At 37.3% G+C, this 144,179-nt stretch overlaps 1 long non-coding RNA gene across 1 annotated transcript; it reads right to left on the bottom strand.

Moving 5' to 3' along the window:
- Nucleotides 1-31,301: 31,301 nt before the first annotated feature.
- LOC128929429 (uncharacterized) lies at nt 31,302-133,035 on the bottom strand. Its single transcript, XR_008475936.2, has 3 exons — nt 132,910-133,035; nt 128,180-128,324; nt 31,302-31,738 (listed from the first exon to the last, which is right to left on the bottom strand). It is a non-coding gene; the product is annotated as an uncharacterized LOC128929429 (long non-coding RNA).
- Nucleotides 133,036-144,179: the final 11,144 nt, after the last annotated feature.

Raw genomic sequence — 144,179 nt, 5'->3', positions numbered from 1 at the left:
TATTACTGCCTTGCTTGTATCTCTTCCCAATTCATTTAGAATAAAATCCAATCTTGAACTTGACCTGTGAGACACGGAACAACCTTGTCCTACTCATGTCTCCAACGTTAGCTTCAGCTACTGCCCAGCTCAGGCTTCCAGCATATGGACTTTATGTTCCTTGTATGTCAACCTCTTTCCTGCTTCAGGGCCTCTGCATCTCTTTCCTCCACCTGGAAGAGTCTTCTCCTCTCACCCTTGATACATGACTGGCTTCATATTTAGGTCTCAGCTTGAATGTTTATTTCTCAGAAAGCCTTTTCTGACAACCCCATTTATTCAATAGGTATTCACTAAGCACCTACGATAGTCTCCCTTAACTGCTGTTTTGCTTTCCAGGATTTCAGTTACCTGCAGTCAACTGTGTTCTAAAAATATCAAATGTAAAATTCCAGAAATAATTTGTAAGTCCTAAAGTATACACCATTCTGAGTAGTGTGATGAAATCCTGCACTGTTCTGTTTCATTATGCCCATAATGTGAGTAATCCCTTTGTCTAGCTTATCCATGCTATGTATGCTACCAATCTGGTAGTCACTTAGAAGCTGTGTTGGTTATCAACAACAAAACAGCATACAGTTGTTCATCAACTTACGATGGAGCTATATTCTGATAAACCTTTCATAGGTTGAAAATATTGTAAGTCAAAAATCATACTTAATAGACCTATTCTACCAATATCATAGCTTAGTCTAGCCTACCTTAAACATGCTCAGAACACTTAAATTAGCCTACAGGTGAGCAAAATCATCTAACAGAAAGCCTATTTTATGCTAAAGTATAGAGTATCTCATGTAATTTATTGGATCCTGTAACTGAACATAAAAACTAATAATTATCTCAATAGATGTAGAAAAAGCTTTCAATAAAATCCAACATCCCTTCATAACAAAAAGCCCTCAACTGACTAGGCATCAAATGAACATACCTCAAAATAATGAGAGTCATATATGACAGACCCACAGCCAATATCACACTGAATGGGCAAAAGCTGAAAGTATTCCTTTTGAGAACTGGAAAAATAAAAGGATGCCCACTCTCACCACTCCCATTCAACATAGTACTGGAAGCCCTAGCCAGAGCAATCAGGCAAGAGAAAGAAATACAAGGCATTCAAATAGGAAGAGAAGTCTCCAAACTATTTCTCTTTGCTGACAATATGATTAAATATCTAGAAAACCCTAAAGACTTCTGGAACTATTATAGTAAATTAGATTTCAGGATACAAAATCAGTGTACAAAAATCAGTAGCATTTCTATATATTGATAACATCCAGGCAGAAGGTCAAATAAAAAACACAATTCCATTTACAATAGCCACAAAGGAAATGAAATACATAGTAATAGAGCTAACCAGAGTTAAAAGAGCTCTACAAGGAGAACTACAAAACACTGCCAAAAGGAATCATAGACACCACAAATAACTGGAAAAACATTCTATGCTCATAAGTAGGAAGAATCAATATCTTTAGAATAGCCATATTGCCCAAGGTAATCCACAGATTGAATGCTATTCCTATCAGACTACCAATTTCTTTTTTCAAAGAATTAGAAAAACTTTTCTAAAATTCATATGAAACCAAAAAAAAAAAAAAGCTTGAATAGTTAAGGCAAGCCTAAGAAAAATGAACAAAACCGGAGGCAACACACTATTCAACTTCAAACAATACTACGAGTCTACAGTAACCAAATCAGCATGGCACTGGCACAAAAACAGACACATAGACTAATGGAGCAGAATAGAAAATTCAGCAATAAAGCCACACACCTGCAACCATCTGATCTTCAACAAAGCTGACAATAACAATGGGGAAAGAACTCCCTATTCCATAAATGATGCTAGGATAACAGGCTAGCCACAGGCAGAATAATAAAATTGAATACTTCCCTTTCACCATGTGCAAAAATTAACTCAAGATTGACTGAAGATTAAAATTTAAGACCTTAGACTATAAAAAAGCTAGAAACATACTTAGGAAATACTCTTGTTGACATCAGCCTTGGCAAATAATTTTTGGCTAAGTCCCCAAAAGCACTTGCAACTAAAACAAAAATTGACAAGTGGGATCAAACTCAAGAGCTTCTGCACAGCAAAGAAACTATCAAGAGTAAACAGATACCTACAGAATAGAAGAAAATATTCACAAACAGTACATCTGACAAAGTATCTAGAATCTACAAGGAACTTAAATCAACAAGCAAAAACCAAATAACCCCAGTAAAATATGGGCAAAGAACAAAAAAAGACACTTATAAAAAGAAGACATATAAGCCTCCAAAAAGCATGAAAAAAAATGCTACATTATTATCAGAAATGCAAATCAAATCACAATGAGATTGGTAATCTCATACCACTTAGAAAAGCTATTATTTCTTTTTATTTCAATAGCTCTTGAAGTACAAATGGTTTTTGGTTACACGAATGAATCATGTAGTGGTGAATTCTGAGATTTTGGTGCATCTGTCAGCTGAGTACTATACATTGTACCCAATATATAGTTTTTTATCTTACACCCCCCTTCTCACCCTCCCACTTCTAGTCTCCAAACTCCATTACATCACTCTGTATGCCTTTTGGTACTCATAGCTTAGCTTATACATGAGAACATATGATGTTTGGTTTTCCACTCCTGAGTCACTTCACTTAGAATAATGGCCTGCAGCTCCATCCAAGTTGCTGCAAAAGACATTCTTTCTTTCATTTTTATGGCCGAGTAGTATTCCACAGTGCGTATATGCTACATTTTCTTTATCTACTCATTGGTTGATGACCACTTGGGTAAACTCCGTATCTTTCCACCTGAGAATCAAGCTACAGTAACACACATGTGCATGTGTCTTTTCCATGTAATGGCTTCTTTTCCTTTGGATAGGTACCCAGTTGTGGAATTGCTGGATCAAATGATAAATATACTTTGAGTTCTTTAATAAATTTCCATACTGTTTTCCATAGAGGGTGTACCAACTTACATTCCTACCAACAGTGTATAAGCATTCTCCTTTTAAAATATCCGTGCCGAAATCTATTTTTTTGGTTTACTTTTTAATAATGGCTATTCTTGCAGGAGTAAGGTGGTATCTCATTGTGGTTTTAATCTCCATTTGCTGGATATGTGATGTTGAGCATTTTTTTCATATTTTCTACTTGTATATCTTCTTTTAAGAAATGTCTATGTCCTCTGCCCAGTTTTTGATGGTATTAAGTTTTTTTCTTGCTGAATTGAGATCCTTGTAGATTATGGGTACTAGTCCTTTGATAGATGCATAATTTGGAAATATTTTCTCCATAGAGAGGCTATTGTTAAAAAGTCAGAGAATATCAGGTGTTTCTAAGGTTGTGGAGAAGAGGGAATACTGATACACTGCTGGTGGGACTGTAAATTAGTTCAGCCCCTATGGAAAGTACTTTGGAGATTTCTTAAAGAAATTAAAACTACCATTTGACCCAGAAATATCATTACTGAGTATATACCCAAAAGAAAATAAATCTCACCAAAATAAATTTTACCAAAAAGACATGAGCACTCCTGTTCATTACAGCAATCAACTTAGGTGCCTATCGATAGTGGATTGTATTTTAAAATGTGGTACGTATACAGCGTTATGGAGCCATTGCTACAAAAGCATGAAAGCATCTTTTTTTTTTTTTGAGATGGAGTCTCACTCTATCGCCAGGCTGGAGTGCAGTGGCACAATCTCGGCTCCCTGCAACTTCCGTTTTCTGGTTTCAAGCAATTCCCCTGCCACAGCCTCCCAAGTAGCTGGGACTACAGGCATGCACGACCACGCCTGACTAACTTTTTGTATTTTTGGTAGAGACAGGGTTTCATCGTGTTGGCCAGGATGGTCTCGATCTCTTGACTTCATGATCTGCCTGCCTTGGCCTCCCAAAGTGCTGGGATTACAAGTGAAAGCATGTTTTTTTACAGCACTATGAATGGAGTTGGAAGCCATAATCCTAAGTGAATGAAGACAGGGACAAAAAGCCAAATGCCATATGTTCTTACTTACAAGTGGGAGCGGAATATTGAGCACACATGGACATAAACATGTTAAAAAAAAAAAAAAAAGACACTGGGGCTTATTAGAGTGGGGAGGGAGGGAAGGAGGCAAAGGTTGAAAAACTACCTATTGGGTACTATGCTCATTACCTGGGTGACAGGATCTGTATCCCAGATCTCAGCATCATGCAATATACACATGTAACAAACCTGCACATGTACTCCCTGCAGCTAAAAGTTGAAATTCAAAATCGAATGGTTGTGTAGGGTACTCTAAGTACAGTTTCTATTGAATGCATACTGCTTTTACACCATCATAAAGTTGAAATATCTTAATTTGAACCATTACTGTTGGGGACTGTTTATAGGGTTTGGTACCATCTGCAATTTTAGGTACTCATTGGTGGTCTTGGCACATATCCTCTGGGGATAAGCACAACTACTGTACTGTGTGCCAGGCATTATTTCAGTCCTAGAAAAAATGAGTAAAAACCATTGCAATAAAAAGGCATCAGTCCCTTTCCTCATAGAGCTTACATATGAGTAGAGCAAAAATCAAAAGAAAACTGATCATATGTGTGTGTATGAGAAAAGTGAGGAGATAGTGAATGCTGAAATAATTGCTAATTTTATTTTATTATTATACTTTAAGTTCTGGGGCACATGTGCAGCTCATGAAGGATTGTTAACATAGGTTTACACATGACATGGTGGTTTGCTGCCTCCAACCCCCCATCATCTACATTAGGTATTTCTACTAATGTTACCTTCCCCAATCCCCCTACACTCTGCCATCCCTTCCCTAGCCCTCCTGCCCCTCAACAGGCCCCAGCGTGTGATGTTCCCTTCCCTGAGTCCATCTGTTCTCATTGTTCAATACCCACTTATGAGTGAGAACAGGCGATGTTTGGTTTTCTATTCTTATGTCAGTTTGCTGAGAATGATGGATTCCAGCTTCATCCATGTCCCTGCAAAGGACATGAACTCATGAACTCATCCCTTTTCATGGCTGCATAGTATTCCATGGTGTATATGTGCTACGTTTTCTTTATCCAATCTATCATTGATAGGCATTTGGGTTGGTTCCAGATCTTTGCTTTTGTAAACAGTGCCACAGTGAACATACATGTGCATGTGTCTTTATAAAGGAACGATTTATAATCCACTGTTTTTCACAATGGCTGAACTAATTTACACTCCCTCCGACAGTGTAAAAGTGTTGCTATTTCTTCACATCCTCTCCAGCATCCAAATGTTTTAACGATCACCATTCTAACTGGCGTGAGATAGTATCTCAGTGTGGTTTTGATTTGCATTTCTCTAATGACCAGTGATGATGAGCTTTTTTTTAATATGTTTGTTGGCTGCATAAATGTCATCTTTTGAGAAGTGTCTGTTCATGTCCTTCACCCATTTTATGATGGGGTTGCTTTTTCTTGTAAATTTGTTTAAATTCTTTGTAGATTCTGGATATTAGCTCTTTGTAAGATGGGTAGATTGCAAAAATTGTTTCCCATTCTGTTGGTTGCCAGTTCACTCTACTGAGAGGTTTGTTTTTTTTTTTTTTTTCCTGTGCAGAAGCTCTTAAGTTTAATTAGATCCCATTTGTCTATTTTGGCTTTTGTTGCCATTGCTTTTACTGTTTTAGTCATGAAGTCCTTGCCTAAGCCTATATCCTGAATGGTATGGCCTAGATTTCCTTCTAGAGTTTTTTTGGTGTTAGGTCTTATGTTTAAATCTTTAATCCATCCGGAGTTAGTCTTTGTATAAGTGTCATGTGGTGCTGCGAAGAATGTATATTCTATTGTTTTGTGTTGGAGAGTTCTGTAGGTATCTATTAGGTCCAGTTGATCCAGACCTGAGTCCAAGTCCTGAATATCCCTGTTAGTTTTCTGTTTTGATGATTGAATATGTTCTTTTGTATTTTTCCCCTTTAAAACTACTTATTAAAATAAATATTTGAATATTTTTCCTGTTTTTTTGGGGTGTCTTTTCCAAAAGACTATACATTTAATGAAGACAGAATTGTCTGTCTTGTTCAATACTATATTCCCAGCATGCATAAAAATTACTCAATGAATATGTAAGGTTGTTACTAATGAACCAAAAATTAGAAAGTAACTCATGAATGCAATCTATTATATTTGAGTAAAATGAAATATTACATGTGAAAGTACTTTTTGTCATAACAAAAGTTTAAGAGGGCAAAGTTAAGTTGTAATGCAATACTGCCTCAAATAATTTTGAGTTAGAAATATGGCATAAATGTGAACATCTGAGAGACCATCTTAGCAGTATGGTACACCTTGTTATACTGCAACAGAGAGCAAAAGTGGATCTGTAACCTCAAAAACTCTGATCTCTATACCCACTTTGTCCTTCAAAACACAGGAGTACCCACCAAATCTTTATATCTATCTCCCTTCTCCTATGAATGCCTAAGATGCTGAGAAGATCTCAAGATGATTCATTAATACCATTTGAGGTGGATGAATGGGACTAAAATGAATTAAATTCCTTGTTAATGGTTGAATCATAGATGAATGGGTAAATTAGAAAATGTTCCACTTTTGAGGAAAATTACCCCTACATCTGGCATTAAACTTCATTTTCCTGGGCCTTGTACTTCTGATAGCCTCACTTTATTGTCCAGCTGAGCTCTTCTCCACAGGGCAGAGTGGTGGGGACAAAGAGACTTTGTTCACTCAGAGAGCTTACTATGCCTTTCATGGTATGGTCCCTGGAACCTCAGAATTCTTTGCCCAGAACAGCTCTCGCTTCATTTCTGGGCCTGTGCAGGCTCTTCATCAGGCTCTACTTCCAAAGAGGAGATCACAAAGATGATGCCTATGCCAAAACCCAAGGAAAAATGGCTTAAGATTGGCTCCTTGTGAGATGAATACAGGGCTCAATGGCTGGGGGGTGTCTGTATACATGTTTGTGAGGTCCTTCGCAGTACAAGATAGAATCCAGGAAGGGAAGAGAAGGGAGAGCTGCCAGTTGAAGTCCAGGGCTTGGGCAAAAGGGAACCAGCTCTCTCAATGCTGCCATATTCTGGCTCAGGATTTGAGAGAATCTATATGAATTTCTACAGGAATTCTGTTTGAATCTGGCCTCTAACCTGGAACTGTTGATATTAACAGAGGTGTGAGGTCTGCCCAAGTTGCAAACAGGAATTGGTTGGCTCGGCTTGAGGGTCTCACTGCTCATAGTGAGTGAATCATTCTACACCCTTGACTAGATTGTGTAAATGTCAGGGCCAGGCCTATTTCCCAGTCTCAGACCAAATGTCTAATTCTTTTTCAAATCTTCCATTGAATGAAAAGAGAAACTGTGAAGACTGACAATAACTCAATCCAGTAGAAGCATATTTTAGAAAAAATAAAACTGAGGCACATTCAAGACTTGGAAACCCATGAGATTGCCTTATGTTTGTAATATCAGCCTATGGCTGGAGCATACCACTACTCCCAAGGGTCCTTGGAGTGTTAGACCTAGTGCTTGTGAGTGGGGTGTGCCTCATGAAGATACTATTTCTCACAAAGATATGTAACCTCTCTGAGGTTTATGTTGTAGGCCTTTTTCCTAGACTGTTATTTCTAGTGAGAGAGACTTGAGAATTACTCTAACAGTAGGATGCTAGTAGGTATTTTCTAAGTAAGGCTGAGAAGGCAGAAGTCAAGGGATGTACAGTGTCTTGTCAATTATTCTAGTAAATGTATTTAGAAAGAATAGTTATAAACTTACTTGGATTGAGGAAAAATGATTTAGCAAATGAAATTCCAGGTGAAGTGGGAAGTTACTGTTGGTTCAGTGCTCTGCTAGAGACTTAAAATATGTGCAATGTTACCGTTTTATTTCATGTTTCATTGATAGCTAATAATATTAGAAAAACGTGTAATGTTTATTCACCATATGTACTTCCCCTTTTGTAAACTACCTGTCCATGTGTTTGCCTTTTGATACATTGGGGCACTAGGGTATTTCTTATTTAAATCAATGTTTTATAATTTTTGTTCATCTTTTATTTTGTAATACACAGGTTTTACATCTTATCAATTTAAAATATAGATTTTAGGGGATTGTGATTTATGTTGTACAAAATCTGCATATTAGGACAAAAATAATCCTTAGCCAAATTTTGCCTTTTGCTCAGGTGTGTGCTATAATGTTTATTTAATCCTTTTTAAAAAAATTAAACCTTGTTATTTTGTGATTATTGCAAACACATAATCAGTAAGAAATAATAGAGAGATCCTGGGCACCATTTACCCAGTTTTCCCCAATAGCATCTTGCAAAATTGTAGAATCATAACACAACCAGAGATTCAACATTGATACAGCCAAGATACAGAACATTTCAATCACGATAAGGATCCCCAAGCTTACCTTTTTATATCCACAACTCCTATCTCTAACCCATACTCCCTCACCACCACTAATCTGTTCATTTCTATAATTTCATCACTTCAAGAATGTTATATAAATGGAATTACATAGTATGTAATCTTTCGGGATTGGCTTTTTCTCATGCAGCATAATTCTCTAAAGATTCATTCAGGTTGTCCTGTATATTAATAGTGTTTTCCTTGAGATTTTCTAGGTAGACGATGACACTTTTTCAAATACAATTTTATTTCTTCTTTTTACCTGTCATTGCTTTCCCTTTATTGCCTAATTTCACTTCATAGGACTTTGAGGGCTATGTTGAATAAGAGTCATTAGGGATGATACCCTCACCTTTTTCTCAAGCTCAGGAAGAAAACATTCAATCATTAACCATTAAGAATTACGTTAGCTGAAAGTTTTTTGTAGGTGTCCTTTAATTCCTATTTTTCTGGGCATTTTTTTCCATAAATGAGTGTTGAATTTTGTCAAATCCTTTTTCTATATTAATAATATGACATTTCTTCATTAGCTATTAAAGTTACACTACATTGATTGATTTTTAAATATTGAGCCAGTCTTCCATTCTTGGAATAAGTCTTACTGGGTCATGGTATATAAGTCTCATATATTACTGAATTCTATGTCATAATATATGGTGAAGCATCTTTTGTGTCTATGTTCATGAGATACTGATCTTTGGTTTTTTGTTATGCTCTCATTCATTATCCAAGTATTACAATTTTTATTTTGGAATTTTAATATGCAGGGGTCTATAATTTTATCAATTTGTAGTACACATTTTGGCATCAGGGTAATACTAGTTTCCTAAAATGAATTGGAAAATATTCCCTTCTATTTTCTGAAAGAGATTGAATAGAATTACAATTAAATCTTTACCTATTTGGTGGAATTTTGAAGGAAACCATTTGGCCCTGAAGACTTTCTTTAAAAAAATTTTTAAATAATGAGTTTAAATTTTTTAGTACTTATAAGCCTATTCAAATAATCTATTTTATATTGCATAAGTTGTAATAGTTTGTGTTTTCTAGGGAAATATTTTGTCTAAATTGTCAAATTTATGTCTGTACAATTCATAGTATTTGATTATCATCCTTTTGATGTTTGGAGTATTGGTAGTGATAATCATATTTCATGTCTGGTGTAGGTAAGTCTTCTCTTTTTGACAGGTTTGCTTGAGGTTTGTCAATTTAATTGATCTTTTCAAAGAACCAGTTCTTTGTTTTATTCTTCTCTGAAGTGTTTCTCTGTTTTCAATTTTATTGGCTTCTACCCTTTGTTATTGCATCTTTCTGCTGGCATTGGGTTTAGTTTCCTTCTTTTTTAAGTTTTTGAGGTGGAAGCTTAGGTTATTGATGGAAGACTTTTCCAGCACGTGCATTTAGTGCTATATATTTTCCCACCAGTTCTGCTTTATGTGTCCCACAAATTTTATGTTTTAATTTTCACTCAGTCCAGTGCATTTAAAAAATTTCTTTCGAGATTTCCTCTATGACCATGGGTTATAAAACTACTGTTTTTCAGTTTTCAAGAGTTTGGAGATGTTCCCATTATCATTGTTAAGATTTCTAGTTTGATTCTTTCATGGTGGGAGAAAACACTTGTAGTATTTCCATTCTTTTAAATTTGTTGAGGCTTGTTTTATGGCTCAGGGTCTATTTTATATGTTGTTCTGTGAGCACTTGAAGAACATGTATTCTGCTGTTGTTGGAATGGTCTGAAAACATCAATTAGATCCTATTGTCTTATGTTGTTGAGTTCTTCCATATTCTTATTGATTTTCTGTCCAGTACTATCAATTGTTGAGTGACGGGTGATAAAGCCCCCAGCTATAATGAATGAATTTATCTGTTTCTCCTTTCAGAGCTATCAATTTCGTTTCACATATTTTCCAGCCTTGTTGTTTGCTGCATGCACATTTATGATTGCTATGTTCTTTTGGTAAATCAACGATTTCATTATGTAATGTCCCTCTCTGATAATTTCCTTAGTTCTGAAGCTGACTTTAATGTTGTTAATACAGACATTCCTGCTTTCTTTGATGGTTTACATACTATTTCAACCTGACTATGGCATTATTTTTGAAGTGAGTTTATTGTAAACAGCATATAGTGTGTGATGTTTTTTAAATTCACTCTGCCAATCTTTATCTTTTAACTTTTTCTAGTAATCACATTATAGACATAATTTATCCTAGTCTATTGGTATGTCATATTTATGGTTATCTCATGTTCCTTTGCCCTTTCTCATTTATAACATAACTGTCTTCAATTTTTCCTCTACATATACAGCAGATAATGTTATAATTTTTGCTTCAACCATAAGTCATAATTTAGAAAATTCAAGAGGAGAAATTAGAGTACTGACCTACATTTTGCTTACTGTGTTCATTGTGTCTAACTGAAATTTCAAGATTCCTTATCAATTTCCTTTGTGTTTGGAGAATGTTAGTCATTCTTTCAGGGAGATATGCTGATAACAAATTCTTAATTAAAAAAAAAAAGTCTGTGCATGTCCTGATTTCCCCTTTTTCCCTCAGTTATTTTCACTGGGTAGAGCATTTTGTATTGACAGTTGATTTATTTCAGCACTTGAAAATTATCTGTTACTTCCTCATGGTCCTTACAGTTTCTGATGAAAAATCTTCTGTCATTCGAATTCTTTTTACCATATAGAAAGTGTGTCATTCTTTTTCTTGCTACTTTCCAGATTTTTCTTTTTCTTTCTTAATTAGAAGTTTAATTACTGTGTTTCTTCGTGTGAGTGCCTTTGGTTTATCCTGTTGGAGGTTTGCTCAGCTTCTCAAATTGTAGTTTTAAATTTTTGCATAGTGTGAAAAGTTTTGAAGCCATTATTGAAGTACTTTTTCATTTCCTTCTCTTTTCTGGAATCCAATGACATAAATATTTTCTATTTTATTATAGTGTCACAAGCACAGGGTCTTGTTTGTTTCTTCTAGTCTATTATTCTAACTTGCTGTATACTACTACTTTGCTGTGTCTTTTCCATTCTGTTGTTGAGTCCATCCCTGGGGCTCTGCATTTCAGTTATGGTATCTTTTAGTTTTATAATTTCTATTTGATTCTTCTTTATGCATTTCATTTCTGAGCTTTGTAGCATTTTTTCATTTGTCTCAAGTATGTTTATAATCACTTGTGGTAGCACTTTTATAATTGCTTTAAAATCTTTGTCAGGTGATTCAAACAACATTGTCATTCTCAGTGTCAGCATCTATTGTCTTTTTTCATTCAGTTTGAGATCTTGTCCATTGATAACACATAACTTTTGACTGAATCCCTTTGATATTTTGTAATATGAGATTCAGGTTATTAAAGCTTCAGCCTGGAGTGATGGCTCATACCTGTAATCTGAGGCCTCTGGGAGGATTACTTGAGCCCAGGGGTTCCAGACCAGCCTGGGAAACATAGGAAAACACAATCTCTAGAAAAAATGTTAATGTTAGCTATGTCTGGTGGTGCACACCTGTGGTCCCAGCTACTCAAGAAGCTGAGGTGGGAGAATTTCTTGAGCCCAGGAGGTTGAGGCTGCATTGAGCCCTGATTATGCCACTGCACTCCAGCCTGGGTGACAGAATAAGATCCTGTCTCCAAAAATACATATAAAGAAAGAAGCTTTTACTTCAGCTAGTTTTTAGTTTTTTCTGACATTGCTCAGCAAGGGAAAGTGAGGCCCTAGTTTATTACTGGAAGAGAGAGGTAGAAGTTCAGGTTCCTCACTGAGCCTTCTGTAGAGGGGTCTTCTCATTACTCCTGAGCAGGGTACAAGTCCTGATTTTCACATGGTCTCCACTAACACCATGGTGAGAATGGCCTCATTACCGAAGAGCAATGCTAAACATTCTGACTCTGCGCTGAGCTTCTTTGACACCAAACAGGAAAGAAGGGAAGGCATAGCTTGTTGCAACCTCTTGGGGTCAAAGTCTAGACTTTGTTTTTATTGATGGACTGGGTGGTGGCTCGCTTTTCTTTTCCTTTTTCTGGTAGTGTTTGGCTGGGGTAGGTCGTCTGAAGGTTTTCTGTCTTGTTGGGCTACCCTACTGTAGTCGTTTGACTAGAGATAGCGCACTTTTACTAGAACTGGTTTTTTGGTCTACATATATTGGCATTTGAGGATTGTCACCTTCTTCAGCTTCTAGAATGGGAAGCACAGAAAGCAGGAAAGCATTGCAGTGCAGTCTAAAAGCTGCCCCTGTCATTGAAAGCTGTATCTTCTAATCTTTTGACCATGAAGATTCTTGTTTATTGCCCTTTCTGCTTTGATATCTGTGTGTTTCTGCTGAATTTGTGGGCAGTTCCCTAACACTATTGGCAGTGGAATACTTTTCCAATGTGCTTTCTAACTGGTTATTATGAGATATGAGACAAAAAAGAAAAAACACAAATGTAACTCATCACATTATTCCTTAGGTTGTGAGATCCATAGCTTACTTGCCTTCTCTTCATTTTCCTAAGGCTCCTTCTGTTTGTTCTGTATATAATGTCCAAGCTTGTTGCAATTAGAGGGAGGAACGGGAAGGAGTGCATGTACTTCAGACTCCCTGAAGTAAACGTCCTTAAAGCTTATTTTATTGCTCTCAGTCGGTTTGTAGGTACTTTATTTTCATTTTATAGGTGCCACATGGTTCATGTTATGTTCATTCTTAAGTTTATAAATACTCATGTATATAGTTACTATATTTAAGTCTAGTGTATGTGGGATCTAAAATACTTGAATTTGCCATCATTTCTCAATTTCTCTTAACCTGCAGGGAGAGTCTCAAGATAGCATCACATTTTATTACTAATTGCAGCTTTGATTCCTCAACCCTGTAAAACTTGGCATTCTGGGCCCGAATATCTGTGAATCTTAAAAATAGTGATGGTCTCATTATGGCTTCCTTATGCATAGGATTAAGAACAAAGATCCTGGAATCAGACAGCTTGGCTTCCTACTCTAGCTGGGTAACCATGAGGAAGTTTCTGAATGTTCCAGTGTCAGTTGATTCACCTACAAAATGAAGATAATATGATTATTACCTGAAGAGGACTCTGCTGTCATACAAATAGTTTTTTTTCCCTGTAGGTAAGAAGAAGCTGAGATCATTTTACTCTGGTTGTTTTCTGTATTTTTTCTTTGTCTTTATTTTTCATAAGTTTAATAATGTTGTGTTTTGATTTGAATTTCTTTGGTTAATCCTGTAAAGGGTTCACTTAGCTTCATAAGCTGACAGGTTTAAGTCTTCAGTAAGGTTAATTGTATTAATATGTATGTAGCATTTACAACAGTGCCCACCTCATAAGAACCAGGTAAGTATTAACGATTAGTATTACCACTACCTTCCGTCAAGGCAGCACAGAAGCAGAAAAGCACTGCAGTGTGGTCTAAAACCTGCCCCTCCCATTGAAAGCCGTGTCATCTAATCTTCTGACCATGAGGACTCTTGTTTATTGTCCTTTCTGCTTTGGTATCTTTGCCTTTCTCTTGAATATGTGAGCAGTCCCTAACACTATTGACACTGGAATACTTTTCCATTGTGCTTTCTAACTGGTTATTATTATGCTAATAAAGATTGTATCTTCTTATCTTTGTAATTGTAGTAAAGGGCACTGCTTTCTTGGGCATTCTAGGAGCTATTCAGTGTGTGTGTGTGTGTGTGTGTGTGTGTGTGTGTGTGTGTGTTTTGCATTTCCAGGTAGTCAGTTATCTTATAGGTAAATAATAGTTCCAGTCATTGTATCTTTTACTTCAGTTACACTGCCCAAGACTTCAAAAAATATGATTTCTTTGCTCTCTTTGTTTTCATTTTTCTTTTTCTGAGACATGCTTAAGTGTCTTGCTCTGTCACCCAGACTGGAATGCAGTGGCGTGAACATAGCTCACTGCAGTCTTGACTTCCTGGGCTCAAACAATCAACCCACCTCAGCCTCTCGTGTAGCTGGTACTACAGCTGTACACCACCTTGCCCGGCTAATTTTTTTGATGTTGTAGAGACAGGGTCTCACTATTAGGCCTAGGCTGTTCTTGAACTCCTGGGCTCATGCGATCTTCCCACCTCGGCCTCCCAAAGCACTGGGATTATAGGCATGAGCCACCATGCCCAGTCTGTTTTGATTTCTTATACAGGTAAAATACCCATCCTCTAATTTCCATGCCAACAACTTCTCTGTCAGAATTAACATTTTTTCTCCTTATCCTCTGCATTTAGGCATCTCATTAATGATTTTTTTACTGCCTTTAATTTTTTTTATTGATAATTTTATTGCTGGGTAAACATCTCAAGAATATTTTCAGACATTCCTTAATTACAGAATTAGGATGATCAGAGAAGATAAACCAAATATTCTTATTTTCTGGAGGTCTATCTGCATAGGTAGAGAAAAGTCTCTATCTCCTTCAGTTTTGCTCTGATCTTAGTTATTTCTTGTCTTCACTAGCTTTTGAATTTGTTCGATCTTGTTCCTCTAATTTTTTAAATTGTGATGATAGGGTGTCAATTTTAGATCTTTCCTCACTTCTCATGTGGGCATTTAGTGCTATAAATTTCCCTCTAGACACTGATTAAAATGCGTTTCAGAGATTCTGGTACATTGTGCCTTCATGCTCATTGGTTTCGAAGAACATCTGTATTTCTGCCTTCATTTCATTATTTACCCAGTAGTCATTCAGGAGCAGGTTGTTCAGATTCCCTGTTTAATAAACGGTGTTGGGAAAACTGGCTAGCCATGTGCAGAAAGCTGAAACTGGACCCCTTCCTTATACCTTATACAAAAATTAACTCCAGATGGATTAAAGATTTAAACATAAGACCTAAATTCATAAAAACCCTAGAAGAAAACCTAGGCAATACCATTCAGGTCATAGGCATAGGCAAGGACTTCATGACTAAAACACTAAAAGTAATGACAACAAAAGCCAAAATAGATAAATGGGATCTAATTAAACTCCAGAGCTCCTGTACAGCAAAAGAAACAATCATTAGAGTGAACCAGCAATCAACAGAATGGGAAAAAAAATTTGCAATCTACCCATCTGACAAAGGGCTAATATCCAGACTCTACAAAGAATGAAAACAAATTTACAGGAAAAGAAGACCCATCAAAAAGTGGGTGAAGGATATGAACAGACCCTTTTCAAAAGAAGACATGTATGTGGCCAAGAAACCTATAAAAAAATGCTCATCATCACTGGTCATTAGAGAAATGCAAATCAAAGCCACATTGAGAAACTATCTCATTGCCAGTTAGAATCGCAATCACTAAAATATCTGGAGACAATAGATGCTGGAGAGGATGTGGAGAAATAGGAACACTTTTACACTGTTAGTGGGTGTATAAATTAGTTCAACCATTATAGAAGACAGTGTGACGAATCCTCAAGGATCTGGAAATAGAAATACCATTTGACCCAGTAATCCCATTACTGGCTGTATACCCAAAGGATTATAAATTGTTCTATTATAAAGACACGTGAACACGTATGTTCATTGCAACACTGTTTACAATAGCAAAGACCTGGAACAAACCCAAATGTCCATCAACGATAGATTGGATAAAGAAAATGTGGCACATATACACCATGGAATACTATGCAGCCAAAAAAAGGGATGAGTTCATGCCCTTTGCAGGGACATGGATGTACCTGGAAGGCATCATTCTCAGCAAACTGATACAAGAACAGAAAACCAAACACCACATGTTCTCAATAGGTGGGTGTTGAACAATGAGAACAGACGGACACAGGAAGGGGAGCTTTACACACTGGGGTCTGTTGGGGGTGGGGGCTCGGGAAAGGGTGGGGAGGTTGGGGAGGGATAACATTGGAAGAAATATGTAATGTAGGTGACAGGGTGATGGAGGCAGCAAATCACAATGGCATGCATATACCTATGTAACAATCCTGCAAGATCTGCCCATGTACCCCAGAACTTAAATAAATAAATAATAATAAAAAAAAATATATATATATATGGAAAGTCTAGGACACTTCTTTGTCCAATTTTTGGGGGGCTACAATCAATACAATTTCTATTCATATTTTTCTTTTATTATATTTTTATATGTACTTTTATGGGCTTTTAAAAAAATTTAAAAAGATGGTGTATCAGGTACAACTGGTGTGCTACCATTTTAACATAGATATTATCAAGTAACAACATGCTATAACTGTTACTCATTTGTGAACTTGAATATATACTTCTCCGAACTCAAGTTTCATTGTATTTAAAATGGGGAGGAAGAGAGTATTAAAATTATGTTTTTCAGCTGCAAACATAATCTTTACTTATCTGTTTGTACTCATAGGAATGTTTAACTTGTGAGGTAGAGATAATGACATTTAACATATGAAGATGATTAAAAATACATTTATTTAGCCCAGATTCAGGCAAGTGATTGACTTCCAAAACCTCCACTCAAAAATAAATGCCTATGTAAGGTATAACAATTCTGATACCACTACACATCTATATTGGAATTGAACAATTAAGTAAATAGACGGTGAATGGAAAGATCTAGGCTTCTCTCTACTGGGGTGAGAGTTTTATAGGTAAGCAAGGAGAAGAGGCCAGATTAGAACTAAAAACATTCTAATAGATTAGAATTGAAACTACCTTCATAAACTCGTATTCAGCATAACATATAGATAGTTACATATACAAATATTCATAAATATGTGTATATACCCGTAGATTTTCTTGCTCTTTCAACTGAAAGAGTCTGGAAGCAAAACACTCCAGGAGTGACAAGCACATCTAGCACCCAGATTTGGGTTTTAATACCTTTCTCGAATAAATAGAGTCAGGGCTCCTTGGAAAACGAGCCGATTCTAAGACTGAGGCAGAATATATCTATGATGATCCTGGAACATCCTTTAGTACCAAAAAAAGTAAGAAAGTGCCCAAAATAAAACTCCACAAGCATGAGGGCATACCAAAGGGACACCAAAACCAAAGAAACCCAGGTCGCCAACACCGCAGCAATTTGAGCAACAAAATAAGTAAAATGGTATTAGATTATGACCTAACGTATAAAATAAATATCCATGAGTCCATATGGATATAAATAGTTGAGTTAATCAGTAAATTGGTGAGTGGACAAATATCTCCCATGTTGAAGAATCCAAATAATTTATGTAGATGTTCTGTACTCAAATAGAGTGTAACTTCCTCACTCCTTAAGTGTGAACTGTGGATGGTGATTTCTTTTGAAGGAGTACAGTATAGAATGGAGGACAAAACAGTACCTTTACAGAGAAATATGTAAACACTACCTCAGTCAGGTAATCAAGTTCAATATTCAGCAATAAGTCATCTTGTTAGTGTGTACTCTCGATATGACAAGATGACAGTTGCCCTTCACCTCTGTGATATTCCTCCTTAAAACACATAACCACAGTCTAGTTACAAAATTTAAAAAAAAAAAAAAAAAAAAAAACAGATCCCAAGGGAGGAAAATTCTACAAAATACCTGTTCAGTACTTCTCAAAACTTTCAAGATCATCAAAAACAAAGGAAGTCTGAGAAACTGTCACAGCCAAGAGAAACCTAAGGAGATATTACAATTAAATGCAATGTTTTATTCTAGTTGGGATCCTGGAATAGAAAAAGGACATTTTGTTAAAAGAAAATATACACAAATAAGTTAATAATTTATCAGCATTAATTTATTAATTATAACTAATATACCATACCAATGTAAGATGCCAATAATACAGCAAACAGGCTGTAGCATATGTGGGAACTCTATCAACTGTAATTTTTTCCTGTAAATTTAAAACTGCTCTAAAATAAAAATGGCTGTGGAATAAATGAGTGAATGGAAGGAACAACACAGTGTAGGAAAGAAGGATAGAGATTTTTTTAAAACTGACGTGCTGAAGAGAGCTCTGCAGAAAATATATTGGGTTAGTTTTTAAACATAGGCTAGAATAATTTATTCTTTTCTCTTGCAAAAACAGATGCAAATACAAGACAAAAAATTTGAACACTTGTAACACAGCCAGCATGTAGCCAATAGCATTTGATTTCAGTAAATAGCTTATAATCACAATAATCAGGGCAAGGGCAATGAGCCAAGCTATTAGAACTATTTTTTTTTTCAATACAATAATTGTCTTAATTCAGACTGGAAAATATTTGGGAAAAGAGGGTTAGAGTAGTAAATATACCCACCAAAATTATTAATTACTTTTACAGAGCCATGATCAAAGCCAGGGAAATAACTGGCTATTAGGAAAATGAACCAAAAGAGGATATAAACAGTATCGTACAATTGTCTCGGTTTGCAACTGTGACAGTTTCTCGGACTTCCCTTGTTTGGGTGATCTTGAAAGTTTTAAGAAATACTGAAAGCCATATTTTGAATTCCCATTTTACACAGAATCATCTTAAAATAATGCGTTTGTCCTGTAATTGTTTTTCATAATATAGATAAATGATACATCAATGTCTTACATTTACAAATATTTCTGGGTAATCTAATAATCATATACTATTTTTATGCTTCTTTTAATTTTCAAGGAATTTTTAAGGCTTAATGATTTTCAGCCAAATCAGTTTACTTTTCCTCCATTACAATAAAATGTTACCAAATTAAATACACACATACACAGAAGAAAACTACTCATAATCCCATGTTAACTTTTTAAAATGTATTTACCATTAGGTTTAAGTGCTGGGATTCTAGACATGAGCCACTGTGTCTGGCTTATTTTTAAATTTTGAACTCTAATTGTGACTACATGTATACTTAATCAGCATTCTGCTTTTTATCAGTTTACTATAATATTTTTATATATTTTAAATTTTTAATCAGTTATATCATGATTTACTAATTTATTGGATATTTAGTGTTTTTCCTAAGGATATTTTAGTCATGTATGTCCCAATTCTAGAAGAAAAACTGAAACCCAATGACTTTGTGTCTGTGTGTATTGTGATTATAGCATTCTTACATTGGAAACTCAGGAAGGGAACAACTAGGGTCCAAACAGCCAAATATGGAGGTCTAAAATATGAAGTTTTTTTTTTTTAAAACTGCCACATTCATTAACTTTAGCATCGCAAAGTTTGAGCTCACATTCTGGTTGGCTATGATGAAGTGGCAAACTCTGCATCCCAGACATCAGAGAACAAGTGCCTATGAAACTCTGCATCCCAGACATCAGAGAACAAGTGCCTATGAAACAGCCTTCTGACTTCACTTTCTCTTGCAGGGTATCATTCCCTTCAGGAGAACAGTTGTCGAAGCCACATTAATTCATGCGCTTCATGAGTTTCCAGAGGTAGATCCGTGACAACCTCTGGTAGGACCAGAACAAACACAGCAATGCACTTCGAGTCAGCATCGCCAGTTAGTTTTCCAGGAAGTCAATGAAAAGACCTTTCAAAGTTGCCAATGCTTCTGGCAGAAATATCACAGTACTAGAGATATTTGTTTCATTGGAAGACAATGAATTTTGCCTGAATTTTCCTGTCTTTACTATCCATTACTGAATCAGCTATATTGTCTAGGGTAAATACCCAGGTTTCACTGTCCAGTGCCACGAAAATTTAGGAGCAGAGGTTTAATAGGCAAGAGAATGAGAAAGGAAAACAGCTCTCTCCAGTGACAGAGAGGTAGAGTTCTGAGAGTAAAAGACCTGCTGGTGGTGGATGTGCTGGATTTTATAGTCTGGCTTGGGTAGGTGGTGTTTACTTAGCGTTCAGAGATTGGTTTAATTGGGTATGACATTTACAAAGGGCACTGGGAAGGCTGGCTGCCCCACCCTCATCTTTTTATGAACTTTCCCCTTGGCCAGCACCATCTTGTCTGCTCCTTACTGTACATGTGGCAGGCAGAGAAGGGAAGATGGAGCTGCCATTTTGAACATGGTTGGCATCACAGCTGGCATCTATGTCTACAGCTCAATTTTACAGGCTGCTCTTTGTTAGAAAGAAAAATGATTTGGGGCTGCTTTTCATTAAAAGGAAAACTTTACCAAGCACTTCTGTACCCACACTATCTGCCTAACTCTGGTGTCATTACATTGTCACATGATGTGATGGCATGTTTCCATACAATGGACTCTGACCTCAGTGCCAGTTGGGTGCATACTTACACACTCTTATCAGACATGATAATGGTACACCGGACTTGGATTCAACAGCCTTTTTTCACACCACCAAGTGTATATTCAGTACATTGAATTTAAAAGGTCTAGTGTTGGTAGAAAACACAGGTGATGGACCTCAATAACTAAAGTGACTTATACTTCTCAAAATCACCAGTTAAATGTCATTGACATTTCTCAAATTCAGCTTTACCAGTACTACCATCACCTACCAAAACATGTTTAAGTAAAACTTAGGAATGTCCTTGGGCAGCCATCATAAAGATTCTTCCAGAAGTAACTGTTCCTCACCTGACTGAGCCGAAATATATTTGCTTTTACACCTTAGTTCATGATTAACATAAGAACACTTAAAATGTCAAATATTGCAGCATGAAAATGCCTTTAGATATTTTCATGATAAAACTTTAAAATGATGAATGATTTGAATTAAAAACTCTCCAACTCATTAGGATTGTATGCTTTATCTCATATATTTATTAAGAAGCTACTAGGTGCCAGGCACTGTTTTACATGCTGGAAAGAAAGCAGATAAAATTCCTGCATTTATGAAGCATATCTTTTTCACAGACCATTATTAAGGAGTCACTGCCTCCTGAGGTAAAGTTGGTAATGCCAGGAAAATGACCAGTACTGAAAAAAATCTTGAGCAGACACTGGAAATTCTACATTCTATTCTGGGTTCACCTCTTGACATAGAGTGAGCGGATACAAAGATGCCAGAAGAGGAAATCAAGAACTTTTAAAATGAGAGAGAGAGGGGAACCTATGAAGCAAACACTGATTCTCTGATCAGTGAGCAAGTTCCCAATTTTGCGTATCTGGGGACTGGGGAAATTTGTTGGATAAAGGAAAGAGGGTGGGAGGGAAACCAGCAAGATTGAGTTGGATACACTCTACAAAAAACTCTACCATGTAAAAAAGGAGACCACAATGCTTAATATGCAGTAAAATATGGATGTAAATCAGAGTTCAGATCACAACAAAAGCCACACATTGCCAAAGTAGAAGCAAAAGTTGCAATACTGGGTTTTATCACTGGTTTTGAACTAGAAAGTGGCTCAGGCTTTTAAAATTTTGTGGGGTAGTTTTTGGTGGTGGGAGGAAGCAGAAGCCAATACCTCAGAAACCACAGAGGGCCACAAGGAGTGAGGGAGTTTCATGGAAAGCTAAGGGCCAATACTGTTGAATTAGATTTCTTTTAATCCAACAAGAATAGTCACTAAATTTAGAGGGCCAGCCCTGTGTTTCACACTGCATTTCAAGGATGAGAAAGCAGGGCCACAGCTTTGGAATTATTCTCTATCTTGTCTGGATGGGAAAAGGAAAGTCATTTGGGAGCCTGCCAAACATTGTATAGAGAATACAAGAGTGAGCCCAGCAAGAAAATAGATTAATTTTCCCCAAGGAAGATAGACAAAAGGAAGAGGAAAAGAACTAGAGTATATGACAGACACAGAACATATTAACTTGCATCCCTTCAACAGTCTTTCATTACATCCTTGAAGACATTATTTGGATAATTTACCACTGTTGTGTCAAAAGAAGCCAAAGAAAAGGACAGGTTCTGAAAAGGGGCTCAGAAGAAGTTAGAGAAACACAGACCTTTGTATATTTTCCTGTCATAAAACACTAGTTTGTTTGGGATAAAACAAAATGGATTTGAACTTGGTTAACGGAAAGGAAGTGAAATGAAGGGTGGCTTGTCATTCAGTCACACAGTGCCTGTGGATTTCAGCCAAGCCACGAGTGTTGCACTACCAGCATAATGCTCCCCTACCAGAAACTCGATGAATCTTTGTGGAATTGTGCTCACTGCAAGTGGTTTGGCCCCTTTTAACACATGAAGAGCTATTTTTTGTCACATGATAATTTTTGTCCCCTTAGATGAGAGTGACTCCAATCAATTTCTCTTGAAACTTGAAGTAAAAAACTGTAAGTCATGAATAAATAATTTCTTCTGAATTGATATCAAGTATCATCTTGATCTTGAACATAAATCTTCAAAGTGGGAAAGAGAATTTTAGAAAGGTTTATGTGAAACATTGAGTGAAACAAAAATCTCTGATTTCCCTCCATTAATGGCTACCCTTTAATGGTAATTTCATACTGAGACAAGAATGGTTGCCTGGTCATCAGCTCATGAGGTTCCAAATATTAGCTGATACAGTCACTGGCTATGAACTGAAAGAAAGGATTTTTTTTCTGCATCCTCAAGGCCATACTGTGATTCAAACACACACATAGATACACAGGCACGCATACAATCTCCAATGACATCAGTGGAAACTTCCTGTAAGCAACTGGGAAAGGGACTTGGCTCAGAATTCCAAGAAACCCAACCTGAGATTTTAAACCACACTTCCTTCCAGCACTTTGCAATTGATTCAAGTTCAATGAAATTATCATTGTCCCTGGTTCCAATAGCAAAACTGAAGGGAGAACTGAATTAGGAAGGACAAACATTTTGTTGGATAAAAAGACATGACTCTGAAAACATTTTAGAGGGGCCCCAAAGAGATGAAATTCCAAGGTGCTATTCCCATGATCTGTCAGGTTACCTGGAAACAGATGTTCTGTGGAGCTATGGCAGTGGCTGAGGGTGAGCAGGGATCGGAAGATGAGGGCGAAGACACAGTGACACCTCTTCCTTCCCTCAGCCTTGTTTGTGTTCTTGAAACTAAAGCGTTTGTGTTCTTGAAACTAAAGCTAAACTATCTGGCAAAAGAAGAAGAAGAGGAGAGAGAAAGTTGCAGTGTATTTCCATTTCTTGTCCAGTTTCCAGACTCTTGTCAGTAGAGCTGAACCTTGGATGTCCTAGCAGCAACTCCTTATGGAGGATCTGCTTGGAGAGTGAAGGAGCTTGTGTTAAAGGACAGCCTTCTGTGGCTCTCAGTCCACAAGCTGTCCATCCCCTCTGACCTCCATCATCATTACAGTGTTGGCAGCAAGATAAAGAAAATTCTCCTTGTCATCAAAAATATAAGAATTTGACATAGGGCAGACACCAGGCAGTGCCTCCTTGGTCAAAGCCCAGTCTGGCGACGGGAATTTGTCTGCAAAAAGAAAATAAAAGCTACCCTGTGCTTCAAACAGTGGACAGTTAAAGTTCACACACACAGCAGCTTCTCCATGACTGACAAATAGCATAATTAGTGGATTGTTGGTGTAGTAATGTGAAAATGTCCATTAAAGATGATATGGCTTAGCCAGGCATGGTGAGAAATGTCTGTAGTCCCAGTAACCCAGGAGGCTAGGGTAGAAGGATCATTTGAGGCTACAGTGTGCTTTGATCATGCCTGCGAATGGCCACTGCACTCCAGCCTGAGCAACATATCACGATCTCATCTTTAAGAAAAATAGATAACATAGCTTATCAGTTACCAACACTGATGTAACCAGAATACCTGACTCTAGTAGACTTTGAATTGCATTACAATGTGATATCAGTTAATTGCCAAAATTAATGAGCTTTTTGACATGGGGTTCTGAATTGCAGGGTGCTGAAAAAAATTGCCTATGGTATAGTCAACTATTTTTGAGAGCAGCCAACTAAAGAATTCAGGTCTCCTGTTGCTATTTCAGGCTTAATGACGTACCTTTGGTAGACACAGTGCTTGTGTTGGCTTTCATACAAGTTGGCATGAAATCCAGGAATCTTTGAACAGATGGTCCCCAAGGCCATCTATGTCCTTAAGAATTCGATGAAATGTCTTTTGTTGATGAGATGTATGTGAGGGGGAGAAAGTCTCAAATTTTAGAGAAATGTCTGTGGATATACCCAGGCCTGCCACCACCTCACAAACAGACTCATTTGAAGGCTTCATTTCCGGGGTACCCCTGAAAGTCTTATCTGGGGCCATATCTAAGAAAATCTCTCAATTCCTCAAGAGTTCTAAGGCTTTCAAAGAATATCCACAGCAGTGTGGAAGCTCTGCTTTCTAATGGAACTTCCTGAAGTTCTGAGCCTTATTTTAATTATTTTTACTTGACACATAAAATACATATTTATGTGATACAGTGATATTTTCATACATGTCTACAATGTGTAATAATCAAATCAAGGTAATTACATATCCATTGCATGAAACATTTATCATTTCTTTGTGTTGGGAGCATTCAAAATCCTATCTTGTAACTATTTGAAAATACATAGCAAACTATTGTTAAGTATAGTCATCTCACAGTACCGTAGAGCACTAGAACTATTTCTCCTGTCTAGCTGTAATTTTATATCCATTAACCAACCTTTTTCATCTTCCCCCACTTCCAAACTTCTAACAACCATAATTCTGTTTTGATGAGTGAACATTTTTTAGCTTTCACATGAGTGAGACATGCAATATTTATCTTTCTGTGCCTAACATAATATCCTCCAGGCTCATCCATGTTGCCATGAATGATTGGATTTCATTTTTTTTTGATTGAACAGTATTCAACTGTGTACATGTACCACATTTTGTCTACCCATCTGTTGATGGACATTTAGCTTCATTTAATATATTTTCCATTGTGAATAGTGTTGCAATGAAACAAGGAGGTTGAGACGTACTTTTTATACATTGATACCCTTACCTTTGGATAAATAACTGGCAGTGGGATTGCTGGATCATGTGGCAGTCCTGTTTTTGGTTCTTTGAAGAAGTTCTACACTGTTTTTCATAATCACTGTACTGATACATTTCCAACAACATATAAGAGATTCCTTTCTCTGCATCCTCATGAGCATTTTTTTTTGTCTTTTTAACCACAGCCATTCTAACTAGAGTAAGATGATACCTCATTGTGTGGTTTTGATTTGCATTTCCCTTATGATTAGTGATGTTGAGCATTTTTTCATTTACTTGTTGACCATTTGTATGTCTTATTTGGGAAATGTCTATTCAGATCTTTTGACCATTTTCAAATCATATTCTTTGATTTTTGTTGCTGCTGTTTCAATTCCTTTTAGATTCTGAATATTAGTTCACAGCTGGATGAATGTTTGCAGATACTTTCCTCCACCTTACAGGTTGTTTCTTCACTTTGCTAACTGTTGTCTTTGCTATGCAGAAACCTTGGTTTGACATGATTCCATTTGTGTATATAGCTTCTGTTGCCTGTGTTATTGAAATCTTGGTCATAAAATCATTGCCTAGCCTACCTTCTAATTTTCAGTGACACATTTAAGTCTTTAACCATTTTGAGTTTATTTTTGTATACAGTGAGAGATAGGAGTCTAGTATCATTCTTCTGCGTATGGGTATCCAGTTTTCCCAGCACCATTTATAGAAGAAAGTATCCTTTCTCCAATGTAAATTCTTGATATCTTTGTCAAAATTCAGTTGGCCTTAAGTATAAGGATTTATTTCTGAATTCTCTATTCTATTCCATTGGTCTATATGTCCTTTTTTATATCAGTTCCATGCTGTTTTAGTCACTATAGCTTCATAGTATATTTTGAACTCAGATGGTGTGATACTTCCAGCTTTGTTCTTTTTACTCAGTATTGCTATGGCTCATCAAGGTCTTCTGTGGTTCCATACAAATTTTAGAATTGTGTTTTTTATTTCTGTAAAGGATGTTATTGATATTTTGATAGAAACTGCACTTAACCCATAGATTGCTTTAGGCAATATGGTTATTTTAACAATAATATGGTTATTCTTATAATCCATGAGCATGGAATGTCTTCCTATTTGTGCATGTGTGAACTCTTTAATTTCTTTCATCAGTGTTTTAGAGTTTTTCTTGTAGAGATCTCTTACCTCATTGGTTAAATTTGTTTTTGTTTGTTTGTTTTTAGCTATGGTAAACAGGATAGCTCTCTTAAGTTCTTTTTCAGCTATTATATTATAGAAATACAGAAACTCTACTAATTTTTGATTTAATTGAGAAGGAGGCTTGCTCTGTTGCCCAGGCTGTTTGTAGTGCAGTGGTGTGGTCTGGGCTCACTGTAACCTCTGCTACCCCGGTTCAAGTGATTCTTGTGCCTCAGCCTCCTGAGTAGCTGGGACCATAGCTGTGCACCACCATGCTCAGATAACTTTTTTGTATTTTTAGTAGAGATGGGGTTTTGCCATTTTGGCCAGACTGGTCTTGAAATCCTGACCTCAGGTGATCAGCCTGCCAAAGTGCTGGGATTACACACTACTGATTTTTGTATGATGACTTTGAATCCTGTAACTTTACTGAATTATTAGTTCTAAGAGTTTTTTTTGGGGGGGTCTTTAAGGTTCCTACAAAGAGGGGCAATTTGACTTCCTCTTCTTCAATTTGAATGTCCTTCATTTCTTTTTCTTGTCTAATTGCTCTGGCTAAGAATTCTTATAATATCGTGAGTAGGAGTGGTGAAAGTAGGCATCCTTATCTTGTTCTGGTTGTTACAGAAAAAGCCTTCAGCTTTCTGCCATTCATTATTAGGTTAGCTGTGGGTTTGCCTTTTTTGTATTGAGGTCTTTTTCCTTCTATAGCAAATTTGTTGATTATTTTTCTTATAAAGGGATGTTGAATTTTATAAAATGCCTATTGTTTGTCTATTGAGATGGTTATACACTTTTTGGTTTTCATTCTATTGGTATGATGTATCACATATACAGATATAGGTATTTTGAACTATCTTTTCAGCTCTGGGATAAATCCTGCTTGAACATGCTGTATTATCTTTGTGATGCTGGATTTGGATTGCTAGTATTTTGTTTGGGGTTTTTGCATCTTTGTTTATCAGAGATATTAGTCTGTAGGTTTTTTTTTTTTTTTTTTTTTTTTTTTGGTCCTTGTCTGGTTTTTCTTTCTTTAAAAAAAGTTATAGGACTGGACGGGGTGGCTCATGCCTATAATCCCAGGACTTTGGGTGGCCGAGGCAGGTGGATCACAAGGTCACGAGATCAAGGCCATCCTGGTCAACATGGTGAAACCCCATCTTTACCAAAAATACACACACAAAAATAATTAGCTGGGCATGGTGGTGTGTACCTATAATCCCAGCTACTCAAGAGGCTGAGGCAGGAGAATTGCTTGAACCCAGAATGCAGAGGTTGCAGTGAGCTGAGATTGCACCATTGCACTCTAGCCTAGGTAACAAGAGCAAAACTGTCTCAAAAAAAAAATAAAAAAAAATTCAGGAGGCTGAGGCAGAAGAATTGCCTGAACCCAGGAGGCGGAGGTTGCAGTGAGCTGAGATTGCGCCATTGCACTCCAGCTTGGGTAACGAGCGAAACTCCATCTTAAAAAAAAAAAAAGAAATTAAAGTTCTGGGATACATGTGCAGAAAGTGCAGGTTTGTTATATAGGTATACATGTGCCATGGTGGTGTGCTGCACCCATCAACTCATCATCTACATTAGGTATTTGTCCTAATGCTATCTCTCCCCTAGCTCTCCACCCTCCAACAGGCCCCGATGTGTGATGTTCCCTTCCTTGTGTACATGTGTTCTCATTGTTCACCTCCCACTCATGAGTGAGAACATGTGGTGTTTGATTTTCTGCTCCTGTGTTAGTCTGTTGAGAATGATTGTTTTCAGCATCATCCATGTCCCTGCAAAGGACATGAACTCATCCTTATTTATGGCTGCATAGTATTCCATGATGTATATATGCCCCATTTTATTTATCCAGTCTATCAATGGGCATTTGGGTTGGTTCCAAGTCTTAGCTATTATGAACAGTATTCAATAAACATAAATGTGGATGTATCTTTAGGTAGAATGATTTATAATCCTTTGGATATATACCCAGTAATGTGATTGCTGGGTCAAATGATATTTCTGGTTCTAGATCCTTGAGGAATCGCCATACTGTCTTCCACAATGGTTGAACTAATATACACTCCCACCAACAGTGTAAAAGTGTTCCCATTTCTCCACATCCTCTCCAACATCTGTTGTTTCCAGACTTTTTAATGATAACCATTCTAACTGGTGTTAGATGGTATCTCATTGTGGTTTTGATTCGCATTTCTCTAATGACCAGTGATGATGAGCTTTCTTTCATATGTTTTTTGGCCACATATACTTCTCTTTTGAGAAGTATCTGTTCATATCCTTTGCCCAATTTTTGACGTTTTTTTTTCATGTAAATTTGTTTAAGTTCCTTGTAGATTCTGGATATTAGCCCTTTGTCAGATGGGTAAATTACAAACATTTTCTGCCCTTCTGTAGGTTGCCTGTTCACTCTGATGGTAGTTTCTTTTGCCATGCAGAAACTCTTCAGTTTAATTGGATCCCATTTGTCTATTTTGGCTTTCTTTGCCATTGCTTTTGGTGTTTTAGTCATGAAATCTTCACCCATGCCTATGTCCTGAATGGTATGGCCTAGGTTTTTTTCTAGGGTTTTTATGGTTTTAGGTATTACTTTTAAGTCTTTAATCCATCTTGAGTTAATTTTTGTATAAGGTGTAAGGAAGTGGGGTAGTTCATTTTCTGTTACATTTCAGCGGTGAAGCCATCAGCTCATGTACTTTTCTTTGTTGGTAAATTTTTATTACTCATTCAATCTTGTTACTTGTTGAACTGCTCTGGTGTTAGGTGTATATATATTTACAATTGCAATATCTTCTTGCTGAATTTCTTTTTGTCATTACATAATGACATTCTTTGTCACTTTTTATGTTTTTAAATTTAAAGTATATTTTGTCTGATGTAAGTATAGCTACTCCTACATGCTTTTGGTTTTCGTTTGCATGGAATATCTATGTCTTCACTTTCAGTCTATATGCATCTTTATAGAAGTGAGTTTCCTGTAGACAGCAAAAGCATATGGCTTTTGTTTCTTATCCATTTATCCAATCTATATCTTTTCATTGAGAAATTTATACTATTTGTAGTCATACTGTTATTGACAGGCAAGGACTTATTCCTATCATTTTGTTAATGATTTTATGGTTCTTTTAAAAATATATTCCTTTTTGTCTTACAGTTTATCCTTGTGGCTTTTTCATAGTGAAAAGTTTTGATTCTTTTATCTTTGTCAGTGATTTATGTATCTGTTCTACAAGTGGTTTTTATACTTTTCATAATGGAAGATATGATCTTGTCACTTCTACAGATAGAACTATCTTAAAATTTTTTGTAGGGTTGGTCTTAGTGGTGATAAATTCCTTCAGTTTTACTCATCTGGGACAGACTTCATCTACTTTTTTCCTGAGATTGCTTTGCTAAATATGGTATTGTCTGGCAGTTATTTTTCTCTTGGCATCTAAAATATATCATCCCATTTTTTTCTATTGAGAAAACCTTCATGAGTCTGATGGGGATTCCATTATATGTGACTTGATGCTTTTCCCTTGCTTTTTTTAGAATTCTTTTTTATGTTTAACAGTTTCACTATAATGTATTTCAAAGAAAACCTTTTGGGTTAACCCTACTTATGGGTCTTCGAGCTTCCTTTATCTGGATGTCTATATTTGCGTTCAAGACTTGGGAAATTTTCATCTACAAGTTCATTATGTTTTCTATGTCATTTCCCATATCATCTTCTGGAACTCCTAAAATGCAATTTTTTTCCACTTAATGGTCTCCTATATAGCATATAGACTTTCTCTATCCTTTTTCATTCTTTTTTGTATGACTGGGTTATTTCAAGAAGAAACCCTTCTTCAAGTTGAAGAATTCTTTTATCTGCTTGATCTAGTCTATTGAAGTTTTCAATTATATTTTTATTGATTGATTCAATTTCTCATTCAGATCATAAAATGTTTTCCAAATTTTGTTAAATTATCCATCTATGTTCTTGTGTAATCTGCTGAATTTTCTTAAAATCTTTATATTCTTCAGGTTTCTTCTTCATAAATTTTTTTCATTTGTGTCAACTGCTATAGGATTGTTTCTTTGAAGGTGTCATGTTTTTCACTTTTCTTCTGTTTCTATGTTGATATCTATGCATTTGAATAAAACAGTCACTTCTTTCCAATTGTACAGAGAAGATTTTGTAGGAAATTATTTTTCCCTTTTGATGTATCTGTAAGTGTCAGTTGGGTAGGGTGCTTTTTGTTGCTGGGCACGGTGATATAGTCTCTGTGATTTCTTTAGCTGTAATGAATGTTCATGTTGTGAGTGCCTCAGTGATAGAGGCTATTGTTTGTGGAGGCTGTGGCATGGCTTTTCTTGAAATAAGAACACAGAAAAGCCTGGGTTTGTGGCTTCTGGGGGGAACATGAAGGTGTACAGCTACAAGACAGGGCAGGGTTGCCAGCAATGATTGGCCACAGATCAGTTAGGTCATGGTGTGTGCAGGTGCCAGTAGTGGTGGCAGCCAATCCTGGGTGGTGAGCCTTATTTTTTAATAGAATAGGCCAGTAAGAAAAGCATAGACATAATTTGTTTTTAGGGGCTCAGAAATATAGGAAATAAAATGAGGTGAGAAAATTTATGAAGACATAAAATATTCAAATGGCAGTACAATAGAAATATGTAGAGTAAAAGTTACATAAAGTTTGAGAGCTGGGGTAGAGAATATAAGGCTAAATATATACAGAAGAATGAGATAGCCTCACCTAGTGGTTGCGAGTACAGTTTCTGAAGTCAGACCTGGATTTGAATCCCAGCTCTCTTATTCATCAGAGATGTAGCTTTATGAATGTTACTTAAGAGGTGCTAGCCTAATTTCTTCATTTATTAAAGAGAATGGTAAACTACCCTCATAGAATTTCACAAAGCTTTCCAATGAAATTGTGAATGTATGTAACTTGGTATGAAGACTGGTACAGAGTAAGTGTTCAATAAAATGCTGGTGAAAATTATCTTGAAATAAAGTACTCACACTCTGAAGAAGAGTAAACAGAAGGCACAATTTATTTAGTAGACAATAATAGGAAGCTTAGGTCTAAGAAATGGCACAGAAAACGCTAAAAGTTATGGTGAACCATAGTATCTGAAAAAAAAATTAGTGCACATTGATTTTTCAGTGGAAAGTATATTTATAAATAAGAAATTCTTGGCTGGGCATGGTGGCCCATGCCTGTAATACCAGCACTTTTGGAGGCCAACGTGGGCAGGTCAGGAGTTTGAGACGAGCCTGGCCAACATGGTACAACTCCTTCTCTACTAACAATACAAAAAATTAGCCGAATGTGGTGGGACACACCTGTAATCCCAGCTACTTTGGAGGCTCAGGCAGGAGAATCGCTTCAACCTAGGAGGTGGAGGTTGCAGTGAGCTGAGATTGTGCCATTGCACTCCATCCTGGGCAACAGGGTGAGACTCCATCTAAAAAAAAAGAAAAAAGAATATTCTTTTGTTGAAGGCTATATAAAATTTAACATTAATCCTTAGATTACATTTTGAGTTACAGCCAATTCTAGGTAAATTTTTTATGAATTGGCTCTTTTTCTTCCTTGCTGCACTAGTTTTGGCCATTTAACTACTTAAGATTTTTACCAAAAGTACATACATGAAGAAGAGGTTAAAAGTCAAATAATCTTGAATTGCCAGGTGGTTATAATGCTACCAGGTAAAGAATAATCACAGCACCTGCTCAATTAAAAACACACTCTGAGTATGTTAGACAATTTTGATCCTAGTTCCTAGTGAAATCTTTAGACACTATGCCTCCAACATGATCTGCCCCAGGTGCATATGCTCAATTTCATGAAATGAAGCATTTGAAGGTTATCAAGTATAAACATTGTGTCAGGATACAGAGGTTTTAAATAAGAACCAGTGTCTCATTATGCTACTGGTAGCTAGTCAGACATAAGCAAGGGCTCCCCACCAGGAATGTCAGGTGACAATCAAATGATGGTCAGGCAGTTGTCGCACTCTCTCTCTAAAATAACTGGTCACAGCTGGTGGTAGAGAAAGGCAGTGTCCTGATAGAAACACCTAAAATGTGACCAGCAGCTTCCTGTTAAGATCTCAGGAGGTGGGTGAGTGGGCTCACACATGCACACTAAGAGGCAAAGTGGCAGAATTTAACAGGTATGTTACCTACTAAAGACATCTGACTGGTAAGGGAAGAACGCTTCAAGTGAGTATGCATACAGCTTTAGTAAGCACACTGTGCTACTAAATTTACGACAACATTCTGTGAATAAATACACAGTTCTAAAAAAAAATTGTGTAACCCCACAGAAGTCAGGAAAAAGGAGACATACAATAGAACAAAAAACAAAATGGTAGACTTATGTCCTGATATATCAACAATTTGACTAAATGGTGTAAAGTGTTCCAGTTAAAAGACAACAACTGGCAAAGGAGAACATCCCAACTCTGTGTGCTTTGTAAGAAACTCATTTCAAATAAAATTACACAGGCATGTTGAAAGTAGAAAAATGGAAAATATGTCATGCATCAAAAGAAAGCATGAATGGCCATATTATTATTGGATAAAGTAGACTTCAGAGCTACAAAAACTTCCAGAAACAGGGAGAAACATTATACAATGATAAAGGACCAGTCCACCAAAAGAATGTAGCAACTACAAATAAGTAATAAGCAACTGAGCTATGAAATATGAAGCAAAAAGTAATAAAACTGAAATGAGAAATAGAGACATCTACATACATATCCGGAGACTTAAACACTGCTTTCTCAATATTTGATGGAACTCCATGGATACTCATCAAGAATATGGAAGAATTCAGCATTATCATTCAACAGAATCTAATCAGCATTTCTAGAACACTCCATCCAACAACAAAATAAATGTACTTTTCAAGTATCCATAGAATATGTACTAAAACAGATGGCTTGAACCATAGAAAAGCTCAAAAATTTAAAATAATAGAAAGTATGTAAAATGTGTTCTTCAATTGCAAGGAAACGTACGTAGAAATCAATGACAGGAAAAGGAAAATCTCAAAATGCTTAAAAACAAAACAGACATTTATATTATCCATGAGTCAAAGGCTAACTCTCCAAAGAAGTTAAACACTGCATTAAATTTAATACAAATGAAGATTTAACATAAGATTTGTGTAACATAGCTAAAGCAGAGAGGGAAATTATAGCACTAAATACACATATTAGTCAAGATTAAAACAAAATCCAAAGAAAGTGTAAGGAATGAAATAATTACTAGCAGAATTCAATGAAATTGGAAACAAAATAATTGTCAATAAACCAAAGCTGTTTCTTAAATAGGTCAATAAGTTTGAGAAAATTTTATCAAAGACACAACATACCCGTATCAGTAATAAAATAGGAATTATCACTACAGACCCTGGGGACATCAATAGCATAATAATGAACAATCATATGCACATAAGAGTTTAGATGAAATGGACTGCTACTTTGAACAACACAAACTACCACAACGTGCCCAATATATGTAATAGATCATTTGAACAGCTATTAAGGAAGTTAAAAATCTGTATTTTAAAATGACCCCCCCCATGTTTAGAAATCAATAAATTGTGATGGTTTCTAGGTAAATGTATACAGAAATAAGGCTGGTTTAATATTTAAAAATTAATGTATCCTATATTAACAGGCTAAAAAATTATGTCAGTGAAAGCAGAAAAACATTTGACAAAATTCATCACCCATTCATAATGAAAACTCACAGAAAAGAAATGAGGTAAAATTTCTAACTTAATAAAGGGGATCTACAATAACCCTATAGCTAATGCTAAATGATAAAAGACTGAAAACTTCCCTCTAGAACTGAGAACAAGAAAAAGATGTTCATTCTTGCTACTCTTTTTCAACATAGTACTGGTAGGTCTACCCTGTGCAATAAGGTGAGAAATAAAAATTAAAGGGCACATTTTGCAGGATGGATTAAACTATTCCTGTTTGTAAGGACATAATTTTCCATGTAGAAAATTCCAAGGCATGCACCAGAAACAAAACCCTCCTGGAACTGAGTGAGTTTGACAGAGTCACAGGGTACAATATAAACATATAGAAATCAATTTTATCTATATACTGGCAGTAAGTAGACACAAAAATTACAGTATTGTTTAGGAAATTAAAACACAGGTGTAGATCTATAAAACATGTACAGGACTTGGGAAAAACTATACAACACTGATAAAACAAATTCAAGGTCAATATAAGAGATATTATGTGTTCATGGATTTGAACACCCAGCAGAGTAAAGATGTCCTCAATTAGCATACATACTTACTACAATTCTTATAAATAATCCAAGGGTTTTTTTTTTTTTTTTTTGCAGTTACAGATAAGAAAGAATGCTGGAATAATAAGGTAAAAGGAATATGTCTATGTGATTTCAACACCTTATATAGCTACAGTAATCAACTGTATAATCAATATATTGATATAGCCCAGTAAAACAGAGTAGATGACCAATCAATACAATTATACAAGTATGCCCAACTCATTTTCAAAGGTAAAAAAGCAATTCAATGGAAGAAAGATAGCCTTTTAAACAAATGGTGCTGGAGGAATTACACATTTATACTCCACGCCCACCTTTCAAAATTCTCAAACTATCACACTTATAAAAAATAAACTCTAAATGGTTCAAAAACTTCGATTTAAACAAAGTTATAAAACTTTTAGGGAAAAGATCTAGGTCAAAACAGAGTTCTTACACTTACAACAAAAAGCACAATTCATAACAAAAAACATAAATTGGATTTCATCAAAATTTAAGAATTTGCCTTATGAAACATCCTCTTTTAAAAATTAAAAGACAGAGTACAAAATGGGAGAGAATATTTGCAAATGATGTATCTGACAAATAGCTAGTATCCAGAATATGTAAAAAACTCTCAACTCAACAGTAAAAAATAATCTTATTTAAAAATGGGCAAAAGGCATGTCACATTTCACTGAAAATGATATACTGATGGCAAATAAACACATAAGATGTTTGATATCAGCAGTAAATGCAAACTAAAACCACCATGAGATATTACTACATACCTATCAGAATGGCTAAAGTAAAAATATTGACAATAAATGCTGGCGGATGCAGATATGTTAACTGATGTGTTGTTGGGAATATGAAATTATATAGCCACTCTGGAAAACTGTTTGGCAGTTTCTTAAATAATTAAACATGCAACTACCGTAAGACCCAATAATATGGGGCATTTGTCTATCCTAGTTTTTGTGTTTACACAAAACCCAGCATGAGAATGTATGTTAATTTTATTTTGGCTCATAAGAGCCAAAAACTAGAAACAACTCAATGCTGATAGGTGAATTGTTAAAATAACTGTGGCAAATTCATACCATGGCATAGTATTCAGTGCTCAAAAGGAGCAATGATTTAATTCTCACTACAACTGGGGTAAGTTTCCAGAGAACTAAACTGAGTGAAAAAACCCCTAATCTCCAAAGGTCATATGATGTATGACTCCACTGATAACACCTTTGCAAAATGACGTATTTATAAAAATGGAGAACAGATTAGTGGTTGCAATGAAGTAAAAGGGAAGTGAGCATACCTACAAAAGGGTAACATGAAGGATCCTGTGGGAATGGAAATGTTCTGTATCTTCACAGTACTAACGAAAATATCCTGTTCGTGGCACTGCACTACAGTTTTGCAAGATGCTACCATTGGGGGAAACTGCAAAGGATACACAGATTCTCTTTGTATTGTTTCTTACCACTGCATGCAAATATACAGTTATATCAAAATAAAGGTATAATTTAAAAAAGAGAACAAAACTGGAGAACTTATAGATCTTTCCAACATTTTCTATAAAGCAACAGTAATGAAGAGTGTCAATTATATAACTTTTGTGGCTAAAAAACCCACAACAAAGTTTACCATCTTAAGTGTACAGATTAATAATGCCACATCACATTTTGTTTATTCATCTATTGATGAACATTTAAATTGCATCCACCTCATAGATGGTAGATAATGCTGCTATGAATTTGGTTGTGTAAATATATTTTCAAGATTCCACTCTCAATTCTTTTGGATAAATCCTCAGTGGAATTTCTGGATCACTGGTGGTTCTATTTTTAATTTTTTTGAGGACCTCCATATTGTTTTTCATAGTACTTGCATCATTTTATAATCCCACCAGTACTGTACAAGGGTTTTAATTTCTCCATATCTTCACCAACATGTCATTTTCTGGTGGTGCTGTTTTGTTTTATTGAAACTAGCCATCCTAATGAGTGTGAGCTGATATCTTACTGTGGTTTTGATTTGCATTTCTCTGATTACTAATGATGCTGAACATCTTTTCATATGCTCGGTGGCCATTTGCATATCTTTGTTGGAGAAATGTCCAAGTTCTTTGCCCATTTTATAAAATTCAATCATTTGGGTTTTTGTTGTTGACTTGTAGGAGTTTTCAAATATATTCTGGATATTAACCCCTTATCAGATAATTGATTTGCAAATACTTTTTCCTACTCTTCAGGCTGACTTTCACTTTTTTGATTATGCACTTTGATGCACAAAAGTTTTTAAGTTTAATGGACAGATGATCTTTGATATACAATAGGCTTATATCCTGGTAAATCCACATAATTTAAAAAATATCACTGGCAAAAAAGCATTTAGTAAACATAATCTACTGAACATCACAGTTTAAGCAAAACCATCTAACACAAAGCTATTTTATAATAAAGTGTTGAGTATCTGATGTAATTTATTGAATACCAAACTAAAAGTGGAAAACGTAATAGTTGTATGGGTACTTTAAGTACAATTTCTGCTAAATGTGTGTTGCTTTCCCACTATTATAAAGTGAAAATAGGTCAAACTTTCTTCAATGGGGACATCTGTAGTCTCATTTGTGTATTGTTGCCAGTGCTTTTGGTGTGGTATCCAAAAAAATCCTTGCCAAATTGTGTCAGCTTCTGCCGCATATTTTTCTATGTGGTTTATAATTTTAGGTTTTATATTTAGGGATTTATTCTATTTTTAGTTAATTTTTGTATATGCTGTAAGTTAAACATTTTCATTTCTTTTTTGCAGGTAAATATATGGTTTTCTTGTATCATTTGTGGAAGAGATTGTCCTTTTTCTATTGAGTGGTCTTGGCACCCTTTTGTGCCATTTGTCTACACACACAGGGTTTATTTTTGTGCTATTTAGTAAGTCAGTATTTCAGTCTTTATGCCAGTACCATCCTATTTTGTTACTATAGCTTAGTAATATTGTTTAAAATAATAAAGTCCTCCAACTTTGTTCTTTTTCAAAATTTTTTTGGATCATGAGATTTGATAAAGATATACAGATATATATCCTTAAAGATTGGGCAGAACTCAGCCATAAAGCCTCTAGGATGTGGGTTTTTCTTTAATAGGGGATTTTAAAAAATTACTCAGTTTCTTCATGATTCAGTCATGTAGATTGTGTGTTTCTTGGAATTTATCCATATCTTTCAGGTTATCTGCTTTGTTGGTGTACAATATATCTAGATATGTATAGCTATAGATATGTAGATAAATATATAGAAAGATACATGTAATTTATTATACTTCTGGGATATGTGTGCAGGTTTGTTACATAGATATACATGTACCATGGTGATTTGCTGCACCCATCAACCCCTCATCTAGGTTTTAAGTTCCTCATGCATTAGGTATTTGTCCTAATACTCTTCTCTCCCTTGCCTCCAACCCCAACTGGCCCCTGTGTATGATGTTCCCTTCTCCGTGTCCATGTGTTCTCATTGTTCAAATCCCAGTTGAGTGAGAACAATATTTATGTATTTTTTTTTATATCTGCAACAGATTTTTAAGTTCAGTGCTTGGCAAAGTTCATTCCTAAGTATTTTATTCTTTTTAATTAGATTAGATAAAATTTCCACTACTATGTTGATTAGAAGTGCCAAGAGTAGACATCCTTTTCTTGTTCCTTATATTAAAGTTTTCACCTTTTCACCACTGACTATATTAGCTGTGGGGTTTATTATGTTAAGGTATTTTTCTTCTATTCCTAGATTGAATGCTTTTGTCATAAGAGTGTGTTGCTAATTGCCTCTTCTATGCAAATTGATATAATCATAGAGTTTTTGTGCTGTGTATAACACTGATTTTTGTATGTTGAATCATCCTGGCAATCTAGAAATTTCACTTGATCATAGTGTATAATCTTTTTAATGTGTTGTTGAATTTTATTTGCTAGTATTTTTTTTTTTTGAGGATTTTGATACCCATATTGATCAGGGATATTGGACTGCTGTTTTCTTTTGGTATTTTTGACCCTCCATTTTTATGTTTTGGAAGAGTCTAAGAAGAATTAATATTTATCCTTTAAAGATTTGGTAGAATTCAGCCATAGTGGGTTTTTCTTTAATAGGGGATTTTTAAAATTACTGCATTTCTTCATGATTTAGTCATGTAGGTTGTGTGTTTCTTGGAATTTATCCATGTCTTTTAGGTTATCTATTTTGTTGGTGTGCAATTATTACAGTAGTTGTTTTTATCATCTTTTGCATTTATGTCCTATTTGTTATAATTGCTCCTTTCATTTCTAAATTTAGAGTGTTCTTTTTTTCTTAATCTAAAGCTTTGTCAAACTGATCATCTTTTAAAAACTCAGATTGGTTGTTGATTTGAAATATTTTTTGATATACACATTTACAACTATAAACTTCCCTCTAACACTGCTTTTGCTGCATCCCACCAGTTTTGATATGTTTTTATTTTCATTTGTGCAATTTCTAATTCTCTTTTTTCTTTTAGAGTGTTTTTTAGTTTCCACATATTTCTGGATATTCCTGTTGTATTTGTTCTATTGATTTCTAGTTTCATTCCACAGTAATTAGAAGAGATACTTTGTATAATTTGTATATTTTTTTGGGACTTGTTAGGTGTAGTATTTTGGTCTAATGTGATCTTGGAAAATGTTTCAAATATACTTAGACAGGGTTGATTCTACTAGGTGGAATGTTCTGCACACATCTGCTAGGTACTGTTGGTCTATGTAGTTGTTCAAGGGCTCTATTTCCTTGTTGATCCTCTGGTTGTGGTATAGGATATTTAAGTCTCCTACTATTTTGGTATTGCTATATATTTCTTGCTGCAATTCAAAGCACAAATATAATTGGTGTGTCTTCTTGGTGACTTTACTTTGTGATAGCTTTCTCATGACGCAGTTTGATATTTTATCTTATTACTCCTGTACTGTTTTTGTTACCATTTGCATGAAATATGCTTTTTTATTCTTTCAGCCTATGTGTGTTCTTAGTTATAAAGTGAGTCCCTTATAGATAGCATAGGGTTGGATCCTCTTTTTTAATTCATTTAGTCAATCTATAATTAATTGAGGAATTTAACCCATTTACATTTAAAATAATTCCTAATAGAAAAGGACTACTGCCGTTTTATTGTTTTCCCCATTTCTTATAGCATTTTCCCCCTACTTTCCTTTTACCGCCTTTCCTTGTATTTCATTGATTTCTTTATAATTATATGCTTTGATTCCCCTCTTATGCCCTTTTGTGTATATTATATAGATATTTTCTTCCCAGTTATTAATGCAATTACATTAAACCTATTTGTCATTATCAGTTTAAAATTGTATGACTTCAATCACATAAACTCTATATTGTTAGAACTTCACCCCTTCAATTTATATCACAAGTTACATCTTTATACATTGAATATTAACATAGATTTTCAGTTATTTTTATCACTTTAATACACTAAAATTATTCTTGCAGAGGTTACTAATTTCATCCATGCATTTACTTTTACTAGAGAACTTACATTTCTGTACAGCTTTCCATTGCTGCCTATCATCCTTTTATTTGAACTTGAAGGACTTCCTTTAGCATTTATTGAAGGGGAGGCTCAAGAGCAATGAACTTCTTCAGATTTGGTTTATCTGGAAGTCCTAATTTGTCTTTCTTCTGGAGATAATTTGGTTGGATGTAGTATTCCTTGTTGACAGTTTTTACTCTTAATTCTTCGATTGTATCATCCTATTCTCTTCCATTCTGTGAAAAATATGATAATCTTATGGGAGCTCCCTTCCTTCCATGTGACTTTTTTTTCTGCTTTCAAGAGTTTGATGATTGTGTGTCTAAGTGTGGAGCTTCTTGATTCTGTATGTTCATTTCTTTCCTCAGCTTTGAGTAGTTTTCAACCATTATTTTTTAAAATAAGTTTTCTATCACATTCTTCTCCATCTGGGACTATTATAATAAGTATATTGGTCCACTTGATAGTATCCAATAAGTCTTTTAGGCTTGTTCACTGTTTCTCAGTTTTTTACTTTTTGCTCTCACAACTTGATGAATTCAAATCATCTGTCTCAAAGTTTGTTGATTCTTTCTTCTGCATGCTCAAGTCTGTTCTTGAATCACTGTAATAAATTTTTCAATTCAGTTTTGTATTTTTTAGCTCATTTTTAATAGTTTGTATTTCTTGATATTCTTTTTGTTCATGCACCAGTTTCATTTAGTTATCTGTCTATTCTCCCTTTTAGCTCATTAAGCATCTTTATGATATTTAAGTTCTTTGTTAGACAGCTCATAGATAACATTTCTTAATGTTGATTATGGAGATTCATTGTTTGTTTTATGCATTTGGGCCATGATTCCCTGTTTCCTTTTATACCTTGTGAGAGATATATATGGTTGAAGTTAGGGCATTTGAGGAAAACTACCTCTCCTAGTCTTTGTGTACTGACTTTATGCAGGTAAAGGCCATCACCAATCATCTCAGATCCTTTCTGATATCTTCCTTCAGGCGTCTCTCTGTGAAACTACAGCTTTAATATGCTGCTTGCCTTTATTTTCAGCAGCTTCAAAACAGGTGCTGTTCTCTTCAGTCCTCTGAATCGGGTGAGTCAGAAACCATTCTCTTGGATAGCTAGTTGTTTAGAGTGTTTAGCTGTTAACTAAATTTTTGTGGGCTTAAATTCCGCCACTCTAGCAAGGGCTTAGCTTAATTAATGTAATTAATTTGTAATGAGTTGATGCAGAAATAGTCTTGCAGTGCTTAGGTCTGTTACAGAAATTAAGTGTAATTTACTTACTCAGGGCTTTGAAGGCCCTTGGTCTTATGTAACTAAATTTCTAAGTTATGATTAGTATTAACGGGGAGATGGGTAGGAGGAGGGTAGAAGAAATAATAAGTAGGGGAAAGAATAGTATGGATTTTGTGTTTTCAAATTGTCATTTTATTTTCATATTAGATGTGGGGAATAGTGTCACTGAGATGGAATAAATTAGGCATATGTAAAAGTACAGGTTAGGTAGGGTTATGATAGCTATAATGGTCAGGGTAATAAGGATATTGTTTTTTTGTAAATTCTTGGTTGATGATTTAGGCAGGAACGCTGTTAATGGAGGTAAATCTCCTAGGGAGAGTAGAGTTAGTGGAATTACAGGTGTCCACCATGTTAATTAGTTCAGGTATGAGATAGTGTCAGGGTCCTGGTGCTTATATTCAGGTTGGGTGCTAGAAATGAAGTTGTTAAGATAATCAGGTTTAGAATGGTAATGTTGGGTTATAGATTAGTACTGCTATTCTTCAACCTATGTGAGTGAGGAGTACATAAGATTTTAGACAGTTGTGTTTGGTTAAGCTCTCAACCACCTACTATAATAGAATTGTGATAAGAGGATGTTCGTGTTTGTTGATGGGAAAATTTGAAACATAATCGAGATAAGGGCTAGTTTTTGTCATGTGAGAAGTATGCCAGACATTAGAGAGGTTCCTTGGGTTACCTCTGGGAATCAGAAGTGAAGGGGGCTATTCCTAGGGTTATTATTATTAAGGATCAAAATTGATTAATAGTGTTTATTATTCACTGTTTGGAGGACAGGTTATTGGAAAGGATATTTATCATGGGAATTATAGATGTGGTTGCTTGCGTAAGGAAATATTTAGTGGCTGCCTTTGTAGGGAAGGTATTTATTTTTTTAATTAAGATGGGGGTATGGGTGAATATGTTTATTTCTAGACCTCTTCAGATGAGAAATCAGTGCGAGCCTAGCATTGTAATAAGAGTTCCTGTGAAAATAGGGAAATAAATTGAACTTTTTCAGGGTGTTGGCTTGACAGCTTCTTTAGCTGTCCTTACTCTAGGACATTGTGTAACAGGTAGCATGGAGAATTTTGGATTCTCAGGGGTAGGTTCAATTCCTATAGTTCAAGAAATAAGAGGATTTTAACCTCTATTGTTCACTCTATCAAAGTAATTCTTTATGAGACATATTACTATGTTTGGGGTGGGATGCTGGAAATTAGGATAGACATTGAGATACGTTATATGCAGAATGCTAGTGTTAAGTAGTAGGAAATTTTTTCATAGAAGATAGTGGAATCACAGGTATACTGTTCAAATTCATAAAAATAGGGTGGTTAAAAGATGGGTCTTAGTAATGAAATTTGCCGTATAGAGTTCTGGTGAATATGCAGTGTGTAGTGTTCCTAGGACGACAGTAATAGGGCCTTTATTCATGTATTCTGCTATAAAGAAAAGTGCACATGAGCCTGCAGCCTATTTGATGTTGAAGCCTGAGACTAACTCTACCTCTCCTTCTGTTTGATGAAAAGGGGCTCAGTTAGTTTCTGCTAGCATGGAGATAAATCATACTATGGTTAGGGACCACGATGGTAGGAGCAGTCAGAAGAATTCTTGCATTGTGATAAATGCATATAAGTTAAATGAGTTGCTTATCAGTAGAACTGATAGCAGGATAATGGCTAGGGTGACCTCATGTGAAACTGTCTCAGCCACAGCTGGTGATGCACTGATTAGTGCATATTTTGCATTCGATGCTCATCCTGATCATAGAATAGATGGTTAGGCTTGATGTGGCTAGTATAAATAGGAGGCCTATATTGAAATTAATTACAGGATCTGGTATAGGGAGGGGAGTTCATCAGAGGAAAACTATAGAAAGGGATACAGTTGGAGCAGTAATATAGAGGGTAATAGTAGATGTTGAGGGCCCTAACGGTTCTTTGGTGAAAAGTTTTATTTTGTCAGTGAATCGTTGAAGCAGCCCATAGGAACCTACAATGATTAGTCATTTGAGTCATTTGCATAGTTTTATATAGCCTAAAAGTTTTTGTTGGATGAGTGTAAGGAATACTACAGTGATAAGAGTGGGAATAATAAGTAGGAGAAGGTTAATTATAGGCATAAGGTTAAGAGGAGCTGAACCTCTGATGATAAAGTTTTAAGTTTTATGCAACTGCTGGGTTCTGCCATCTTAACCAACCCTGTTCTTGGATAGGGTGTGTGATGATGTGTTAGAGACAGCATCATCTATGGAATGAGGGTGCTTTATGAAGTGAGCCCTATTTCTCTTGTCCGTTTGTACTAGGAGAGAAACTGACCTGGATTACTGTGATCTGAACTCAGATCATGTTAGGACTTTAATTATTGAACAAATGAACACTTACTAGTGGCTACACCATTAGGATATCTTGATCCAACATTGAGGTCATAAACCCTATTTTCGATATGGACTCTAGAATAGGATTGTGCTGTTATCCCTAAGGTAATTATTCCATGGGTCAAGTGTACTAACTTGCTTAGTCTAGTGTGGTCTTAGAGCATAATTCAACCTCTTAAGAACCTAAACTGAGATCACACCTCAACCAAAATTTTTAATGCCTATAGGCCTGTTTGAGTTTCATTTGCATTAATGAAGTAAAGCATCATAGGGTCTACTCATCTTATTTGTTTATATCTGCCTCTTCAGGGATAGGTCAATTTCACTGAACCTCATGTGGCCAGGCCATTCATACGGGTCCCTATTTAGGGAACAAGTGATTATGCTACCTTTGCATGGTCAGGATACTGTGGCCATTGAACATATGTTACTGAGCAGGCAGTACCTCTACTATGGGCAATGCTAGAGGTGATGGTTTTGGTAAACAGGCGGGGTGAGATCTGCCGAGTTCCTTTTACTTTTTGTAATCTTTCCTTGGAGCAGTCCTGGGTTGGGTAAACAGTGTAAATAATAGGGTGCTTATTATATCATTTATAAATATTAGGCTGCTAACTGTCAGTTCTCAGTGTAAAGTTATTCATAGTTAATACATTATGCACAATGCAAAGGGTTTGTCTTTGCTTTTTAATGCTTGATACAATTGTTTCATCTTTCCCTTATGGTACTATATCTATTGCACCAGGGCAAAAATTCCTATTGCCTATAGTTTTGCCTAAAAAGACAGTTTGAAAATATTTTTACTGAGGTTTGGGGCTAGAGTTGGCTCAAAGTGATCAGGTCATGATGAAACCTGGGTGTAAGCCGGATGCTTTTGGTTAAGCTACACTTTGGTTTGTCCAAGTACACTTAACATGTTATCTCCTCTATGAGGGCATAAAATTTTTTTAGTAATAGTGATTTCTAGAGTAAGATTTGAGGATGGTGATGGGCAGTGTGTGCGTGCTTCATGGGCTTATTCAAACAAGCACTCTACTCTTGGTTTACTGCTAAATCCTCCTTGAGCCCTTAGATTTCAGAAAGGTTGTCATGAGATTTTCTGAACAAAGAAAATGTAGCCCATTTCTTGTAAAGCCTCAGCCCAAAAGGTGACATGTGTACTTGTGCTTACTCTATAACCTTTTTAGGGTTAGCTGAAGATGGTGGTATATAGGCTGAGAGCAAGAGGTGGTGAAGTGTATTGGGGTTTATCGATTATACAAAGATTCCTCTAGAAAAATATAAAGCACTACCAAATCCTTTGAGTTTTAAGCTGTTGCTTGTAGTACTCTGGCAAATGGTTTTGTTAACGTAACTATTAGAGTTTAGGGCTAAGCATACTCTGGGGTAACCAATCCCAGCTTGGGTCTTAGCTATTGTGTCTTCAGGGTATTAAAGCCATTTTCATAGTATATTTTATTTCAGCTGGAATTTTTTACAACTTAGATGGAATTTAGTTTTATTGAGGGCAGATCTTAAATGCTTTTTAATCTGAGTTCTATTAGCATGGGTTAATCGTAGGCCCACCATGGCTGGCACAAAATCAAATAACCCTAAATATTAGTATAGCTTAGTTAAACTTGCATTTACTTCTAAAGATTTATCACTGCTTTTTCCCATGGGGGTGTGGTTGAGCAAAGTGTTTGGAGCTGCACTTGTGCATGCTTGATACCTGCTCCTTTTGATCTGGTGATCTAGATGGCATTTTCACTGGAGCAGGGATGCTTACATGTGTAATCTTACTAAGGTTTGGGCCTGGCCTCTTTATTTTCTGTTTAGGGGGTTGTACAGACCCATCTAGAAATTTTCAGTGTCCTGCTTTGAATCAGAATCATTAAGCTACCTAAACTGCATAAATAGTTAAGTGTAAAGTATGAGAAACAAATAAGTACAAATAGTCGCTTACAGTTCTGGAAATTCGAGGTTTTTAAAGTTGAGTTGGGAGAGGTTTGGCTGAGAGGATTACTTATAATTAGAGTATGATTGATTTAGGATATGATATATGGGGCAGTGCTTTCAGAGGGATATGCTCAAGGCAGTGTATTAGGGTGGAAATTTAGTTGTATTTGTTTATACAAAATGGAGGAATAATTTAGTAGAAGGTCTTATATTCAACTGAGGGGTAGCTGTTGGGGTGTTTGTGGTTAAAAGCTCTTACTGGGTTGCATTTTAGTCTCTTTTTTTTGGGGATTGGCAAGGGTATATTTACCTAGGTTGATGGTAAAGTCAGAGATGGGGGTGTTGCAGACCTAATACGAAATAGTTCTTGAAAGTGAGTGTACATGCATGGGTGAGCGTCTATTGATTGTTATGTCCTTCAAACCCCTTATGGTTATTCTGCCAGCCCAGAATATTCAATATAAGCTCAGCTTCTACAATTGATTTGGCAGGAATCAAATTCAAGTTCATTTACAGTAGATTCAGTAGGGAGCAGGCCTTCCTCGATGATGAGTGATAGCAGCCCTCACAGGTTAAAAAAAAACAAAAAACAAATGCATGACCGTGTTCCCATGACTGGTTAATAGGGGGGTAGTCATTAGTCTATTGAGATGCCTTATTTAAGGGGAACATGTGGGTGATCTTAGTTATATGGCCCTGAGGTAAGAACCAGATGCCCGGTAGAGTTCGAGTATAGTCACCCCAAGTGTGGTGAGCCTGGTGTGAGGAGTGTAGGTAAGTTTACCTGGAGATAGAGTCTCACATTCTTGCCCAGGCTGCAGGGCAGTGGTGCGATGTTGGCTCACTGCAACCTCCAGGGATTCTCCTATCTCAGCCTCCTGAGTAGCTGGGATTACAGGCAGGCACCACCACACCTGGCTAATTTTTGTATTTTTAGTAGAAACAGGGTTTCACCATGTTGGTCAGGCTGGTCTCCAACTCCTGACCTCAGGTGATCCACCTGCCTCCTGGAGTGCTGAGATTGCAAAGACAATTAAGAAGAAAGAAACTAAAATAAAAACATTTGCAGTCAAACAAAAATGAGGCAATTCATTACTGGCAAATAAGCACTAATGAAAATACCAAAGGTAGTTATTCAAGCAGAAATAACAAATGCAGTTGTTAAGTGAAACTCTCATAAGCTGCAGGTGACAATATCAACTAGCGCAATGTTTAAGACTACAAAATCTATGACCCAGAAATTCCACATCCTTTCACCTACGACTAAACCTTAGTAACTGGGATTTTACAATAGAATATTCCATGTGTATCTGCAGTCTTTATGCTTAATCTTAAATTTCTCCTATTCTATAAACTATAAAAAGAAGTAGAATCTCTATATAGATGGTGAGTCTGATAGACATTAGCTTGTGATGAAACCTGGACTCTTGAATTGGGTTGAGAATCAAAGAGGATAAACATAAGATCATATAAATCACAGACCCAGACAAGGTGTATACCACCAAGGTCGTGTCTGGGTCTGTAGTTTTCTCCTTATACTATCTTCTGTTTACCCTCATCTGTACCATCACAGACCTGGGCTTTCCCAGTAGACTAATGCCCACAAATCTAAGATTGTAGAAATGCTTCATTAGTCTTATTATTTTGGTTAAAACAAAATACGTTCACTGATTTTTAAAAATCACCATATAAACAGTACATTTCTATGCATAGTTTTTCTACTTACATCTTTGTCTTTTATTTCAAAAGCATTAATCAGCACTAAATAACACTTTCCTGGTAGAGGAGCTTGCACAGAGGCTTCAAGCAAAGAAAGTGGCAAAAGCATAAAGATGAATGAGAAAACAGTGTAATGCTTAGTGAATTAAAAGTAGTTCCATCTTGGTGGACTTGAGAGCAAAAGGGACAGAGTAAGAGATGAAGCTGGAAAGGTAAGGCAACCCTATTTGTGATGGATCTTGCAGATATGATTGAATTTTCAATTTTGTGCTCAAGAAATTGTCATGAGTTTTTACAACTTTACTCAGACTTAACGATTGAAGAGTCCAATTACTCTTTGACCTACCTAAAATTTTCTGAAAGGCAAAAGCTCTCCAGAAGTTTAAGGATTATCTCTCCATAAACATATTCACATGAGGAATATAAAACTATATTTTGGAAAACAATGTGGATTTTTTCTATTTAATCTGTACTTGACATAGCGTAGTGTGAAAGGATCCAGTTTCCTCCCACTGGTCCTGGTTTCCATACCATAAACACTGACCTACTTAATACCAAGACCTCTCTCCGCAGACTTCATTATCTACTTCCTTTGCAGGTTTATGTTGGCATGTTTTAAAAACTCTATCTAGGGATGCTTTAGCAAAAAGACAGATCAAATTTATTTGGAAAGTGAAAAAGCACTTCATTTTCTTCCTCTCCCCTCTGCCTCATTCACTCCTTTACCAGTTCTTCAATGTTATGATCTCTATTACTGTGATCTTTTTCTGTCCTTCTATCTATGATTTTCTGTTATCTAGGTAAGATGCACAGATCTTCACTTGAAACTCTCTGTTGATGTATCCTTTTGTTTTTTCACCCCCTTCGTTGTCTCCCTGGTAAGAGCCCAACGAACACCTTCAAGTCCAAAGATTGAGAAAAAAGAGGTGCGGGGAGTATAACAAAAAAATTAGATAGGGACCAGACTGAAGTATGAAGTAGACTCTGGACCTCTGCCTGTAATCGAGGCAAGAAATAAGGGGGGCCCAAACTATGGCAGTGGAAATACAACATATGGATTAGATTCTGGGCACATCAAGAGGTGGAAGCACAGGACTTTGTTTCTGGCTTCTGCAGCTAGATAGTGGCCAGCCATTTGCTTAGATAGGTAATAGAGGAAGAGTAGACTTTGGAAGGCTCAAATTCTTAGCTACGATACTCTTGACCGACCAAAGGGAGCTTTTTAGGAGCTCAGAGGAGAATTTCTGAGATGCACGTGTGACTTGGGAGTCATCCACATGTAAGTAGTAATGGGAGCCATGGGATTTAATTAACCTACCAAGAGCAAATGTGTTGAGAAAAAAGAGAGAACCAAGGATCAGGGCAGCAGGATCCATGAAGGAAAATGTGTCAAGAAGTCAACGGAAAAGAGAAGAGAAGAAAACTAATGAACAAGCAGAGTTCAAAAGAGGTAAGCCTAGAAAACATCCTTCAAGTTTAATAACACATAGTTAATTATTGGCACAGAGAGAATATTTGATTATGCAGAGGGGTAGAAACTAGATTTTCTAGTAGTTTGAAAAGTAAATATAATGATAGCTGTTAAATAAATTGTATAAAAGAAGGGGCCAAAGCTGAGGTGAGACAGTATTTTAAAGGTGGTGGCAACAATTTGAGGTTCAGATATTTTCTTTCGTTTTAATTAGAAACAGGATCTCACTCTGTTATACAGGCTGGAGTGCACTGATGTAATCATAGCTCCCTGAAGCCTCAAACTCCTGAGGTCCTTCCATCTCAGCCTCCCAAGTAGCTTGGATTACAGGTACGTGCCACCATTCCCAGCTAGAAGTGGGGTCTTGCTATGTTGCCCAGGCTAGCCTAGAACATCTGGACTCAAGTGATTTTCTCACCTTGCACTTTTAAAGTGCTGGGATTACAGGTGTGAGGCACTGCACACTGCCATCTTTAGATGTTAATGGGAAAGAATTTCAAGACAGGAAGACAGATTTGTAGAAGATGGGGAAAATGGAGTGAAAATGCAGGAGAGGGACAAAGATGGGAGATTAAAACTATTTTCTGTTGCTTTGATTTGAAAGGTAAAGATTAGAGATGAAACAGAAGTAGGAGAACAGGGAGGGTCTAGATAAAAGCAAGGAGAAGCTGGAATTTCTTCGCCAATTGTAAAGGAAGTGAAAGTCAAGGTAAAAGAATAGACTAGAGAAGAAGCAAATGAAAATAAGGACCCAGCTGAGACTGGCAACCATAGATGAGTAATTTCAGATTCTCAATCCCTCCTTCATAATATAATTACTTGGAAACTAAATATAAATATATATATTCATTCTTACCTGCTCACTTGAAATATGCTGATATAATTTTTTCCCCCACAGCTCCCTGGTTAGTTCTAATGTATAGCCAGAATTCAGAAAGTACATTCTGGTGCATTTGACTTTGTAAATTTGCACCAACAGGGTTCCGATATGTAAGTCAGAGATGGCCATTAGGTGAATTGACCCAGGTTTCCAGGAAAGACATTAAAGGGATGGCCCATTGGGTCTAGGCTGAGACCGGTGCAAAATAGAATAGCCAAGTAGTAGCCAACAGGTGGAGAAAGTAGCATTTCCTTTCATCTTTTCTGATGATCTAAATCCACTCCTTTATACCTGAGGAGGCTGAGTTACGTGATCACTTGAAACCAGCCTGGTGAAACCCCAACTCTACTAAAAAAAAAGAAATGAAATATTAGTTGAGCATGTGCCTGTAGTCCCAGTTAATGACGAGATGGAGGCAGGAGAAGCAGTGAGCCAAGATTGTGCCACTACACTCCAGCCTGGGCAACAGAGTGAAACTCTGTCTCAGAAAACATGATAGAGGGTATAGAGAACTAGTGCAATTAGTGTCTAGCTCAGTGCTTACAGTCTGGGGAAGCAGAAAGCATAGATATTGACTAGGGCCTTTGTATCTGACCATCTTAAATTATGTCAGATTGAAGAGAAGATTCTTCATGTATCACTCCAAGTTTATTAAAGGTCAAGTCTAGCGATTAAGAATATTTAGCAACTGAGACAATGTTTAAAATCCTCAATTTTAGTGGTTACTAGGAAGTTGCATGATTTGGGCATAATCCCTGCTCTGGAAGTAGAGATATGAGTAATGGTTTTCTCTAAAGACATGATTAATGAAATTTAGGGACTCTGGCTATATTACGTTATTTAAATGATCAGAAGTTATCTGTATATAATATAAGGCTTTAAGTAGTAGAGGCCTCAGAATGAGACAAATGATAACAAAGACACAATAGGCCTCAAGACTAAACCTGTTCTGTATTTCTGTAAGAATCTAGACAAAATTGTGAAATATTAACAGATGATTATCAACAAGACAGAGGAGATCCTGTGGTGATACAACATGAAGTATTGATCGTTCCCTGGGAGAAGAGAAGAAAAAATGAGTTCTAAGAATTCTCTATTTCATAAGGACTCTTAGAAGCAAGATAAACATTATCCATTGGGATTCTTTTTCCATTGTTTTTACTTAATAAAGCTAGCCATGTTTGGTGTAATTCTGAAGCCCTCTGAACATTGTCCTTTGATAAAAGTTGAGTAGGAAGAACATGCCACACACTGCTCTGAATCTAACTTCCTGATCTGTGCCTAAAAAGACAACTGTTTAAACTTACCAGGAGGCAGCATGCAATATATTTCCAGAAAGAATTTTTTCTTTGACAAAACATCTTTACCATTCCCATTAGGCTGACAAAGACAGAAGAAAACATTTCCCAAGGTTGGTTTCCATCAAAACACTTTCACCAAAATAGTTTCTGGAAAAAGCAAGGTTTCTGTATGTTCTTCCTTAGAAGATGGTACCTTTTAAATAGCCTAACATTACACATGTGACACATTAGGGAGAACATAGGGGAGATTTTTGTTTCTGCTGATTTTTCTACCCTCAATCTTCCTCTGTAATTTTTTTCTTCCTCCTTGTTTAAATGGAAGCATTTATAATTTAGAGTTCTGTTTTATTTAAACACTTTTATAGGTGATAGTTTAAAGTGATGGATGTCTATATTTCTTTCCTCTTCTCAACAGGCTCCTTCTGTGTTCATAAATTTATGGTACCATTCTCTTCCAACTGGCTGGCTTGTGTTGCATTTACGCTACTCGGCTCACTCTTCCTCATAATAATTAAAATACAGAAAAGCTAAAATATGGCTCAAGGGATTTCAGTTGGACCTCATATATTTGAGGAGAATTTTTTAGCATAGATTCAAAGCCTCTTTCATGTTCTCAGGGATCTGATGTGACATAAAAACAGAACCAGAAAGAATAATGCCTCTTACTTCTAATGCTACACAACCAGGAGAACTGACTCCTTGAGTTCCATTTGGGAGGACAGATGTTGGCATCTAGGCTAATGTACTCCACTCTACCCTGACCCAGGAAATAAAAGAATGATAAAATCATCTATAATAACTGGAATATGGGGAGTGTAATCTGCATAATTAGCTTTCCATAGGGAAGTGAACACAACCCAACCCTCCCTTCTATACTTCAGTTTTCTCAAAAACACTGAGAAAAGGTAGATTGGAATATTCAAATATTAACACAAAAGTAAGAAGATAGTATGTTAATTTCTATATAGCCCCCATGGTTATTTTCAGTATAATCACCTCTGAACTCAACACAATTAATCTAGTAATTGGCAAGTTTTTTGAATTTGCCAAAGAAAAATGTATTAAGAAAATGATTTCAGACAAAATTTGCTACATTAATAATGTCTGTTTTATTGTTGGACTTTTAAATTCACAGGAGTTAGCTAAGTTATTGAATCACATGCAAATAAGGACATGCACCATGCAACTGTTCTGGTATGTATTGTCCACAGAGCTAACCTTACTTTTCTCTTGGAGTAGCTGTTTTTGATGGCAAAAAACAAATATTTTATGTTAATTAAAATTTAAGATGAATGTAAATCATTCTATCCTAAAGATAACATGCACATGCATGTCCATTGCAGCACTATTCACAATGCAAGGACCTGAAATCAATCTAAATGCTCATCAGTGACAAACTGGATCAAGAAAATGTGGTACATATACACCATGGAATACTATGCAGCCCTAAAGAATGAGATCATGTCTCTTGCAGGAATGTAGATGGAGCTGGGGGCTATTGTTCTTAGCAAGCTAAAGGAGGAACAGAAAACCAAATACTGCATTTTCTCACTTATAAATGGGTGCTACATGGTAAGAACTTATGAACACAAAGAAGTAACAGACATTGGAGTCCGCTTGAGAGGGGGAAGAAGAGGAGCAGAAAAGATGGCTACTGGGCTTAATACCTGGGTGATGAAATAAGATGTACAACAAACTCCTGTGGCCTATTTAACAAACCTTCACATGTTCCCCTCAAACCTAAAAATTTAAAGTGGGGATGACTATGCACCTATTAAAGCAGCTAAATGAAACATAGCAATAATACCAAATGTCGGCAAGGATGCAGAAAACCAGAATTCCGCATCTATCCCTGGTGAGAATGTAAAATTGTGCAACTACTCTAGGAAACAGTTTGGCAGTTTCTTTAAAAATTATATATATACCAATGATATGACCCAACAAGTACATGCCTGGATATTTATCTCAAGGAAATGAAAACTTGTCTGTACACCAAGACCCATTTACAAATGTTCATAGCAGCTTGATTTGCAACAGCCAAAAACTGGGGTGGTGTGGGTGGGAACCCCATTGTCCTTGAATGGATGAATGGTAAAACAAACTGTTATACCCATACCATGGAATACTGTTCAGCAATAAAAATGAAAAACTATTAATACACACTACAGCTTGAGTAGATCTCAAGGCAATTGTGCTGAGTGGAAAAAAGCAATCTCAAAATGTTATATAAGAATGATTCTATTTACATAATCTCAAAATGGCGAGGTCATAGAGATTAGAGATGGGCAGAGGGTGGTACATGTGACTCTAAAAGGTAATATGAGAAATAAGTCATAAGGGACTAGCTCGCTATCTTGATTTTAGTGGCAGCTTTGAATCTATACATGACAAAAGTGCATAAAAGTATAAATCCATGCGCCGCCCCGCCGCAACACACACACAGGAGAGCAGGTAAAAATGGTAAAATCCAAACACAGTACAAAAACTGTCATGTCAGTTTCCTGGTTTTGCTATCATCTTATGTAACATAACTTATGTACCTTTCACCCAATTTCCCCTGATGGTAACCTAAGACTGCCCAGAAGATTTCATTAAAACCTGACCACTTGGAGCCAGCTCTAGCTCCAAACTTTGCTAAAGAATGTCTAGTATTTTTGCAATTTCCTGTGAATCTATAATGTTTTTAAAAAGTGGGTTGTGACATGAAAATGGGACTGTCCTTTGAAAAATTTAAAAATAGACCAACTTCATTTTTTTTTGGTAATAACAGAGCCAAATTCACAAGATGTGAATGTATGATGACTATAAAAGTGGAAGTTATTCACAAACTTATTTCCTTGTATGAACAGCCTATTTTCATGTTTCTGAAAGTTCAATAACGTGACTCAATGTATTTATTGACATTTTCTTCCACTCGTGAAATGTCTATCTTTCCTACTGAAAAAACAGTTCCGGAAAACCTAGCAATGCCCTCTATTGTTGGACAATGTCAAGATGCCATCTTAGTGTTTGCCTCTCACCCTCGCCGCATCTACTTTCTGAAGATATGCAGCAGTTGGTAGCAGCCACCGGGGGTCAGACTTCTACATGGCACATGCTAAACTGATTTCACACCCAGTCCAACACTGGAAGCTCAGACTCACAGACTAGCAGAACATTTATCTTCTTTCTTGTAAAAGTTCACCAAAGCAAACAGATGTATGTGTGTCCATGTTCATTATCCAGCTCAGAACACAAATATATCCTAGTTAATGAGAAATTCAGTGCTAATGTTTTTTTCCTAACAGCAAAGCCTCTCATCTATGGCCCTGCAATGAGGGCAAGAGGATCCCCTCCCTTTGAAATCCCTACTCTGGTCCGCATCCCCAGTCCCACGTTCTTCATCATGGGACAAGGATCTCAAGTTTCTTACAAATGGCTAAAAAAATTCTGGATTTTTTTTTCCAGTAGTCAGATTAACACAGCGTACAATTTTTGACCAATGATGGGCAGAACACAGCTCTTAAAAGCACAAAAGCAAGACATTATTCTCCTAGGGCTATGGACAATGAAGCGAATTTTAAAAGGGGGAGTATTGTGAATTACAGAAGATAAAAGAGAAGTTGGTTTAAAATCCTTCCCGGTTAAACAACAACCTGGAAGGATTTAAAACCAACTTCTAGAATATTGTCAAACAATATTGCTGAATCTAACTGGAAGAGCATGACACAGACCACCAATAGCTAAGCTCCCGCATTGCAATTAGATGATGACAAAGGACAGGACTCCAAATACAACACCATGCATGGTGACCCAGAAAAATGCTGATCATCATTGGTTCTAGCTTTTAAAGGAAACAATTACTTAAATCCCCTCAGAGGGGAAGAAGAGCTTGCGTTTGCCCAGGGACTACCAAAGAGATTCCCAAGATTCTTGGATTAAGTAAGAGCTTCAATATTCACATTTCTTACTGGTGTTCAGATGGTGGGACATAGATGTAACTGAGGTGATTTGAGAGACGAATGCCCCCTGTTCTCATACTTAGAGAGTTGAATTTAGTTTGTACTAACATTTCCAAGATCCCTCTTTTCTTTTTCTTGTTTTGCAAGGTGAGTTATGATATCATCACTTAAAACTCAAGAGTGCTATGCTAACAGGCTAGCCTAGATTAAAAGAATTTTCTTGAGATCATTGCCTTGGATACATAGCTGCATCAAATGTCAATAAATATGATCGTGCTCTAAGAGGAGTAATAACAATTAAACCCATCAACTTTCACTGAGGTTGAGAAAACAAAGACGTTCCAGTTTACAGTGGCCCCATGCCAGGAGACTGCTGAGACTGGAGAACAATCAGACTGTAGACTGAAGCATGCTATCTTCCAAGAAGAATGTGCTAATGAAAGCTTTCAGGAACAGTGGTTTCCTCAAGGTTTCTAACAGCATGTTAATCAGTCAGGACCTCCAAGTATTACTGGTCAGGTAAATATTTTCTGGCAGGTGCAAGGAAGAACAACACACAAAATCTCCTCTGAGAAAATTTACAGGGAATAATAACTGATGTTATATGCTGCCTGTGAACTTTTTTCAATAACTGTAAATCAGCCTGTTATTGACGAAAGATTGAAATATCACCTAGACCTTTGAGAATATAAGTATAGCTTATGGAGGAAGCAGGAGCAAAAAGGAAGAAAAATGCTGCCCGGAAAATGAACTTGGAGTTTTCTGGCCTACTCAAGATTAAATCAATGCTCCTTGCCTTCGGCAAAACAGTTAAAGTCTCAGCTTCTATACGGTATATCAATCGCTTCTTCTTTTGATAAAAGTTCCAGCTTGAAATTTTTTTTGAGAGGTCAGGTAAGAGATTGCGATCCTCAGGAACATATTTATCTAGCGATGATTTCTAAAAGCTCTGAGCTGCAAAAGCAGGTATGATGGAGTCAAATTCACATGTAGCAAGAAGAGCAAAAAGCCACTTTGTCAAAAGCTAATACCTTAAGTGAAACCCTGAGTTGTAAAGTCCAAAATTTCATTTATATATTTTTCTGTATTCAAAGAGGTTAATATCTCCATTTCTGAGACAAAGTCTTCCATCCTATGTGAATAGTTGTTCACATCTTTGAGGTAGGCAGAGAACTGCCATAATCCCAGAACAACCTGAATATTCTTGCTGCTGTCAACTGCCATCAGGCACCTTTCTGACACTCAGTTCCATATCGGCAAGTGAAAATAATCACACCTATCCCACTGGGCTGTTAGGAGAATTAAGAAAAACACAGGGTCTTGCAAATAATAGGTGTTCTATAGTTGGCAGCTATTTTCCCCTCAGCACACTAAATGAATGCACTTAAAAAATGATCAGGCTTCAATACGTATTCTCAGAAATTATTCTGGACATGTCTTAAGCTACAAACTCAATTTGTTGGCTTTTCTTGGAGAAGGATTCCCCAAAACCCACTTTCTTCTTAATAATGAACTGTTTAAGCCAGGACATGGGTTTGCTTTTAAGAAGCACTGTTCTCTCCCTGCTGTGGCTACTTCAGAAATACTGGAAAACATAGTAGAAGCTAAAATTGAAGTCACTGGAGGTTTTTGGATGCGAAGGCCTTGCAGTATTCACTTATTTTCAAACTGCGCACACATGCTTGTATCTACTATGGTCAGGGTTCTTGTTTTCTGCCACTACCCTGCATGATTCTTTCCTTCTCTTCCTCCTCCTCACTGTCATGGAAACTAATGTGACCCTCAAACGTTTTTGTGCGCTTTCTCTTCTGGTTCAATGTCACACAGTCTGTATGGAGAATTGGAGGTTACTTCAATTCATCTTTTATTCTGTATGTTTTGCCCTTCAAATCTAACTGCTTCCTTCCTTAAAAAGATAGAATTCCAGAGCCTCTCTTCCCACTAAGCTATATTCTCCTTTCACTTCTGAACAGTGAACTACCACATAATTATTATTCTCCACATGAAACTTTCCTGTTCTTTTTCGGTTTTGTGGATAAGAGGATAAAATGTGAGCCAGAATATAATATTTTAAAGTCTACTTTTATCTGAGTGAATAAGGTACCATACCAGTTCTAATTAAGTCTTCAGGATCAGGCTGAAAGGGAGAGAGAGGGTGGCGGTCTTTAGTAGAAGGCCGCAGGCTCCTGTCCTGTTTAGAGTATTTATGTCAACACAGAGGGCACATCAAATTTGCTGATGAACCAAAATGTGGAAAGATAATTAAAATAAAAATTGAAAGAAGAGTCAAATCATTTCAGCATGAACTAAAGCCAAGAGAATAGAAATTAACAGGACAAGCCTCTATTTCATATGCCAAAAAAAAAATCAAACTATGAAGGGGATAAGTCAAAAACACACCAGAGCTAACTGGAAGACCTCCTGGTGGCCAAAGCTGGACAAATTTGAGGAACAAAATAAATATTGGATTATAACTCAATGTATAAAATAAATGAGTTCACATATTGCTCTAACTATGCTATAAATGTTTAAATCAAGTAACAACTGGAGAGAAGAGAAATCTGTATAGAAGCATTTCAAATCGTTTATGTAGATTCTCTATCCTCAAGAAGTGTATCATAACTCCTCAGTCAACTTATGGATAGTGACTTTCTTCGAAAGAGTATGTAAAAATCTTAAAATGGTCAAGGTCAACAGCAGTGATAAGTCACGTTGACTGTATGTACTCTGGCATGCTGAGCTGAGAATGGCACTGTCTTAGTCTGTTTTCTGTGGCCATAACAGGTTACCACAGAGTGAGTAAATAATTAAAAACATTAGTTTATTTGGCTCAGGGTTCTGGGGACGAGGAAGACCAGGAGGATGGAACCAGCATCTTTTGAGAGTTATCCTGTGGGGAAAGGCAGAAGGTGGAAGATAGGATGACACACAGAGGCACAAGGGCCTGACTTGCTATATAGCAATCTACTCTCACAATCCACTCCTGTGATTATGACTGAAATTCATGAGGGCAGAACTCTCATGAACCAATTACCTTTTATTAGGCCCCACCACCCATCACTGTTGGAGTAAGTTCCCTACATGAACTTTTGTGGAACACATTTAAACCATAGCAGGCACTTGACCTCTGTGCTGTTCTTCCATAAAACACAAACCCCAATATAATCATGAGAAAAACATCAGACAAATCCCAATAGAGGGATATTCTACAAAATGCTTGATCAATACTTCTCCAAACCTTCAGGAATGTCATAGCCAGAGGAATCTAAGGAGACAATACAACTAAATATAACATGGTATCTTGTTTGGGATTCTGGAACACAACAAGTACAACTACATCAGGTAAAAACTACAAACATCGAAGTAGAGTGTGAACTTAACATACGATATTGATTCGTTTTGTTGCAATAAATGTCGTATGCTAATGTAAAAACTATTACCAGCACAGTTTTATGTAAATCTAAGCTATTACAAATTAAAAGGTTTATATTACAAAAAGGTGAAGGATGAGTAGATTTTATTTTGAAGCACGCAAAAAGTATTTGGGGATGTTAACTAAGGTCAATTTTAATAGCTGACAAAGTAGCAAAGTTTTGTCCAAACTACAAGAAACAAAAGTCACATCCCATTGTGTGTTTCTGGTAAAATGAAACCTGGAGTATTACATTCAATTCTAAGAGTTACGGAATTCTTCTTTTAAAATGAAATATATCTAGACAACCTCATTAAGGGAGGTAAAGATTGGAATACTGTTTCACATAAAGAATGTTGTCTCGGCAGGGTGCGGTGGCTCACGCCTGTAATCCCAGCACTTTGGGAGGCCGAGGCGGGTGGATCACGAGGTCAAGAGATTGAGGCCATCCTGGTCAACATGGTGAAACCCCGTCTCTACTAAAAATACAAAAAATTAGCTGGGCATGGTGGCGTGTGCCTGTAATCTCAGCTACTCAGGAGTCTGAGGCAGGAGAATTGCCTGAACCCAGGAGGTGGAGGTTGCAGTGAGCTGATATCGAGCCATTGCATTCCAGCCTGGGTAACAAGAGTGAAACTCCGTCTCAAAAAAAACAAAACAAAAAAAAAAGATTGTCTTAGATTGGGTTCTCCCTTGAAAGCAGAGCAGAACTTAAAACAAGGGCTTATGAGTTGGTAGCTTTTTGTTTGAAGTGTCCATGTAACAGGAGTAGAGGCCTTATGAGAATGAAATAGGAAAGGAGAAAAAGTTGATACAAGATGTTTTTTTGCTGTGGGCACCTGGAGTTCATTTCTACTGATGTTTAAGATGAGCCATATACAATGTACTGATCATTTTCTCTTGATGCAGAGAAGTGAGGCTATTTATATATACACTTGTATCTTCCATGGACTCAGTGTTGCCTCATGAACTCTGAAGCCTCTTGTCCTTTCCAAGCTGTGCAAATGAACTCATGCCTGGTTTTAGGGAAATACCAAGGCAGGGAAGAGGAGCTATGTAGTGGAGAGGAGGTGAGATGTTATCAGATTACGACTGTGTGCAGCTGGTTACAGCAGCAACAGATGGAATAAAAGGTAGGCCAGATGGGTGTGAGGCAAAGAAGAGAAGGGAATCTATACACAAGGAGAAGAGATAATGGGTGTCTCGAGCAGGAGAGGGAGAAATATCCTTTGTCATTGTAGAGGAATGGACCAGGACCTTTGATGGAAGTCACAGAGACACAGCTTTTATCTCAGTCATTCAGTCCTGTTCAGGTTAGCAGTGGGAGATTAGGCAAAGAAGAGGTAAATGAGTAGAAAAATGAGGATAAATAGAATACACTAATATGATGCAAAATCCAGATGCAACAGTTACTCTAATAAATATGAATACTTAAAGACTGGCATTAACATTTTTTTAATTAAGCAAGGTATATGAGGAAAATATAATACAACGAAAACACTATCAAAAGTTGGACTTTGTAATAATAAGAGACAAAACTGTACTCAAACAGAAAACATTAATTTTGCTAGCATTAGGTTTATCTGTTTATAACTGAAAAGCTTTAAATAGCAGTAGCATAAGAGTAATAAAAGTATTTATCTCTCACTCCCATGAAATGGGGAGGAAAAAAAGTCAGGAAATGGCCTGGGATGGCAACTACAAGCTTTATCAACTCAAATCAGGTTGAGACCTGGGAAGCCTCAAAAAAAAAAAAAAAAATTCCCCATGGCCATTTCAGAAGTAGCCATGGAAATGAAAGGATTATAGTAAAACATTCTAGAAGTCAAAGGTGTAAACTGGCAAAGGGCAGAACCAGGATCTAATCAAGAAATTTTCTGTACCCCACAGTGGAGGAGGCCTTCCCCATGTGTGTCCACTGTATTTTAACACTGTGATTAACCAGTGGATGCTCTGTCTCTTTTAATCTTTCCTTTTCAGAATGAGAGCTTCTATTGAGGCTACCCTAGCCAGGCTTCATTGTTGTATACTGGGCATGTGCATATGACATATAAGCCATGAAAACAAGGCTACATGCCGACCTGAAGGAAAGGGTTCTGCATGAACCAAGGATCTCAGACTTTGAGCTTAAAATGATCAATGGACGGGACTTTGAGTTATCTCCCATGGCAGGAAGTTGTCTTCTATGTATGAAAAGAACAAAATAGAAGGAGTGGAGCAAGATGGCAGAACAGAAGGCTACAACAATTGTCTTCCATTGCAAGGACACCAATGTAACAACAATCCACACCAAAAAAGCACCTTTGTAAGAAGCAAATATCAGGCGAGCACTTATGGTACATGGATTTAACTTCAAATCACTGAAAGCAGCACTGAAGAGGTAGGAAAAATGGTTTTGAATCACTGATGCCACCCCTCCCACAATCCTCGGCAGTAGTGGTGTGGTGTGGAGAGTGTTTCTGTGCCCTGGGATTGGAGAGAGCAAGCAACTGTGAGATACTGAACTCAGTGCTCCCTTGTTATGGCAGAAAGCAAAACCAGACCAAACTCAGCTCACACCCATGGATGGATCATTTAAATCAGCCCCATCCAGAGAGGAATGGTAAAGTTAGTGGTCAGAACTTGAATTCCCAGAAAGCTTGCCATGACAAGCTAAAGTGCTCTGGGGCGCTAAATAAACTTGAAAGGCATTCTAGGCCACAGGACTGCAATGGCTAGATGAGTCCTAGCATGGACTAGAGGAGCATGTGGCATACCGAGACACCAGCAGCGGCAGCTAAGGGAGTGCTTGTATCACCTCTCTCCTTATCCCAGGCTGCACAGTGCACAGCTCCAAAAGAGATCCCTTTCTTTCACTTGAGATGAAGAAATTGAAGAATGGGAAGGACTTTGTCTTACATCTTGGATACCACCTCAGCCATAGCAGGGCAGGACAATGATCAGAGTCATGAGGTCCTCTTTCCAGGCCCTAGCTCTCAAAAGACATTTCTAAACACATCTTAGACCAGAAGGGAACTCGCCACCTTGAATGTAAGGACCCAATCCTGGCAGGATTCATCATTTGCTAACTAAAAAACCCTTGGGCCCAGGTTCTGCAGTGAGGGCCTTGGGTGAGACTCAGACTTGCTGGCTTCAGATGAGGCTCAGCACATTCCCAGCTGTGGAGGCTATGGGGCAAGTCTCCTGCTTGAGAAAAGCAGACGTAAAAGTAAAGGGGACTTTGTCTCATACCTTAGGAACTTTCCAACCTAGAAAATGATACTAATATCCAAGTACAAAGAGGTTATAGGACACCAAACAGATTTAAAAAGCTGAGCCACAGGAAGGGAGAGCACCAAGCAGCCACTCAGGGTCCTTGATTCTAGGACTTAGCTCTTAGATGCCATTTCTAGACTTTCCCTGAGCCAGAAGGGAGCCCACTCTCCTGAAGGGTGTGTCCCAGACCAGGCAGCATTTACTACAAACTGACTGAACAGCCCTTGGGCCTTAAGGGAACATCAGAAGTAGACTGGCAGTATTCTCTGTGTCTGTGAGGTAAAGGTGGTCAACGGGTGAGGCTCCTCTGCCTTTAGAAAGGGGAGGGAAGAGTAGGAAGGACTTTTCTTGGTTTGAGTGCCAGCTCCTCTGCAGTATAATATACTGGGTAGACTTCTGAGGTTTCTGCCTCTAGTCCCTGCTCCTAGACAACACTTCTGCATCTTTCCAGAGCCTTGGAAAACTTGCTGCCCTGAAATGAAGGACATAAGCCTGACTGCCTTTGTCACCTGACTGTAGAAGCCCAGGGCTTTCAGTGAATACATGTGGGAGTCAGGAAGTGCTTACCTCAGGCCTTGGGCAAGATCCAGTGGTGTGATGGTAGCAGGGGTGCTTGTGCCACTCCACCACCAGCTCCAAGTGGCTCAGAAAAGAGAGCAAGACTCTGCTTGGCAGAAAGTAACAGAAGAGAACAAGAATCTCTGCCTGATCATTCAGAGAAGTCTTCTGGATATTGTCCAAGACCATCAAGATGGACCTCTGAGTCTGCAAGAACCACAGTGTTACTGGGCTCGAGGTTCCCCCTAAAGCAGATGCAGCTTACATTAGAACACCTAAGTCCGTTAGAATATACGGATAGTCTTCCCAAGAAGTATGGGTACAAATGAGTTCAGACTGAGAAGACCACAATAAATACCTAATTCTTCAATGCACAGCCAAGTATCAAGACAATTCAAGAAAACATGACCTCACCAAAGGAACTAAATAAGCGATTAGGGACCAATGCTGGAGAGAGAGAGATATGTGACCTTTCAAACAGAAATCAAAAAAGCTGTTTTGAGAAAACTCAAATTCAGGATAACACACAGAGAGAATTCAGATCTATCAGATAAATTTAACAGAGATTGAAATCATTAAAAATCAAGCAGAAATTCTAGAGTTGAAAAAAGCAACTGGCATACTTTAGAATGTATCAGAGTTTTTTAACAGCAGAATTGATCAGGCAGAACACAGAATTAGTGTGCTTAAAGACAGGCTATTTGAAAATACTCAGAAAAGACCAAAGAAAACTGAATAAAAAACAATGAGGCACACCTACCACAGATCTAGGAAACAGCCTCAGAGGGGCAGAGTTATTGGCCTTAAAGAGGAGGTAGAGATAGGGGTAGAAGGCACATTCAAAGGGAAAATAACAGAGAACTTTCCAACCTAGAAATGATACTAATATCCAAGTACAAAGAGGTTATAGGACACCAAACAGATTTAAGCCAAAGAAGACTACCTCAAGTTTTAGTATTTAATTTAATAACTAAACTCCCAAAGGCCACAGATGAAGAAGAGATCCTAAAAGCAGCAAGAGAAAAGATACAAGTAAAATACATTGGAGCTCCAATACATCTGGCAGCAGAAGTCTCAACAGAAACCTTACAGGCAATGAGAAAGTGGTATGACGTATTTAAAGTGCTGAAGGAGAAATAAAGACTTTCCCAGACAAACAAAAGCTGAGGGATTTTGTCAACACCAGACCTGTCCTACAAGAAATACTAAAGACAGTAAGTTGATCAGAAAGAAAACATTAATGAGCAGTAAGAAATCATCTGAAGATATTAACTCACTGGTAATGTTAATTACAGAAAAGCCAGAACATTAAAACACTGTAACTATGTTGTGTAAACTACTCTTAAGTAGAAATACTAACCAATGAACCAATAAAAAATAACTATAACAACTTCAGTTAAAAAAAAAGTTAAGGTGTAGAGTCTTTATTAGTCTTTTTGTTTATGCAAACAATGTTGTTGTTAACAGCTTCAGGTAATGGATTATAAGATAGTATTTGCAAGCCTCACAGTAACTTCAACCCAAGAAACATACAATGAATACACACACAAAAAAAGCAAGAAATTAAGTCATGTAACCAGAGAAAATCACCTTCACTAAAGGAAGGCAGGAAGGGAAGGAAAAAGAGAGGATGACAGAACAATTAGAAAACACCTAGCAAAATGGCAGGAGTAGTTAATTACTTTTCAATAGTAACATTGAATGTAAATGGACTAAACTCTTTAATTAAAAGATAGAGTGGCTGATTGGGTGAAAAATCAAGGCCCATTGATCTGTTGCCTACCAGAACCACATTTGACCTGTAAAGACAAAAACAGACTGAAAATAAAGAGATGGAAAAAGATATTCCATACTAATGGAAACCAATGAAGAGAAGAAGTAGCTATACTTATATCGGACAAAATAGATTTCTAAAACAAAAGCTACAAGAAGAGACAAGGTCACTATATACTCAGAAAGGGGTCAATTCAGCAAGGGAATACAATTTTTAAAATATATGCATCCAATACTGGAACCCACAGATATATAAAGAAATTATTATTAGAGCTAAAGAGATAGATCCCAATATAATAATAGCTAGAGACTTCAACACCCCACTTTCAGCACTGGACAGATTTATCAGATAGAAAACCAATAAACATCAGACTTAATGTGCACTACAGAACAAATGAATCTAATACATATTTACAGACTATTTCTTCCAAGAGCTATAGAATACACATACTTTTACTCACCACATGGATCATTCTCAAGGATAAACTATATGTTAGGTCACAAAATGAATCTTAAAACATTCAACAAATAGAAATAATATGAAGCATCTTCTCTGACCACAATGGAATAAACTAGAAATTACACAATATGCTCCTTGAATGACCAGTGGGCCAATTGAAAAATTTCTTTCAACAGATGATAATGGAAACACAACATACCAAGACCTGTGGCATGCAGCAAAAGTAGTACTAAGAGCAAAGTTTAAGTCTGCAAGTGCCTATATATCAAAACAGGGAAAAAACTTCAAATAAACAATCTACTGATGTATCTTAAAGATAGAAAAGGGCAAACCAAACCTAAAATTAATAGAAAACCAAATAATAAAATCACCACAGAAATGAATGAAATGGAAATGAAGAAGACAATACAAAAGATCAATGAAACAGAAAGTTAGGGTTTTGAAAAGTTAAAGTAGACAAATTTCTAACCAGACTAAGAAAAAAAATCCAATAAAATCAGAGACAACTGGTATTACAGAAATTGAAAGTATCATTAGTGGCTACTATAAGCAACTAAATGCCAATAAATTGGAAAATCTAGAAGAAATGCACCAATTCCAAGACATAAACAACCTACCAAGATTGAACCAGGAAGAAATCCAAAACCTGAACAGACCAATAACAAGGAATCAGATTGAAGCTATAACAAAAAGTCTCCCAGTAAAGAAAAGCCTGGGACCCAATGGCTTCACTGCTGATTTCTATCAAACATTTTAAAAAGAATGAACACTAATCCTATTCAAGCTATTCTGAAAAATAGAGAAGGAAGAATACTTCCAAACTCATTCTTTGAGGCCACTATTACTTTGATTCCAAAACCAGACAAAGCCACACTAAGAAAAGGAAACTACAGGTCAGTATCTCTGATGAATATTGATGCAAAAATCCTCAACAAAATATTAGCAAACTGAATTCAACAATAAATTAAAACTGTCATTCATACTGATCAAGTGAGATTTATCCCTGGGATGCAAGGATGGTTTAATGTATGCAAATCAATCACTGTGATACATCATATCAACAGAACGAAGGACAAAACCCATATGATCATTTCAATTGATGCTGAAAAAGTGTTTCATCAAATTTAACATGTCATAAAAACCCTCCAAAAACTGGGTATGAAAGAACATAATTCAATATAATAAAAGCTCTGGATGACAGATCCACATCTAGTATTGTACTGAACAAAGATAAACTAAAAGCCTTTCTTCTAAGATGTGGAACATAAGAATGATGCCCACTGTTATTCAACATAGTACAAGAAGTCCTAGCTACAGCAGTCAGATAAGAGAAAGATATAAAGGGCATCCAAATTGGAAAGGAAGAAGTCAAGTTATCCTTGTTTGCAGATGATATGTTTTTATAGTTGGAAAATTCTAAAGACTACACAAAATCTACAAGAACTATTAGAAACAAATTTAGTAAAGTTGCAGGATATAAAAATCACTGTACAAAAATCAATAGTATTTCTATATGCCAACAGTGAGCAATCTGAAAAAGAAAGAAAAAGCCACACACAAAATTAAATACCTAGAAATTAACCAAAGAAGTGAGAGATCTTTATAATAAAAACTGTCAAACTGACAAATTGAAAGACATGCAACAAATGAAGATAATCCATGTTCATGGGAAAGAATATTGTTAAGATATCCATAGTACCCAGAGCAATCTACAGATTCAAGGTAATCCCTATCAAAATACCAAGGACATTCTTCACAGAAATAAAAAAAGAAGTCCTAAAATTTACATGGAATCCCAAAAGATCCATAATAGACAAAGCTGTCCTAAGCAAAAAGAACAAAACTGGAAGAATCACAGAAGCTGAATTCAAATTATAGATGAATTCTATAATTCACAGAAGCTGAATTCAGTTATAGACTATAGAGCTATGGTAACCAAAACAGCATGGTACTGGCATAAAAACAGACACATAGACCAACAGAACAGAATAGAAAACCCAGAAAAAAATTCACACACCTAAGTGAACTCATTTTTGACAAAGGTGCCAAGTGTGTAAACTGAGGAAAGCATAATCTCTTCAATAAATGGTACTAGGAAAACTGGATATACATGTTCAGAAGAATGAAACTAGACCCTTATCTCTCACTATATACAAAAATAAAAACAAAGTTGATTAAAGACTTACATCTAACACCTCAAAGTACAAAATTACAACAATAAAACACTGGGGAAAGTCTCCAGTACAATGCTCTTAGCAAAAATATCTTGAGTATACAAGCACAGGCAAACACAGCAAAAATAGACAAATGGGATCACATCAAGTTAAAAACCTTCTACACAGCAAAGGAAGCAATCAATAAAGTTAATAAAACATCCCACAGAACAGGAGAAACTATTTGCAAACTCACCATCTGACAAGGGACTGATAAGCAGCATATATGAGAAGCTCAAACAATTCTACAGGAAAAAAGTCTAATCTATTGTTAAATGGGCAAAAGATTTGAACTCCTTTCTCAAAAGAATATTTACAAATGGCAGTTAGACATATGAAAAAGTGCCCAATATCATTGATCATAAAAATGCAAATCAACACTAAAATGAGATATCATCTGATCCAACTTAAAATGGCTTACATCCAAAACTTGGGCCAATAGCAAATGCTGACAAGGATGTAAAGAAAAGGGAACCCTTAATACACTGTTTGTGGGAATGTAAATCTGTAAAACTACTACAGATGACAGTTTGGAGGTTCCTCAAAATACTAAAAATAGAGCTACCATATGATCCAGCAAACCCACTGCTGGACATAAACCCAAAAGGAAATCAGATATCTACACCCACATGTTTGTTGCAGCTCTGTTCATAGTAAGTCAAGAATTGAAAGCCACCTAAGTGTCCATGAACAGAGAAATGGAAAAAGAAAATGTGGTACTTCTACACAGTGGAGTACTATTTAGCCATTAAAAAAAGAATGTGATTCAGTCATTTGCAACAACATGGATGGAACTGAAAATCATTATGTTAAGTAAAATAAGCCAGGCACAGAAAGACAAATATTGCATGTTCTCACTTATTTGTGGTATCTAAAAATCAAAATGACTGAACCCATGGAGACAGAGAGTAGAAGGATGGTTACCAGATGATAAGAAGGGTAGTGGTGGGGGTGGGGATGGGGAGAGATGGGGATGGTTAATAGGCACAAAAAATAATTAGAATGAATGAATAAGGCCTATTATTTGATAGCAAAACAAGGTGACTATAGTAAATAATTTAATTGTACATTTTAAAATAACTAGGAGAAATGCCAAATGTGGGTGAAGGGGAGAAGAAAAGCAAAGCACACTGCCATGTGTGTACCTACGCAACTGTCTTGCATGCTCTGCTCAGGTACCCCAAAACCTATAATCCAATAAAAAATTAAAAAAAAAAAAAAAGAACTGTATCATTTCCAACACAAAGCATAAGTGCTTGAGCAGATGAATACCCTATTTTCCATGATGTGATTGTTACACATTACATGCATGCCAGTATCAAAACATCTGAGGTACTCCGTAAATATATACACCTATGTACCTACAAAAATTACAAATAAATTATTTTAAAAACTAAGAAGAGCAAAATAGGTTATTTAAAAACAAGCATGGGCTCTATCAGAGACTGCTTCTTTGTTCACTGAGCCTATTTCCTCTTCTTCCTGGACCTACAGATAAACTTTCACTTTTTTTCTTTTTCTTTTTTTCGCAGTTCTAGTTAATGAAATGTGAATGGAAGTGATATGCACCAGTTCCTGGCCTGGACCATAAAACCCTGGGACACATGATCCTCCATCCTTTTTCACCTTCAGCCAGCTTGATATACATGAGCATGGTAAGTCTAGAAGCCAATAGTCGAAGATGGTGGAGCCATGAGATGGAAGGAGCCTGGATTCTCAAATCACCACATGGAAATTAGAGCCCTAGCCTTTTGTCTAGGACTATATTTTAGACTTCATGTGAGCTAAAAATAACCTTTCGTTTGAGCTATAACACATTTTTTAGTTTAATTACAGCATCTAGCAAAAACAGCAGCCAGCAATGTCTCAACTATTGCAACAAAAGCAAATTGTAAATTCCTTGTGGGAAATTATTTATATGTTCATATTTTCACAGCACAGAGAATTCCCTTTTATCATTTATATAAACAACTATATCTAATAAATGATTCCTGATATTTACAATTAAAGTAGTATTGCTTACTTTTGTGAAGAATCAAATCCATGCTCATTATACTTTCATTCCCATGTATTTCTCTAAAGTCCTCTCCAGCTTTATTATTCTCCCAGAGCTGAAACTGGGCTCTTAAGTAGTTAACTTTAATTCATCTCCATCTCAGTCCTGATATGTGCTAGATTTTGCCTTATATTTTTCTTTCCCTCAAAACTTCCATACCACTATGTGGGGAAGAGTGTTTATTATGCTTCCTCCAATGTTCATTGTCCACTTGAACCACTGTAAGAGAACCCCTTTTAGATTAATATATGGCCAACCAAAATAAATGCTTCACTACCCAGGATGCCTTGTATCTGGCTCGGCTGTTACCAAATGGATGTAAACAGAAATTTGTGCAACTTCCAGAGGTATCCTCTTTCTCGATTGCTAGAATGTGGATGTGACTGCTGGAGTTCCAGCAGTCATCTCAGACCTTAAGTTGACCTTGATGAGCACAGAAGCTCCGCATGGCAGAAATACGAGATAAAAAGAGGCTGAACTATACCAAACCAGAAGATCTTATATCGCTTTTACATATGAGAGAAATCAATCTCTCCCTAATACAGTTCTTCTTGTTTTGGGTTTTTCTCATAAAACTCAAACATAATTCTAAGTATATATCTAAGTATCCTAAATAAATATACCTGCTAGATTTTAGTTGGATGTCTATAGTTCTAAATCATTATTCAAGAACCATATATTTGATGGAAATTTTTTCCCAATTGGAGAGAACTCATTGTGCATTGCTTGTAATGTAATAAGGTTGTATGATATTCAGCCACAAAAAAGAAAAAAATAGATTTTTATCTGAGGATTCATTCAGAAAGACTTATCTTTTCTCCCAGAGCTATAACTGGGCTCTTAAGGAGTTAAGTTTAATTCATGAGCTGGTTCTTAGATGTTGATGTTAACTCTCAAACTCAAGCTGCACACACACACGCAAAGAGAGAGTAAAGAACAGATTTGTTTCTCCAACTGGATGGAGAACTTTCTGAGCATAAAACAATGAAAATGTGCATCTCACCCAAGCTCTCTGATTCTACCATTTAACTCTAAATCCCATCAGTACCCTTCTGCAGACAGTTACTCAAGATACTTCTGTCTGAATCATTTACTATCTTCGCATATTTTTTGGCTCAGTATAGTCCAAACATCAAAGATGATACAATAAAAAGAGCACTGAAATCAGACTGACCTGAATTTACCAACCACATGGTAATTACGTGTTACTTAATCACTTAGTTTATTTCATCTATAAAATACATTTCTACCTCATAGAGTTGTTGAAAGAACTAAATGAGATAAGTCAGTGCATGCAAAAATATGCATTAAAGTGTTTTACAGAATATTTGTGCTAAATAATTGTTGACAGATTTCCTTTTTAATTGAACTTTCTGTTTTACCCACTGTTTTCCTCTTAAAAGCAACCATTCTAATAAAATATTCACAATGGAGAAAAATTAAAGAGGATCATCTTAATATTTTGCAGGGGCTACAAAGTGAGGGTTATCTACAAGGAAGCTCTAAATAATTTTTTTTACACTATTCACTGTTGATCTCAAATGTAAGTATCACTGCTCATGGATAAAATAATCCCTAGGAAATAACTCAAGAAGAACTGCAACCTCTGAAATAACTATGCCAATGTCTAGAAAGTCACTTTAGAAACACTTCTGGCTTCTATTAAATTTCTATCCAGTACCAACATTGGCTTGCATTTAATGCAGGAGGTAATAGGAGGTCATTTGAGTTGTCCCTTGAAGCAGCCAAGAACTTTTATGGCCATTCTCAGAGTAGAGCCAAGAACTTAATTCTCATCTGTAAACTGAAGACATTTGATTAGGTAACTTCCAGTTGTAAAAATTGTGTGATTAGCTAATTATTCATTATAGAGATCTAGCCCTTTAAATTTATCTCGAATGAATCAGTTTATGTCAATTCAAGCCTGGCAGAACTAAGCCATTAAAAAACAAACAAACAAAAAGGTGTTTTGCATTTTATCTTGGCCTTACACGGAGTGCACTACAAAAAATTTGTTAAGGATATTTTATCCTGAAGATAATTTAAAAATGTATAGAACAGTCAATATAACCAGTCTATGTGGACTATGGTTAAAAGAAGTGGGGGTGGGTTGGGGGAGGAGGAAGAAAAGGAAGAAAAAGAGAAGTCTCAGAATTTCTTCCATCACTACTTAACACCATCTTTTTCTGCAGGCAATGCTGAATGTAACACTTTTGTTCCTCTCATGATAGCCCTTTCTGTCAGACAGGAACAAACCTCTTATCTTGGGAGTGAATTTTTCTCAGTAATAAGTATTTCAATCTAATATGTTCCATCATGAGGAGGAGAAAGGTAAAGCAGATATAGAATCTCTCTTCCACCATTCTAACATTTTCAGCATTTCTTTAGGACAAGCTGTATGTGGCTTTCCCCTGAATACCTCCCCAATCTTCAGTACCAACTAAAACAATTACTTCCCACCATGGGCTTCTGAAAGAAATTGTAGGAAAAACAGTGAAAATGTTTCTTAGGCAGCCATAACCCTTGGGGAACAAATCAGAGGTATTTCCATTTCTTCTGATTAGTAGTATTATTTTGTAGAGCATTCCAGGTAAATGTTAACACCTGGGATCACTGCAGCCATGCTACATTGAACAACCACCAGCATTTAGTGTAACACTGACAAACTCTTAGAAAGCAGGTAGGAAGATAACCCCAATGGAAAATCTGCATAGTCCTTTCCTGTGGGGAAAGGCCCTCACAGTTTTAACTAAATGTATACAGACTATCCCATCACAATCAACTTATAGGCATAGAAGGTAACACAAAGTGTGTGCTGATCTCACCACGACTGTTTCCTTGTTAACTAACATACTTTTCAATGACACAGAAAATAGCCTTTTGAAAGAAAATTAAACAAGAGAAGTCCAAATATTTCTCAAATATTTTGATTATGCAATTGAATGCCATGACCTAACATTAAAATCTATTTCTGTACTTAAAGCTACTACTTTCTGGAAAATTTTATGACAAATTTATTTCTTGGGATTTACAGTTAATGAATAGCTTTTATCTTGAAGCAAAAGAGGACTCTGAACAGAACTGTACTATGCAATTCAAATAAGTTTTTGCTAGGATTAAAATATATGATGAGATTGAGGGATGCCTGCGTGTACACTTCAATTATTTTTCAAGCTTGAGGTATGGTCGACAATTTAAAATTGTATATATTTAACACAAACAACGTGATGATTTGATTTATGTATGCATTATGAAATACTCACTACAATCAGGCCAATTAACATGTCTATCACCTCATAGTTACCTGTGAGGTAAGAACACTTCTCCTCTAACCTCTTAACAGATTTCAAGTATATTGTACAATACTGTTAACTACAGTCACGTTGTTGTACATTAGGTCTCCAGATTTTATCTTGCAAAACTGGAATTCCGTAGCTCTTCATGAACATCCCCTCATATTCCCCACTCCCCAAACCCTTAGAAACAGAGTGGAATGGTAGTTACTATGTGTTTGACATGTTATTTATTTTTTTTGAGACAGAGTTTTTGCTCTGTTGCCCAGGCTGTAGTACAATGGCACAATCTCTGTTCACTGCAACATCTGCCTCCTGGATTCAGCCTCCAGAGTAGCTGGGATTACAGGCATCTACCCCTATGCCTGGCTAATTTTTGTATTTTTAGTAGAGATGAGGTTTCACGATGTTGGCCAGGCGGTTCTTGAACTCTTGACCTCAGGTGATCCACCTGCCTCGGCTTCCCAAAGTGTTAAAATTACAGGCGTGAGCCATAGTGCCCAGCCAGATTTGACATTTTTAGATTCCATCTATAAAGAACATGCACTTCCTTCAGCCAGCAAATATTTATTGAGTAACAATTATGTGCCAGACTGTTCTTAGCATTGATTACACTCTAGTGAAAAGAAAAATCCATCAGATAACATCTCTACCTGTGTAGAGTTCACAGTCTAGTGGGAGAGGCAGACATTCGATATTTAAAATTTTAAATAAATATATAATTATGAAAATAGGTTACTCTGAGAGGGGATAAATGTTGAGAGCTGGGCCGGGCATGGTGGCTCACGCCTGTAATCCCAGCACTTTGGGAGGCCGAGGTGAGTGGATCACGAGATCAAGAGATCGAGACCATCTTGGTCAACATGGTGAAATCCCGTCTCTACTAAAAATACAAAAAATCAGCTGGGCACGGTGGCGCATGCCTGTAATCCCAGCTACTCAGGAGGCTGGGGCAGGAGAATTGCCTGAACCCAGGAGGCGGAGGTTGCGGTGAGCCGAGATGGCACCATTGCACTCCAGCCTGGGTAAACAAGAGCGAAACTCCGTCTCAAAAAAAAAAAAAAATATGTCGAGAGCTAAATTTGAATTGCTTTAGAGAGGGAGGTCATATAAGTTCTTTCTAAGAAAGAAACATTTAAATTAAAACCTCAAGGTTGAGTAAGATTTAACCAAGAGGAATGTTTCAGGGAAGAATTCCAAGCAGAGAAAACTCCAGCACCATCCAGTAGTGCTCAGAGATTCAAGTTTCACCAACATCAACCCTCAGGTGAGATAATTCTTATACTGTGTTTCTGAAAGTCAGAAATTTCCTGGATGACATCATGGAGCTGGATCATCATAGTGTATGGAATTCACGGTGATGAAACACTCCAGTGATTCTCTTGACTGGATAAAATTTGACATTTATAATAGCTAAAAATAAACTTTAGCTTGTGAGACTTGTTCACCTAATTTCACAAAAATGAAAGTAGTAGCTTCACTTAAGATTATAGTTTCAGATATACGGTCTTGCCAATAGGGTCAGAAATCCCTAGGAAATATACACACATATTTATAGATGATTTCAGATACGAGGAAAATCATGCAGACTGTTATGTTTCTTTCCAGGAGGACCACCTTGTCATTCAAAATCTTTTTGAAAAATGCCTAGAGGGTCTATAGTATCATATAATTATATCATTTCTTATTCTGAAAACGCTGGTAGTTCTACCATGTTCACAAGTTCCATGGTGTTCAGAGACACTACAATATTTACAAGAGAATACATTTATAGACTAAAGTCTGCATTTTATTTACTTATTTTTTTATTTTTATGTGAGACAGGGTGTTGCTCTGTCACAGCAGAAGTGCAGTGGCACAAGCATGATTTACTGCCGCTTTGAACTGCTGGCCCAAAGCGATCCTCCCATCTCAGCATCCTGAGTGGCTGGGAATAAAGGTGTGTGTCACTGCAACTGGCTAATTTTAAAACTTTTTGGTAGAGACAGGTCTCACTTTGTTGCCCAGGTTGGCCTTGAACTCCTGACCTCAAAACAATCTTCCTGCCATACCCTCTTTAAAGTGCTAGGAGTATAGGCACGACCCACCACTCCTGGCTAAAGGTCTATTAAATTACATTTCAAATCACTGCAAAAGATACGGAGATTTCTAGGCTGTATCATATATAACAGAGCTGCCTATCTCTCAATTCATTTAAAGAATTTAGAATACATGATTTTCATTAACTTCCTTATTACTCTCTTAGCCATTTTCCAAAGTATATTTCAAAAAATACCAGATTCAAGGGATCAATAGATGTTACGTTAAAAAAAAAAAGATTTTTTAATAGTGTGGAAATGCCAAACTGAACAAAGTAAAGAATTATTGCATAATTATTCAGATCCTTTCATACGCTTATACTGATTGATAAAATCAAAAGAGGTATTGCACTTGATGGTATTTCCAAGATACCTTTATCTACAGAACCTTTTTTTGTAAAAATCAATATCTGTGGGAATCAGCATTCTGTGAAGCACCCCTTGGAAATGCTGGCATAATGAAAAATTATTAAGTTGAATGAGTGAAACAGGTATCTAGGAATTATCTTACATGAGAACTTTTACCGAATGTTAGTAAACAAGGTCTTGCAAGTTTCATTATTCAAAATGTCACAGTAAAGAATGAAGAACTGCTACCCATAAAAAGTAATAGTGAATATTAATAACTCCTATCTGAAGACTAGCTTTAACCGAGTTCATGTAGAGTTGAATGAGAGTATGAGGACCTTACAACACATTAGTATGATTTATGTTGCAACTGCTTTGCAATTATAATGATTCCAAAATTTCAGACTTTGTTAGAAGCTATTACATTACGCCAATTCATTTTCTGCCACTATATTCCATGTCACAGGTCTAAAGAATGCATCAGCAGATATAGCACAACAATGTTTATCAGAATGTGTTTCTTCCAGTGTTAATAGACAAGAACATGCTCAAAGCTTAATATTTATTCTAAGCCTACCCGAAATTGATTTGCCGAGTATGCTTTCTGGGGGCTCCCAAAAATCACTGAAGAAAGAAAGTTTTTTTCTAGTTAGAATGTCAAAGTTTCTCACAGATCATTGTTCTCATAAAGACAACTAGAAAAACTGGACAATTTGGGGAGTTATGGATGCAAACTAATCAAAATAACTAAATTCCAGAAAGGGACAAGACTTTCCTAGGTCAGGTATCAGCAGGTATTGTTCAATGTCCATTGCCTCTCTCTTGACAACTTCTGTTTTATTAGAGAAAGCTTTATGTATGAGGAGGTGAACTGAGCTTGGAAGACAGCATTGGATTAGGTAGGTGGAGAGAAAGCAAGAATTTCAAGTTTATGGAAAAACTGACATGGGAAGTTTCCCTCTTTGTTAATGAGAAGACATTATATGTGTGTATATGTGTGTTTGTGTGTGTGTGTATATATATGTGTTTATGTGTGTGTGTATATATATGTATGTACATATATGTGTGTGTGTGTATACATATATATACACACACACATATACATATACATATATATGAGAGAGAGAGTGAGTGAGTGCCAAAGTTGTTTACTTTTATTCTCAAGGTCTAATTAAATTATTGAAAATTTTAAGGAGAGAATCCACAGACCCTTTGAAGAAAGTGGATTTGTTTCTTCAGGCCCCAGGAGATAGCTGAAAAACTGTGAGTGCCCAAAGTGTGAAAGTGGGATTGTCTGCCCCCAAACACACATCCTCAATGGGGAACCTGAAGGTTGAGATTATGGGAGGATTTAACCGGATTTAACCTCACCTGGAGCTGAGACAAATTTAGAGGCCCAAGTGAAATATGGGGTAGAAGAAGCAGCAGGAATCGTTCTACAAGCTCTCTTGGTCCCCAGGGAAGCCATTTCTGACTTTGTCTCACAGAGGTCCTTGGGGAGGGCTGCCAGACAAAGTGGGAAAAGACCACAGGGAGAAGAAAACCTCTGGCTTAACTAAAAATTTTAATTGAATGTGAATTTCCTGGATTCAATTCAGGGGAAGGGGTGAATCAGGAGTACAGACACAGCACAGGAGTGCATAGGCTGGGAGGCACACAACCTGACAGCCCTGCTTGCATTCTTAGCTGGAAGACTGGTAGCCTGAGGCAAGTTCTCAGCCCTGCTCTCCCACTGCCTGGAAATAAACTGGGTGCTGTTGCCCGGGGTGGGGGTCACAGTGGGAGCGAGATGAGCCTTTTGGGCTGAATAGGACCAGGGTGAGGCCTGTAACTGCTGGCTTTCCCCCACTTCCCTATCATCCTGCATGACTTAGCAGAGGCAGCCATAATCTCCCTGGGAACGTAACTCCACTGGCCTGAGAACCACAACTCCATCCTCCACAGCAGTCATAGCAAGCCTGGTCCAAGGAGAGTCTGAGATTAAACACATCTAACCCTGTCTCCACCTGATAGTCTTTCTCTACCTTCACTGGTAGCCAAAGACAAAAGACATAATACTTTGGGAGCTCTAGGGCCACATCCACCACCTGATTCTTCCTATACTACCACAGCTGATGCTCTCTTGAAAGTGCCACCTCCTGGCAGGAGGCCAACCAACACAAAACTAATGCAATAAACAAAACTACAACCAAGGACCCTTACAAAGTCCATTTCACTCCTCTGCCACCTCCACCAGAGCAGGTGCTACTATCCGTGGGTGAGAGACCTGAAGACAGTTTATATCACGGGACACTGGGCAGACAACCCTCACTACCTACTCGGAGCTTGGTAGCTCTGCTGGGTGGCTAGATCCAAAAGAGAAATAACTGTCACTGCAGTTTGGCTCTCAGGATGCCACACCCCTAGGGAAGTGGGGAGAGCATGACATCAAAGGAGCACCCCATGAGACAAAAGAATCTGAACAGTAGCCCTTGAGACCCAGATCTTCCCTCTGGCATAGTTTACCCAAGTGAAAAGGAATCAGGAAAACAATCCTGGTAATTTGACAAAACACAGTTCTTTACCACCCCCAAAAGATCACACTAGCTCACCAGCAATGGATCCAAACCAAGAAATTACTGAATTGCCAGAAAAATAATTCAGAAGATTCATTATTAAGCTAATCAAGAAGACATCAGGAAAATATTAAGTCCAACTAAGTGAAATTAAAAAAATGATATATGACAGAAAAAGCTTCAGTGCAATAGCATAAGAAATCATGACTTCTGGAAATGAAGGACTGAGAGAAATGCAAAATATATAAAATGATTTAGGGATAATTTTCTCTTTATCTTCTGGAATACTGTCAACAGAACTGCTATCAGTTCCTCTTTGAATGTCTGATAGAATTCAGTTGTGACTCCATTTGGTTCTGGCCCTTTTCTGTTGGCAATTTTTTGTTACCATTTCAATCTTGCTACTTGTAATTGGTGTGTTCAGAGTTTCTATTTCTTCCTGACTTTAGCTAGGAGAGATGTATATTTCCAGGAATTTGTCCGTCTCCTGTAGGTTTTCTAGTTTATGTTCATAAAGATGTTCATAGTAGCCTTGTTCACAGAAATCTTTCGCATTTCTGTGGTATCGGTTATAATATCTCATATTTCATTTGAGCTTATTTGATCTCTCTCTTCTTTTGATTTATGTTGCTAATGGACTATCAATTTTATGTATCTTTTCAAAGAACCAGCTTTTTATTTCATTTATCTTTTGTATTTTTTTTTTGTTTCAGTTTCTTTTCGTTTTGCTCTTTGTTATTTATTTTCTTCCGCTGGATTTGGGTTTGGTTTGTTCTTGTTTCTGTAGTTCTTTGAGATGCGACCTCAGATTTTCTATTTGGGCTCTTTCAGACTTTTTGATGTAGGCATTTACAAGTGGACTTTCCTCTTAGCAACCTTAGCTGTATCCCAGGGGGTTTGGTAGGTTGTTTCACTATCACCGCTCAGTTCAAAAACTATTTTAATTTTCATCTTGATTTTATTGTTTACCCAACAATTATTTGAGAGTAGGTTATTTATTTTCCATGCATTTGCATTGTTTTGAGGGTTCCGTTTGGAGTTGATTTCCAATTTTATTCCACTGTGGTCTGAGAGAGTATCTGATACAATGTCAGTTTTCTTAAACGTAATGAGACTTGTTTTCTGATCTATCACATGGTCTGTCTTAGAGAATGTTCCGTGTACTGATAAATAGAGTGTATATTCTGTAGTTGTTGCGTAGAATGTTCTCTAAACACCTGTTAAGTTCATTTGTTCTAGGGCATACTTTAAATCCATTGTTTCTTTGTTGACTTTCTGTCTTGATGACCTGTGTAGTGCTGTCAGTGAAGTACTGATGTCCCCCACTATTACTGTGTTGCGTCTGTCTCATTTCTTAGGTCCAGCAGAATTGCCTTATAAATTTGGGAGCTCCCGTGTTCAGTGCATGTATATTTAGGATTGCGATATTTTCCTGTGGCACAAGTCCTTCTATCATTAATGTCCCCCTTTGTATTTCTAAACTGCTGTTGCATTCTACTGAATGCATTCTATTGAATTAATGTTGCATTCACTCTATGAAGCCATTATCACCCTATTACCAAATACCAGGAAAGGACAGAACACAAAAAAGAAAAGTACAGACCAATATCTCTGATTAATATAGATGCAAAATCCTCCACAAAATACTAGCTGACTTGAATCCAATAGCATATACAAAAGATAATCCAGTGGGTTTATCTATGATCAAGTGGGTTTCATACCAGAGATGCAGGGGTGGTTTAACACACACAAGTCAATAAATGTAATACACCACATAAACAGAATTAAAAACAAAAATCATGTGATCATCTCCACAGACACAGAAAAAGCATTTGACAAAATCCAGCATCACTCTAAGATTAAAACTCTCAGCAAAATCAGCATACAAGGGATATATCTTAAGGTAATAAAAGTTATCTATGACAAACCCATGGCCAACATAATACTGAAAGGGGAATAGTTGAAAGCATTTTCCTCGAGAATTGGAACAAGACAAGGATGTCAACTCTCGCCACTTCTATTCAACGTAGTATTGAAAGTCCTAGCCAGAGCAAATCAAAACCACAATGCGATACCACCTTACTCCTCCAAGAATGGCCATAATTAAAAAGTAAAAAAATAATAGATGTTGTCGTGGATGCAGTGAAAAAGGAAACTCTTTTACACTGCTGTGGGGAATGTAAACAAGCACAACCACTATGGAGAACAGTGTGGAGATTCCTTAAAGAACTAGAAGTAGAACTACCACTTTATCCAGCAATCCCACTACTGAGTACCCAGAGGAAAAGAAGTCATTATACAAAAAAAAAAAGATACTTGTACACACATATTTACAGCAGCACAAGTCACAACTGCAAAAACATGGAAGCAGCTAAAATATCCTTCAATCAAAAGAGTAGATAAAGAAATTGTAGTGTAGTGTGTATACACACACACACACACACACACACACACAACATATATACATTGTATATGCTTATATATATCCACATTATATAATGTAGTATATACATTATATATATACTACATAATATATAGTGTTAGTATATATATATATACATTATATACACTACATTATAATGTAGTATATACTACATTATATATACACGTACAGTATATATGTTATATACTACATATAATGTAGTGTATATGTATGTGTATATATATAGACACACACATATGTATACATACACACACACACACACACACACACACACCCACACACCATGGAGTACTACTCAGCCATAGAAGGGAATGAAATAATGGCATTCATCCATTATTCAATGAAATAATGGATGAAATTGGAGACCATTATTCTAAGTGAAATAACTCAGGAATGGAAAACCAAACATCATATGTTCTTACTCATAAGTAGGAGCTAAGTTATGAGGATGCAGAGGTATAAGATTGATAGGATGGACTTTGGGGACTCAGGGGAAAGGGTGAGAAGGGAGTAAATAAAAGACTACACATTGTGTATAGTATACACTGCATGGATGATGGGTGTACCAAAATCTCAGAAATCACCACTAAAGAATTTATTCATGTAACCAAACAGCACCCATTTCCCCAAAAACCTATTGAAATTTTTAGAAAAAAAAAACATTGAACGTTTTAAAACAATGAATGAACATGAATCTGTTACTTGAGGGAGATTAATTTGACAATAAGCAGAATAAAGTGGAAAAGACAAGCGTGGGACAGGGAGAAAGCTAAAATTGTTGAAGTATATCATGTCTTGGTATCAGGATGTAATTCCTGAATTCAAAGTGGGTAAAGCAGGTTGGGGGAGGGAAGGAAGGAGACTGACCAATTGGCCACAAAGTACATGTTCCATTTTAACTCACTATAACTTTTTATTGTAGAGTCTAAATCTCCAGGTGTGGTCTATGCAACTTAAACTTTTCTAAAATCTCAACCAAAAACCTCTCATGTTCAGCAACAGTAAACTCAATTGCATGCCCATACAGTGAACAGATGTCCAGGCTTTTAATAAAATGGAAAATCAAAACCTATGGAAATGTTTAAAAATGAAAAATGCCTTGACACATCTGATGTTCCAATTTCTATATTTTGCATTCCAATTTTATTCCAGATGTATTCCATAAGGAACAAATTTAATACCCATGTATTTGCAGCTCAGATTCTGCTTGATGCAAAGCTTACAGCAATTATTAAATGGTTAAAAATCAGAAATTTAACTGTTATTTTATGGAGACTTTGATTTTGATTTTATTTGACTTCTAAAGAAAAAACAGTGTGTTGAACTCCATGACAGGCATATTATTTATAGAGAATTTAATTTCATAAGGAGGCAAAATAATCTAAGTCTATGGAAATGGTTCAGTGAATACTTCATTTGACTTCTGATATCCTCCAGCTCACCCCCAAATGCTATTCCAGTAATTTTTATCTCCTAAATTGTGATATCTGATACTGAAGTAATGAGGTCTGTGATTCAAACAGGAGCCACAGGACACATAACCTCAGTCAGGTATTGACATTATTGCAATTTTTAATATACTTGCTGGCATTTTCCTTCTTTTATATGTTTATTTTTTCTTCTTTCATAGCCTCTCATTTCAATTTTGAGAGAACCTGCATTTCCTTGTCTCTCTTTCAAGCTTACCAGCAAGAGCAGGATTTATTTTGAAGTTTCAAGGAAAGTACTAAATGGATGTTACAACATATTTGCTGACAATATAGGTACAGTGCTTAAAAGTGATGAACACCTGCTTTCATCAGGCTTCCAGAACTCCTAAGCTCACTCCTTTAATTCCAAGTAAACAGCAAAATTGCTGTGAAAAGGTGAAAAATTATTCAAATAATTTTCTTAGAATAATCCTTCCACTCGTAATAGAGTTTTCTACAAGATGCACACTTTTTTAGCCTTCTCAGGACTTACGCAGCTTCAAGACATTTTTACTATGTGATAATTTCCCAACTATAAAAAGCTCCTTAGACTTTCAATCAACCCTTAATAATTAACAAAATTGTACTGAGAACTCACTATGTGCTTCTCACTGTGCTGGCCACCATTAGAACACAAAAATACAGATGACATCTCCCTTTTATTAAGGGGATAAAGACCCACTTTGGGAGCCTGACAAGACTCCAGCCTAGAATCATTGGAGTAAAGTTTCAGATGACTTGTAATGGGGTAAAGAAGAATCATGGTGGTAGCTACCATTTTTTACCTGCGTGTTATATGCCAACCCCCTATATAAGCACTTTAATGTATTATATATGGTTCCAATTACAGGCACTGTAGGCATTCAAAGGGGAGAGATTTGCATGAATAGAAATGGCTTGAAAAAAAGATGAAGGAGCTAAGCTGCAGGTCTACAAAGTAATGGGAGATGTGGAAACCAACCTACATAGGGAGGGCAAAACAATCACAGGTGTGGCTTGCGGAATTTTGAGGAGAGCCTCCTGATAGAGTCTGAGCTTAAGAGTGGTAAGAACTGTTGTCAAGAGTGATCGTAAAATATTTCCAAATTTTATCCCTCTCTATATCCATAACCTATGCACAGTGACTTGCAGTTCATCTCATCAAAAAGTTGAATGTACCTGAATACATCTTGAATACAGACTGATCTGTTGACATGTTTTGTCCTATATAAAGTAGCAGTAGTGACAGTGTTCCAGTTCCGAGCCTAGGACTCTAGATGACTGTACCTTTCATTCCTTCTTTTGTTCTCTCTTGAACCCCTGCCTTCTGCTATGAGAACAAGACTGGGCTAGTCCCCCGAAGTATGAGATACCATGTGGAACAGAGAGAGCTGAATCAGCCAAGCTTAGATCGTCCCAGACCAGCCAGCCCCCAGCTGACCTTCCAGCTGGCTGTAGCGAGACTGAGTAGGAACCACCATCAGGGCCCTGCAAGGCACCATGAACCTGAAAACAAAGGAAAACCTTGAGTTCCTGCAAGAGAAATTCCAAGCACTCAGCTAGCTCTGAAAAGTTGAATGTACTTTCTACATCTTGAATCCAGACTGATCTTATGAACAACTTGCTAAGCAAGAAAGTAATAGTAGCTTAAAACAATAACCAAGAAGGAAGGAAGCTAAAATCATGGGATGTTTTGTTCCCTGTAGAAACTAAAGATAACATCTTAACATGTGTCCTTGAGTTGTGTTTTAGAAACCCAACACCCCACCCACCACCAAATAGATCTGTGGGCACAGAGGCCTCAGATAAGGGAAAACTGAGGACTGAATTCTGCATGCCATTCTTTGTTCTAAATTTCTTCCTGAGGTGCTTGGAGGAGGTCATGTCCATGAGCCAGACCTAACATTCTTTTCTGCTGATCTCAAACTTTCAGACAAAGCTTTGCCTCCGTAACCAATCACATATCAAAAATCTTTGAAACCATTTATTACCTGTACACTCCCACTTTGAGATGTCCTGCCTTTTTAGTTCAAACCAATATATAGCTTCCATGTTTTTATTCATGACTTTGCCTATTACCTCAGCCTCTCCACTTTGAAAAACCCTTGTCTATCAGCCATCTGGAAGTTTGGGTCATGAGTGTTAGGCTGCCTGATGTTTCTTGCTTGGTGCCTGTAGTAAATGTCTCCCATTCTTTTGCTGTATTTCAAATGTCACTTTTGGCTTTGCTGCACTGGGCAAATGGTTCCTAACCTGGTTTAACAACAGCAGGCTCATGAGTGAGCTCAGCCACAGAAGCACCAATAGCTGTCTGATATAAATGACAGGCAACTGAGTGGTGAAAATAAGGCCTGTTTACTAAAGGTTTAATTTAAAAAAATACTCTGAGATATGCTTTTTATTTGCCTTGCAGAACATCAGTTTATCTTCTCTTGCCTCACTTGTTTGTTCCTTCTTAGTTTCCTTTGCTGGTTCCTCCTACTAAAGTTAGATTGCCCAAAGCTAGTCCTTAGGCCTGCTCTCCAGCTATGTCCGCTAGCTTATTAACCTTGTGCAGCCACATGGGTTTCAATTTCATTTATGTGCTAAACTCAATATATCCAAACTTGAGTTCTTGATCTTTCAGCTCTGTCCCTGGTCCACATTAGCCTTCCTCACATCAGTTTATCAGGAATTTGTTACTTTTATTCTTGCCCACCTACAGTCTATTCACAATTCAGCAGACTGATTTCTTTAAAAAAAATAAAGCAAGTCAGATTATGTCATTTTTCAGTTCAAAACCCTGCAATGGCTTCCCATTTTACTCGAAGTGAAAACCAGTGTGCTTACTGTGGGCCTTATAAGGTCTAGGCCCTGTGACCATCTGTATTGCTCTGTTCTCACAGTGCTGTAAAGATACTATCTGAGACTGGCTAAGTTATAAAAGAAAGATGTCTAATTGACTCACAGTTCCACATGACTGGAGAGGCCTCAGGAAACTTACAATCATGGCTGACAGTAAAGGGGAAGCAAGGACCTTCTCCGCATTGTAGCAGGAGGGAGAAGGGCAAGCAGGGCAAATGCACGATGCTTATAAAACCATCAGATTTTGTGAGAATTCACTCACTATTATGAGAAGAGCAAGGGCAAATCTGCCTTCATGATCCAATCACCTCCCACTGGGTCCTTCCCTCCACATGCGGGGATTAGGGGATTAGGGGCATTATAATTCAAGATGAGATTTGGGTGGGGACACAGCCAAACCATTTCACCATCCTGACCCTCTGCTTCTCTGCTCCAGCTGTTTGTCCTCCTTGTCTTTCTCAGACATGTCCAACATGATCCTACCCTGGAGCCTTTGCTCAAGCTGTCCCTTCCACCTGGAATTTTCTGAACATGTACTTCTATCTTAGAACTTTGATTAATTGTCCTTCACCTGACCATTCTTTCTTGGATTCAGAATTTCTATGAATTCACAAATCCTCCCACTTGCATTCAAGTCATTGCTCAGATGAGGCCTATGTTGGGTCATGTTTGTATTGCTATCAGGAAATACTTGAGGCTGGGCAATTTATTAAAAAAAGAGGTTTAATTGCCTCATGATGTTACAGGCTATGCAAGCATGGCTTTGGAATCTGCTTCTGGTGATGATCTCAGTTGCTTACAATCATGGTGGAAGGGGAAGGGGGAGAAAGCATACCACCTAGTGAGAGCAGGAACAAGAGAGAGAGAGAGCAGAAGTCAGGGAGAAGACGAGGGACCAGCTCTCAATGTGAACTCACTCATCACCAAGGGGATGGCGCTAAGCTGTTCATGAGGGATCCACCTTTATTATCCAATCACCTCCCACCAGGCCCATTCTCCAACATTGGGGATTACACGTCAACATAAGATTTGGAGGGGAGAAACATCCAAACTATATCAAAGAGACAGCTAGAATGGTGACTCCATAAGAGTAGAGAACAGTCAGTTGTGGTCACTGAGGTTTTCCAGGCCCTAGAGCAGGAGCTAACCACACTCACCCTCAATACATATCAGTTTGTTGAAGAAATGAATGAAGATACCATAAATCTCTGTTTTGGAAAAGGAAAAAATAAAAAACCCATCAGAGATTTAATAGGGTCCACCTAAATAATGGCAGTATGGCTTAGTGTCACCTCTGAATTCAGACTGCCTGGGTTCAAATCCTGGCACATCTACATCGTGGTGAGATACTTTGGACAATGTGTTTGAGATCTCTGTGCTTTGTTTTCTCTTCTATAAGGATAATGTTAGTACCTATTTCTCAGGTCATAATGAGCGCTCAAAGAGTAAACTGATCTAAAGTAATTAAAGCTAAGCTCAGAAAATTATAAATACTAAATACATATTGCATTTTATTTTGAGTACCTATCTCATAGATTTGGCATAAAGATTGGTGAAAATAAATGTAAAGTTCTTAAAATAATAAGTGCTCAATTGATATTAGCTGATGATCTGGTTTTGGTATTTCCTGGATGCTTACTGCTTCTCCCCAGGAAGTGGTCTTTAAAAACTTCCATTTTACAATAAAGTTTTTAGAATTAGAAACAGGGTCTTGTTATGTTGCCCAGGCTTGGTCTCAAACTCTAGAGCTCAAGTGATCCATTTCAGCCTGAGTAGGTCAACAATTTTTTAAAAAATAGCCTTTCCTTTATGAAAACCCAAATACAACCTATTTTCACACTATTTATCTATTTAAGGTATTTTTCCCTAGGAAACTTCCTGGTTAATGGTTAAGGTCAGTTTTCTTCTTTTCTTCTTCTTACCAGTAAATATTTTATGAATATTAGTTTTCTCCTAGGAAGCCATCATTTGTTTCTTTAATGCATGGGTTGTGTGTGTTTAGCTGTAACAGTTAACACTAACCAAGAGACTACACTTAGTAAGTTCTTCTAAAGGGATTGTTAGTTTCTTTCATTATTACTATTATACTTATTACTATTAGTTTTTTGAGTCCTGGAAGCCAGCTTGAATTGATAAAGGCTAAATAATTGTAATTTTCTTAGTGAATTATGCTTATACGGTTAGTAAGCAGAGTGCCTGATAATATATATTTGCTATCGGATTTTCTCCTAAGAGAAGGGATGACCCTATTATGCTGCTAACACTCATTACTTTAGACATCATGCTGAGAGAGAGCAGAGAAGGCATTTGGGGGGCACTGCTTTCCTATAGGTCATGGGATCATCTGATTATTGTTCTCTTCTTTATTGATCCATATGGACTCTCTTTGCAGGTAGAAACAACTGCTAAATTCAATAAAAATAAAATTTAAAACCCCACTAGGAACTAGAAATATAATAATAGAATATCTCATTCTGCTGGTCCTGGGAAGTGTCCTACTAACTAGTCTGCTATTTCATCCCCACCTCCCCCGTAACCCACCCTGTGTAGGCTGTGTGTTCTTTCTTCCCAGAACAACCCAGTCTATCATATTTCAATTCCTGGAAACAATTCATCATGCCAGCATAACAGTTACTTCCAATTCATGATATCTAAGACACTCATTTTCTCAATTCCGGCATCAGAGTGGGCAATGCTGATAACCTTCTTAGAAGACTTATATCACCATACACTGAACTGAACCATATACATAATGATCCCAACTTTTAAGTCAACATAAAATTAAGAAAGCTAGTGCGTGGATGAGAGTACTGATGTTTTAAGTATACCATCACAGAGACAGATGAGAATTCAAAGAACTGAACAGCTAAAGGAAATCTGAGAATTTTCTTTCTGTTATTGCCATCACCTTTATTAATAACTATATTAAAATCACCACTTCAACCAGATAGTAGTGTGTATGTGTACACAAATGTATGTGTATTTGTTTGGCTCAATATGTCAAGAACAGAAGTCAAGCTTTTTCATATACCTGGCAATGAAGTTGGAGATTCTTAAGTCCTCCAAAGGTTATTATATGAATGTAGATTTTAGCCATTTTTCTTTTTCAATGAATGAAAACTCAATTCTATTTTTTTTTTTAAAAAAAAGACACCTGACCTGTTGAGGGGTGAAGAGAGTAGTGAGCTAATCAGAAGACACACAGGCCTTTCCACTTACCAGGTGTGTGACCCTAGGCAAGTCACAGTATCTCTCTGCCATTCCTGTTTGGATAATCTCTAAGAATCCCTCTCAATTTAATATTCCTTGACATAAAATAAAAAGTCAGAGCTATAGAAAAGTCCTAAGGATTTTTCTGTCTCTGACTTTTTATTTTATGAACTTCTTCCAACAACCACCATGGACAATCTACTTATCTCTGCAAGAAATGATTTTGGGAAAATTTTTGCTACATAAAAAAGTTTAGTACATTGATACTAGTTTGTATACTGTAGTTATATTAAGTCACCAAGTTTAAGTTTAGCCAAAATTATAATGCTGAAATACCCAGACTTTTTCTTGCATTCAGCCTCTAGTAAAAATATATAAATATTTTTATATATATATAATATAATATATATTTTTTATATATATAAATATATTTTTTAATATAATATATATATTTATATATATATTTTTTATATATATTATATATATTATATATAATTTATATAGATATATTTATATATATATTTATAAATATATATTTATATATATATTATTTATAAATATATTTATAAAATAAACATATATTATACAAATATATATATTTATATAATAATAAATTTATATATATTATTATATATATATTTATATATATAAAATAAATATATTTTATTATATAAAATAAATATATAAATATATATATTATATAAATATATATATAAATATATAAATATATATTATATTTATAATATAAAAATATATATATATATATATAAAAATATATATATATATATATATATATGGTAAAATGATTCAGATCAATATATTTTACCTAAAATAGCCACAACTTGGGGTCACTACACATTAGACTGGACATAATTTACCTTCAATTGCCTCCTCTATCATTCTTTCTGTATGGTGATCATAAATGTTCATAATGACCTCAAGTTACCACGAGATCTTTGGGCAATAAAAACGAACAAACAAACAAAACAAAAGACTATGCTAGAAATACACTCTACCTACTAAGGAGGGAAGTCATTCAATATCTTTTTTTTTAAACAGGATCTCACTCTGTTGCCCAGGCTGGAGTGCAGTGGTCCCCCTGTAGTTCACTGCAGCCTTGATGTCCCAGGCTCAAACAATCCTCCTACTTCAGCCTCCTGAGTAGCAGGGACTACACGTGCATGCCAAGCCTGACTAATTTTTTATTACTTGCAGTAGATATGGGGCCTTGCTATGTTGCTTAGGCTGGTCTCAAACTCCTGGCCTCAAGCAGTTCTCCCACCATGGCCTCCCAAAGCACTGGTATCACAGGCATGAGCCACCGCACTAGCCCTAGGCTCAAAAGTTATCTAGACACCTGTCATTCAGATTTTTTGAAAGCCATTGCTACTGTGTCTGCCACTACTTCTCCACAACCAAAGAATTAGTTATTGGAGGCTATGATGCAGTCATAGAAAAACCCATCTCCACAATCTGGCTTGCCAGCAAAAACAAGAGTAGGGTACTCAGAAAGTTTCTCTCTCACTTGTCTCAAGTTTCATGAAATGGGATTCTTCCAGCACTCATACTGTGCATCCAGTTGGAAGAATCTAACTGGAGTGCAGCGGTGCCATGAACTATGATGGCATTGCTGCACTCCAACCTGGGCAACAGAGCATAATTCCGGCTCAAAAAAATTTATATAATGATTCTAGAAATTCCCATTCTCTGTTTGGAATGTACGAAGGGTAGGTTTTCCCTCTGATAGGCTGGTTAGGAGGTCTGATTCACAGTACTCCTAGATATTCAGCCTGAAGCTCATTCTGGTAAACCTTCCAACAATGCTATGAGCATCCAAATCTCTGTATTAAATCCCTTTCTGCTTAAAATAGCTGGAGTGACTCTGCTTCCAGCAGCAGATATTTGCTGATTATAGACCAGTGTTCATACTATAGGAGTTCAGAGAAGAAAATAAAAACCGAGTACAAGAATTACAAAGAAGAGTCTTATGGACTAAGCATGACAACCCTACACCCTTATGAATAGGAAAGTGTACATTTGGTAATTATTTGAAAAGTCGGGATAAGATTTGAATGCAGATTCACACTTGTACTTTATATATGTAATAATAATTTGGGTTTTTGCACCAGTCTGCACAGTCTCCATAAGACCTCAGAAAATCCCAAGATTCACTGCTTTTGAACATTTCATTTTACTAACTTAAGGAATTCCTAATTTTCTAGACTCCATTGTGTGAAATGATCCCCAAAAGAGCAATTTCTGCTGGTTTAGCCCGAGACCTTCAGAGTAAATCACAAATGATCAAAAATGTCTTCCAGATATTTTAAGGATAACACATAAGCCAGCAAAAGCCAGAAAATATAGGCTTATGGATAAAAATCCTCCTGAGTCCACCCTCTTGTGCCAAAGTTTTATAGGGTTTGTAGTTTGGTTTTGTGGTTTAAGGCCTCAAATCACGAAAGGTCAAATTAGGAAGTAGTGCTGGGGGATTCTAGGAATGCTGCTCAAATTGACAGAAACCTCGGTCATGTTAGGAAGCCCCCGTGTGCTGCTTTCATCTTATTTTCTTGGACTGCTGTAGAATTTTCTTGCTCCCTAAGGTTAACCACTCCAAAGCAACCTGGTCTTTTACTGGGCCTAGTTCTCTTAATTACACAAAGCAACTGTTCTTGGCCTCTTCTCTCTAAGGTATAAAGTGATAAGCATTTCTTTTTTCTACTTATTCCTCCAAGTGACTAGTCAGCTCTGGTTTAAACTCTTCAGTAGAGGTCTCCTTTTGACATAAAGCCACAGAGGACAGTGTCTTGGTTATCTGCATCTGAAAGCAGGGCTTAGGAGGTAGTTCTACCTCTAAACCTCTGGCCAGTTACACATCAGCAACCACTCAGCACACCAAATTAGCTAAGACCAGGACAGGGCTAAATATCTGATCTTCCCACTTGCTTGGAACTTGACAACTAGCTGAGGTACAGAAAATAATTTCCTCTGGAACCACCAAAGAACCAAAAGATTTTCCTGCTCCGTTATTTTCTAGAAAACACAAGTTTCTGTCCTTTGTCCCTTGTTGGCATTGTGCTTACTCTCATTCTATTCCTCAATTAACAGAACCATTAGGGCAATAATAAATGCAGCATGAAGGTAAAGAAGGAAGAAAGTCACAGTTGTTAACCTCATGAAATTGTTAATATAAGCCCTGGCATTCCAGGCTCAGCACTCCAGGGGCTTCCAGCTCCAAGTGCACAGGAATGTGAGAAGCAGATGGTGGTGAGGCCATTCCATTTCTTCAAAAATTAATTTTAAGGTAGACTTTATAGACCATGACAGAATCACACTAAAGGAAGTCAGAGATACTCCATAGGATGGGGACTCACAATCTAAACTGTGTATCTTTGAAGTCTTCTCTGGAAAGTATTTTGAATCTTGCTAAACCAATAGGTCCTCTCCCTGTCTGCTCAAAGGCTCTTTTTCTCAACTTCTCACTCCCTCCTACCTTGATGAATTCTGTGTGTTATAGTAACTGGTCAGACCATGAATCTTATCTCTGTGGTAAAAAGAAGTCCAGCTTTGGGCTGACTCAAGCATAGGTAGCTTTTATGGCAGCAGAGAGTGAAATGAGAAGGCTCAAATCTCTGACAAATTGCTCCACTCATGGCTGTACTCAACAGTCTCAGAAAAAGTTATTCCTTCAACTCCAAACTTTTTTTTCCCTATTAAATACAAATGGCCTTTATCTTAGTTCATTTGTGCTATTATAAGAGAATACCACATGTAGGAAATGGGAATAAATAAAAGGTTCATCTTCAGAGCTTTCCTCCTAGTTCATAATGAATAAATAACAGTTTCTTCAAAGGTTAATTTACTTTAAAGTTTTTCCTAATAATCTTAAAGTAGTTGTTAGTCATAATGAAGAAATAAGTGCATCCCGTGTTCTTCATTCTTACACTTTAATCTAGATATTTGCCCTGACATGCCTGGACAAGCCCAGGCAAGTCTTAGGTCATAGCTTAGTCCCCTTCCTTATTTGGAAATGGTATCCTTCTCTATGCATTCCTGAAGTTACTCCCTCTTTTCCTTTGTTCTCCTTTGCCTTTACCCTCTTAGAAAATTTCCAAGTTTTTAGCGAATTGGGTCGAGCATAGAATGTGAGGTCTCGTTCTGGCCAATGAAAACTGCACACAGCAGTAGGGCGATTGCGTCAGTTTATGAAAGTTACAAATGTCCTTCTCTTCCTTGTTCAGGTGTGCTCTCCTGGCAAGACTGCTGGCCAGTTGCACCCTTTCTGCAGGAAGTAAACTACCCTTGCTACTAATCCATTGTCTCGGTGTGGATTGTTCCAGATGTTATAAACCCATTTCCAACACCACAGATTAGGCAAATTAAAAACTATAGAACTCTGTTTCTCACAGTTGTGGAAGCTGGGACGTGCAAGATCAAAGTGCTGGCCAGTTCAGGGTCTGGTGAGAGCTCCTCTCTGCTTCAAGATGCACATCCTCCTTAGGGGATGAACACAGTGTTCTCACTTAGCAGAAGGGAGGAAGGTCAAAAAGGGCCCAGCATTGTATGAAGTCTCTTTTTAAGGGCCTGAATCCCATTCACAAAGCAGGAGCCCTCAAGTCCCAATGACCTCCTAAAGGCTCTACCTCTTAATACCATTGCATTGGAGATGAGGCTTCAACATGAATTTTGGAGGGACACAAACTTTAAAACCACAGCAGCGTTCTGCCAGTAAATGCTTTATGTTATTATCATTTCTATCCTAGGATGTATCCAAAACATAATTTTAGTTTTTTATTGAGGCTTAAAAGAGAGAGCATGAAGGTACCAGGTGCTTATAAACTGAGAAACCCAAAGGATACTTGGAGTGTGAGTGAGCAGATTAAAGAAACGGGTTTATTTCAAAAAACATTTTTTTTTTAAACTTTCTGAGTCTGGGAAACCTACATTGGCTCCCAGGGTAATATATTTCAGTGCTTGCTTGTTTTGTTTTTTCTGATGACCTATAAAAGGATTCTTTCAGTGTTAAAGAATAACCCACTTTAATCCCTCTAGAAATGTGAAGAGCATTCTCTTTGTATTCTCTTTGCTGGAGACCAATCTTCGGCAAATGGAATTTCCCACATTTCCTAAAGATGAAGAGAGTCTGTAAAGGAAGCAAAGATGCAAGGAAAAATGTCTTCACAACTACCCCAAAGAAAATATTAGAAAATGAAAGAGAGGAAAAACAAAAGGTATCCCGAAGATAAACAGAGTGAAGCTCTGTAGGTTCACAAGGAAAAATACTTATAGTAGCAAACTCGTTTCTGAGTTAAATAATTTTTTATAGAGTTTTCCTATGATACTTGTTCTAATAAGATTATTAAAAATGACAAATAATATTTGTTTGTTGTTCAGTGATTTACATGCCTTTTCCAATGTCTTCAAAGATAAATCTGTTTGAAGAAACTTAAATTTCTAAAGCTATTTGCAGAGAGAAGACTGATCATATTGGAAATACTAAAGGTAATACTCATTTTTGTAGAAGACGTGGGAATTCTCTGAGGTGAAATGTAAGTACCAGGAAATCCCAGAGATCACCACTACAGGGAGAAACATTTCATGTTTGTTAAATTAAGAAATGGCATTTGACAGGGAGTTCTTCCTCCTTAACTACATGCAAGCTGCTGACTTAACTCAAATCTGTACTAATTGAAGGTTTTGTTTGGCTCAAAAATAGGCTCTTAAAAAATAAGAATGCACAAATGTCCATATATTACACTCCATTCCTAATTATAAAATATAAATGGCAGTACTGAATCAGCTCAGTGTCCCATTCCAGATATCACACGTGGTATTAACTTCAATAAAGTCAAAATGTATTGAAGGTACTAGAAACATAAAACTTGTATTTGTCAAATAAGCTTTATCATAGGTTTTTATAATATGAGATGAAGTTAATTTCATACTTATCCCATGTAACCAGAATGTGAACATTTCCGAACCTAGAGGACTCCTGGGATTTGGGGACACTGAAAACATTTTATTATTTTAAGATTGTACAACTCCTTTTTCATGAGTTTATTAAAATGACTAAACATGACCCTGCTAGACTTATGAACTAGGATCTCAAAGGCAGTCCTTTGCTCTTTGGAGAAAACTATGAAAGGTACTTCCCCTGAAAGAGGGTTTGATCACCTATATCTCACACCAGGTGTCCTGACCCTATTTACCTGGAATCAGCATTCTCTGCTCTTGTGTTGTAAAATGGAACATTAAGACATGAGAATGTGATATCAGAATTAACAGAAAGATGACTTCTTCTCAGGACCCCACGTCCTAATCTGTTATACAGTTTATAAGAGAGATGGGGAAGATTTTCATCAACCGACAGTTACTCACTTATCTACCTGTATCTCACGTCCCTCCAGAAATGGTTAGGTTTCTGTCAAGAACACAAAGAAAGAGAGAAGACAGAACTACCTGCTATGCTATTTTTAATTGTTTTTTTTTTGTTTGGGAAAAATCCAAATTTGAAAAGTCAGTTATAGAGTTGTCACCACATTCCTTTTTGTGAGAAGAAACCCATCACTTTGATTAATACTTACATCTATTGAATACCCTTTTTCATTGAGGCCTATCTTCACAAACTAATAGTGCTGAATTTCTTTTCATAACATGGCTCTATAGCTCATTTCCCTCCCTCCCTTTCCTTGTTAAGGATCTGAGTTTGAGATTCTGAGAGTAGAAAAGGATGTTTGAAAACATCTGGCTTAGTCTCCTCATTTTACACAGTGAGAAACCCTAGACCTGGGCATTCACATAACTGGTTCAACTCATCCACCTAGTGGCAAAGACAAAACCAGAGTCCACAGGGAGTCCTCCCATGTCCCCTGCTTTTTAAATTCACCCTTTATGGTCTCTCTAAATTTTTAAATTTCCCATATATCCAGCTTTTTCCTTCTGGAGATTGGTCAACATCAGTGGACACTAATGTAAGTCATGGACCCACTGGATTCAACACAGGCTTTGTGGGGATATCCAGACATAATATTACTGGTGTTGGGAACCTCAATTTTTTTTCATCTTTGACTAATATACATTTTTCCTCTGCTTGAATTATTATAATGTCAGAGAATGCTTGAATTTCCAAGATAGGTCACTCCTTTACTGAGCAGAGCTTTTTATGTGGAGAAGTCTATTTTGAGCAAAATATGCCAACCTATAACTTCCACCAATTGGGCAAGGTTTCCCAATAAAGAGAAAGTGGCTCACTTCCCTACCCCAGCACAACAGAAGAGCAAACTGCCTCCCTTGGGTCTCAGTACTTGAATCTTTGAAATTTAATAAGACATTTCCAGCCCAGAGGGCATTCTGAGAGAAATCTCAAACTTAAGGCATGTCTTCTGTTCCTGTGAGATTGACGGTTGCCATGGGAATAGGGAGGGGGGTGCTGTCCTCAGGCACTACGTGATTTCATCCCAGCAGAGCTCCTGCTGGGACCTAAGTGCCTGCTACGATTTTATGGAGGTCGATCAGCTGGGCCTAGCAAAGGAAGTGCTGGGTCCCTCTGCCCCAGAGCGAGAGAACATGATTTATTTAGTGTGTATGGAATGACTCTAAAATCCTTGCCTTGTTTCCCTCATAGAAAAACATAGAAATTTCAATTTTATTAGAACTCTAGGCTTCTGTTTTCAGTCATAATTCTGGGGTGGATTTCATTGATTTATAATTAAAAAACAGCATCCCAATAAACCTTCCACTGATCAAGTAGCCATCAGTCCACTGTATGCATCTAAATGCAGGTCAGACTCCACATGTTAAGCTCTTGATTCTTCTGTGGCCATACCCATGAGAAAACAGCCCAGACTGGCTTCAGTAGGATCCTCAGCATGACTCACCAGGGTTGGGAATTTCAGCTGAGAATTCAGTTAGTCCAGCAGACTATTTCACAAACTAATGAGAAAGTCTGCTCTTGGAGAGAAACACCACCCAGAAGACAACAGGGCCATGTTGTTTAGAAGGACACTGGCAGCTCAGACAGGCAGCCAGGAGACAACTAATGTAAAATCCAGGGCTGGATTTTGTAATGGTTCTGTATCCTAGTGGGGCGGGGAAGAGCATTTCTTGATAGTAAAAGCATTATCTCTAGAGACTCTGAAGAACCCTAGGAAAGCCTCAGTCCCATTCATCACCAGTATTTTGTCAGAAAGTAGAAAAACTGGACCTATGTTAGGTCCTTAAATAGACTTAGCAATATCTTTGCCAGTTCAGACAGAACACCAGCTAGCATTACCAAAGTGACTATGTCACCTAGGTGTTCTTGATTATATGGATGTGATCAAGAAGTAGACCCTTCCTGAGACACTTCCCCAATATAGTCATAAATTAAAAAGCATCATTATATTCCATGGTGGCCGTTCTTGCGAGCTATAATTCTTCCCTGGAAATTTCAGTGTCCAGTAAAAAGCCACTTTCTTTAAATAATAATGAGGTTTGTTGTGCAGGGCAGAAATTTCCTGAAAAAGTGTGCTACCAGCCAGCTTCTCAACATTAGACTACGGTCATGGGTCCATGATGTGCTTATTATGAGTTAAGTTTTTAACTCATATTATTAAAGATGTACAAAAATATATAAAGAATACAGTGAACTCCTATGATTTACTACCTAGCATACGAAACTTAAAAATGACCTATAAACTTGAAGCTTCTCTATACCATCCCCAATCTCATTCCCATAGACTCCCGGAAGTAATCTCTATCCTAAATCACATGCTTTTTATTCTCAAGCATTTCTTTGTAAAATTAATACACAGCTTTGACTTGAATGATTGCATATTTTGTATAAAAGATATTTTACATATTTTTCTACAGTTTGCTTTTTTTCTCAACATTATATTTGAAGGATTCATCCGCATTAATACAGCTCCAGTTCATTCATTTGCATTACTAATTAGTTTTTTCCCCTTTTCCTGTTGATAAATATGTAGGTAGTTTTTATTTTGGTCAAAGGATATATTCTTTCAGCCTTACTCATTTTTGTCAGATTATTCTTCAAAGCAGTTATACTAACATACACTCAGACGGGCAATTATTAGGGTCCCTGTTGCTTTACATTTCTGCTAACACCTGCTATTGTCAAGCACTTACAATTTTTGCCAACCTAAGGGAATATCATTATGATATTAACACTGTATCTCTGATTTTGAGTGATTTAAGCATACTATTACATCTTTTAAACTAAATTTGTTTCCCAATTTTCTCTTCCATTTCTTACATTAAATATTGGCCCCCTTTTCATACCCAAACACATACCGAGAACTTTCCACTGATATATGTATTCCGGAAGGTAGGAACATAGAGGCATTCTCAATTCTTAACACAGGGTCTGACCCAAATAAGGTGCATGCCACATATTTTCTGAATAAATGAAATTGTATTTTGTTGACTCTGAATTCACTACAGGTTTTGATGACTGAAATTTTCAACTAGCCTTTCTGGCTATAGCAACTTCCTGCTGTGTGTCCTTCTGGCACACCATTGCTAGTTATTTTTGTCACTTCCATGTTTAAGAATCTCGCACAGCTCCCTATGGCTGAGCAGGACAGGTTAAACTTATCATGCAGACAGTTATGGCCCTTCCACGAATGGAGTACCTTTGTCTAGTCCACTTGTGTTTCACTGTGGCTCTAATATGAACCCTTTGTTCTGTACAAGTTGGTTTTCTTACTCTTCCCCTCCTGAGATAGCTTATGGACTATGAAGGCTATTCGTAGAATCTCCACAATTTTATACATATAGAAAATACTGCACATTTTATATTAGCTTGTTAGAACATTGAAGGGCAGAGTCTTTCATCTTTTCATATCTTGAACACTGTAAGAATAATCATTGGTTTTTAGATGAATGGACTGTGGGTTCTTTGTTTCCTCAGGTAAATTTTGGAAGCAACATCATCCAAAAACTCATCTCTAGTATAAAACTGATGAAGTGACTTTAAAAAAGAACCTAGGGATTAACAATCACAATTCACATGATGAAAACATGCTATAAGTAGGTACCAGGCACTGTGTTCTATAAGAAAGATAAAAGACTTTTTTCATCAGTTTTCTGAAAGGGCTCAGAATATAAAAGACAAGACAAACATTTTCATAGCTACATCTCCCTCTCTCGCTTCATATATATCTACATCATCTTCTCTAGGCACAGTTGTAGAAAAAACTTACCCTGTCTGGGGTGTTTAGACAAAAACTAAGGACCAGAAAATGTGATCTTCAGAATGGTGCTTGGAAGTCATTCCTGTGACTTAAAAAGGTCAGCTCCATTTTTTGGTTTTGTTTTGTTTTGAGACAGGGTCTCAGTCTGTTGCAGTTACAGCTCACTGCAGCCTCGACCTCCCTGGACTTAGGTGATCCTCCTCCCTCAGCCTCCAAAGTAGACTACAGGTGTGCCACAACAACTTGCTTATTTGTTTATTTCCTTTTTTTTGTAGAGACCAAGTCTTGACGTGTTGCCCAGGCTGGTCTCAAACTCCTGGGCTCAAGTGATCTGCCCTCCTCTGCCTCCCAAAGTGCTGAGATTACAGGTGTGAGCCACTGTGCCCAGCTGGGTCAGCTACTCTCTCTCAGAAAATGATAGGGCTCACAGAGAGATTAAACTCAGAAAGGACTAAATGCAAATAGCTGAGATCTTGCCTTCTCTTCCTTCTCACAGTGAATAAATATGCATCCAGAATGAAGTGAGGCAATAAAGGTCTTTTATATAGGAAGATTCATAAAGGACAGAAAGCCAAATAGAGATCTAGAGTCCAACCTGTTTTTCCTTTTGCCATATTTTCTATTGGTACATGCTGAACAGACATCTTTCTTATACTAAAAGCAGAAGCTCTATGCTGAGGGAAAGAACAATGAAGTCTGCAGAAAGCTGAGGTTCTAGTTCAGTACTACCCACTATCAGAAAGGAGAAATGAAGTGGCACCATTGGTCTCCAGGGACTATCTAGGTCTAAAATTCTATATCCCAATGATTCTAAAGTCAGAAATGTCCTACCTACATTACATTTATTGACAAATCCAATATTTTGAAGATATTCTGTGTGTATATTTAAAGTTTTGAAGACACAAGTATAAGTTTTTTCTTAAAATACAGATAGTAGTTAAAAATATGAAATCATGGGCTGGGCGCAGTGGCTCACGCCTGTAATCCCAGCACTTTGGGAGGCTGAGGCGGGTGGATCACGAGGTCGAGAGATTGAGACCATCCTGGTCAACAAGGTGAAACCCCATCTCTACTAAAAACACACACAAAAGTGGCGTGTGCCTGTAATCCCAGCTACTCAGGAGGCTGAGCTAGGAGAATTGCCTGAACCCAGGAGGCGGAGGTTGCAGTGAGTCAAGATCGCGCCATTGCACTCCAGCCTGGGTAACAAGAGCGAAACTCCGTCTCAAAAAAAAAAAAAAATATATATATATATATATATGAAATCACTTAACAACCACACTGAATACTTGGTAGAATTTAAAAGTCTCTAACAATTTTGAAGGGAAGCACTTGAGTTTTCCTGGAACCTGTACTTTAAAACAAAGATCTTTCAGTAGACAGTTGCTTGCAAGGGGAAATCCAAGGGAAAACAAATGTTTACCCACTTAAAAGAAAAAATTTCTTTATATAAATAGCCAACATGCAAAAATGCTTGACATCAACAGTCATCAGAAATGCAAATCAAAACCATAACGAGATACCATCTCACAACACTCAGAATGGCTGTGATTAATATTAAAAAGTCAAGGCCGGGAGCAGTGGATTATGCCTGTAATCCCAGCACTTTGGGAGGCCGAGGCAGGTGGATCACTTCAGGTCAGGAGTTCCAGACCAGCCTGGCCAACATGGTGAAAACCTGTCTCTACTAAAAATAACACAAATTAGCTGGGTGTGGTGGCAGGCACCTTTAATCCCAGCAACTTGGAAGGCTGAAGCTAGAGAATTGCTTGAAACCAGGAGGTGGAGGTTTGCATTGAGCAGAGATCATGCCCTTGTACTCCAGCCTGGGCGACAAGAGCAAAACTCCGTCTAAAAAAAAAGTAAAAAAAACTGTTGCTGCTGATGCTGTAGAGAAAAGGGAACACTCATACACTGCTGGTGGGAATGTAAATTAGTTCAGCCACTGTGGAAAGCAGTTGGGGGATTTCTCAAAGAACTTAAAACAGAACTACTATTTTCCAGCTAACCCATTACTGGGTATATATCCGTAAGAAAATGAATTTTTCTACTAAAAAGACACGTGCACTTGAACGTTCATCACAGAACGATTTACAATAGCAAAGACACAGGATCAACCTATGTGCCCATCAACAGTAGACTGGATAAAGCAAATATGGTACATATATACCATGGAATACTATGTACCCATTAAAAAAGAATGAAATCATGTCCTTTACAGCAAAATGTATGCAGCCAGAGGCCATTATCCTAAGAGAATTAATGCAGGAACAGAAAACCAAATACTGCATGTCCTAACTTATAAGTGGGAGCTAAACATTGGGTACATACACATGGACAAAAAGATGGCAACAATAGACACTGGGGACTACTAGAAGGGAATGGATGGTGCAGGCAAAAGTTGAAAAACTAACTGTTGAGTACTATTCTGACTACCTGGGTGAAAAGACGAATCATAGCCTAAACCTCAGCATCAAGAAATGTATCTATGACACAAAGTGGCACATGTACTCCCTGAATCAAAAGTAAAAGTTGAAATTACAAAAGTAAAATAAAATTTCAGATGTCTTTCCAGTTAGCTTACATTCTGTTGGAAATTCTAAAGACTACTAAATGTACTGGATATAAATCAAAAATGTTCACTGTCCTTGACAAATGTTGTATGGAGAGGAAATACCGTCAGTCATTACTGAAAATATTATTAACTTAATTTGAAAGGTCTGAGACTCTGAGGGAAGGAAAAGAGGTATGATTCATTTTTACTTATAATGGGTATAAAGAGAAAGATCAGTTGTTTTCCGGAAAGCACAAGTAAGGTATAATGTATGTGTGGAGATCTTAAGTGGCTTAAACACACAGATTTACTCTCCCAAATTAGTGTAAGTCTTGCGTGAAAGCCCCCCAAAGCCTCATCTGAAATTGAAGCACCTTTTGTCTCTCTGCTCTGTCACTGTAGGCTTTAGCTAAGGAATCTTTATTCCAGACCTCCAGAAGGAGAGGAGAAAAGGAAAAAAAACACCCATCTGTAAGCCGAGTTAGATCCTTTTAAAGATTCTTCTTAGCTGTTTCACACAATAATTCTGCTTTCATCACATTGGGAGGAACTTAGTAGTATAGTCACACCTAGCTGCAAAGGAGGCTGTGAAATCTAGTGTTTTAGCTGGGTATAATAGGTTCTGGAATAAAATTAGGGTTCTGTTCTTAAGGAAGAGGGGGATATTTGATACTGGTATCAAGTATCAGAGGCTACTTGATATAGACAACTAGCAGCCTCTGCTTTAATAACCATAAGGGGAAATTGAAATTGAACATTAGAAAGGATGAAGTGGTGTATGAAGTTAGACAATAACTTTTCTTACATCCCAAGTGTGTGCAGTATGAATGCTACTGCCTGTGGGTCACTGAGGCTCTAGATTTACCTGCAGTACCATGTTGAGTAGCAAACTAATAATGGAAAGCCATTATTCCCTCTTGGTCTCAATTATTTCCACGTAAAAAATGAGAAAATCTATTATATATCAGTTTTCAGACTTTTTCTTAGCAGCAGAATTCTTTCTTCAAACAAAATTGATGCAGTTTCCCAGATAAGACTGACAAAATGGAGAACTTACTCCCGCTGAATTGGGGGCTGCAGATTAGGAGCTTCATACCGTGATCTTTGTTCTCCAGTGTGGCCTCTGAGATACCCTAGGGCTCTAATGACAAAAGTGTGAAATGCATTGCTCTTTATGCTTTTTAGACTTCAACAATTTGGGGTTTCATGACCCAGACCAAAAACAAGGGCTTTAGAAGCCTTTGTCTTTTTCTTCTAATACCTACTAAACAAAGGGTTTGGGGGAGAAAACGTCTCTGAGAAGCATTCTAATATCTGACCTTGTTTGGATAAAATAAAACATAAAATTTGACCCTCTGTAGGGTTTCTCTGGAATTCCTTACAAGCACAGATCTCTACATCTTGCACATCTTGCCATTTATGAGAATTACATAAGTAGCTGAATTAGATGTGTGTTATTAAGGTTCTCAATGTTTCCTTCCATGAAGTGTTACTTCTAAAGACCACAAAACCATCATTTAGCTAATCTACATCTGATGACACCTGAACTTCTATACATTTCTTAATGCTTGGATTCTATCCAAAGGTGAATATTGGAGGGAGAAGTTTGACTCTCTTCCATGTAGTCAATTTAATATGGTTATACAGAGGGGGAAGATACTGTCCTACAGGAATTTTAACCGAAGTGCTGGAGTTTAAATTTCATGTGTGGCTTTTCCTTTATGAGGATTAGCTGCTGTGCAGGTCTGAAAAAAATGCTGGGGAGAAGTAAAATTATAGATAGAGATGGTGTAAAACCAAGGGTGGCTTTTGAGTCACACTTAATAGGAATATAGAACTCTTTACACTTTCCAAGTTTTCCCCATTCTACTGGGACTCTTAAACTGAAATAATAATCTCTTTTCCCCTTTAAATAATTCTTGTCCTACTTTTAAGACTACTAGGGGAATAAAATAAAACACATGCAAAACTTAACATCAGCATTACTAAAACATATGTAACAGCATGCAGAAACTCCACAGATCTTGTAAAAATCCACTTAAGACCACAGAGAAAATCACCAAAAGCATGGGCCAAAATATATCTGAATGGAGAGTGTGTGTTTGGAGGGCAGGAAACTCACAGTTTACTCTTGGTCTTGTCATTACCCAAGTCTGGACCTTATGTACAGTCATTTTTATCTACCTGAATTTTTCTCTCACCCTTTATATAATTGAGTGATAGTCCTCTCTTGTCTTTCAGAAATATTGGAATATTTTGTTCATTAACCTAATATTCTCGGGTCAAGTGAAAGAAAGTGGCTCAATAACTCAAGGGGTATTATACCTGCAACAAACACTAATGAAATACAAGATGATATGGTTCTTGTAGTCATGGGACTGGCATTAGATCTAAGGTCATTTACGGAATACAGAAGTTCATGATTATCTACTATTCTGCATGAATCCATAGCTCTTTGGCCAGGTTCTCAATTAGTGCTCTAGATTATTTAGTCCTCACATTCCCCTGGCTTCCAGATGTTATCTCCTTTATTTTCAACCAGAGGCTTAAAAACATCCACTTTTACATGCAGTGAATTTTCTTGCATCCTAAATCTAGTGCTCCAAGTGGTGAGAGATGACGTGCTACAAATCAATGGACTTTCAGATTTTTCTCTTCACTGCTGAGGTCACTGGGGCCCTTTCTTTCTCAATTCTAATAGTTCCAAACAGACCAATGTCTCTAGTCCCTTGACCTTGAAATTTGGGCTTGCATCCACAATATTGAGATCTGGGAGGCAGCCCAAATATCGCTCTTGTCTGGCTGCAGCCCAAAAGTTTGGTGAAACTCCTAGAAACAAAATATCTATAAACAAACAAAATTAACTAACGCATCACTTTTATGCCATTTGAATTTAAATCAAAGCAACTATTTTTTAAAAGTCACATAAAAGTATAAGAGGAATTTTTTATTGGCCAAAAGATATTCTTTAGCAACATGGTAGTTTTTAGGAACAGGGCAAATGAGGTTTTTTTTGTTTGTTTTGTTTTTTTTGGTAGTTGGGACTGGCTTATAATCAGTGGACATCTGGACAGTAGACAAACTTGAAATGAAAGCTAGATTGCCCACCAATGTCACACTGCAGAGCATTACTACAGAAGCCACTGGAAAAAGTATTAGAAATATATTTACATTACACATGCAGCTCAGATCATTGCTGGGGTAGAGGCTGCATGTTTTCATTACCTGTCTAATAGTTTTTGCTATATAGAGAACCCCAGGACAATTCACAAGTTAAAGACTAGTAGCATGGGAAAGAATTCTCCCTTTGAAAAAAAAGAGGTCTCTCTCAATTATAGCTCAAGTAACACATGAAAATTATATATTTCAACTACAGGTACTAACAATATTTTAGTAAACATTATGAGCTAAAGAATTCTAGTCATGAGCTTTAAAACTCTTATTTAGATATTTTCCTGTTTGTAATGTCCATCTGCTAACTCACTGATTTCTTCATTAATTTATTTAGCAAAGAATGGTTGAACATTTTTTATGTACTAGCAAAATGCTACACATGACAGTTGCATAAGCAGGTAGAAGATACAATCAAATTTTATGTGGTGCTTTTAAAATAAGCCCATACATTATTTTATGCTTCTCTCTTCAAAAAGTAGAGCTTAAATCCCTGCCCCTTGAATGAGTGCTGGATTTAGTGACTCATGTCTAACAATAGAATATTGCAGAAGTGACACAATGTGTCTTCTAAGACTAGGCATGGTAGTATAACTCTGTAGTCCCATCTACTCAGGAGGCTGAGGCAGGAGGATTACTTAAGCTCAGGAGCTTGAGTTTACAATGAGCTATGGCTGTGTTACTGCACGCCAGCCTGGGTGACAAAGTGAGACTATCGATCAATCAATCAAATCAATTAATCAATAGAAATAAAGGGCATAGTGGCTTTGTCCCTCCTTTCTCTTTTCTATTACACACACTGGGGAAGTTATCTGCTATGTTGCAACGGCAATCAGGCAGCCTTATAGAGATGTCTTAATGGTGAGGATCTGATATTTCCAGCCAATATCCATGTGAGTGATCACCTTGGAACTGGCTCCTCTAGATTCTCAGGTAAGGCTATAGATAATACCGCCACAGCTAATATCCTGATTGCAGCAACATGGGAAATCCTGAGCTAGAATCTTCTAACTAAGCTGCTCCAGAGTCCTAGTCTTCAGAATTCTGAGATCATACATGTTTATTACTTTCAAATACTTGGTTTTGGGGGTAATTTGTCATGCACTATTCAGAGGTTTCATAAGTATCTCACAAAATGATGCTTATCTCTTCAGCATCTATTCTGCTTTCCTTCATTGTTTAGAGATTAATATATAAAGACTTAGTATGCCGAAAAGTAAGAATTTACTCTTCTTGCTATGTGAATAAAGAGATTATTCACCAAGCATCAGGACTTGGCTGGTATGGTATGCTGGCAGGAACTAGAAGAACATGTTTTGAATTGAAGCTTGAAGGTAGTAGACGGAAGGATGAAATACAAGACTGGATGGGGAGAGTTTACTGATATGGGATCTGCTTTTCTGAATCATGATTTAACATTTTGGCAAGAATGCCTGGAGTCAATCCTCGTGTGTTATGAGAATGGCTTTTTGAAGCCTGGAAACAATGAAGGCCTACAGAAAATGAGGTGGTAACTTTTCTAATACTCTGCCTTGGCAAGGCAGAGTATTAGAGAAGAAGTCAAATAGTTCTGAGAGGTAAACGTACCAGAATGGATTATTTAAGATCTCTACTTAGAAAATCTGTCAACTTATTATATTTCCAATACTTTTTATTAAAATAATAAGAAATCTGCTAGTGAGAGTGGTGTTGTAATCACTGAGAAGCGCACGAGTGGCTCTCCTCTGTATCCAGGTTTAATGACAGGAGGTACTGCAGAGGATCTGGAATCCCTAAAGGGGGTAGAAATGTAAGATTCTGGAATTTCAGAGACCATGTGGTAGTACTTTAACTATTTAGGTGAGATAGACATTATTACATGATGAAGAGCAACAGGGGTCTTGGCTCACAGAGGCATATGGCAAAGGCCATAGATCATAATTTTCTTTGGGGTAAGACAAATGACCAACCAATGAAAATATTGCTTGACTTATAAAACAGAAAATATCAAGAATAAGTGAGAAACTTGATCTTAGGCGCTACAATTATAAGTCGCAATCCTTTACCCAGTTGCCATACCTGTGATAGTTCTCAGAAGTAGAGCCTATTTACTACATGGAAATCTAGGTCTCTTTGAGGAAAGACCCTGCAATGCAAGTGTATATAGTTGCAACTCCCCTAATCTTCCCCGAAAACAATTTACACCCATTTCCCAAATAAATTCTATGGCAAGGAAAGAAGGTGCTGGATAATGGGTCTGAGTTAACACTGATTTCAGGGAACACAAAATGCCCTCATGACCCCTCTGATAAAGTGTCACAAAAACATGACAGTGGAGTGGCTGAAGTCCATCTCACAGTAATACTGGGTCCCCCAACACACTCTGTAGCTTTTCCTCAGTTCCCTGAGGCACAGTCAGGATGGATATATATATATATATATATATATATATATATATATATATATATATATATTTTTTCTTTTTGAGACGGAGCCTCGCTCTTGTTACCCAGGCTGGAGTGCAATGGCGCGATCTCGGCTCACCGCAACCTCCACCTCCTGGGTTCAGCCAATTCTCCTGCCTCAGCCTTCTGAGTAGCTGGGATTACAGGCACGCGCCACCATGCCCAGCTAATTTTTTGTATTTTTAATAGAGATGGGGTTTCACCATGTTGACCAGGATGGTCTCGATCTCTTGACCTCGTGATCCACCCGCCTCGGCCTCCCAAAGTGCTGGGATTACAGGCTTGAGCCACCGCGCCCGGCCAGGATGGATATATTTAAAAACATTTCCTAAACTACGGAAAAGACACATTATAAAGGGATAGGAAAGACCAAGTGTAAGATACTAAAATTCCCCCACAACTCCACCAAGATAGCAGCAAATCAGGAGCAATACCATATGCTAGATAAAATGGTAAAGACTAGTGTTACTCTCAAACACTTAAGGAAAGCAGAAGTGGTAGTTCTCATCACATCCCCATTTAATTCACCAATCTGGTGAAAATTAGATGGTGAAAGTCGTGGAAGATGATGTTAGACTATATCCACTTAACCAACTGGTAGTCACAAGCACAGTCAATGTGCTGGATGTGGAAGATTTACTAGAAAGATCAAAACACCCTCTGGAATTTGGCATATAGCTATTACTATAGTTCATGTCTTCTTTCAATGCCCATCAAGAAGGAGTATCAGAAGCTGTCTTCATTTACTTAGAATGAACTGCAAACCTTATACACATTTGTCCTAGGCTTTTGTTAGCTTTCCTTTCTTAGTAAGGTAGCTTGATAATCTTGACATTTTGCAGAACATCATGGTGAACTCCTCATTAAAGTAATGACATCAGGCAAGCTAAATGATAGTAATGTTGTGATAGTAATGACATCATACCAGCTAAATCTAGTAAATAGGAAGTGATAAGTACTCTGGATGACCTAGTAAGATACATGCATGACAAAAGATCAGAAATATATGCACAATTCAGGCATCTTCCAAATTTTGGGGAGAAAAGCAATAGTCTGGGGCATTTTGAGATACTCCCTCCAAGGTAAATGACAGGTTATTGCACCCTGTACCTCTTACTACTAAGAAAGTACTTGGTTAACCTCTTCATTTTGGAGAGAACATATGCCATGCTGGGAAATACTGCTTAACTTAGTATTAATTTAGTGGCTGATATGAAACACTGCCAATTTTGAGTAGTGACCAGAACAAGGAAGACCACTGCAACATGTACTAGTTCTGAAGAAACTGGCCTTGCCACTAGGGACATACATATGACTTGGCATAGCTAATGTTGCCAGAAGTTACCACGGTGGATTAAACTTTCGAATTTCTCCCAAGCATTAATAGTTGAGTCACAATATAGTCCCCCTGGGGTTCAGGAACAAAGCTATGCCATCTGAGGCAGAAAATTATTCTTTGTTTAAATAAAAAGCTCCCGGGAGAGTTATATCAGCAAAGATGGCAGAACAGAAAGCCCCAGACCTCCTTCTCCCTTAGACATTGACTTAACAACAATACACAATTCAAAAAGCTTTTATGAGGAATTCAGAAACCAGTTAAGACATCACAGTACCATAGGCAAGCACAAAACTATGAACAGTTGCACTGAAACAAGAAAAACAATTGCATTTCACCCACTATAGTTCTTTCCTCAAGCCAGCACAGCTTGGTGCAATTGAGAGGAAATGCCCAACTCATGGCTTCTCCCTTGGGAGAGAAGCTGAGGGCGGGGGCAGGGGCGGGGACATCTAACCTTCTAGTTTGGGCAGGGGCTGCAAAAGTATAGGTTTATAGCTTGACTTACTTGAAGATTTGATGCGGAACTGGCATACCTTTGACGCCTAGGATCAGTTAGAACAAAGAACATCTCAGTAGCTTGTAGCACCAGAGAACCTGCAGTATGACAAACTTTAAGACTGGTCATTTGATATGACTGAGCCAGAGGAACAAAAAGAAAAATGAAGAAAGCCTAAGGAACTTATGGTACATTACCAAGTCAAACAATATTTACATATGAGAGTCCACAAAGAAGAGAGAGAAAAAGGGATACAGAGCTTGGTTTGAAGAAGTCATTGATTTCTCCCTGATATGGTTTGGATCTGTGTCCCCACCAAATCTCACGTTGAGAAATAATCCCCAGTGTTGGAAGTGGAGCCTGGTGGGATGTAATTGGATTATGAGACTGGATTTCTCATGAATGTTTAGCAGCATCCCCCTTTGTACTGTCCTTCTGACAGTGAGTTCTTATGAGATCTGGTCATTTAAAAGTGTGTGGCACCTCCCTGCTCACTCTCTTTCTCCTGCTCCAGGCATGGGACAAACCTGCTTCCCCTTTGCCTGCTGCCATGATTGTAAGTTTCTTGAGGTCTTTCCAGAGGTCAAGTAGATGCCAGCATCATGCTTTCTGTATAGCCTGATGAACCGTCACCTAATTAAACCTCATTTCTTCAAGCATTACCCAGTCTTGGGTATTCCTTTACAGCAATACAAAAATGAACTAATACACTCCCCAGACCAATTGGACTAAATGGGAATTCAAATATGAGAAACTCACAGCACTCTAAGATGAATTTAAAGCAACCCACACTGAACCATATTGTAATCTAACTGTCCAAAGTCAAAGGCAAGGAGAGAATTTTGAAAGCAGCAAGAAACAAATGACTCATGACATACTCGGAACTTAAATAAGATTACTAGTGGGTTTCTCAGCAGAAACATTATCAGACAGAAGGGAATGGGATGATACATTCAAAGTGCTTACAGAAAAAAAAGACAAAAAAACCCACCTGCTAATCAAGACTTTTCTATATCTATATATGCTATATCCAGCAAAACTGACCTTTAAAAATGAAACAAAAACCAAAACCTTTCCAGGTAAACAAAACTAAGGGAGTTCCTCACTGTGAGACATGTCTTAAATTAAAAGGTAAAGGAATGCTTCAGGTTTAAATAAAACAACTCTAGACACCAACATGAAAGCATATAAAAATATTAAAGTCTTTCACATGGGTAAATATATAGAAAAATATAGAATCCTGTTTTTCTGTAATGGTGGTAAACAGTTTTAATTCAGATATACAATTTAAAATATAAAAGCATAAATGTAACTATAAAATACATTAATAATACAAAATACAAAAACATAATTTGTGACATCAATAACTTAAAGTGATGTAGGGAATAAAAGGAGCAGATTTTTTGTATTCAACTGAAGTTGTTACCCATTTAAAATAAATGGTTGCAACTAAGATTTTTAAGAATCTCAATGATGACCAAAAAGAAAATACTTACGGAAGATAAACAAAAGAAAATAAGAAATAAATCAAAGCATGCCACTACAAAATAATAAAACACAAAGGAAAGAAGCAAGGGAGGAAAAGAGAGACAAAATTAAGTCATATAGAAAACAATTAACCAAATGTCAATAAGTCCTTCCCTATAGGTAATTACTTTACATGTAAATGGATTAAACTCAATAAAAAGACAGAGTAGCTACATGGATAAAAATAAAGATAACAAAAGATCCAAGTACTTGCCTGTAGGTGAGTCACATCAAATCTAAAGACACACATAGGCTGAAGATGAAAGAATGAAATCAGACAATCTATGTAAGGGTGACCAAAAAAAGCAGAGGTGGTCATACTTACATCAGATAAAAATCAATATGGAAACATGACTTGGACATCACTATAGACTAACTGAACCCAACAGACACAGAGCATTCCAATCAGGAACGGCAAAATACACATTCTCCTCAAGCACACATGAAATATTCATCAGGATAGATCACATATTAGGCCACAAAACAATTCTTAACAAATGTAAGATGAATGGAGTCATACCAATATGTTTTCTGAACAAAATGAAATAAAATTGGAAACAATTAAACAAATCGAACTGGAAAATTTACTTCTATCTGGAAATTAAGCAACATACTATTGAACAACCAATGGGTAAAAGAAGAAATCATAAAGAAAACTGGAAAATATCTTGGGAAAAATGAAAACACAACAAGCCAAAACTTTATGGGATATTGCAAATATCCTAGAAACATACAACCTACCAGGACTGCATCATAAATAAATTTTAAGATGTCAACAAACCTTCATCTAATAAGGAGAATAAGTCAGTAATCAAAAATCTCCCAACAAAGAAGAGACCAGAACCAGATGGCTTCACTGGAAAAGTCTATGAAAAATTTAAAAAAAAATTAATCCCAATCCTTTTCAAACTTTTCCAAAAATTAAGACAAAGCAACATTTCCAAACTCACTACATGGTGCCAGCATTACCCTTATATCAAAATTAGAAAAAGATACTTTAAGACAGGAAACAACAGACCAATATTCCCAATGAATATTGATGCAAAAATCCTCAACAAAATATTGGCAAACTGAATTTGCTAACACATTAAGGGATTATGCACCATGACCAAGTTTGACTTATTCCTAGAATGCAAGGATGGCTCAGTAAATTAAAAAAGAATCAATGCAATACACAACATTAACCAAATACATTAAATAAAAAGCAAAACCACATGATTCTCTCAATTGATGGAGAAAAACTATGTGACAAAATACAATACCCTTTTCTAATAAAAGCATCCCACAAAGTATGAATAAAAATTACCTTAACATAATCAAGGCTACATATATGCGAAGCCCAAAGCTAACATACTCAACATTGAAAAACTGAATGTTTTCATCTAATTACAGGAACAAAGAAAGATGACCCCTCTTACCACTTGTATTCAACAATACTAGAAGTCTCAGCCAGAGTAATTAAGCAGAAAAAGAAATAAAAGGCACAAATTTGATGGCATGATCTTATGTGGACAACCCTAAAAATTCTAGTAAAAACAAGACCGTTGGAATTAATAAACAGATTCTGCAAAGTTGCAGAAAAAACAATCAAGACACAAAATTTATTTGCATTTCTATATGCTAGCTATGAATAATTCAAAAAGGAAATTAAGAAAACAATCCCATTTCCTGTAGCATTGCAAAGAATAAAAACTTAGGAATACACTTAACCAAGAAGGTAAAAGACTTGTATATTGAAAACTATAAAACATTGCTATAAGAAATTTTTTAAGATGCAAATAAGTTGAAAGGTATCACATACTCATGGATTGGAAGACAATATTGTTAACATGTCCATACCACCCAAAGTAATGTACAGATTAAATGCAATCCTTATCAAATCTCATTAGTTTTTCTTTCAAAAATAGAAAACATTTAAAAATGTATATGGAATCTCAAAGGAACCTAAGTGGCCAAAACAAAATTGAGAAAGAAAAGCAAAGCTAAATCACTTTCTGATTTCAAAACATATTACAAAGCTACAGAAATCAAGAGTTGGTACTGACACAAAGACATACAAATAGACTAATGGAACTGAACGGACACCCCAGAAATAGTCTCTAATGTATATGGTTACATGCTCTTCCATAAAAGCACCGTGGTTCATAATAGGGAAAAAGTAATCTCTTCAATAAATGATACTTTGAAAATTGTACATTCATAGGCAAAGAATAAAAATAGACTGTAGCCTTCCACCATATACAAAAATTAACTTAAAATGGGTTAAAGATCTAAATAGAAAACTTGAAACTACCGATTTTTATAGCTGAAAACTCTGGGGAAAAGCTTTATAATATTACATTTGGCAGTAATTTCTTGGATATGATCACAAAAGCACAGGCAACAAAAGCAAAAATAGACAAAAGGGACTACAAACTTAAACACTTCTGTGCAGCAAAGAAAACACTCAACAGAGTGTAAAAGATAACCTATGCAATTGGAAGAAATATTTGCAAACCATGTAGGGAATAATATTCAAAATGCATAAAGAATTTCTACAACTCAAAAATATCAACTAATAATCTGATTTTAAAATGGGCAAAGGATTTGAATAGACAGTTCTCTAAAGAAGACACGCAAATGGTAGAAAAATATGTAAAGGTGCTCAATATCACTAGTCATGAAAGAAATGAAAATCAAAATCTCAGTAACACCTCACAGCCATTAGGATGGCCATTACAAAAAACACACACACAGAGAGAAAAGAACAAATGTTAGTAAGGACATGTAGAAGTTGGGACACTTAGGCATTATTAGAATGAATAGTAAAATGGTGTAGCTGCTAAAAAAACAGCAAAGAGACTTGTTAACAAGTTAAAAAGAGAATTACCATGTAATCCAGCAATCCCACTTCTGGGTATGTATCCAAGAAAACTGAAAGAAGGATTTTGAAGAGATAGTTGCATTTCCATGTTCCATGTTCATTGCAGCATTATTCTCAACAGCTTAGAGGTTAAAACAGCTTAATGTTCATCAATAGATTAGTATTTGAAAAAAATGTGATGCCAGGGGGCCTCAGTGGCTGAGTAGTCATCTGTTACTTGCCTCCTCCCTAAAAAAATGTAACAGTAAGTAGATAATCATACTTTAATAGATCACCTAAGAGAAAAAGCTGGAATTTAATAGAGAAGTTGACAGAAAACACCCAAAGCAAGGAAGGAGAAAAAAAGTGAGACAGCCTGCTCCATCAGGATTGGCTTGGAGCCTAGAGAGGCTCCCCAGTGAAGGGAAAAGGTAAGTGAATAACCTGCAGTAGTACACATTCCCGTCATGGGCTCCTTTAACCCTAGCCATGGGGGAGAGCCCCTCAACACTAGCAGGCCCTGAGACTAACATAAGGATCTACCTGGAAATTACACAACAGCATTCTTCCAGAGAGGGAGCTCCCACACACCCTTAAAATCCTAAGTAGCTACAGCAGGGCACCATTTTGAGAGTCCATCTCCGACTAAACTGGATTCTGTCATGGGGCCCAACACTGATATCTCTGGAACCCCACTGACATCCCCTGCCCACAATTGGACAACATTGCTGGCTGCTGTTGCCAGGTCCAAAGCATAACCATTGGCACTAATCTTCTCACCCCCAGTAGCAGCACCACAGTACATTTAAAAGGTGCCCTAAGGAAAGTGTACCCCATTTATAGCCAACACCTGGGGCCAAAGTGTGTGCTTCCCAGACTTCTGTTTATGGCTACTGCCACTGAAAATTACCCTACCTTCCCCAGCAGCAGGGATGCTACACAGCCATTTCAACTCACACTTGAATATTCTGCCAAGGGCCTGGGATCACCCCATCTATGCCTACTACAGCCAGCACTTGCACACACTAGTGAGGGGCCTGAGGACAGGCCCAACTAGACCAACTCCCAGCAGTCCCTGGTAAAGTGCTCTCCCTAGTGTCTGATCAAGCATTTCCAACCCTATCTGGGGGCCTGGAGATTACCTTGACCCATCCATCATCAATGGCATCTGAGCATTGCTCCTGGGGGCCTGAGGATGAGCCCACCCAACCTGCTGCTACAACCACAGCTGACACCCATCTGCAGGACTGGGGATTGGCCTGCCAAATCTGTCACAGGCACCAATGAAACCAGTACAGAGTACTTGAGAGCCAGGGGATTGTCCTTCCACTGCTACTATCATTGTCCATGCCACACTGCACAGGAACACAAAGACCCGCTCACTCACCCAGCCCACCAAGGCTACTACTGGCACCCAAACAAACCAGTCGGAGGCTCAAGAACTGGCCTACATGAATCCACTGACACTGGTACCAGTGAACACTACCCTGGGACACAGAGACAGGCAAGAGTGAGCCTACTACTAACACCACTGGGGCCCACCTGACATCTCCATTCCAAGCAAAACTTACTACAACCTCTACTGACATGGCACCCTAAACAACTGAGGAAATCACAGACACTAACTGATATTGTTTATAGCTAATGAAATGATATGCATACATTACTTCATTCATGCCTCAGAATCAAAGGCAAAGTACCCTCCAACCAACACCATGGATACATCTTCAGGAAAAAGTCCTCCCCTACAAAATCAAATCCAAAATATTGAAAGAAGTGACTTTTACATCATATCCACAGATATCAGTGTAAGGACGGAAGAGATATAAAAAAGGAAGTATGTCACCTCCAAAGGAACACAATAATTCTTCAGCAATAGAATGCATTAAGAAATTTATGAAATCCTGGAAAAATAATTCAAAATAATGATATTAAAGAGGGTCAGTGGCATAGAAAAAAGAAAAACAATACAAAGAAATGAAAAAAAATTTCAAGATATGAATGAGAAATTTACCAAAGAGATAGGTATCATTAAAAAGAACCAAACAGAAACTCTGGAACTAAAGAACTCATTCAGTGAATGACAAATACACTTGAGAGTTTCAACAACAGACTAAGGCAAGCACAAGAAAGCATTCAAAACCTGAACAGGTCTTTTGAAATTATCTAGTCAAAAATTTTAAAGAAGAATAAACAAAGCTTATGTGACATGGAACAAATAAAGTGACCAAATACTGAAATTTTCTGTGTCTCAAAAGTCAAAGAGAAAATAAAAGGAACAGAAAACATATTTAATGAAATTATAGCTGAAAACTTGCCAAGTCTACCAAGGATTTAGATAGCTAGATACAGGAAGCTGAGAATTTTCCAAACATACACAATGCAAAAAGGTCTTCTCCATGGTACATTATGGTCAAGCTGTCAAAAGTCAAAGAGATAATTCTCAAAACAGCAAAAGTAAAGTTTCTAGTCACTTATAAGAAAACTCCCATCAGATTAACAGTGGATTTCTCAGCAGAAACTTTACAGCTATGAGAGAATGGAAACATTTAAAGTGCAATATATATATATATATATATATATATATATATATATATATATATATGTATATATATATATATATATATATAGTATGTATGTATGTATATACACATACACATACATACATACACCTAACAAAATTATCTTTCATCAACAAAGGAGAAATAAAGTCTTTTCCAGGTAAGCAAAAGCTAAGGAAATTAATCATCACTAGACCAGCCCTATAAGAAATGGTTAAGGGAAGCAAAAAGATGATACCTGCCATCATGAAAACACATGAAAGTATAAAACCCATCCATAGAGCAAATATAAAAGTGAGAAAGAGAAAGGACTCAAATGTTACCACTACAGAAAACCACCAAGGCACAATGATGAACAGTGAGAAAGAAAGGAACAAAGAATATACAAACCAACCAGAAATCAATAAATGACCTGAAAAATTAAGCATCAAGTATCAATAACAATTTTGAATGTAAGCAGATTAAACTTTTCTCTTAAACAATATAGACTGGCTGAATAGATTTTTAAAAAATGACCCAATTAGGTGCTGCTTGCAAGACCCGCACCTCACCTTTGAAGATGTATAGACTGAAAGTAAAGTTATGGAAAAAGATATTCTGATATTCCATGCAATCAGAAACCATAAACAAGGAGGAGTAGCTGTATTTATGTTAGTTAAAACAGACTTTAAGTCAAAAACAGGAAAAAGAGGCAAAAAAGGTCATTACATAATAAAGCTATCAATTTAGTAAGAGGATATAGCAATTCTAAATGTGCATGCACTCAATACTGCAGCACCCAAATATATAAAGCAAATATCATTAGATTTAAAAGGAGATATAGTCTCCAATACAATAATAATTGTAAAATACAATAATAATTGACAACTTCAACACTCTAAGCATTAGAAAGATAATCTAGACAGCAAATAAAAAAAAAGCAAAGGATTTAAATTGCACTCTAAACCAAATGGAACTAACAGATATTTATAGAACATTTTATACAACAGCCATAGAATACAAATTCTTCTGACCAGGAAATGGGACAATCTCCAGGATAGACCATATGCTGGGATACAAAAGAAGCCTTAACACATTTTAAAAACATAAATTATATCAAGCATTTTCTCAGACCACAGTGGAATAAAACAAGAAATTGATAATAAGAAAATCTTGGAAAAGTGTACAAATATATGGAAATTAAATGACATGCTCCTGAATGACCACTGGGTCAAGGAAGAAATTAAAGGGAAAATTGAAAAAGTTTATCAAAACAATGAAAATCAAAACACAGTATATCAAAATTTGTGGGATACAGCAAAAGAATTGCTGAGGGAAATTTACAGCAATAAATGTTGACATTTAAAAAACCATAAAGATTTCAAATAATCTAATGATTAACATCAAAAAACTTAAAAAATGCAAAATTAAACCAAACCCAAAGTTAATAGAAGGAAAGAAATAATAAAGATTAGAGCAGAACTAAATAAAATAGAGACTAAAAAAAATTACAAGGAGTGAAGGAAACAAAGAGCTGGCTTTTTGGAAAAGAAAAAAAAGCAAAAATTTATAAACCACTAGCTTCACAAAAAAAAAGAAGATCCAAATAAAATCAGGACTAAAAATAGAGATGTAGAAGTGATATCACAGAAATACAAAAGATAAGAGTATATTATGAACAACTATACACTAACAAACTTGAAAACCTAGAATAGACAAATTTCTGGATACATATGCCTACCAAATTTAATCAAGAAAAAAAAGTAAACCTGAACAGACTAACAAATAATGAAACTGAATTAGTAATAAAATGTTTGCCAACAAAGAAAAATCCAGGACCAGATGGCTTCACTACAGAATTCTACCAACTTTATAGAAAACTAACATTAATTCTCTTCAAACTACTTCAAAAAATTGAAGCACAGAAAATTATCTCTAATTTTATGAGGTCAGTATTACCCTGATAACAAAACAAGGATGCAATAACAAAATACAAATCAATATATTTGATGAACATCCATGTAAAAATCCTCAACAAAATAGTAGCAAAACAAATCCACCAGCACATCAAACAGCTAATATACCATGATTAACTGGGATTTTTGCCAATGATGAAAGGATAGTTCAACATATGTAGATCAATAAATGTGAAACATCACATCAACATAATGAAGGGCAAGAACCGTACCATCTTAACAGATACAGAAAAAGCATTTGATAAAATTTAACATTCTTTAGTTATGAAAACTCTCAAGAAAGGAGGCATAGAAGGAATATACCTCAATATAATAAAGGGCATATATGATAAAGTCACAGCTAACATCATGCTAAATGGGGAAAAGCAGAAAAGGTTTTCTTCTAAGGACCAGAACAAGTCAAGAATGTCCACTTTCACCAGTTTTATTCAATATAGTACTGGAGCAATCAGGCTAAATAAATAAAGACTTCCACCAAAATGACCAAATAGGAACAGCTCCAGAGTGCACTTCCCAGCCAGGCAATCCAGAAGGTGAGTGATCCCATTTCCAGTTGAGGTACCAGGTGCATCTCAATGGGACTGTTTGGACAGTGGGCGTAGCCCAAGGAGGGCAAACCAAGGCAGGGTGGGGTGCTACCTCACCCAGGAATTGCAATGGGCTGGAGGACCCACCCCCTCCACTCAACAGAGGCTATGCCAGCACTCCAGTTCAGATGCTGTGCTTCTTCTGCAGTCTTTACAGCCCAAAAACCAGGAGATCCCAGCCAGGCTGACAAGCACTGTGGGTTTCCAGCATAGACCTGGGCAGCTGTTTCAGCTGGTGCCACTGGCTTCCAGCACAAATCTGGGCAGCTGTTTTAGCTGGCACCTGGAACAACTGCAAGACAGAGCCCACCCATTCTCCTAAAAAAAGAGGGGCTGAAGGAAGGGAACCAAGTGATCCGGCTCAGCAGGCCCCCCCCCCAACCCGCCAACCCGACAAAGACCAGCAAACTGAAACCCACTAGCTTGAGAGTTTCACAGCCAGCACAGCAGTGTAAGCTCAACCCGGGATGGTCCAGCTTGGTGAGGAAAAGGTGTCCACCATCACAGAGGTGGTTCACCACTGCTGAGGCGGTCCACCATTACTGAGGTGGTCTGCCATTACTGAGGCAGTTCTAACCTTACCTGAGTAAACAAAATCACAAGGAAGTTTACACAGCAGCTGGGTGGAGCCAGCAGCAGCTCAGCAGTGTCTCTGCAGGCAGACTGTGACTACACTCCCTCCTTGCTGGGCAAGGCACCTCTGAAAAATATAGCAGCCCATCAGGGACTTACAAATAAAGCCCTACCTTCCTGGGATAGAGCACTAGGGAAAAGGGGTTGTGTGAGTTCTGCTGCAGCAGACATAAATGTCCCTGCCCAGCAGATCTGAAGGAAGTAGTAGCACTCCCAGCACAGCAATTGAGCTCTGATAAGGAACAGACTGCCCCCTCAAATGACTCCCTGAGCCCCCTATATTCAAAGAGACACCTCATACAGTCGAGCTCTGGCTGACATCTGGCAGGTACCCTTCTGGGATGAAGCTACTAGAGGAAGGAACAGTCAGCAATCCTCTTTGTTCCACATCCCCTGCAGGTGATTCCCAGGCAAGAAGGGTCTGAAGTGGACCTCCAGCAGTTCTGTAGCTGAGGGGCCTGTTAGAAGGAAAACTAAAACACAGAAAAAATAATTTCAACATCAACAGAAAGGATGTCCACTCAGAGACCACAACAAAAGACACCAACTTCAAAGACCAAAGGTAGATAAATCCATGAAGATGGGAAGAAACCAGCTCAAAAAAGAGAAAATCACCAAAACCCACAATGCCTCTCCTCCCCCAAGGTATGACAACTCCTTGCCAGTAAGGAAACAAAACTGGATGGAGAATGTGTTGATGAATTGACAGAAGCAGGCTTCAGAAGGTGGGTAATAACAAACTTCTCTGAGCTAAAGGAACATGTTCTCTAATGCAAAGAAACTAAGAATGCTGAAAAAAGGTTAGACAAAATGCTAACTAGAATAATCAGCTTACAGGAACATAAATGTCTTGAAGGAGCTGAAAACCACAGCACAAGAACTTCACAAAGCATATGCAAGTTTCCATAGCCGAATTGATCAAGCAGAAGAACAGATATCAGAGATTAAAGATCAACTCAATGAAATAAAATGAGAAGGCAAGACTAGAAAAAAAAAGAGTGGAAAGAAATTAACAAAGGAAATATAAGATTATGTGAAAAGACCTAATCTATGTTTGATTGGTGTACCTCAATGTGATGGGGAGAATAAATCCAAGCTGGAAAACACTCTTCAGGATACTATCCAGGAGAAGGTCCCCAACCTAGCAAGGCAGGCCAACATTCAAATACAAAAAATACAGAGAACACTACAAAGATATTCCTCAAGAAGAGCAACCCCAAGGCACATAATTGTCAGATTCACCAGGGTTGAAATGAAGGAAAAATGCTAAGGACAGACAGAAAGGTCGGGTTACCCACAAAGGGAAGTCCATCAGACTCACCGCAGATCTCTAAGCAGAAACCCTACAAGCCAGAAGAAAGTGGGGGCCAATATTCAACATCCTTAAAGAAAAGAACTTTCAACCCAGCATTTCATATTTAGCCAAAATAAGCTTCATAAGTGAATGAGAAATAAAATCCTTTATGAACAAGCAATTATTGACAGATGTCATCACCACTAGAGCTCCTGCCTCACAAGAGCTCCTGAAAAAAGCACTAAACATGGAAAAGAAGAACCAGTACCAGCCACTGCAAAAACATACCAAATGGTAAAGACAATCAACACAATCAAAAAATGATGCCAACTAACAGGCAAAACAACCAGCAAGTATCAAAATGGCAGGATCAAATCCACACATAACAATATTAACCTTAAATGTAAATGGGCTAAATGCCCCAATCAAAAGACACAGACTGGCAAATTGGATAAAAAGTCAAGACCCATCAGTGTGCTGTATTCAGGAGACCCATCTCATGTGCAAAGACACACGTAGACTCAAAATAAAGGGATGTAGAAAAATTTACCAAGCAAATGTAGAGAAAAAAACAAACAAAAAAAAACGGGGGTTGCACTTCTAGTCTCTGATAAAACCAACTTAAACCAATAAAGATTAAAAGAGACAAAGAAGGAAATTACATAATGGTAAAGGGATCAATGCAACAAGAACTACTATACTAAATATATATATATACACACACACACATATACATACACACACACACGCACACCCAATACAGGAGCACCCAAATACATAAAGCAAGTCCTTAATGACCTACAAAGAGACTTAGAACCTTCTACACAATAATAGTGGGAGACTTTAACACTCCACTGTCAATATCAGACAAATCAATGAGACAGAAAATTAACAAGGATATTGAGGACTTGAACTCTGATCTGGACCAAGAAGACCTAATAAACATCTACAGACTCTCTACCCCTTCATGAAGTTCTCATGCTGTGTTTTTCAGCTCCATCAAATTCTTTATGTTCTTCTGTAGACTGGTTATTCTAGTTAGCATTTCATCTAATCTTTTTTTCAAGGTTCTTAGTTTATTTGCATTGGGTTAGAACATGTTCTTTTAGCTCAGTGAAGTTTGTTACCATCTTTTGAAGCCTGCTTCTGTCAGCTCATCAAAATCATTTTCTGGTCTGTTTTGTTGCCTTGCTGGTGAATCATTGTGAACACTCTGGGGAGGAGAGGCATTCTGGACTTTGATGTTTTCATCCTTTTTGCACTGTTTTTTTCCCATCTTCATGACTTTATCTATCTTTGATCTTTGAAGTTGGTGATTTGAGTGGGATCTCTGAGTGGACGTCCTTTCTGTTAAAGTTGGGGTTATTTCTCCTCTATGAGGCTTTTTTTTTTTTTTTTTAAATGCAGGTGTCAGTGAGCCACTTGAGACAGTCTGTCCACTATCTGCCTGTAGAGGCACTGCTGGACTGCCTGTCTCAGCCAGTCTGCTGTTTATTCTTTGCTGGGTTTCCACGTATGCGGGTGGGATTAGCCCCAACTTCCTAATGGCAGGCTTCTTTCCCTTTGCCACGCCTGCAGCTCCCGAATGGAACTCTGTCCGAATGTTAACTATGAAACTCTCCTGGGAGGGATTCTGGTTGCTTGATCTTGTGGGGGTTGGGCCTGTGTGGACATATACCCTCCCTATACTCCCCACCCCCGCTTTCAACTCTCCCTTCTATGGGATGGGTAGTTCCTTCTCAAAAGCTTTCTCAGTATTACACCAAGTCTCCACCATGGTGTGTGCAGACAAGGCACCGGTCTGGCTGGGACTGCTGGACTGGGCTGCTTCCCAGGTCTGCAACTCGGGGCAGTTCTCAGGCAGGCAGTGTTTTCCTGGGTTGTGTGTCAGAGTGTAGTGCTTGCTGTATGTGATTTAGAGTACCAAGGAGGTGAAGCCCCCGATCCTCTATGCCAGATACACTTTACAGGTGGGGCAGTGCTCCACCTTGCCTTGGCTCACCCTCTTTGGGCTGCTTTCACCCCCTTTTTTGGGGTTAATTGCACTGTTCAACCAGTCCTTTTGGAACAAACCTGGTACCTTGCTCGGAGACACAGATATTGCTCTGGTTCTGTGTCAAACTCAATTGGAGCTGCACTCTGGAGATGCTCCCTTTCAGCCGTCTTGGTCCCCCTCCTTCCATGTGTCTGAGATGGCTTTTAATAGCCATCCAACTTCAGTATGACAGCATGCATAGTTATGGTGCTGCTGTCCTTTGAATATAGAATACTTTGAATCGATAAGCATTATATGGTTTCTGTTGCTTATAGACAGAAAACGAGATCACAAAACAAAGAGTGGCTATTCTTATCATCATTTTCAGTGGCCCACTTGGGTAATTTGTGCTTTCTATCTCTACATCAGGCTCTGTTGGATCATAAGTTCTATTGCTGAAAAGGAAGTTTTATACCTGGGAAACAGGATATGGGTTTCACTAAAACCAAAGCTACTGGTACTGCCTAGTTCCTTGGGACTAGAACAAGAGGCAAAGAAAGAAAATAATTATATTGACTGAAGTATGTGACTATCATGAGAAGACACTGTTGCTGTTATATAATAAGGGCAAGGGAAAAAAATCAGAGGATTTAATAGAAATGTGTCTGGTGGTCAATGCCCAGTAATAGTGATGGATGGGTAGTTGCAGTAAGTAAGATTGACAAAGGTTGAAATGAAAAGGCGGGGAAACATTTTCAGATATGTGAGTACAAGTTACTTCCCTGGCAAAAGCTTCCAGCACCTGAGAGTGAGAGAACTCAAGAAAAGCATGACAGAGGAACAGGGTCAATATAAATAATGATCTTGAAGTCAGCTGCAGCATAAGAACTACAGATAATCACTTTAACCATTTTTCTGAGTCTTTAAATAATTTTTATCTGGCTATGACTTTGAAGAATTTCTAATGAGACAAATTTAACTCAACTTGGGACATAAATGAATGTGGGTAGTACCAGAGGTGATTTGTAGCTGATGCCTTTGCTGATCACCTACATCCTCTCTGCTTTCACTGTTCCCATATACATCTGCAGTTTCATACATCAAACACAGCATCTCACCTCCATGTCACTTTGAGAGCTATTTTTGGCCACTGGAACATGTTAAGCTCAAATAGGACAGGTAGTGAGGAGCAGGGCACAGAAGTTCTATGAACATCTTCAACAATGAAAACTGGGAATTACTAAATACATATCTAACTAAGCTTTCTTACTTTTGGGTAGGGCAGTTATCGGTGGGCCTGGTAACTAATGACTTACAGTGACAGGCTGATTATTAACACCTTCTACAGGCTGCATTCTACTTGCTCTGTATTGCCTCCCAAATAAATGAAGCATTCAGTTCCAATGGGTGATTTCCTTCAGTATTTTGCGTCTCAGTTAAGATCTCCAAGGCTAAGGGAGATTCTCTTTCCCCATGCAATAATTACATGCAACCTGCAGGCACTTCGACTGACCTTAAATGATTTGCTACCTTCTTACTTCTGTATGTAAATCTGCATATTGCTTCTGCTTTAAATATATCTCAGTAGCATATCAAGAATATTTAATCACCTAAATTAGAAAATTTTCTAATCAGGAAACGGAAATCTAAAGAACAGAGGAAACGGCTTGAAGCTTAGAATTTTTCATCTTTCATTCTCCATCTCTCAACAATTTCCCATGAAGCCCCAAAAAGGCCAGTTAACTTCTTAGTGTCTATGCTTCCTAATGTGTTAAAAGAGACTCATAACCCTATGATGTAAGGGCAGTAAAGCAGATGAATTATTTAATGTTAGATGATCTATAATCTGCCACATGCTATTATTTTGAAGATGCCCGTGCATTATTCATTACTGAATGCACTTATGTTATGTTACTAGCGTACACAATCACTCCAAAATTTCAGATATTACACACACTTTTTAATAGGTGGCTAAAATGAAACATGCTGTGTGATATTTTTAGCTAAAATGAGTTAATTCTAAATGACCTAGAGTGAAATGTTTTTAGACTATGTAAAACTGATAAACCTAACCTTCTTGTTGTTAAGGATTATCATGGTTTTCATTTGTAGTTCCGTGGACCCTTGGCATTCAGGGATTTAATAACTCAATTTGTATTCTTCAGAGGCAACCTCAAGGGTTCATGCCATAGAGTGATGTGTAGTTTTGTGGTGGCAGGGATTTTAATTGTAAAAACTAATGGGCTGATGTGTGGAAGCTGTCCCAATGCCACTACTCATGAACAGTGAGCTGGCTTCTTATCCTGTAAGTGGCTCATCTTAGCTCTGCTCTTCTCTTTCATGACCAGTAGCTGTTCTTAAGTGATAAAAACTTCATATATTTTTGAAAAATGGCTCTTATGGGAGAAATAAACTATTGCTAGTGCTGGTGATGAAAATGAAGAATTCTAAGAAGTGCTTACTCTTAGCCAGAAAAGAGAGAGTTTTAATAAAGAGTATGATGTTGAACTTGGCAGACTTAAATCCATGATATGACAGAGTCCACCAAGTGGGTATATGAACACCAGAAAAATCATTTTATGAAATTTGTAATGAGTCTTCATCAAATCAATAATTGATTTTTACATTTTTCTCTTTTAAAACAACTGCTCATCTGAAGGTCAGAAAGGGAGCTTTAAAGTTTTCGTTTTACTTTGTAATCTTTTACAGGACAGGTTGTATGTTATAGTAATGTTCTTTTGCATTTCTTTTATAAATTTCAATAGTGTTTTAGTTCATTCTTTTGCATTTTATAAGAGAAAAAGCACAAACTTCAAAAGCAAATGTTACCTTTTTAAAAAAAACACTGAATCATTAAATTCCTTATTTTGTTGTATTGTACCAGCCCTTCAGAAATAATAATTAAAAATAGAGATATCCAACATGCTTCTCCTGTTCTTAACTTTTACTGGACTACTTCTAGGGTTTTCCAAAGTATATTTTATTGAACAGTTGCACTCTTTGAAGAAAAAGTTCTATGACAAAGCTGTAGAAATCTGCCATTCTCTGTTTCCGTGTTAGAGAATCAAAGAGCATATTCACCTATTAATTGTACCAAGCAGCCCTGTAATTTAATCTTTTATGGATTAATTTTGTTTAATCCTGGGTTAAATTGTCTTCCAGAAATTAAAGAGAGAACAGTCCCTGCTGTCTTATGAAGCCAAATAACTTGGAGGTTACATTATAGGAGAAAAAAGAAATGTGTATCAGTTTTTAAACTCACCCTCAAGCAAGTTGGCAGTCATTCATTTTGAGAACATGAAGGAAAACCCCTGCCACAATGTCCCCAATGGCAGTTACAGAATGGAAACCAAGACCTCCAACTATTGAAAATAAGTCACAAATGAAAGCTTCCCAAAGTGAACAATTGCCATGTAAAGAATGTGAACAATTATTGTGCCAGAGATGGTGGACTACTACATTTTGCGATTAAGAAGACAAACTCTCCCTATACTTTCTTTTGTAGGCTTCTGGGTCAGTTTAACCTAAGAATTATAAGGCAAACTGTGAAAAGCTTTGATCCACTGGCAACTAGTTTTTCTGTTTGAATCATGACTTTTTTTTTTCAATTCTCTACTATGTGACTGCAATTGTGATCTAGGGTCCCCTCCTTCATATTGTCTTAATCACCAAAGCAACCTCATGGTTCATAAAACTTGGCTATATAATAATCAACCCTATGAAGTCAGAGTGATAAAAATCTTTATAATAATAAACCTTTTTGCTTTTATAACTTGGGCATTCAAATGAAAGTTAATGTAAACTGTTTAAAACTTTTACATTGCCGTTGGTCAGTTGCATCAATGTTCTTCAGTGAGATTTGTCTTAAGTTTCCTTATGTGTGATACTCTGTCAAGTTTTAACATCACACTTCTATTTTCTGTCCCTATACTTTAAGACACTATATATATTCTGTTATCTATCTGCCAGAGACTGAAAGACTTCATCTGTAATGCTAAACAGCAGTGATTTGGGACAATATTTTTTAAAAATTTCCCCTTCTATCATGTTTACTTATATAAATTTTGTGTGTTCTCTTTAACCAACATTGGTAGTGTTAACTTTCCTTAAAAAATGTTTTTTCCAGATTTTCAAAATCCAATAAATATCTTTTCTAAGGGGATTTTTTCCATTAAGTTATTGGGGTACAGGGAGTATTTGGTTACCTAAGTTCTTTAGTGGTGATCTGTGAGATTTTGGTGCACCAATCACCTGAGCATTATACACTGCATCATATTTTTAGTCATTCGTCTCTCGCTCCACTCCCACCCTTTACCCCAAGTCTGCAAAATCCACTGTATTATTCTTATACCTTTGCATCCTTATAGCTTAGCTCCCACATATCAGTGAGAACATATGATGGTTTTCCATTTCTGAATTATTTTACTTAGAATAATAGCCTCCAATCTCATCCAGATCACTGCAAATGCTGTTAATTCCGTTTTATGGCTGAGTAGTATTCCAACATATATATATATATATATATATATATTCCAACATATATATATATACACACACACACACATACATATATACATATGTATGTGTGTATTTTATATATGTGTATACACACACACACACCTATCACAGTTTCTTTATCTACTCATTGATTGATGGGCATTTGGGTTGGTTCCATGATTTTGCTACTGTGAATTGTGCTGCTATAAACATGTGTGTGCAAGTATCTTCTTCAAATAATGACTTCTTTTCCTTTGAGTATCCAGTACTTGGACAGCTGAATCAAATGGTAATTCTACTTTTGGTTCTTTAAGGAATCTCCACACCGTTCTCTATAGTGGCTTTACTAGTTTACATTCCCAAAACCAGTGTAGAAGTGTTCCCTGTTCACTGCATACATGTCAACACCTAATGTTTTTTGATTTTTTGGTTATGGCCATTCTTGGAGAAGTAAGGTGGTATCGTACTGTGGTTTTGATTTGCTTTTCCCTGATCATTAGTGTTGTTGAACATTTTTTCATGTTTGTTGGCCATTTGTATATTTTCTTTTGAGAACTGTCTATTCATGTCCTTAGCCCAATTTGTGATGGGATTATTTGTTTTTATCTTAGTGATTTAAGTTTGTTATAGATTCTGGATATTAGTCCTTTGTCAGACATATAGATTGTAAAGATTTTCTCCCACACTGTGTGTTGTCTGTTTACTCTGCTGACTATTCCTTTTGCTGTGCAAAAGCTCTTTAGTTTAATTAGGTCTCAGAAATATCTTACTATTCATGGCTATAACATAAGGTGTCCTATACCACTTTCTTTCTAACATCCTCAAATCAGAAAGGAAAAGGTGAAAACGGAAAGGAACTTCAGTGATAGGTGTAAAAAGCAAAGGGAGACTGAAAGGGACTCAGTGTGAGATAATGGGATATAAAAAGCTGCTTTATTAAACTTTCCATTCTATAAATTTTTTCCCTAAAAAACAAGTTATCACCTAAGAAAGAAAGGTGAAGGCAGATAAAGAATGGGCTTTCAGATATTCAGGCAGGCCAGTATTAATCAAGATTTTTCAGCTATAAAAAAAGAAATGGTTAATATCAACTATATCCAGCTTTTGGAGGGAAGATTAGGAAAGATACTCTATAGAGTTCTAGAATGTAATCCTGCAGAAATATAAACAATTACTATTACTTTATAGATTTCCAGCATCCACTATTGACTCTCTTGCATCTAGAAAAATTTTCATTATTAAGATTATGGGCCAGGTGCAGTGGTTCACAAGTGTAAATCCCAGCACTTTAGGAGGCAGAGGTAGGTGGTTTGTTTGAGGTCAGGAATTCAAAATCAGCTTGACCAACATGGCGAAACCCCTAAAATACAAGAATTAGCCAGGCATGATGATGTGCATCTGTGGTCTCAGCTAATGGGAAAGCTGAGGTGGAAGAACTGCTTGAGCCCAGGAGGTTGAGAATGCGGTGAGCTGTGATTTTGTCACTGCACTTCAGCCTGAACAACAGAAAGAGACCCTGTCTCACATTTTAAAAAGTCCTTTATGATGAGTTTATATGTTTTGCAGGGACATGGATGAAACTGGAAACCATCATTCTCAGCAAACTGACACAAGAACAGAAAACCAAATATGGCATGTTCTTACTCATAAGTGGGTGTTTAACAATGAGAATGCACAGACACAGGGAGAGGAACATCACACACCAGGGCCTGGTGTGTGGGGGACTAGGGGATGAATAGCAGGGTGTAGGGGGATTGGGGAGTGATAGTAGTAGGAGAAATACCAAATGTAGATGATGGGGTGATGGATGCAGCAAACCACCACCATGGCACATATATACCTATGTAACAAACCTGCATGATCTACACATGTACCCTAAAACTTAAAGTATAATATATTTTTTAAAAAGAGTATCATATAAATTGAAACAAACAAACAAGCAAAAAAGTACTCTATATTGTATTGGGGAAAATGACCAAAATCTATACAAGTAATTTATGGCAAATTCTGGCTGACCACAGAACCTTCCAGGAAAAAAAAGCTCTTATAAGATCAGTTGATATATTCCTTATTAATGACAAGAAGTTATAATCACCAATATGGCCTTCTACACTATTTTTTAAAGAAAACTTCAGCAAATAATCACAACTTTGTAACCACTACTGTTCTTCTTAAAAGAATCAGTACTAAGACAAAAAAGAAAAGGAAATTATTTAAAAGATGTGAGACCTTGACAAGAAACTTGTTCAGAAGAAAGATCTTGGCCTGAAACCACTTACCTATATCTTCTGTTCATTTACCTCTTTCTGTTTGTGCTTCTATGTTATATCCTATCCTTGGTTCTATGGCAGTAGGTGCTGGAGAAGTAATTTTTTTGTCTCATCTGTTTTTAACTTCCTTTTCCTAATGTTCTATCTATATACACTAAACTAGTGGCAACATCTTGCTGGTAAAGAGAGTGTATACTTCCTGAAAGGCATGATTTTGGGTTCTACAAATGTCTCTAATGTCCCTTCTGCTAATATAAGCACTCCTGCAGGTGGGTATTTTGATCATTAAGGGCATGAATGAGGACCATAAAAAATAATGTATATAAAATTGAAGCCCAAGGTCTTACACCCATGGAAATATTCTATTGCCCTTTAAAACATCCATGGAAGTATACTTCTCTAGAGGCAATAACTGAGTGAAATGACCATGCTTGATGCTATTCAGAGGCATCAATTTGCATAGTTAGAGGTATATGGAGGAGACAAAAGTACCAAGTAGCCCTGGAAGAACTTTACAGAAGTTCATGAAAGTAAAATATTTAGATAAGTAGAGGTGACAGGCATACAATGTCTATACTACAGAGGTGCAGTCTAATTTCCTCATCATTTCCTTCCCCATCTGAGAACTCAATTGCTTAAGAAAACAAAACATGATTGAGGTGGTTCAGCAAAGAACGAGAAAATCAGATGAACAACTATAACTGACTGACTTATACTGGGAGCCACACAGTTACATGTCACTTGGGAAACTAACATTTGTAGAATTTACAATAATCTTCAACACTGGGTCCTTAGATTCATTGTGTTGACAGTATTATTCTAACTTACCACTTTGCAAATAGAATAAAGAAAATAAGACTCAGTCCTTTACTTACAGTTAATGATGGAATTCAGGACATGCTACTCCTGTGTATGGCACCTTGCCATTTGAGAAAACAGCAGAAGGAAGGCAGGCCACTCTCTTCTTCCCCTGGTCCTTCTCTCCCAAAGCAGTTATTTCCTGAGGCACCAACCCTATAACTGGAGAACAGGAATATCTTTATCTCTGGAGGTACAGGGACACAGAGAAGAATATGGACAAATGGGCCTTAAGTTTCCCCAAGTTTATTACCATTAGTTCATGCACCTTTATCTAATCATGCTTCTTTTCCAAGGCCACTTCTTCATCAGACTTAGCATAAGAGTACACAGGTTTATCCATTTCTTCAGGTCTTCATTTCCTTAAGAAGGCTCCTGTGTCATGTACAACTTACATTAAACTTGTATGTTTTTTCTCTTGTTAATCTTTCTTTACAGGGGTCTCAGCCATGAACCAAGCAATGGATAAGAAAAGATTTTATTTCACCTACAGTTTCTTCTCTCCTGCACTCCTAAGCACAAAGCTAGCACTATCTACAAATCCGCATGCTTTCCCATCACCTTCAAGCGCTTACCTATATTGTGAGGCGTATGCTCCATGCATGTGAAATGACAGACAATCAAACAGAACATACAAAGGGAACACTGGATGAGTCTCCTAACTCTGCTAACAGATGGCATAGCTGACTGTTAGTAGCTGGCTCTGATCCAACTCTGAGATTAGCTTGAAGATTCCTATCTACCTTATCAAGTAGTATGCCCATACAAAAAACACCACAACCTGTGTGTAGAACACATATTGATTCAATCTGCAAGCCATGCTTGGATTCCCATTCCACTTGTTTCCAATGTATGCACGCTGGTGAGGATAAAGATTCCTCAGGCTCATTTGGTCCTGGGTTTTCCTGACTTTAAAAGGTGCAGAAGACCTTGCAATTCTCTGTCTCTCATTGTCACCTCATGTATTTTTAAAATCTTTATTACAATGACTGAATGATGGAGGATTCACAGGTATCCCTCTGTGTTTGAAGAACCTTACTGAATGCTCTCTGAACTTGGGATATGGACTTTTAAAGACGCTCACCATTTATTATAACCATCATTTTTCTGCCCTGGATTTTTCTGAAAGGTGTAGAAACTGGTTTTTGAAAGATTAGGATAATCGAAAAAGATGAAGAGGATTTTCAGGTGACCCCATTCAGCTTGTTCCAAACTACTTTTAGGGAGAGGACCTGAGATTCTTTTTCTCCCCCATAATAAGTGTCAGCTATTCAAGCACTGTTTGTAAACCATGATCTAAGCTTTCCCGAGTGCCTCATGCCAGGTTCCTTTGCTTTTCTACTGTAGCATATGGTTACATGATGTTTATGCTCCAGGAAAAAGCCCTGAGAAAACTCTACCGTCAAAAATGTTTTTCCCTAAGTGGGAGGTCAACAGCATCTCCATATCCCCGCCTGGAAGAAGAAATGAAATGTCACATATGACACCCACTAATCATTTACCTTTCAAGGGCTTGATTTGGTAATTTTCTCTGAGGATAAAGCAGCTGACAAAAATGCTTTCAAGATGGAAAGGGGGCTTGTAAACCTGCCTGACTTATTATTTTCTGCCTGAAAGCAATAAACATCTGTTTCCTTGATAAAGTAACCAGGTCCACATTTGAGGAGAACAAAGTGATTTAGTTAGCTTCTAGTTATTGATTCTTCTTTAGAATATTACCCCAAAGGCTCTGGGCAGTGAAACACTGAACATCACCTCAACGTCTTTAGATTCCCCTATGCAGTCTGTCAATAGCCTAAATTCCATGCCATGAGACATTTTGTCGTACTATAAAATATTGGCAAATGCTGTTGAGCACAGAAAATAGGAAATAGTTGTTTGCTTCGACTGAGATATTGGACAAGGGCAAAACTTAGAAATTTTCTCGCAGGTCAATGGATCCCACTCTTAAATAGCCAGAAGTCCGAAGAAATGACTAAGTCTCTTCCTAGGTCTAGAAAGAGGTGAAACTTTTGTTTGCATTTTTTGTGTGTTGTGTCTGAGTCTCATTACTACACTTAAAAAATTTATACCCTCAGCTCTTGACAAAGTTTATTCTATTATCTGTCATCTTAAAACTGTAGCAAACAATTGTTCTTCATTCATTTTTTTCAACAAATTTTTGAGTATATTTATGTGCCAGACACTTGTTTAAGTACTTTAAAAATGTTAGAAAACAAAAACCAAGGATCCCTCTTCTGCTGAAAACTTATACTCCAGGTAATAATTATCAAGCATAAGAAGACGACTGCATACTGCAAATATATATATTTATATATTGGCAGAGTCATGAAAATCAGGGAAGCCAGAGAGAATTACTGGATGGAGGACAGTCACAATTTTAAAGAGGACAATCAGGATAAGTCTCACTGAGAAGGTGACATGTGAATGAAAACTTGAAGGAAATATAAAAGCTATCCACACAGATACTCAAAGAACAACATTTGAGGGACAAGGGAAATCCAGTGCAAAGGCAAGAAGGCAAGAGCATGCCTGGAAAGTTCGAGGAACATGCTAGAAGCCAATATGCCTGGAGAGAAATGATCAAGCAGGAAAGTAGCAGGATACGATGCCAGAGAAATAACGCTGGGAAGGGTAAGAAGTGGGGGGCTATGTAGATACCTTGAACTGATATAAAAACTTTGACTTATTATCTGAGTGAAATGGACACTTTTACAGGATAGTAAGCAATGGAGCCATATGAATCACCTCACATTTTAAAAGGGTCACTCTATGCTTTTCCAAAATAGACTTCATTAGGTAACAAGTATAGAATCAGGAAATTAGAGACTACTGAAAATAATCCAAGCAAGGAGCTCAGGAAAGGATGCTAGCAGTAGAGGTGGTAAGAAGTGCAACATTCTGGATATACTTTGAAGAGTCAATAGGAATGTATGTTAGCTTGGACATGAGGCATGAAAAAACAGAGGTAAGTCAAGGATTACTTCAAGATTTTTGGCCTTAGCAACTGGATGGATGGAGGTGCATCAGTTGAGATGGGGGAAAACTCTAAGTGAAATAAATTTAGGAAAGAATATCAGAAGTCCAGTCTTGAACATGTTATGTTTGAAATGTCCATTAGATATTCCAGTGGAGATGTTTCACAGGATGCTGGATTTATGGGTTTGGATAGATCTGAGATGGAAGTGTAAGTTTGGCGTATGTATGATATTTAAAGCTATGCTGCTGTAGGATGTTATCAAAAAAGTAAATGTAGATAGAAAAGAGAACCAGAGATTGAGTCCTGGAGCTTGCCAAACAGGTCAGAGATAAGAGGAAGAACCAGTGAGGAAGACAGAGGAATTGTTAGTGAGGTAGAAGAGAAAATAAGAGAATGTGGTGTTCTAAAGACCAAGGCACAGAAACCCTATCAAGGGGGAGGGAGTTATAAATGTACCAAATGCTGATGAAAAGGTGAAGACTGGAAATGCCCAATGGATTTAGCAACATGAATCTCATTGATGACCTTGACGAGAGCTGATTAAGGTGGAGTGAGTCTAACAATGAGAAAAACGCAGTTGGGGACCAAAAAAAATGTAGAAAAAAATTTAAGTAATTTGTTTGAAAATAAGTATGAAATCTGGAGTGGAAGTTGGTGGCAGGGGATGAACTCAAACTAAGTTTCTTGTTTTTAAGATGAAAAAAATGGTATGTGCATGTTATGCTGATGGAAACAATTCAGGATGGAGGAAGAAATAATAATGCAAAACTGGAGAGCATTCATGAAGAAATACTCCTGCATAAGCAAGAGAAGATGGGATCTGGTGCAGTGGATGGAATGTCTCTGGATGTGAGTACAAATATTGCATCTATGGCTACTGGTGGGAAGGTAGAGTACATGTGAAATGTGGGAAAGTGGGTAGATGTGACCGTGCTAGTCTGGCAGAATCTCTTTGGAGACCTTTTTCAGTGAGGTAGGACACAAGATCATCAGATGAAAATGAGGAGGATAGGGGAGGAATTTTTGAAGGTTTGAAAAAAAAAGTGGCTAATTGTTTACACCTTTGATACTCAAAGGAAGGTCATTGAAGCAGCAGTATTGGTGACACCTGGGAGGCTATCAGAAAAGCAGAATCTCGGGCCTCAGAACTCCTTCCTCAAAAGCTCCACTTAATCAGGATCCCCAAGTGTTTCATATGCACATTAACAACCCAGAAGACCTGATCTTTGCAGGATATCATAGAACAAGCATAAAGAACATGAGCTTTTCAGCCAAGTAAATTAAACTCTAACTTAAAAATCATGTGATTGTAAGAAAATTACTTAACCTCTGTGTAAGTTTCCTTATCTGTAAACTGGGGAAAACTATTAATATTAGCACAGTAGAAATAAAGGTGGCAGTAGTTGTTGTAATGACCACAGCAGGTAACATTCACTGAGCTATATCAGTCAGGGTCTTGGTAGGAGGCTGGAATTCACTCAGGCGACTGTCAACTCTCACTTCATGACTTGCAGAGCTCTTAGACAATATGAGTACCCAGGCCCCAGCCTGGCCAGTTACAATAATCTCTGGGAATGCCAGGGGAGGCACTGGGAGTTTTCAAAAGCTCCCTTGGTGGTCTTGCGCTGCAAGGGTTGACAACCACTGATGTAAGTTAGTAGTCTTTAGTGAAGGGCCTACTTACAGAGATTTCGGCAGTATTAAGGAACCAAAAATGGCATGTTGAAGCATCCAAGGACCAGCAAAACAGGCAAGACCTTAACTTACCTGGGGTTGGAAGAACAAAGGAAGAAAATAGTGTCACTGCTGCAGCAGAGGAAGGACCACTGGTAGAGGTGGGCAGAGGTCAGCAATGGAGGGGTTGGGTTGCTGCCAGTGAGGGAGGCAGAAGTCGGAGGGGGCAGGAAGGAAGTTCTGTAGTCTTTCTTCTCCCGCCTACTGGTTCCCTGGCACTTCCTCCCATTGGCTGGCCCCAAACTGAAGCTGGCAAGGGAATTTGGGTAATGTAGTCCTGCATAGAAGTCCTCTTTCCTGGGAAGAGAGCAGGCCAGAGAAGACGGGAGAATGACCAGAGGGGAAGGGAGTCCCGCTAAGGGGTCAAGTAGAGAATAATAAGTACAGGCACTTACTGCAGACCAGGCTCTCTTCCAAGTGCTTTGCATGGCTTAACATTTTAGTAGATGGATTCATTCTTTTTCATTAAAACTCAGCGCTTTTTGATTAAACAAGGAATTGTTCCAGGTCAATTTATTATTGAAGACAGTTAAATATTTCTAAGTTTTCAGATGCACAATCCCCAGAAGAGGGCATTAAATTGTTACTCTGTGGTAAGGCTAAGAGCCGAGGGCTCAGCATCTGGCTTCTCTAGGCCAGCAGGGCACAGCTACTACACTTCTTGACAATGGGTTGGTTGCAGGAGTATAATTTGGGTAATTAAACAACTTGCCTTGGTCCTAATGACCCAGCTTTCTAATTTGTCTTAGAAAAAACATGACACAGTAGGCCCATAAACTGTGGATCCTGCTAAATTCTATGACCCATTACCTAACTATATGAAGACATCTGAAGGACCAATGATAGTTGTAAATTCTTTTGACCTGTATTGTAAGATATTTTATATAAGGAACGGCAGTTATTGAAGAATACACAGCAAATACATTGCTTAAAGGTAGGAGAGGATAACTGGCTGGAAGGAGCAGGTGAAGCGCCCCACCCAGCAATGATGGAACACAAAATGTAATCTGGGTCACAGTTTAAAGCTATTTAAACATTGGTCAGGTGCAATGATTTATGCCTATAATCCCAGAACTTTGGGAGGGGGAAGCAGGTGAATCAACTGAGGTCAGGAGTTTGAGATAAGCCTGGCCAAGATGGTGAAACCCTGTCTTTACTAAAAATACAAAAATTAGCTGGGTGTGGTGGCCTGTGCCTGTAATCCCAGCTACTCAGGGGGCTGAGGCTGGAGACTCGCTTGAACCCAAGAGTCAGAGGTTGCAGTGAGCCGAGATCATGCCATTGCACTGCAGCCTGGGTGACAGAGCAAGACTCCATCCAAAAAAAAAAAAAAAAAGCTATTTAAAAGTTAATTAATGATATTTAAGAAGAATCTCTACTCAGAAGGGGGAGTTTTATTCATTTGGACCCAGAGAAGAGCTGAAAGCAAAGCTTTGATGAATTCTCAGTTGACTCTACGGGAACGCAGCTGCTGAGTAAACACTCAACACTACAGCAGGCAGTGTGGCAGACAAAGCTCATCTCTGGCCCCAACTGCTTTCCTGTGCAGTGATCCTGTTCCGCTTATAGATCAAAAAGATGTAGTTCAGGAAAACCAGGGCTGTGACTGAGAACTTGAGATGGGGACAGAGCTGAGACATTGATTAGAAGAAGCACAAGTACATTTCATAAAGGGCATTTCTCAAGGTCCTGCTACCCAGCATTTTACTTCCTCTGACTCCATTTATCATAGTCTTGCCAATGGTTATTTCAGTCTATAGCTTTTAAAATATTTGTGATTTTGGAGAACATGCTCTGAAGAAGAGGCCATATTTCTTGAAAACAACCTATCAGTATGAGTGTTTGTCTAACACAGGATTCCCAGATACCTAATTAGAGTTTCATTCTAAGAAGACTGCATTGATCTAATCCTCTTAACTGTTAGCTGGCATATCATTTTGTTAGAGGTTCCTAGAAAAAATAAGTCTTCTACCCATAGGCATTTCTTCCTAATAATGGAATTCAAGCACTCGTGGCAAGTCTATGGGAGAGAAAAATTGTTTTTAAATCCCACTATACTCAAAACTGCTTAGGCGCCTTTTATATCCAGATACCCTAGGAAAGAGTTAAGACTGTGTGTCAGCACTGGTGATATTTATTTAACAAGTGTTATAATCCCAGCTGACACTTGCTAATGAGTTTATTGCCACCATAGAGTTAAAGCTCCCCTACTCAATAAGCATAAAGTCCAGTGTCAAAAATGAAACATAGGCAATCCTAATGCTTAAATGGCCTGTATCGATTCTCCAGCAGTCTAACTGCTGTAGTCTGGTGCCAGTCCTCTAATTTGTGTCCTGAAGTGTACAGCCTCACTTGATTTAGATGTCAGATTAAGGCAGCACATCAGTTGAAAATTCAACTAAAATATTCTAGAGAATTGGTTTGGATATCTTCACCTTATATTATAAAAATCATTGCTCTCACATAAACATGGGGCTAAATAATATTATTCTCATTGACTTTTTTTTTAAATGTGTTTTATCAAAGGAAATGTCCTCACAGTCAAAGCTTGCTGTGTTTTGTGCTTTATCTGTATAGCAAATTCCATTTAGAGAAATTTAATGCCAAAGCTGAAAGATCTGCATTCCTAGGGAATGACTATTTAGGGCATTGTCTTCGAATATGAAGCAAACACACACTCGGAAGGTCTGTACAAAGTTCCTTCCATGGTCGCAACATGCTCCCTATTCTTAAGTATCAAAAGACTTAGACTCTTAAAAGATGCTGCAAAATACCTATAGCTTTTAAAATATTTGTGATTTTGGAGAAAATGCTCTGGGTATATTCTCTGCTTCATGGGTATATTCTCTGCTTCAGCAAAATCATCTAGCATTTCCAAAGTCAAAGAGAGTGGCTGAAGAATTAGCAGTGTAAAAATGAGCCAAATTTCTACTTTATGAGGGCAAAACACAGGAAAAGCTAATTATCGCTCTCAAAGTAAAAAATTGGAATACTTGGAATTATAATCTACATTTTGGATACTTTAAAGAGCTAGAAGGCCAGGTGTGGTGGCTCACATCTCTGTAATCTCAGCACTTTGGGAGGCCGAGGCAAGTGGATCACCTGAGGATGGTAGTTCAAGACCAGCCTGGGCAACATGGTGAAACCCTGCTGCCCAGGTTGGTCTTGAACTACCAACTACTACTCTACTAAAAATAGAAAAATTAGCCAGGCATGGGGGTACATGTCTGTAGTCCTGGCTATGTGGTAGGCTAAGTCAGGAGAACTGCTTGAACCTGGGAAGCAGAGGTTGCAGTGAGCCAAGATTGTGCCACCTCACTCCAGCCTGGGCAACAGAGCAAGACTCTTTCTCAAAAAAAAAAAAGACCTAGAAAGGACTTTGAAGATCAGCCACTCTTTACAACAAAGATGACAAAAATTCAAAAAACGTGACATGGCTTATTGAAATTATAGAGCTTGTTAAGAGGTAGAAGAAGGACTAGAATTCAAGCACCATTCCCCCAAACCTTAACTCTGGTAGGTCAATGTTTTGCTAGAATGGCATGAGTTTAATCTTATTTCTAGAGAAACTGAGTTGACCTTCTTTCTGTTGAAGTTTGATATTGTTATAAGACAGCCTGAACATTGTGAAAAAGTTGTTAGCAAATAATTCTTTAGATTTTCTGTGCTTAGGAAGTGTACTGTCCCGGCTGAGCATGGTGACTCGCGCCTGTAATCCCAGCACTTTGGGAGACCGAGGCAGGCGGATCACCGGAGGCCGGGAGTTCAAGACCAGACTGACTAATATAGAGAAAACTTGTCTCTACTAAAAATACAAAAAAGTAGCCGGGTGTGGTGGCACATACCTGTAAACCCAGCTACTCAGGAGGCTGAAGCGGGATTATTGCTTGAACCTGGGAGGTGGAGTTTGCAGTCAGCCAAGATCATGCCATTGCACTCCAGCCGGGGCAACATGAGTGAAACTCCAACTCAAAAACAAAACAGAACAAAACAAAAAGAAAGTATACTGTCCCAAGTTTCTCAGTCTATGGCTTTCCCTCAGATTTTATTGAAGCACATGGTATTTCAGCTCTAAAATATTTGATCATACAGAGTGTTATATAAATGCATAGGGTTAGTTTTACTCCACACGCTACTGGTGATAAGCAGGTGTGTAATCAGAAAACCTGAGGCTGCTACAACTAACTGCCCTGATGATCAACAGTAGAGGCTTTTCAAAATAAAGTAATGACACCTGTATATTTCTTGCTGCAGAATTCACAATTGCAAAGATATGAAACCAAACAAGTGCCCAATAGCCAATGCGTGGATAAAGAAAATGTGGTATATATACACAGCGGAACACTACTTAGCCATCTAAAAGAATGTAATAATGTCTTCTGCAATCCATTATGCCATTCTGTATGCCTTTGCCTACCCATAGCCTATCCCCCACTTATAAGTGAGAACAAACAGTATTGAGTTTCTCACCCATTATTCTAAGCGAGGACTTGGGAGACTCAGAAGGGAGAGGGTAGGAGGGAAGTGAGGGATAAGATCTACATTTGAGTACAATATGCACTACTCAGGTGACAGGTGCAGTAAAATCTCAGACTTCACCACTATACAATTCATCCATGCAACCAGAAACCACTTGTAACCCAAAAGCTATTGAGATCAGAATTATACATGAAAAATACAGAACAGTGAGTATTAGAAGGGGACTTCCTTTGGTTAAAGTAATCACTAATCAATACGAAATATATAATAGGTTCCAAAATGAGTTCTCCACCATGAAATGAGTGGTTTTCAAGATTTGTGGATAAATTAAAATAGTTTAGAAATACTCCATTCTTGCATGAAAAGGAGTCTAGCAGATTCTTCAAATTTACCCTTAATAACGGCACCTGAGGCTGCAGTCCTAAGTGTTTGTGTCCAGCTGACAGCTCAGAGGGCTATGTCCACAATATGCCAACTATAAGCTTAACTACATCTTCGGATTTTTTTTAATACACCTCATATAAAGCATTCATTCAGTGTGATCAATTCTCTATCAGTCTAACACTGTAATCTGGTGCCAGTCCTCTAATCTGTGCCTCAAGAGTGGTTAGGGAACAAAGAAAAGATTGTATATAGAATAACCAAAGATCCTGGTTTGCTCAAGACTGAGGTGTTTCTTGGACTTGAGATTTTAGTGCCAAAATTGGGACAGTTCTAGGCAAAGGGAGACAGCCAGTTACCCTTTTTATTTACCCCAGCCAGTTCTATGAATTATGTACTTGCTTGCTAATAAATGAAGGTCTATTATGTTAGAATTTCTTCTGATACTTGTTTTAACTTTACAGATTACCTGATCACAAGTTTGTTATGGAAAAACCTATTCTGCTCATCTATTTCCGTTATTACAGCCAGTATCTATTTTTTAAAAACCTGATGGTTTTGTGGCCAGATTGATTTAGGTGAATATAAAACACATGGAGATGAATGGAAAACGCCCATCCATGTGTTCCCAATGGATGGGAATTTCTTGTCAAAGTGCTCTGGATATTTTTGTACCTATATTGTTAGATGTATATACATCTACACACTCAAACACAAGCAAAAACAAATGCAAAAATACCCCATCACAAATAAAGAATATAAGTAGATGATACACAAACACTAATCAAGTTTTCTCATGCTCTTGTGGTTACTGCTTTCAAAACCTTAACTCTTTGTTTTAAAAATTTGCAAAGGGAAGAAAACCTCAAGGATTCCTTCCAAGCAAAGTTTTGAAAGCTGTTCAAAATGTGACTACAATCACAGCTTCATTTCTCATCACACAGAGGATTGCCCTCTTATATGTAATGTAATGAGAAAATACCAATTTGCCTTGGCTCCTAAACAGTGATTATTTGCTTACTCCATGTAACTTCCATAGATATTAACAAGAAAGGCAAACAAGCACTAAAAGTATTCATTTAAGTATATTTCTTTGGCTGAACCTTAGAGAATTCATCACTTTATACCCTGGACAACTTATGTTCTAATGCAACAGCATCACTTACTGGCAACCTCACCAAGTGTCCATATTCTAATACAACATGACCGGAGATTATCACTTTGGATCAAGTCAAACTATCTCCAGTGGTCCTTTTGGTCCACTGGATGGTCCAGATGGTCCTTTTGATGGCCTGGGCCTTTTCTTATTTTATCAATACTGTTTTGAGCATAGAGTACTTAGGCCCAATGAAGTTGTGGGAATTTTGCTTCAACTCAATGCTGTTAAATTATTTCAGAGAAGATATCATCCTAAAGGCTTAACATGCATTGAAAGGCAAACAGCTGTAGCCACTCGACTTGCAAATTAAAATCCTAACTGTGAATTTCAACAAATTAGATGAATTTAGCTAATTGTCTTTACAGTTTGTTACTGATGAGTCACAAGCTTTAACAAATTTCTGGCATTTTCAAACTCAAGAGGAACGTATTAACAGGTACCTGCTGTGGACAGACTATACTTTGAGACTCTTTTGCTAAGCAGGTCATGACAAGTCCTGGATGACCTTCCCTTCTCTACCACAGAGCTTTTCATCCAGGTATGCTCTGAAAGGCAAGCACTTGGATCATGAATCCAATCTTTTTTAAGAATTGTGCAATGCATCCCGTACCACCATCCCTAGCCTCACTGTGAGAGTGTAATCTGAATTCTGCATATGATGATCTTGTTTCTTTAATTTATGTAGGCTTTTGAGAATAATGGGAGAGAGGATTCTGTGAGAGTTTCAGATTTGGCCTTATAGGGCATGTTAACTTAGGCAAAACAAGTGGGATAGGAGGTTAAATAAAGAATTACCAGTTAGTGACTGAGTTGGAAAATATATTTCAAGAGAGTGAAACTTGGGGCTATTAGAGGTTTCTTACCCATTGAACAGGTGTTTAGCTACACTTGGGGATGGGTTTTCAACGGTGAATCTGGGAAATGACCCTGGCTTCTGTGGTAGAATCAGTGGAGGTGTGAAGTGACATGTACAGCCATGGATAGGAGGAATGGCTCCAGCACACATTCTGTATTTCTTCCCTCTCCAGTCCCTGGCTACAAGATGGAGCTAACACTATCTGTTGCTGCTTGTTCTCGACACTGTACATTTTCTTCCACATACACAGCTCAAGATTTATTTTTTTCCTTATCAGCTTCCTGGAATGTTCATTTTAATCAGAATTCACTGGGTTATAAAGAGGGGGTGAAAGAGGAGTGGGAAGTATCATTCTTGGGACTTGTTGGAGCTCTTTATCCCAGATATGACCCCGTTTAGACCCTGGATTTAGTAAGGAAAAAAAGGAGCCACGCAGCACGCATTTCAGAAAGAATATCTTGTCCTTTATATTTGTAATTCACTAACACATACCAGGCAGGAAAATGAACTTTTAATCAAACAAATAACTGCTTTTCATTAACTGGGTTACTCTTTAAACCTGGAGCACTTAGCTAAATGGAGACCTAAATATAAATCTATCAGGTGGAATTTCTCAGAGCTAATTCAATAATACTCTTTTTCAATGAGCACACTGAAGAGTTCAGGAATTACTTTAACTTCAAGAATGCACCATTTTGAGTTTGCCAGGAATGCTTTTTCAGTGCTGATACCTAAAATATTAACAACATGCCAGTTACAATGCGTTCAAGCACACATCAAGGCTACCAGTTTTGAACACCCAGTGCACTGCATAGCATGATGGCCTTCAAATCAGCCCTGATGCTCTGTGGTGGCTTCCCAACACCTGGAATGTGGAAAATTTGACTTAGTTTCTATTCCATGCATGATCTGGCATGTTCTAACATGTTTGCTTCTCCCACACAGGAACTAAAGAACACAGAGTCCCATCTCTATCCAAGAGACCAGGTGGGACTAATTGCTGCATTGTATGTCCCTTGGACTGGGCTGTATCTGAAACTGCTGTGAATGGTCTGGCTTCTTTTAGACAGTCTGAGATAGAAGAGGTTCATTGCCCTTTTTCAACAGGCACTTGGTCTCTTTTACAGATTCTCCAAAATATGGATATTATGAGATACCAATTGTTTCTCCAAGGTTTGAAGGGTCATGGAACACATGATATGAGGCCCCAACCACTTTGGCACCCATTACCAGCTCCAAATATGAACCCTTCTTTCTCAGTGGCTGCCTTTCTCAGCTGGTGGGTTGGTACAGAGGACTGGGTGCCCACTCCAACAATAAAAACACATTAATTACATCTGCCACGTGATGCATACTTTCCTCAGAAGCAGCCACAGCCCATGGAAAATAAGTGACCCACCCATCCTACACTCTGTGCTTTATTCTTTAAAATTCCTTTTGTTGGCATAACTTGATACACTGCTCCATCTCTGGGTTTTTTTTTTGCATACATTAGAAATGAAAGTAGAAGTGTCCCCCAGATGCCCATCACATTAAAAAAATGCAATGCACGAAAATTTGACAGGTTAGGGAATTGTTCATTTAAAAGTGTTTGTTTTAAACACTTTTAAAGAAAGTCTCTACATGAAATTGTGTTATGTATCCAGCTCCTCTAGTGTAGTTTTTAAAAGTTCCACTTTAAAAAATTCAATTTCTATGAAGTGTTTAAGGAAGAGGTGTATTATTTACATTGTGATACAGCAGGAATAAAATATCTCTGAACTTAATGACTCGAACAAGCAATAGCACAACCAGAATAAAGCAGAAGTAAAGTATTTCATTTCTAAATGCTATGATCCTAAGTTAAATGTGGCTTTTCAGTATCAGGGAAGAACACTAAGGAATTAATGGATTGGCAGGCAATGCAAAACAAACAGAACAACAACAACAGAAAACCAATGGCATGGTAACCAAATAGAGAAAAAGGAGAAAAATGTCTTTTTAAGTGTCTTTGGTAAGTTTGCTCTAGAATACTGAATACAGGCCTGGACACATTGATCCCCGAATAATATGGATCAACTCAAAGCAGTTAGAAGAACAGTAACACAAATGATTAGAATTAGGAGAGTGATTTATGGGCAAAGACCCACAGAACTAAATACTGTCCACATAGGTTACTCAAGCAGGGGGCCAGGCTTGGAAGTGACAGCTCTGTAATTGAAGAGCACAGGAGGGAGAAGAATCTTTTAGGGGGGTAGAAAAAAAGGTTAAGTAGGGGCAATGGAATGGAATAAAATGCCTTTGTTTATGTATTTAAAAGATCCTCGGAGACAACCTTCTGAATTCCAAATTAGCTGAGTCATCACAGTGGTCCCTTAAACTTAAAAAAATTGAAATGTCTAGCCATAACCCCTGGAAATGATTGTGTTTGCAGCTCAGAGAGGCAAAAGTAGGGGATAAAAATTCTGGTTAGATGTTGGGAAAATCTTCCCACTTCCAGATGGTGAGAAACATTAGAGCATGAAGGAGGTCCTGAGGGAATTGACAGAAATCACTGTAAAGCTCTTAAAAATCAGGCTCACCAAAGCAACAGAAAATGCAGCAGGGAAAGAATGCCTGTGTTCACAAAGAGATGGCAACAGACAAAGTAACATCCTCATCTCTCCCCTTCTCCAAACCACCAGTCCTCGCTGTTACGGTTAGCATTACATTTTCACAGATACCAGGATCTTTGATCTCCTTCTGATGGGTCAGGCATACTGCTGCCTGCTCCAGTTCCAGAGCCCCATTTTCTGCCAGTTTCTCCTGCTCATTATTACCTTGTTCAGGTCATTCATTCCCTCACAGACATGGCTTCTAGCAATCTTAAATTCCATCTTTACGCCCAGTATCTTACCTTCCTACTCATTCTTCCTATCAATTCAGATTTATTCTCTTAAAGCATACTTAGATTATTGCATCTTTTTAAAAAAATTTTCTTAATAGAAGCATTCTAGCTAACAAATCATAAAGGTATGACAGAATATCACCACTTTGCAATTTCTAATAAAATGATTGGTATTTGATCATCAACCTAAAATCATTAGATAAATAACTTAAAGGGAGCTTGATAATAAAAGATTCAGGCTGACGACACCTGAACCCATCGATCACTTTTAACTTCACACACACAGAAAAAGACAGATAGTACATACCCTTGACAAAAGTACACAACTCTACTTATGAAGAATTCTTGCCAATAAATCAAAATGGAATCTAATCAAATATCTGGGCATAACAACTAGTGTATGGAAAATACAGGGAACTGAGAACTAGATTAAACAAAAGCCTGGTGATACAATCAGCGAAATCCAGAATATAGGACGTTTTAAGGTATCAGTGACCCAGTTTCTTCAACAAGTAAAAGGTAACATTTTAAATAACAAAATACAAAGTAAATTCACATATTCAATGAGACTTACGAGGTTAATCAACCAAATGCAATAGGTAGAACTCATTTGAATTCTAATTTGAATAACCCATAGACTATAGTTATAGATCAATTCATGGCATTTGAAGTCTGTCTGGATAATTAATTGTATGAGGGGATTATGGTAAATTATCAGGGCAGATGTGGGATGCAGTCACTTTTTTTTTAGTTCTTTTTGTAGATTTACAATGAGGTATCAAAGGAAAAGTGAAGAATTATGTGTGAGAATCGCTTCAAAATAATCCAGAGGGAAAGAGAAGGTGGATGTGGATTTAGATGAAAGAAAATTGGCATGAATGAGAATTACTAAAGCTCAGTGATAGGCATGTGGATTTTATTAAACTGTCTTTTCTACTTTATATATATTTGAAATAGTCCACAATAAAAAGTTTTTTAAAGGTCAATTAGCAAAGAAATATACCAATTTTGTTTCACCCAGATTATGTAGGGGATTCGCTTGAGCCAAATAAAATGCTTGGCTTGAGAAGTGACCTGTTTAAGCCCAATAACTGGTTTTGTTTTGTGTTGTTTGGTTCCTTCCAAGTGGTCACAGAGGTTTAAATTTGCTGTCTCTCTAGGCTTTCCTTCTACTTTCTATTAATTTTGTGGTTTTGCTTTTGTCCTGATTACTCACAGTGAGAAATTATTCACTATTTGGTGGCAGTAATGATTGGGAGTTTGGTTTTATGGTCTGGCCATCTGGTGATTTGTGTTGGACAGATGATGTAGATCTCTGTTAGATGAGAAACAACATAGGGCCGGGTGCAGTGGCTCATGCCTGCAGTCCCAGCACTTTGGGAGACTGAGGCAGGAGGATCGTTTGAGCCCAGGAGTTTGAGAGCAGCCTGGGCAGAAAAGGGAGAACTTGTCAAAAAAAAAAAAAAAAAGGGAAAGAGAAACAACATGAAATCCAACCTGTTAGTCTTCTGTCTGTTTGTCTATGAGCTTAAATGAATGAAGAATTTTGTGCCAAACTCAGT

The sequence above is a fragment of the Callithrix jacchus genome, chromosome 13 (assembly GCF_049354715.1).
Source record: "Callithrix jacchus isolate 240 chromosome 13, calJac240_pri, whole genome shotgun sequence".
Lineage (NCBI taxonomy): Eukaryota > Metazoa > Chordata > Mammalia > Primates > Cebidae > Callithrix > Callithrix jacchus.
The sequence above is the reverse complement of the archived record's forward strand: the minus strand, read 5'-3'. Positions and strand labels throughout refer to the sequence as shown.